Source organism: Camelus ferus, chromosome 9 (assembly GCF_009834535.1).
Source record: "Camelus ferus isolate YT-003-E chromosome 9, BCGSAC_Cfer_1.0, whole genome shotgun sequence".
Classification (NCBI taxonomy): Eukaryota; Metazoa; Chordata; class Mammalia; order Artiodactyla; family Camelidae; genus Camelus; species Camelus ferus.
In genome coordinates, this window is record NC_045704.1 from 11,841,853 (window position 1) to 11,976,757 (window position 134,905).

The window sequence follows — 134,905 nt, forward strand, 5'->3', positions numbered from 1 at the left end:
TTGTTTCACTTTTAGTCTCTTGAGGAACCTCCATACTGTTTTCCACAGTGGCTGCACCAATTTACATTCTCCCCAACCGTGCACAAGTGTTCCCTTTTCTCCACATCCTTGCCAACATTTGTTATTTGTGGTTTTTTGGATGATAGCTTCCACTAAACTAGGCTGTCTCACTCTTGGCATCACTGACATTGGGTTGGGCTGAGTGATTCTTAGTAGGGGCTGCCCTGTGTGTTCAAGGCTGCTGAGCATTGTCCTGGGACTCCAGCCACTAGGTGTCAGTAGAGCTCCCCCACCCCCAGTCATGACACCCCAGGGTGTCCCAGGGAGGGGCAGCCTTGCTCCTGGTTGAGACCCCACCACCAGGCACCACCAGCAGTGTTTGTCTCTGGGGAGGGGCACTGAGGTCTAAGTCTTGCTTTTCTATCTTATCTTTTTTTCATAACTTGTTTATGCAAGACCTCTTTGAAAATGAGCAAACTGTTAAAACTAAGTGTTGGGAGTTAAAATAAGAATAGGAGGAGGGAGGATATAGCTCAGTGGTAGAGTGCATGCTTAGCATGCTCTGGGCCCTGGGTTCAATCCCCAGCATCTCTGTTAAAAAATAAAAATAAACGCACTTACTTCCACCTCCCCTGACCCCCCGAAAAAGAATAGGAGGTGTTGGAAGGGCCAGATGTTAGGGTGAGCTGGGAGAAGCCTGGACCAGCTCCTTGGGGCAGCAAAAACAGACCCCTCCTCCAGTCTGTGCTCCCCTGTTTCCAAGATGGGGAGAAGCACTCCTTATGGGTCCAGCTCCCAGGCAGACAGGGGCACTGGGATGGACCTGGCTTTGCCCCTTTGGTTGTGAGCCTCTGGAAAGGACCGCCCCCTTTCTAAATGTTGGCATCCTTGCAGGGAAAGGTGGGGGACTATCTCCCATCTCATAAAGTTCAGATGTGACCCTACACAGGCTTCTGAACCTCTCTGGGCCTCAGTTTCCTCCTCTGGAAAAGGGGCACACTGTCCTAACAGGGACACTGGGTTAAGTGGATGAAGGCTGAGGGCTTGGAATGCACTCAATCCTGGCCAGTGCCCTTATCACAGTTGTTGCCATCAGCCCGGTTTGTACAAATCTGTCTCCCCGTGATCGTGATCTCCTCCTTGGCTGGAGAGACGAAATTGCAAGGTTCACTCAGCTACACTCCTGACGGTTGACCAGATAATCAGAGGATCAGGGGTTTGTTCTGGGGACTCAGACCCTCTCTTTGGTGCAGATGGGGCACCCCAAGGGGTGACTCCGGTCTCCATGGGAACAAGAGCATCCTACTCTGAGGGATAATAAGTCTCGGTGGTTTAGGCAGTTTAGTGCCCATCTCGGAGACCCGGCGGTTCCCTGCCCCCACCGCATACCCCTGGATTGATCTGTGTCCCAGTCTGGACAGGGAGAGGCCTGTCTCACGCCCAGGTCCCTGCGGTGCTCAGCATAGAGTGTGGCACCTGGAGGACCTGGGGGAAACATGTGTTAGATGAGCAACTGGAGGAAGGAACAAGAAACAGCGAGAGACAGAAAGCAGGGAACAGGGAGAGAGGGAAGGAGATGGATGGCGACTGAGGTGTCGAATGACCCGGAGGTGGAGGCAGGGACGTAAACCAGAGAGGGAAAGAAGGATGACGGGGAGATGCACAGAGGGAGAGAAAAAGCAGAGTAGTGGGAAGAGAGACAGGCAGCCTGGGGCAGGACGCACAGGGGCAGGGAGGGGTCCCAGCATCACCCAGCACCCTCGGCCCCCGAAGACCCTGGGACAGGTTTCTCTGAATTGATGGATGGATGGATGGATGGATGGATGGGTGGATGGATGGATGGATGGGAGTGTGTGATTCTCTTTGCATGGAAGTCCTACTTCCTCCTGTCTGCCTGGGGAACTATTACACTCCCTACCGGACTCAGCTCAGGTGGAGTCCGAAGACTCCTGGGAGAGGAGCCTCCCTGGGTGGGGCTTCGGCAGTGCCCCGTGCCTCCTCCATCACCAAATGTCCTGTTCTGGTTTGGGCGGTCTGCTGCCCCTAGCAGTTTGCGGCTGACTCACCTGCGTCTCCTGCACTCCCAGCTGGCCTTAGTGTGCAGTGAAGGGCTCACTCGGAGGGTCTGGGTTTCCAAACCCTGCCCATTCCAAAGAGAGGACTCTTTGGACCCGCTCCTGGGAGGCAACCGCTAAGCCCTTGGAATGTTCTGCCTGATAAGAGTGTCTTTGTTTATCTGGAGACCTTGGGACACACCAGATAGTCAATGCTAACAGTGTGATTTATGGGGGACACCTTGGGTCATGGGGTATCAGCTTGACCTCCTGGGTGGTGGTGGAGCTGGAAATCAGGGTCTATGTAACCTGTAACCAACCTCCAATAAAAGCCTGCACGGCAAGGCTCAGGGGAGTGCCCTGGCTGACAGCGCTTCATGCACGCTGCACACATTTTTGCTGGGGGATCACGTGATCTGGTCAGTTCCCGGGGACGGGACAGCTGGAAGCCCCTTCCTGGTCTCTCTGCCCTGTGCGCCTCTTCCCTTCGCTGGTTTTAATCTCTATCCTTTTGCGGCCATAAACCGTAACTGTGGGTGTAACAGCTCTGCTGAATTCCGTGAGCCCTCCTAGTGAATCACTGAACCTGAGGGTGGTCCTGGGCCCCCAACACAATGGACGTCAGCAAACGTCTGCTCAGTAGGGAGTGAGCTGGACGGCCCCGCGGGCCCTCCGCGTGGGCTTACCCCATGAGATTCCTGACTGCACTTCAAGTTTTTGATTCTTATCCTGGTTCAGAGAGGCTGTGACTGGCCCAATGTCACACAGCCTAGGGTGGGAGCCCTGCCCATCTGACCTCTTAGTGCCCTCTTGTCTCTCTCGACTCTGGAGGAAGAAGGTTGGCCCTGTAACCATTTCTTGGAAGATGATCCACTTCCCACGTCATCTTTATTGGCGGAGCTGCTGCCGGCTCCCTGCCGTTCCCACCCTGCCGCCCACCCACGGGGACATCGCATTTTTCCTGAAGGGTGTCCCCTCCATGTCTATGCTTCTGACCAGATTTGCAGATGAGAGGCCCCTCCATGTGGCTTTTCTTAGGCCCACGTTGCTTTAAAAAAAACACAACAATATGGTCTTGATTACCAACATGTTTGAATCCAGAAATTTCACCCTGAAATCTGGATCTCTGGGTTTCTCTGAGAAAAAAAAAAAAAAATCAGAAGACCTGGCACTAGAGATCCCAGCCCCCCTCGGGGTGGGAGGGTGGAGGGAGGCATGCGAGTGGAGAGGGCTGCTGTCTGGCACCCCCTTCAGCTGGGGCACCTGCTCTTAAGATGGATGTGGGCCCCACCGGGCACTTATTTTGTTACCTGCCTGGCTCCCGTGGGCTTCTGGGTTTGCAGCCTCTGCAGTGGAGCCTTATGAGATCAGGAGAAAATGGACAGAGACAGGGATGGCTGCTCCAGGGGCGAAGAGTCCTAGGATCCAGGGGCCCTGAGCAGGGCACAGACTTTCTGTGTGACTTGAGGCCCTCTGAGCCTCAGTTTCCCCATCTGCGATATGGGGATGTGGAGGATGGGAAACCATAATCCCCAGTGTCCCTGCAGAGAGACCTTGAGGGTCTCACTTCCCTTCTACAGGTCTCCCTTTCTCCCTCCGTAGAATGCCGGGGCTGGATTTGGTTGGCGGCGGCATCCCTGAGGCTGCAGGCGGGTCACGGTCACTCTGGTTCACAGCCCCGTGCGGACTCTGCAGTAGCAACGGTCCACTTCCCAGTACTGCCTCCTTCTCGTGTTTCACCTGTGTTCCTGAGTGCCGGCCTGCCTGCCCAGACCGCAGGCTCCTCAATGGCGGGGAGCAGGCGTGCCCCTGGTGTGGGCGGCAGGAGGCCTTGGAGTCTGAGCTGGAGTCGCCCGCTCCTGCCCTGTGGGTCTGCGCAGGTCTGGATCTACACGGCTGCGAACCACACGTTGGAATTGATCTGTCCTGGAGTTTGCGTGTCCACAGTCTTCTTTCTCGCTCAAGAGCCCTAGACTGTGGGAGACCCAGATCCTGGCATCCCCCTGCCGTGGGCAAGCCCCTTCCCCTCTCTGGGTCTCCCTCAAACAGAGGGGTCCAACCAGCTTCTGTGGGCTGAATCGTGTCACTTCCTCTCCTAGATCAATACGTTGCAGCCCTAACCCTCAGGAGCCCAGAATGTGACTGGAGACAGGGCCTTTATAAAGAGACAGTTAAGGTACAGTGAGGTCACGTGCGTGGGTCCTAATCCAACAGGACTAGTGTCCTCATAAGGAGGCGATCAGGACAGATTCATACAGAGGGAAGGCCGTGTGAGGACACAGGGGAAGACGGCTGTCTATAAGCCAAGGAGAGAGGCCTCAGAAGGAGTCCACCCAGCCCACACCTTGATCTTGGACTTCTGGTTTCTGGAATCATGAAAAAATAAATTTCTGTTGTTTAAGCTCCGAGCCTGTGGTCCTTTGTCCAGGCAGCCCAAGCAGACTCGTAATGCCCCCTTCTAGATTTCACTGTCCTCTCCTGGCAGGCCGTGCGTGGCGCAGGGGGCTTGGCTGCCAGAAGGGAACGCCTGCTTGAAGAACTGGACGGATGCTCCGTTCATGCCAAGCCCTGCTTCTCCCCTCCGGCGGCCATGCATTGGAACGAGCTGGAGAGCCTGCCCTGAGTGCAGAGACTCTGGGCTCCAGTCCTAGGGAGGGTGGGCTCCCGGGTACGGGGGCCCCTGGGAAGCTCTGTTTCTCGCGAGTGCCCTCTGGTGGCCTTAGCAGTGCAGTAGCCCAGCTCAGGGACTTACCTTCAACGGAGACCAGCGAAGTTTCAGCTTTATACTCCATGGGTGTTTCTGGTTCCTCCAGCAGCGCTGGTTTCGGTTTCTTGAGGATCAGGGCCTCGTTGGCCTTGGGACTGTGACTCTCCTCCCACCATTTAAGCATCTTCATTCTGGGGCAACGAGCCCTGGGGTTAATGCTGTGCTCAGCACATCCAGGTTCCCAGAAGGAGCCCTGGGCTGGGGGTCAGGAGACCAAGTTTCCCACTGTTTGCTTGTTGTGTGGCCAGCACTCCCCTCCCCTCATCAAATGAAGATACAAGTGACCGCCCAGTGCCCCCAGGACAAAGTCCCAGGCCCCCCAGCCTGGTGACCCTTCACTACTGTGCCTTTCCTCTGCTTCTTCTTGGCCCCCTAAAGTTTTGATATATATGCAATTTTTTTCTGGACAAATTTCTTTTGCACTTTCTTTCCTTCACAAAATTTCTGGCGTATTTGTGCATATCAGTACACAGAGAGCTCCCTCAGTCTTTTTACAGCAGTGTGGTGTTCCCCTGTGTGGGTGCACCACCGATGATATAACTGGTCCCCTTCCTCTTCTGCCCTGTCATCTGCCAGCCTGCTCACCAGTCCCCCTTAGGTCATGCGTCTCCACAGAGCGGCCAGAGCTACCTTACAAAGACAGTCATCTGCCCCTGTCCTGCCCCGGTGGGTCTCCATCCGATGCTCTTTGCACTGAGAGAATTGGATCTGAACCTCCATTTCCTGTCTGAAAAAACCCTCCCTTGACAACAATGCCTGAAAATGCTGAGGAGAACATCACCACACAGAGAGCGGGCTGAGGCTGTAAGGAAGCAAGGAACTGAAAATCAGACGCGATGAACCAACTAGCCTGGCGACCCTTTTCTGGAGAGCAAGGGGCATTGCTGGTTAGGGTAACCACCGGGTTTGATTTAAACAGCCCAGTGATGAAGGCTGGCAAGGCTTTGGGTCCACATGAGGTGGAGAGTTGGAGCTGAGACCCCTCCAACCCCTACATGGAGGGGGATCTAGAAGGAAAAACCCAGTCATTGCTCAAAAGGATGACAAGGGAGCATGTCTAATATGGCCTGGGCGCTAGGTTGAGAAAAAATGTTTTCCTCTTAGAATTTGAGGCCACAGTCCTGCCCTTACAGAGATGTGGGTCGGAGAGCCCCAAGGTGAGCGATCAGCATCAATCAATAGCTTGGGGTTTGGCCACGTAACGTTCCTGCAGATCAAGTCCCACCGAAGACCCACAGAGAAGCACCAGGTCAGTCAGGAGGCCGAGGGAGCAAGGGGCAGGCGTGGGTGGGAGCTTTTGTTGTGGTTTCCACGGAAAGGCAAGGTGAGGTGGGGTAAGCAGACTTGGGATTGGCGAGTCTGAATAACTTCGGTGGCCTCTGGGCTATCGGGGTGGTCCCTAGTGGTCTGGTACCTGAAGTGTAATGACGTAAGAGTGCGAATTAAGAGGACAGACAAAGCTGAATGAACTGGAAGAATCACGGGAGGGAAATAAAGGACATGAATAAATGGAGCAGGCCTTGGGAAAGGCTGGCTGGTGAATTTTAACTTGACACTCACGCAAGGAGGACAAGGAGGAGGAAGAGCAGCGCTGACGCAATGGCTCCATACACGATGCCCTGGATCAGCCCCTTCACGAACACACTGGAAATTGAATTCTTATCTGGAATCAGAGGGAAGTGATAGCCATTCTTCCCCTTAGGCTGTAAGGTTGGACCCACTACTCCTTCCTCTGGCTCTGCACCCACCCTCACCTTGGTCCCTAGGTGTCGTTCCAGCCCAGTCACTCGCCCCCTGTGCACTTACCTGGTATCAGGAAGATGCTGGAAGCGTGGATTCCGTGTTGGTTCTTCCCCTCACAGCGGAGGCGCGTGACTACTTCTGGCTCCCCAGTGAGGCTGATGGTGCTGTTGGCCCAGGGGCCAAGCATGAGGGAAGTCACCTGGAGGCCACTGTCCGGGCCGTTCACACCCACGGGAGCACCTCCCATCAACCAGCGCACGGAGGGCATGGGGATCCCGTGGAAGGAGCAGCTGCACTGCAGTGTCTTCTTCAAGGAACAAGAGGAATGGAGCAGCCTGGCCGGCGCTGTGGGGAGGGAGGGTCAGGAGTCAGCAAGGCGTCCTGACTTCCCTTCTCCCCTTGCTCCAGGGCCCAGTCTTCTCCTTATTTGTGACTCATATGGAGCTTCAGACTTTCTGGAAGCCCAGAGGAGCTGGGACTCCGCACAGTTCCCTTTATCCTGTCTCCTTGTCTGCCGCAGACCCGGGCTCAGCTCTTACCTCTAGACTTTCGGCCCCAGAGGCCAGGGAAAGATGAGGTTGCTCCCCGGACTACTCCGGGCCCCCCAGCCGAGGGCTCAGCCTTGCTCTTTGGCCCATCATTCCTCCCAGGCTCTGGCTCGCCCCTTGCCCACCAGCACTCACAGGCCATCTGGAGTTTGACCGTGCTACTCCTGGTCACGTTAGCCAGGGAGAAGTTCAGATGACACCCGAGGGCAGTGCTGTGGTCCTGAGGCTTCCGGGCTAAGCGCAGCCCCGAGCGGGAGGAGGAGCTGCTGGAGCCATCCGTGCTGGAGGACACACCGGGCCCTTCCCAGGAGAGGAAGAGGGCTCTGGCTTCTTCGCAGCTGCCTCTGACGGTGCAAGCCAAGGTCACAGGTTCCCCAGATGCAAGGATCTCTGGAATGTGGAGCTCCGGTTTCTGGGTCAGGTCTGGAGGAGAGAGACAGGTTGGACCCAAAGCCTGGAGACAAGGGACCCTCATGGACACTTTGCAGATGCACAGAGTTTTCAGGCTGCAAAGTGCTTCCCCACCCTCGAGCCCATTTGGCACCCACCCTGACTCCGCCACCTCATGGAATTTGGGATTATTGTTACTGGTGGCTTTTCACACGTTTATCTCCCTTCCCTGCGTGGAGGGAGCACACCACGGTGTCTGGGGGAGCAAACTGAAGAGACTTGCTTAACGTAGCAGAGCTTGAACCAGAACCCCGACTTTCAAGACTGAGGGTAAGTCCATCTTCTGAGGATCTACGCTGCCTATGATTCCTCACCTGGCCCCCAGCCTGGACTTTTTCAGGTCAGCTCTTCCTACTCTGCCTCTTCCCCGCCAACACAGCTCCCCTCTTAGGTTGTGCCCCTTCTCAGCTGATCTATGATCATTTACGTCTCCAACTCTTACAGGCTGGACGCTGCTGGCAAGTCACTTCCCCTCTCTTTGCCATTCCTATTCGGGGTAAAAATTTATCAGCTGTGTCTATTGCGTTGGATTATGGTTGTAAGAATGAAATACCTAAGGTTTTCTAAAGCCTAGTGCCAGGTGAAGCAAAACCCAGGTAATTATCAGAACACCCTCTGGAGTTCCTTCTTCCCAAAGCATCCATTGCATGAGACCCAATGTCACCTGACACAGAGAGCTTGATACTCCCCCTCAGGAAAGCACTGTTTTCTCCCAGATCTGCAGAGAGTAAGAATGTCACGTTGTCCCTTTTGAGTATATTGGGGATGAGCAGGGTACAGTCTTGTTCTGCAAGACTCCAAATGGTGTGGGATCTGTCCGTGGTGTTATCAGCTATGGCAGCGGTGGGTGGCTTTGTAGCCGCAGGGGACCTGATGCTTTTCTCGAGCCAGTAGTTCAGAGTCATGGAACGGCTTGCAGATTCTTTGGGAAATTCAAATACGCAAGAGATTGTAGCACACAGGTCCGCTTCCACCAATATCTTCTTGACTTCCTCCAACACGGGAGAAAGTAACCCTGTGGAGAGAGATTCAAGCTGAAAATACAGACTCACCTAGTGTCCTCCAGAGTCTTACCTGTTACCAGCATTAGAGGATTAAGCTTATCCTGGAAAGGTGTGGCTCTCGCTCGGCGCCTGGCGGGGAATCTCTAAGCCCCGGTAATGTTCTGTCTGGTAATGATGGGTGTCTTGGTTTACCTGGGGCTTTGGGCCTCACCAGACAGTCGATGCTAATGGTGTGATTTACCAAGGGGCCTGGACAATAAAGTATCAATTCAACCCCTGGAGGGGCTGGGGACAAAGATCAGCCATTGGGGTGGTCAGCCATGCCTACAAAATTGAGCCCAGTTAAAAACTTTGGACACTGTGGTTTGGCGAGTTCCCCTGCTTGGCAATACTGGCCTGTTGTCACATGTGGTAGCTGGGAGCAGAGGCACCGTCCTCCGGGACAAGACAACGGGGAGCTGGCGCCTGCGCTCTCCTAGATCCTGCTCTATGTGCTCTTCCCTCTGCTGATTTCAATCTCTGCTGATTCTGCGAGTCCTCCTTGTGAGTTACTGAACCCGAGGGTGGTCTGCTCCGCTCCAATCTAGTCTTTTCTGCTCCAATCTAGTCTGCTGAGGTTGTTTTTTTAATTTCTCTTTTCTTGGTGGTAACTGTATCTTGCAACCTTGGCCATGCCACATCATTTCTGTATCTTAATTACTCAATCAGAAAAATGGGTACAATAACACCAGTGCTGCAATGCTGTGAGAATTAAAGATGCTAACTGCAGAGGCACGTGGCACCTGTAATCATAATCGCAGATTGTAATTGAGCTGTCGACTCTTAGCGAACAGTTATTTCTTCCCCTTCCTTCTCCATTTCCTAGGTGACAGCTCTGTCATGTACAGGATGGTACTGGTAAACGTCATGGTTCTTGAGGCCACTTCTAGTAATGACATCTTAAAATGATGGTAGTAATGCCGACCTGCGTAAGCTTATAGATTTCCAAGCACTTTTACAGAAATCAGCTTAAGTCATTCTCATAATACTCTTATTGCTCCCCTAGACGTATGGGGAAACTAAGGCTCAGGGGAGATTAAGGGGAGTGGGGGCAGAGCTCAGTGGTAGAGCATGTGCTTAGCATGCACAAGGTCCCCGGTTCAATCCCCAGTACCTCCACTAAAAAAGAGAGAGAGAGGAAGGGCCCTGCCTGAGGCTACAGAGAAAAGACTGGCAGCGTCAGGCCAGGAGCCTGGGTCTCCACACGTGAAGTCTGCTCCTCCAGACTAGCACATCAGGCATCTCGGCACACTTGGCTCTGGGCCGCCATGCTTCTTCTCCTAGGATGTGACTTAATAACACCCACCATGCAAGTGATGATGTTGACAGAGCAGATGTGGACACATTTCTCATTTGGGTTCTACAGTGTCAGTCAGGGGCGCAGCATTAAAATGGAACTAGGGGTCAGAAGAGTCCGGCACTCCACTGGCCACATTTCTGGTGACTTTGGGTAGGTGGCTTAATCTCCCAAAGCCTGTTTCCTCATCTGTGAAGTGAGGATAATAATTCCTCAGGGAGTTGTTGGGTGGAGAAGATGGGACACATGGTAGGCCACCGTGCCAACCACAGAATATGCACATGGACCATGTCTATTATGTATTAGTTATCGTGCACTGAATTCTTTAGGTCCTCACCCCTTCACCCCACATCAGCCCAGCCCAGCTTCCAGCCCCGCCCCCCCAGCCCTCCCTTGGCTTTCTCAAACACCTCCCCACTGCCTCTCGTTCCGCTTACCCAGCCATAGCAGTGGCAGCACCATCAGCGCCAACCGGACCTCGGGGACAAGAGAGGGTCAGGACCTATCATGCTGCTAACTCTTGTCCTCAGACCCACACGCGCTGGAGGGTGGGATTTGGAATGGAAGAGTAGAGGGGCAGTAGTAAGAGACAGGGGCGGAAGTAGAAATAAATTCAGTTTACTAGGGGCTCTCATCTTTGCTGTCACCCTTAAGCTTTGTCTATCTGTGAATCGGGAGCCTTGTGGGATCAGAGGCTGAGGACCTCCCGGGACAGGGACAGGGAAGGTTCCCCAGGACTCTCTGGGGAGCCTCAAGACCACATCTGCTTTCTTCTCTCTCCTCTAGTCTTCACTCCCAGCCCCCTTCTCCTTTAAAGGGTCTCAGATGCCAGGCTGAGGAGCTTGGGCTGTCTCCCAGGTCGAGGGGGACGTCGTGGAAGTCACGGAAGGATTCTGAACCACAGGGGAACAGGTGTGGGCGTTGTACAGGTCTCTCTGGGCCTGCACTGAGGAGGAAGCAACAGCTCAACAGGAAGACGATGTGGCCTGAGCTGGCACAGTGGCCATGGGGGATGGAGAGGATGAGGCGTATTTAGGAGACAGTTGAGCGATAAAAGACATTTCTATGGCTGACGGGACAAATTCCAAACTTCCTCCCCTTGCATTCAAGGCTGCCCATGATTTGGGTTCACACTTGCCCCAGCTCTACTGCCCCATTTCCCACGCCCTTGCCATTCCCTGCATGCCAAAGAGAAAATGGTATATACACATATACATACCACATACACTCCGCATGTTCCTACCTCTGCACGTTGTCCTGGGCCACACCCCACTCCCGTTTCAATGGCGTCCTTCTGTAACCCTCCCTTCTACCCACATTCAAATCGTACCTCTTTTTCCAAGTCCAGGTCAAATGCAATTTCTTCCTGGTAGCCTTCCTGGATCCCCATAATCACACAAAAAACCCTCCTTTCTCAAACTTTCTTCAGCACTCCTATACATCCATCTCTTTTAGGTGTGGAAGTCCCTGGTTTTAAAAAAACAAAACAAAACAATGATTTCCCTGCCTCCTTTATACCTGGGGCTGGCCATGTAACATAGTCCTGGCCAATGGGCCAAGTACAAGAAAAATACTATTAAATTATTATCACCAAATAAAAGCCTATGCAGCCTTTACTTTTTTTTTTTTTTTTTTTTTTTTACCATCACTACTGAAATCTGAAGGTCTGATCTTTTGCATATACTACTAGCCAGTGAAATTTGAGAGCCTGGTTAAAAAAAAAAAAAAACCACGTATTCATAATAAAGGAAACAAGTTTCAGAAAGAATTGAAGATGTTCCCTTCCCCTGCAGCTATAAATCAAAAGGTATTGTTCTGTGTTATAAAAGGGTTCAAGGATTCTGATTTGATATTGTACAAAAGGAAGAAAGTTTATAAGGATATAATTTATGTTCTCCTCTGCAATATACAGTTTTGTATGAATATTCATGACCGTTACTGACTTGTTCTGTTCTGTTCTGTTCTGTTAATACAAATCCGCTTTTGGAAGAACAATTTAAACAAAGTGGTCTTATGAGACTCCAAAGACATTAGAAATTATTCCATGTTTATGAAAACGATATCCAAATAAAATGGAATTCTGACTAGTTGCCTTACTTGGTAATTTCTTGCTCTGGTAACAGTAACATTGTAACTGACATCTCTGTTTTCTTAAATTGCGTATCTCTCTGTAGGCTTGTGCTCTTCTCGTGTCCCATGTGTACAATCCAAAAATAAAAAAAAACCATGGACTCTGCTGCTAGATTTATTATTAAGCAAACATTTTGAGAGACCTGCCTACTTGAAATACCAAACGTATGAGGCTACCTGCTGGAGACTTTTGGGAGTTTTGGCTTTCTGATGTTAGTACAACTACTTTCTCCTTGTTGCTTTTCTTCTTTTTCCCTGGAATGTAGATGTGATACTGGAGGTGGAGCAACCGTCTGGCAGCCATGAGGCAACCATGTAGATCATAGCTACAGACTGAGGATATTATTGACGACAGTATAGGGATCCTGGTTCCCTGACAGCCTTGTGGAGCTGCGACACCAACCCTGCACAGTCTACTGCCATTTATACGGCTTCTTCATTTGGTTCGTGCTCTTGCTGGGAAACTGATGAAATGCCCTACCACGGAATCAATCTATCCAAGAGTGAGCTCCTTAAGAGAAAGCCCTACATCAAATACATCTTTGTGTCTTTCCCAGTGCTTAGAAAACTTCTTGTGTGATAAATATTTGCTGAAAAAATTGTACAAGCACAAGTCTCTCCTTTCTGGGTACTATTGCTCCTTGTTTCTGAAAAGCATTCGCCAGGAACTGGGATACCTGAGTCTGAGCCTCAGCTGTACGCTGTGCCTGGCACTGCTTTCTGGCTTGACCCAGAGACATTCATAATGGTGTTATCTCTTTCCAGAACCACTAAGCAGGCCAGAAATAAAGAATACTCACTTTCCTAGCTTCCCTTGCACATGTGGGTGGCCACATGATGTAGTTCTGATCAATGGATCAGATGCAAATAGAAGTCTGCTGGGCATCTGGAAATATTTTTAAAAATCATCCTGAGGTACAGTTTACATCAAATAAAAGGTATCCATTTTATGTGTAGAATCCAATGAATTATGACAAACAAATGCACACATTTTATGAACACCACAGTCAAGCTATAGAATAGGTCCATCAGTCTCTCTTCTTTGGTTAGTTTACACAAATCCAATCCACTCACAAATTCTAGCAGGTTTTTTTTTTTTTTGTAAATTCTTTGGGATTTTCTATGTAGACAGTCATGCTATCTGTGAATAAAGACAGTTCTATGAGTAGTTTTAGTAGTATACAATTTATTTCTTTTTCTTGTCTTACTACACTGGCAAGGACCTCCAGTAAAATGCTGAACAGAGGAGTGAATAGAATGGAGCCAGTGTACATCCTTGCCTGACTCCTGATCTTAGGTGGGAAGCATTCAGTCTTTCCATCACTAAAGATGACATTAGTTGTACATTTTTCATAGATACACTATCAGGTTGAGAAATATTCTTCTTTAGAGTTTGCAGGGAGTTGTGTTTTGTTGTTGTTAACTATGAATGGAGCTTGAATTTTGTCAAATGCTTTTCCTGTATCTATTGAGATGATGATCATCGTAAGTCTTTCTTTGTGGTTGGTTTTCAAATGTAATCAACTGTGCATTCCTGGGATAAACCCACATGATCATAACTTATTATACTTTTTTATATTGTTTGATTTGATAATATTTTTGTTGAGCATTCTTGTATTATTATCACAGGGATAGTGGTCCACAGTTGGTTTTTTTTAAATTGAAGTATAGTCAGTTTATAATGTGTCAGTTTCTGGTGTACAGCATGATAGTTCAGGGTCCACAGTTTTCTTGAAATTCTGTGTCTGGTTTTGATAACCAGAGTAATGCTAGCCTCACAAAATGAGTAGGGCAGTGCTCCTCCTCTTCTATGTTCTGGAAGGATTGTGTAGAATTGATATTATTTCTTCTTTTAATGTTAGGTTGAATCCACCAGTGAAGACTTCTAGGCTAGAATCTTATTGATGGAAACATGTCTAACTATAAATGCAACTTCTGTAATAGCATAAGGCTCCTCTTGTTATCTATTTTTTCTTGAATAAAATATGGTCATTTGTTTCTTTCTAGGAATTCCATTCTATCTAAGTTATCCAATTTATTGGCATATATGCTTTATTATCATTTTAATGTTTTTAGGATCTGTGGTTATAGCCACTCTTTCATTCCTGGTATTCATAATTTGCATCTTTTCTTTTTTTTCCTGAATTAGTTTACTCAAGGTCTAACAATTGTATTGAAATTAAAAAACAAAACAAAACAAAGAAAAAGCTTTTTTCCATTGATTTTTCTGTATTGCTTCTGTTTTTAATTTAATTGACTTTTGCTTTCTGTTCTTTCTTTCCTTCTGCTTGTTTCAGGTTTAATTTGCCCTTCTTTCTCTTTCACTTCCCCCTCCTCTTCCCTCTCTTCCTTTTCTTCTTTTCTTAAAGCGGCAGCTCTTACCATGGATTTGAACCCTTTCTTCTTTTCTAGCCTCAGCATTGCGTTAGTGGCATCTCACAGCTTTTGCTATGTTGTTTTTAAAATGCATTCAATGCTAAATATTTTCTAATTTCTCTTGTGCAATGGGTGGAATTGTGTCCATGAGAAAAGACATGTTGAAGGCCTGTTCTCACATACCTGTGAATGTGACCTACTTGAAACAGGGTCTCTGCAGAGAGGGGATAATTGATGGGTCTAGTTCTCCTTTCAGTCTGATTATATACTTTAGTTTTTAAAATAAAAATTTTAGGAATTAATTTCAGAATCTAATTGTTTCAGAGAATATAGTGATTTACGTACAATCTCAAATCAAAGATTGAGGAGAGCTCTGGGGTGGTTCCACTGGACAACTTTAGACAAGCACTATCTCCTCTTTGGCTCCCCCCCCCCCCCATTTTCCTTATCTGTAAAACGGGTGGGTTTTATTGCTCAGCATGTAACGGTCCTTCAGACTTGAAAATTCTTATCTTTTTTCAAGTCTCATTCCCTTCCTTCCCTGGGCCTTGGCGCTTCCGCGGGGTGTCACCACAGGCAACCTCTTTCCTCTCCCCCTAAATTATCACTTCCTTTCCCAAATTTACCCCGCTCTGGAGTTCTGAGACTTGTTGGATTGATTTAATGCGTCACGACGAGCCTGAAGAACTGACGCGTAGGATAACCATGTGCACACCACTGAGTGACTCACCCGGAAGTGACTGAGGAAGAGGAAGGCTAATTCATCAGCCGACCTATAACTCGCTCATTAGGTGGCCTGGGCGTCCCAGAGCCTCACCGACGCCCCAGCAGGAGGCGGTCACAAGGCCATTCCCGCCCCGCCTCTTGCTCTCCCCGCACCAGCCCCGCCCTGCAGGCGCGCCAGTGGGCATGCGCGAGTCGGCCCGGAGCCAATCAGGGCTCGACGATGCGCGCGGGAGCCTCCGGGGCCCCGAGGGGCGGCGAAGGGGGGCCGAGCCTCCAACGTCTGAGCCGGGCAACCGTCACCACGGGGCGCCCTGGGCTCTAGCGGACGTCTGAGGATCGTCTCTCTTGAGCAGGCGGCTCTAGACCCCTGCCAGACCTCAGAACTCCAGCCATTAAGGAGCTCTCCTTCCTCAACCCAGGACTTGTGGGCAAGAAGGTGATGGGCGGATTGGAAGCCACTGATCAAGTAGCAAAATGCCAACTGTGTGACTTTCAGGGCCAATCAGAAGGCACCTTGCTACTCCCTCTGCCCCCTCCCCCTCATCAACCTTCTTACCTGTCCTGCACCCAAGGCCCCTATCGCGAGCAAAACAAGACCCAACTTTGTTTTCATGCCCATACCCATCACTGACCTATTCCCAACCCAGTTCCCATCCTTTCTCATTCTCCTCTCCTCCCCCAAGCCTGTCTCCCTCCTTCTCCCCATCTTTGTCCCCTCTCCCTAGTAGATTTCTTTCTTTGATAGAGGCAAACACCAAACCAATTACGAGGCTTCTGGCCTCAACTCAAAAACCTCTGGCACAAGATTCTCAGAGAGTCCTGATGAATACGGAGCCCAGTTTCCAAAATTACAAAGCCCACGGGTCATAACACTGCGGATGAGGACAGAGCTTCAACTTCTCATCAGAGCCTTCAAGACCCTGAAAGTTCTGGCCCCCTGGAACGTCACCCCTCAATCTGAGCTCCAGCCTCATGGACCCCCTTCTGGGCTCTTCACTCTCCCATCTCAGAGCCTAGAATCTGCTTTTCCCTCTAACTAGCTCCTCATACTCCTTGAGGTCTCAGCACAAATGTCATTTCCTCAGAGTGGCCTTCTCAGACTCTCAGTCCTCGCCTGGTCCCTTATACTTTCTCAAAGCATTCTTTCCTCTTTCTTCCTGGCACTTATCAACATTTTAAGCTATAACTTTGTGTTTATTTCTTCATCGTCTGTGTACCTGTGTGGACCGTGAGCTCCATGGTGGCAGGGCCAGTGTCTGGCTTCTTTGCTTCAGTGTATGGCTCATATTTCTGTGGAACGTGCGAACTGCATGCACACACGTGAGGCTTATATAAACATCTCCCCTCAGCCCAGGATGACTGTCTCACTGGTGAGGAAGGGAGAACCACTGGACTACTCATAAATAATGCCCCAGCAAAGAGCGACACTTTGCCCAACCTCTGAAAAATTACCAGCATCTGGCTCCAGAAAGGAGGTTGCCATCCATTCTGAAGGGAACACACAGCCGTGGCCCATGCTCTTGCCAGAATCCTGTTCTCATTCCTTGTGTTCCCTTCTGGCCAAGAAATATTGCAATAACCTTTTAACTAGGCTTGTTGCCTCCAGTTTTGCCTCTTCTAAATACGTCTTCAATAACTACTCCTAGGATGAGCTTTCACTATGCATCTGGTCACTCTGCTTTGCTTCAGACCTTCCAAAAGTTTATAATTCATTCATTCATTCAATTATTTGCCATTTCTGAAAGTCTGTTACGTTTTAGGAGTCATTCTAGGTGCTGGCGATAAAAGTAGAAAACAAGACTGACAAGATCCCTGTTCCCACGGACCTTACATCCTGAGGGAGTCAGGATAAGGGCCTACCAGATAAAGCTCCAACGCCTTGTGTTGGCATTCAAGGCCCATCTTTGTCTTTCCTCCTCCTGTATCTCTGGACACCGCTTTTCACTCACTCTCTACCCAGGCATACCTCACGTGACACTGAAGTTCAAAGTGAAGAGAGGTGGGCAAAAGGTCTTATCCAAAGACATACAACCACTAAGCACTGAAGTGAGGATTCAATCCACATGTGATGGCTCCAAAGCCTGGCGCCCTTATATGTGTATTCAGGGACTGGGCACACAGCAGGGGCTCGAAAGCTACTTCTTGGTGGACCCATTTCACGGTCTCACATTTATTTCCTTTCTTTGACACCATCCCAGGATGGGGCATATTTCTTCCGGCTCACCCAAATAAACAGATCGTGGAGTTTGCTTTCCAAGGTTCAAAGACCAGGTCCAAGAGGAACCCTATTCAATAGACAGCCAGTGAGAGGGACAGACGAGGCTTGAGAGGGCTCCGTGAGCTGAGGAGACTCCGGGGCTCCGAGTCTGTTCGAGACCTCAGGGTTGCAGGGCTCTCTAAGGCTGCTGTGGACGCTGGCAGTTCCCAGGTGGTGGGGACTCCAGGTGTGAACGTCGTTTTCATAGGTTTCGTCAGGTCCAGCTTATCTTGCTTCTCCTGGAAGCTTAGGGCAATGGGTCCTGCAGGGCAGGGCAGAGAAAGGATGTTGGAACAGGTCTAGAGGTGAGGTATCCAAATCTAAAAAGACAGAATTCTGTCTTTCCTTTGAGCACAGAATTAAAGGGAGTGTGGAACAGGGGTTGGCTTCCCCTTTCCTCGAAATCCCATGGTTGGAGCCTGCAGCCCTGTCGTCTCTTGCTGGTCCTCTGTTGCAAACCCAGCACCAGGAGCCACCCGCCTGATCCGCAGACTTTCCTGGGAAGTTTTGCCCGACTTTTCCAGGACGGTTCAGTCCCTCCCTCCTCTGGGCAACCATAACCCCCAGCTCAGCCCTGTTACTGTGAGGGCGCCTTCTCCACCAGCTTGGTCGCTCTCTGAGGGCAGGGCCTGGGTCTGACCCATTTCTTAGATCCCAGCATTGCCCAGTGTGGAGGTCAGGGGATACTGGAGGAAATACTGGTGGAATTTAACAGATGCATGGTTTAGCCACAAAGGGACACTGGCTCCTAGTGCAGGGTGTAAGGAGAGCAGCAGGGCATTTCCAGTCCTAGAGAATCGTAAATAGTAAGTAACAGCGAGGCCCAGCAAGCCCGGCACTGTCCCCTCCAAGCCCTGCTGGGGATGTGGGGTCCAGGTTACGTGAAGGAGCAACCTGGGCTTGGCCTGGTCTCCAAGTGCTTTGGGCTGATCCGGGCCTGCGGCATCTGCAGACTGCAGCCCACCAAACACTCGGGGACCAACGCTTTTGATTTCCACTCTGCTGCCTCTTCTCCCAGCCCGCTTCTCAGTGGGGGAGTGTGTGTGTGTGTGTGTGTGTGTGTGTGTGTGTGTGTGTGTGTGTGTTGCTGATTTGAATCACCCTTCATTTTCCTCCCTCTTCCCCTCCCTGGGCCCTCGCTTCCATCTGTAACATGACCTGCAAGCCCATCCTGGAATTCTAGACATCCTGCAGGACTGAGGGCGATGCTTCCTTCAAACACCGTGTGCGCCTCTCCTCATTGGTCTTATTACCCGTCTTCTCACAGACTGGGCTCCACACACACGGTACCCACCCTTGTCCGGCTCTCAGAAGATGGGGCTTTTCTGGTTCCTCGGGCCTCAGAGACATCTCAGGTTCTTGGCACACTCTGACTTTAAGGCTGTTTTCTGCTTTGATTGCTGCAATTTTCTTTGCCTGCTTCATTCTGATATGTTTCACTCTAAGGAAATGACCCTCCAGATCAGTTCTGGTTCTCCACCCCCACAAGTGGGGCTCTGGTCTCCATGAGAAGCTTAGAGCCTCTATACACTGCCAGCTTGCCGTGTTATCTAGGGCAAGCCACGCAGCCTCTCTGGGAGTCGCTTACATCCTCTCCACAACGGGGACACAATGCTTATCAGGCGGCGGGACTCAGATGAGGTCAGCTATGAAAGGGCTTTGCATACCATGAAGGACTGTCTTTGGTCTTTAAGTCTAGCTGACCATACTTTAAAAATAGCTCCCCAGTCTCCCCTGCCACCTGCTCCTCCTATTTCTCAGCCCTGATAGACAGCCATTCCCAAGTTCCACCTCTCTGTCTCTCATCATTTGCTCGGCTCAGGCCTGGCTTAGACGGCGGTGCCAGCTTCCTGCCTGGCCTCAGGCCTCCTGCCTCTCCCTCTCAGGTCTGTGTCCCATCCTAAGTTCACGCCGTCCTTCCCAGCTTACTTTGCCGTGGCTCTCAGTGGAGGATGAAGTCCAAGACATCTGGACTGGCCAGAGGGTCCCCTGCCCAACTCTCTGGCCTGACCTCTGGCAAATTTGCCCTTCTCACTCCAGGCTTCCAGCCAATACATTTAGCCAGTTCTCAAGGGTCTTAGCAGGGAAGGTATAGCTCAGTGGTAGAGCATGTGCACAGTATGGATGAGGTCCTGGGCTCAACCCCCAGTACCTTCATTAAATATTTTTTAATTAAAAAAAAAGAATCTTCAGGAACCAACACCAAGAAATGTTCTCAACTTCAGTTTTAGCCATTACTTGTCACTCTCAATGCACCTGACATTGCAGAAAGACACCAGAAGTTCCAAACGTGTTCCTGGGGTCTGCAGCTACTCCTTTCCACTAAATGAGTGCTCAGCCCTGCTGACCCTCAGACGGCGCCCTGGGGACTCGGCTGGCTTCTCCACTCCCTCCTTTGCTTTCTCTTTAATGACAATCTCTGAAAGCCTCTGTCCCTTGGGCCTGTTTTGTGGCTAGGTATAGTCCTGATGGCTCTGGCTTGTGGGGACCATGTCTGGCGCCAGACCCCTAAGTTCCTGGAGGGCAGGGGTCCTGTCCTACCCTCTCTGTGCCAGCCCCACAGCCAGGGCCTGCGGGTAGAAGGCGCTGGGAGGGGCTGCCAGGTGAGTTTTAATCCCGGGACTCACATGAGTGGGACGAGGCAAAGGAAGAGCAATGTAATCGCAATGGCTCCGTAGAAAACGCCCTGGATCAGCCCGTCCATGAAGGTCTGGGGAACCAGAGAACTCTTTCCTGGAAGCAGAAAGCTCGTGAGAAGGGCTTCTCTCCTGAAATCTCGGAACCGGAGTCAAAGCCCTCCCGGCTCCCTCCGCTGGCCCCAGCACCCACCCAGTCGCTGGGTCCCTCTGCCCTCACCTGACATCAGCAGGATGCTCAAGGCATAGGTTCCCTCTGGGTTCTTGCCCTCGCAGAGAAGGCTTGTGCCCATTTCTGGCTGCTCGGTGAGGCTGATGGTGCTGTTGGCCCAGGGGCCAAGCATGAGGGAAGTCACCTGGAGGCCACTGTCCGGGCCGTTCACACCCACGGGAGCGCCTGCCATCAACCACCGCACGGAGGGCGTGGGGATCCCATGGAAGGAGCAGCTGCACTGCAGTGTCTTCTTCAAGGAACAAGAGGAATGGAGCAGCCTGGCCGGCGCTGTGGGGAGGGAGGGTCAGGAGTCAGAAAGGCATCTGGATTCCCTCTCCACTTCCTCCAGGACCTACTTTCTCCTTACTCATGATGCACAAGGAGCTTCAGACTTTCTGGAAGCCCGGAAGAGTCAGACCTCAGAACCAGTTCCCCTTCACCCTCTCCCCTCATCTGGCTTGAATCTCAATGCTCGAACTTCTAGACGGATGGCAAGGGAATCTTCTGAGGATCTCCATTGCCTGTGACCCTTGTTTTCTCACCCCTGCCCAGGCTAGACTTCCCAGCCTCCTCTCCTGCTCCCATCCCCAGCTCTCCTTTTAGGCTCCGCCCCTTCCCAGCCCCCCCTTTCATGAAATTTTTCCTCCATCACTTACTATCCGGATGCTGTTGGCAAGTCACTTTTCCCTCTCTGCTCTTTCCTAGTCTGAAAAATTGGGATATTCACTGAACTCACATCATACTATTACTGCTGTAAGAATGAATGCCCTGAGGTTTGCTGTGTTCCTAGCTCAATGCATGGCCAAGTGCTACCCATTCAACACAGAACCCCTTTGGAGATTTTCTTCTTCCCACTTCCAGCGGCCTTTGACTGACTGAGCATTCATCTTAAGAAAGATTGCGATGCCAGTTTCAGGGTCAAAACACGTGAAACTCTCACTCTGCAGAGAACAGGTAGGACGTGCTGTCCATTTGGTGAGATCATGGATTAAGAGGGAACAGTCACGCTCTTCAAGGTCTCCAATAATGAGGAATTGGCCCTGGTGTTTCCACATACTTTTTCATCGGAGTTGTTTGAGGTTCCTGGAAGGAAGGGGTCATTTCCCCCAGAACTGTAGCCCTTGATCTTAAGACTTTTCATCCAGGTCACCCAGGGGGATGAGGAATTTGCAGGGCATAGTGCTGCCCAGCCTGTCCTCCAGGGCTGCCCCTCTAGATGACTGATTTGCCCCACCTGGGCAAGCAGGCCTGTGGAGACCGACAACAGATGCTGAAAACTAACCTTGGAGCTTCCAGCACATGTTAGTGACACTGAAATGGCTCCCTGTGCTGTGGTATCTTCCACCCCCCGACTGAGCTCCCACCCCGCCCTCATCTCTGCTCCCTGACCCAGTCTGCTGTCTGCCCCAGACACGCCCAGCCCTCCCGAATCTGGCACACAAAGATGTCTAATGCACACTGTTATTTGGTACCCTACATCCTGTGGCCTCTATCTTCACATCACTGTAGCCCATCCCACCATGGGCTCAGACCCCTCCAGCGTTGCTTCCCTTCCCACTCACCCAGCTGCAGCCGTGGCAGAACCATCTGCAGCAGCAATGGTCCTCAGGAGCAGGGAAGGCCCAAGGCCTTTTCCAGGACTGGGTCCGACACCAAGACCGTATGGTTCAGAAGGGATGAGGAAGTGAGAGGCTGTCGGGCTGGGGAGAGCAGAAAGTATTCTTAGCAAGCCAGGGGCTTCTGTCTCTTTGGTCATCTTGAAGGCCTGTTCACTCTGAGAAGCAGGAATTATATGGGATGGGATGCTTGAGTGTCTAGGGACAGGGTGGCACTGCCATGGTCCTCTGTGAAGTCCCAAGGCCATGGCTGTTTTCTCCTTTCTCCCCTAGTCTGTCGCTCCCAGCCCACTTGGGAGGGTCTCAGGTACCAAGTCTTTGGATTTTCTCTCAAATGAATAGAGATCTGCGGAGGGACAGGTGCAGGCCTGAGCGTCTGGAATATCCCTCTGGGGCCCATGTGAGAAACGGCTTGGAGGCGGAGTGACTGCAGGCCAGGTGGCCAGGGGAGAGACTGGTGCGGTGATCTGGAAAGAATGACACGCTTGAGTCAGTGCATGGGCTGTGAGAGATGGAGTGGATGGGACAGACTTCACATCTTTAAGGGAATAAAAACTGACAGGCATTCCTTCTGCTGATGGGAAAAGTTTCAAACTTCCTTGTTTTGCAAACAAGGTTCCCCACAATTTTGCCTTGTCTCCCTCTGCCTTTTCCAGCATTTTCCATGCCGAAGGGGAAATGTTCCTTTTCCCAAATTTCACCCTAAACATACCTCTCCCGGGACCCAGGGATTTCCCCCTTCCACAGCTTTTCCTCTTGCAACTCTCCCCTGTCTGCATTCAAATCCCACTTCAATTTCAAATCTGAGTTCAATGCTGCTTCCTACATGAAGCCTTTCCTGATCTCCCCACCCAGTCAGAAGTGGGTAATCTCTCCCCTCGCAGAACTGTCAGGTGATTTTATTTGTTTTTTTCTGGGGAAGTAGTTTTTTCCTCGTAACCGAGTTATTTGTTTTTGTGTAGGTGCCAGACAGTCACCTCCTCTGCTCTTCTTTATGAACAAACTCAACCCGTTTAGGGGTGCAGTATTGCAAGCTATGGTCTTTGCAGTTAAGGGGGGACCATGTGACATTGTTTTAGTGGAAGTGGGCTGGGGATTCCTGGGAAATTTTTGCTTTCCTGATACTGTCCTTTCCTGCTTCTTGTCACTTCCTTCTTCTTCTTCCCTAGAATATGGATGTGATGCTGGAGGTGGAGCAGCCATTTGGCAACCACGAGGTAACCATGGGGATGAAAGCCACTCAGTATGTTTTAGCAGAAGCAAGTCAAGAAGCCTAGTCCCCTGATGGCCTGGTGCAACCGCTACACCGACCCTGCCCAGCCTAGTTCTACACATCTTCTACGAGGAAGACAGACTCATTTGGCTAGGTCACGCTGGTAAAAAAGAAAATCCCGTTAGTCACCACTGGGTGGTATCCACTGGCTTTTGCTATAAACCTCTGTCCACATGAAGACTCCAAGACTTCTTTCCAGTAATTTTATGGATAGGGGATAGCAGTAACCCCCGATGGAGAATGCGTGTCCTCCAAAATCCAAAGAAGCCAAGCAGACACTGGGCGTCTAACATCTTTCATCCACCAGATAGCCTATATTTTTCAAATGAACAACCTGTGCGGGCTTGGGCAATCTTACTGGTTCCCGTTCATCATGTCCAATCAATTTTGGCTGAAGGGAGATTTTACATGTCTTCTGTTTTTTAACACTAGGTTGGGGAGATGTTCCCCCGCCATACATGGTATCTATTGACATGCAGGTAAAGGAGGAGATGACACACCGACTTCACATAAAATCTATTCAAACATTTTAGTTTTCAACCAAACTGTCACCTTAATCCTATCCATCCTTGAAGTCCCAGAGTTTCCCAGTCTAACTTTAACTCCCACTAGGATTTACTAACAGGTTTTAGAATCACGGTGCATGGGGTTACAGAAACATCTCTTCTCCACCTCTTGACAATTTTACCACTCATGTGCATGTGTTACAGCAGGCAGAACACTAGATATGAACAGAGAAAGGGGGACACAGACCAAATGGCAGGAATTGGGCAGAAAGGAGGGGCACAAGCCAAATGCAGGAAACCACACATCATGTAAGCAGCAGGGGTCCCTGGGCAAGAAAGAAAAGCAGGAACCTTTGGCCTGATAAGGGATCATGCTTTTTGTGACAAGTGGCCTGTAGAAGAACAAAGAAAGGTGAGAAAAGGCAGGAATTTCCAGTGTCTGAATGTAACCTTTTGCTCATTAAGCCCTCATTTCAGTAAAATTAGCCTTGCAGATTAGAAGTACCCGACACGTACCGACGCCATGACACTTCCGATCCTGACTAAATAAGGACAAAAATCCCTCCTCCCTTTGGGAAGGTGGAGTTGGGATGATAATCAGGGAATACGACCCCAAGCCCTTCCCTCCCCAGTGAATATTCCGCCCATTCATTTTTACGCCCTATGTAGCTGACTTGCCAGAGAAGCTCAGGGCAGCCGCTCCCCTGAGCTGCCCGCTCTCCCCTTGACAGTGTGCTATGCATCCTTTAATAAATCCTCACTTTACTTTTGTTAACCACTACGTCTTGTCTCTGAATTCTTTCTGGGACAGGACAAGAACCTGGAACACCAGTTGCATCTATCAGCAACACATGTAGGGTTTTGAGTCCCCAGCTGGGAGTGGGACCAAGGAACCCAGGCCCTTTTATCAATCTTTATCTTGATTAGATTATGGGGCCATCACCTCAGGCAATTTGAAGTCAGGTTTTTCATTGTCATATTTGTCCTGTGGCTTTTTAAATTCGTCCAATCTCGGGTAAATAGAGCAGATCGAGGTCCTACAATGCTGAGGAGCCATCCAGGGTTCCCACTGGTCCACCCAATCTCCAAGAGTGCTGCCCTGAGACCTTTGTTTTGACCCCATCAGTGTCCACTTTATTCAGCCCATTTCTGAATAACTGTTTAAAGATTTCTTCCCTTTTGGGATGCGTCCTTTGACTCCCCCCTTCATCTTTCTTCATTCCCCCGTGAATCACTTTAACATCCTTGGCTCTCTGTTGTTTCAACATCACTTTTCCCTCTAGTAGCAGCCCTGAGGCTAACGGCTGTACCTTGGACAGAACCCAAACTTGGCTCAGTGTCAGGATCCACTTCACCTTCTTTACTTTCACTTCAGCTATTACGGATAAAAATAACCAAAGGAATGTATATTTAGCTTGTTCGTGTTATTTTGCATTTCCTTATGCATCCAGTGAATCAACTCCTTTGGGGGCTGGATCCATCAATTTAAAAAAATTTGGTAACTTCTACCTCCTTTAACTAATTGCAGAACAGTTGCATTTCCATACCCTTGAGTGACCCTGGGGCCAGCCGGGAATCAAGGTTCATTATCCCCTGACCTCAAATCCTTCCTTTTCCCAAATGATATATTTCAGTGAGTCATGTTTGTTCTAGCAAATTTCATTTCCGATGCCAAAGTTAGGGAACAGTCCACAAAATGCCCTCACTTCTGACACCAACTTCAGATTTCAGGGGTACCTAAAAACACCCTTCTAACAGTTGCAAGTTTGGGGGTCCCCAGGATTACCCTTAGGTTTGCTAACTCACTAGCAGTACTCCCAGGATTCGCTGAAACTGTTATACCCAAGGTTACTGTTTATTGCAACTAAAGGACATGGATTAGAACCTGCCAAGGAAAGAAACACATAGGGCAAAGTCCAGGGAAGTTCCAACCAGAGCGCTTCCCATTGTCTCCCTGTGGAGTCGCGGAGAGAGCAACTTGAATTTTCTGATATTCATTTGTGACAAGAGGCACAGAATACTGACAACCAGAGAAGCCCACCCAAACCTTGTGTCCAGAGTTTTTATTGGGCCTCCATCACGTGGGCATGATTGTCTGACATTTTATTCTCTCACGCCTTCTGAAAGTCAGCTGATACCACAGGATCCAAAGACCTTACTGTAAATCACATTGTTAAAGTAGCTGGTGTGGCCAGCCCCTGCCCTAAATTACATTTTTTAGACTATACAGGGTGATGCAAGGCCCTAGGCAAACAAAGACACTCCTGCCAGGCGTGACATTAGTTCTTAAAATCAACACTTTCTGTGTGGGGGATAACATTTAAAAATCAAGCTATTTCACAGAAAATTTTAAACTTTCAGCTTCTCTTTAAAATAATTTTTTAATTGAAGTATACCTGATTTACAATGTTGTGTTAGTTTCTGGTATAAGGTATAGTGACTCAGTTATACACATACATATTCTTTTCCATTATAGGTTATTATAAGATACTGAATGCAGTTCCCTGTGCTCTACAGTAGGACCTTGTTGTTTATCTAATTTCAGCTTCTCTTTCCTTTTTGAAAAAAACTTCAGCTTCCTGGGTGTGAAGCTGGCTAGCTGTGTGATGGCCAGCAAGATGCTTCACCTCACCCTAGGCCTCAGTTTCCTCAAATTTAAAACATGGATTATATAGAAGTTGTGGCATATTTATGGAATTCCACTCAGTCATTAAAAAGAATAGAATAATGCCATTTGTGGCAACATGGATGGGCCTGGAGATTGTCATACTAAGTGAAGTAGCCAGGAAGAGAAAAACACCATATGATATCACTTATATGTGGAATCTAAAAAAAAAAAATTAATAAAAAAGAGTAAAAAATAAATAAAAGATGGATTATAACAGCACTTCATATTAAACATGGATTAAAACATGGAGTATAATCACTCATAGGGTTGTTTTTAGGATTAAATAAATAAATAGAACAGCCTTACACAGTATGTATTCAATAAATGTTAGCTGCTCTCTATTAAATTACCTACCTGCCCCCCACCCCCCACCACCCCCTGGTCAGTATGGGATTTGGGACCACTCTTTCCCACCTCTAAACCCCTTGCACTGTTTTCCTGGTCCTCTGGCCAGTTCTGTTTTCCTGTCCCCATTTCTACATGTTTTACAGACCCTCTGAGTAGACTCTGCCCCCACTCTTGGCCTCTAACATGTCACAACAGATTTCCTTTCTTCTTCTTACATAGAGAAGATGCTGTCCAGGCTCCCAGGTAATGAAGCATTTCTCTTCTTCACACCTCACAACCACTCCCTTTTGTGCACTGCCTTTTTTTTTTTTTTTCTTTTCCCTTCTGCGATTTAAAACTGCACTTGGGTGTTGCAATGAGCCCTGTCTGGGTCTTGGATTTGCCAGTAAATCACTGAATAAATTGGTCAACTCTTTTCCCCTCTCTGGTTTTCCTTTTATTTCCTCATCTGGAACGTGCGTGGGCTTTATCGCTGGAGGTGGATAATCATTCTAGCTCTGATGGAATGATCAGTTTCTTCTTGCCCTTCCCTGCCAGGCATTAGAGATACATGGGACGACTCCTCAAGCACCCACTTTTTTCTGTCCCTTTTATTTCCTTTCATCCATCATTTCTCCCCTCAATTTTACCTTCGTCTCTTGTTCCCAGGGCTCCGGGACAGTCTTTGTCTTCAGCACACCTCCGTCTGGATGTTTCCTCAGCAGAGTGTAAATGAGGCAAAGGGCTTTCCAGACTTGTTAAGGGCAGGACTGAGGTTTGGATGACTGACCTCCATATGCTGCCTGGAAAACTGATTTTCTAGAGAAACCGAGGACTAACTGCGAAACTGATTAACTGGCATCCATGCGGGATAACGGTGTGACAAATGACCGAATGTCTTATAGGGGGATCAGCTTACTTATTAAGAGTCTGAATTAGAGGGAGTTTAATTTGACTGATGAACAGGGCAGGCCGTGAAGGTGGATTATCTGATTAACAGATTGGGGGGTGGGAGGGGGTGGCTATAGCTCAGGAGTAGAGCGTGTGCTTAGTATGCACGAGGGCCTGGGTTCAATACCCCGTACCTCCTTTAAATTGAATAAATAAACTTAACCCCCCCACCCCCACCCCCCGCCAAAAGAAACCTCAAACAAAAACAAAAGATTTACAAAGGGACTAACTGTTGACTTGTAAGGGCACTAACCAGACCGATGGTGGCTTTACTGGCAGGCTGGTGACCCCCTGGCTGCCCTTCAACCTGAATGAGGGGAACTACCAGGTGGCAGGCTGATGAACATGAGACAGGCTGCCGGGGAATTTACCGACTAGTCGGTGAACTGGCTCCCAAGGAGCCTACCAATTTGATCCAGAATTGGCCTAACCGACCCCGAGGCTGTCTAGCTGCCCAAGCTGAGTGACAGACCGCCTGACCGACAGGGAAGCCCCCCTTTCATGGAAGCCCAGTTTGGACAGTCCCAATGCAGGCCCGGCACTCAACGAGGGACAGAAAAACCAAAGGGCCAAGTGTGGGCCCCGTTAAGCCCCCGGAAGCCCGATGTGGCCTGTCAGCATCGGGAAGGATCTGAGATGGCGACCCTGGGTCCCGCCGGCGTGCCTCGAGCGGTCCGCCTCTACCCTGCAGCCAATCAGCGACTGCATGGGCCTATTTCACAGCCAATCAGAGACTGCATGGGCCTATTTCACAGCCAATCAGTGACTGCACTATGGCTAGCATTCCACAACCAATCGCTGAGGCAGATGAAACTTTGCGCATGAGCACATACCTCTTGGAACTGATGCACAGCCGCCGGAGCCAATCAGGAGCTGAAAGTACCAGTGGGGGGCGTGGCGAGGGGGGGTGGAACCAATCTTGAGGGCTTGAGCCAATCAGTAGTGGTGAGCGGTGTTATGGAAATTTAGGCGCCAGTTTTCTTCTCAGGAGCTTTTCTTGACCATGTTAATGAAAATCACTCTACGTGAAACCTGATCGAGCTATTCCTCTTAATAACCCTTGTTCAACACACACAAACACACGCACACACACACGCACGCATGCACGCATGCACGTACCCACACCTTCCAGAATTCTGATTGGGATTTCACTGAGTTAACAGATGAATTTGGGGACAAACTGACCATGAACATGGTACAACATTCTTTTTAAAAATTGTGATAAAATATACATTACATAAAATTTATTATCTTAATTATTTCTAAGTACGCGATTCAGTGTCATTAAGTACAGTCACATTGCTGTGCAACTATCATCACTCTCCAGCTCCAGAAAATTTTTTAACATACTTAATTAAAACTGTGCAACCATTACCATTCCCATCTTCCTCAGTCCCTGGGAATTACTATTCTACTTTCTTTCTCTAGGAATTTCACTAGCCTAAGAACCTCATCTAAGTGGGGCACACAATATTTGTCCTTTTGTGTCTGGTTTATTTCACTTAGCATAATGTTTTCAAGGTTCATTCACGTTGTAGCTTAGAATAGGATTTTTCTCCCTTTTAAGGCTGAATGATATTCTGTTGTATGTGCATCCAACTTTTTGTTTATCCACTCTGTCAATAGACTCTGTCAAACAACAACTTCGGGTTGTTTCCATCTTTTGGCTACTGTGAATAATGCTGCTATGAACATTGGTTTACAAATATCTGTTTAAGTACTTGCCTTCATTTCTTTGGGGTATATACACAAAAGTGGAATTACTGGATCATACAGTAATTCTATGTTTAATTTTTTGAGGCTCCTCCTGTTTTCCACAGTGGCTGCAGCATTCTACAGTCTCACCAGCAATGAACAAGGGTTCAAGTTTCTCTACAACTTCATCAACCTCCTTCTTTTTTCTTTTTTTGATAATTAATTAATGGCCATCCTAATAGGTATGAAGAGATATCTCATTACTATTTATATATCTTTTTTGGAGAAATGTCTATTCAAGTCTTTGCCATTTTAAAAATTGGTTTATTTGTATTTGTTGAGTTGTAGGAATTCTTTATATGTTATAGATATTAATCCTTTATCAGACACATAATTTGCAAATAATTTCTCCCATTCTGTGGGTTGCCTTTTGACTATGTTCACAGTGTTATTAGAAGCACAAAAGTTTTTAATGTTGGTGAAATCCAGTTTTTCACTTTTCTTTTGTTGCCTGTTTTGCTTTCATATCTAAGCAATATTGGTCTGTTGTTTCATTTCCTTGTACTGGTTTTGTATAGTTTTGGTATCATGGCAATGTTGACCTCATAGAATGAGCTAGAAAGTGTTCCTTCCTCTTTGATTTTTTGAAAGAGTTTAAGAAATATTGGTATTAATTCTTCTTTAAATGTTCGGGAATGAGTGGGTGTAGCTCAGGGGTAGAGTGCCTGCTTAGCATGCAGGAGGTCCTGGGTTCAATCCCCAGTACCTCCATTAAAAAAATAAAAAATAATGATATTAATTTAAAATCATGTTATAAATATTTGGTGGAATTCACTCATGAAGCCATCTGGTCTTGGGCTTTTCTTTGTTGGGAGGTTTTTAGTGACTGATTTAGTCTTCTTACTAGTGAGAGGTCTATTCAGATTTTCTGTTTCTTCATGATTCCATCCTAGTAGATTGTGTGTTCCTAGGAATTTTCCCATTCATCTAGATTGCCCAATTTGGAGGTGTACAATTATTCATAGTACTCTCTTAAAATCTTTTTTATTTTTTGTAGAATCAGCAGTAATGTCCTCAATTTCATTTCTGATTTTTGTAATTTGAGACTTTTCCTCTTTCATTCTTGGCTGACCTAGCTAAAAGTTGGCGAATTTTGTTGATCTTTTCAAAGAACAAACTTTTGATCTTGTTGATTTTCTCTCTTGCTTTTCTATTCTCTTTCGTTTGTCTCCATTCTAATCTGTATTATTCATTTCCTTCCACTAGCTTTGGGTTTAGTTTGTTCTTTTTCTAGTTTCTTAATCTGTATGGTTAAGTGGCTTATTTGAGATCTTTCTTCCTTTTCAGTGTGAACATTTACAGCTAGAAATTTTTATTTTAGCACTGCTTTCACAGCATCCCATACATTTTGGTGTGATATGTTTTGGTTAACATTTGTTCCCAAGATATTTTCTGATTTCCCTTGTGGTTTCTTCTTTGACCATTGATTGTTTAAGGGTGTGCTATTTAATGTCTACATATTTGTGAGTTTTCCAGTTTCCCTTTTGTTACTGATGTCTAGTTTCATTCCACTGTGATTGGAAGAGATGCTTTGTAAGTTTTCCAACTTGTAAAATGTATTAAGACGTGTTCTGACGCGTCTCCTCTCCTCTGTTGCAATAATCCTTTTGAACAAAGTCTCCTTACAGAAGTCTAGATTTTGTGTGTGTGTGTGTGTGTGTGTGTGTGTGTGTGTGTGTGTGTGTGTGTGACAGACTGAAGAATGAAGCCCAGCCTCCTCAGCCTGGATACAAAGCCCTTGGAGAGCAGAGCCCAGAGTTTCTAGGGGTGTGACCTCACCTTGTCTCCTTCACCCCAGGATCCAGCTACTGCACACTGACTGCTCTTGTCCAAACAGCTGCCAGGTCCTCTCCCACCTCCTTGCTTTGTACTTGATGTTACAACTACCTGGGCTGCTTTTCTTCTTCTCTGCTCAGACAACTCCTCCTTTTCCCTCAAGGTGCAGCTGGAAAAAGAGCTGAGAAGCCTTTTGTCTCTTCCCACCCCTGAGGCAGAAGTCAGAACTCTTGCCCTGGGGCCCCAGACAATGAGCGGTAACTATCTGTTCAATACCCTATGCTCATCTTTATAGGAACCTCATCACACTGTGTTTGAATAGGCTAAATATTTCTGTTCCTTCCCCAAATCCTACCCCATGAACTTGAACTCCTCTGAGGCAGGAACCATATCTTCTTCCTGTTGTTATTCTTAGCATAGTGTAAGTACACAATTTGGGAATTAAAAAAAAATTGAGGAACAAAGAAATCAAGAGCCAATATAGGAATTTCCCAAAGCTCCCCTCATGAATGCAATTCAAAGAAACAGAAATGCACTTAATTGTTGTGGAATTGACAGGAGTGAAGAAATGGTGTTTGTAGTGACTTTGAAAAGAAGAACTGGAGAAAGCTGGCCATTCTTTGAAGCATTGTGCAAGTGCAGAGGAGGAGGTTCTGACTCAGTGGTTCTCAGCCGGTGCTGGGGACTTTTTCTCTCCCACAGACATTTGGCAATGTCTGGAGACATTTTGGGTTGTCAAAACTGGGCAGGGGAAGTTACTGGCATCTCCTGGGTAGAGGCCAGAGATGTTCCTTGACGTCCTGAAATGCACAGGACACGCCCCCACGACAGAGCAGCATTCAACCTCAAATGCCCAGATATCAACAGTGCAGAGGCCGATAAACCATGCTCTAACCCATTCCACGGGAAAGTGCAGGGTAGGGGTGGCAGGAATGTAGACAGGGAAGGTAGCTTGTCTAAAGAGGGGATATTGGAGCCGGATCTCAAAGGATAAGCGTGGACTGCAAAGATGGGAAAAGGGGACAATATTACAGTGGGATGAAACCATGTGAATGAAGATTGGAAAGAAAGGACGGGGCATGAGATCTTCAGGAAGTGGCAGGCATGTGGCTGAGATGTGTGAAGGTGGTGGCTGAGAGAGGTGGGTAGAATAGATGAGGGTGAGAGTGTGAAAATTCCTGAATAACTGTCACTGCCGTTGACAGTTCATCTTGAGGGGAAGGGGCAGGCATGGAAGGATGTTCAGCTGGGGAGGGACTGAGTTGGAGCTGGTATCGCTCCTTCTGAGAATGTGGTGGTGATGGGCTGGACGAGGTGAGACTGGAGCCCAGAGGTGGAGGAGGAGGGTTTTTTGAATAGTCAGGGGGAGAGAGGTCAGGCTGGTACAGAGAAGAGGGGGAAGATTAGGGATTTGGTGACTCATGGGAATGGGCGGTGAGGGAGCAGGGAATTGACAGAGAACCTGGCTGTAAAGGTTTGAAATAAGCCTTATATTTCTTTGCTATCTGGCATGTCAGCATCCTTGTCCTGTGACTACGGGAATGCCCACTGGATCAGGGTGCCACACATCTACAGCTTCAAACCTAGAGGTCATTTAGTAAGTCGAATGATTACCTCAGCAGGATTTGGCTGGCAGCATTCTGACCAGGCACCCAAAGCTGACGGTCACCAGTCTCACCAAGCCTGGCACACGGCGCCATGCTTGTGTGCATGGATTCACTGGATTCTCCAAACAACCAAATGAGTTCAGAGACGTTGTCATCCTCACTTGACAAATGAGCAAGTGGAAGTAGCAAGAGGTTAAGTGGCGAAGCAGGTGTTTGAATCCTGGCAGAATGACTTTAAGAGCTTAAATTATCATTATTATTATTATTTGAATGAAGGGAAATTCTCATAAAATTAACCATCTTAAAGCCAACAATTTAGTGGCATTTATTATGTGCACAATGTTGTGCAGCCAATGCCTCTACCTAGTTCCAAAACATTTTTCATCACCCCCAAAAAGACACTCTATACCCATTAAATGGTCACTCTCCATTCCTTCCTCCTCAAAGCCCCTGACAGCCCCTAATCTGCTTCTTGTCCCTCAGGATTACATATTTTGCATGTTTTGTACAAATGTGACCTTTTGTGTCTGATGGCTTTCATTTAGGATGTTTTTTCCGCTTTAGCGAAGGCACTGGGGATTGAACCCAGGACTTCATGCATGCTAATCACGTGCTCTACCACTGAGCTATACCCTCCCGGAGCCCCCACACCCCCACCTGCATATTTTCGAGGTTTATCCATTATGTAGCAGATCACTGCTTCAGTCCTTTCATAAATGACATGCCACTATATAGTTAGATCAGCATTTTGTTTCCACTCACCCCTTGTTAGACATTTGGATTTTTTTCCCACTTTTTGGCTATTTGGAAGGGGCTTACAATTTTAACAGCTGTCTTCTGCCATCTTCACTAATACAATTTAGACAGACTCTTGGCCCTGGGATTAAAACTATGATGGAGAGACGAATGAAATTTGCGGGGTTCCAGAGGAAGTTGTTCCAGAATCTTTCCTTGGATCATAGGTAAGGGTGAAGAAGGCTTCACACTGGAAGCCAGGTCTTTTTTGTTTGTTTGGGTTTTTCTTCCTTCATTCCTTCGTTCCTTCGTTTGTTTGTTTCTTTCTTTCTTTCTTTCTTCCTCCCTTCCTCCCTCCCTCCCTCTCTTTCTTTCTCTCTCTCTCTCTCTTTCTTTTTTTTCAATTGAAGTATAGTCCATTTCCAATGTTGTGCTAATTTCTGGAAGCCAGGTCTTGAGTACCAAGGGACCTGGGAGCTGGGCCTTCGGGCACTTTATACAGAGGCCAGGGGGAGCTTACAATCCCCTGGGGCAGGAGAAGATGCAGACTCATCTGATTCAGGAAGTGGTTCGGACAGTGACCTCTTAAAGGAACAGACAGAGAGGAGCCTAAATTGAGACCAGAGATGAAGAAGGGGAGGGGGTCTGTTTCACAAGATCCAGGGAGGGCCTGGCCAGAAATTGTGTCTCGGTGAGGAGTTGGAGCTAATCCAGGCACAAGGGTGAAGTGCTCTCCTCAGCCAGTTACTGAGAGTCAGGGCAAAGGACGGACATTCTCACATTCTGGATGGAGGACTGGGGGTGGGGCGGGGAGGTGATAAGAAGCAGACTTGAGGGGTGATGCAGAGTCCAGTTTGGGATGCATTAAACGAGGAGCCTGAGGTCAGTCCGGGAGAGATGGCGAGGAGGACACGGGGATTTAGAACTTAGGAGAGAGGCCTGGGCTGGAAACAAAACATGGGACGCCAGAGCGGAGCCTGGTGGCATCTTCCCTGTGAGCTTGAGTTCAGCTCATTTCAAAGATTTGCTGAGTCTATGTGCTGTGTCCAAGGCTGGGCTCTGAAAATATCAGGCTGGACACAGTACTGTCCCTGCCCTGGGGGGAGCTTATGGTTTGGTGGCAATCAGAGTTAGATATTTAACAAGGCTAATCTTTTTAACAACTTAATGTAGAATGAAATAATGCCACTGGCAGCAACATGGATGGACCGAGAGATGATCATACCAATTGAAGTAAATCTGACAGAGAAAGACAAACGTCACATGATACCACTTATATACAGAATCTAAAAAAAAAAAAAAAAGTGAGACAAATGAAGTTATTTACAAAACAGAAATAGATTCACAGACATAGAAAATAAACTTATGGTTAACAAAGAGGCAAGGCTAGGGGCAGGGATAAATTAGGAGTTTGAGATTAGGAGATACAAACTACTATATATAAAATAGGTAAACAACAAGGTCCTATAGTATTGCACAGGGAACTATATTTGGTATCTTATAAACCTATAATGAAAAAGAATATGAAAAAGAATGTATATATGTATACCAGAAACTAACACATGTAAATCAACTGTACTTCAATTTAAAAAACATAATGTAAATTTTATTAAAGATTTTTCATATAGAAAACGGCACAAATCACAGATTTTTACTAAACAAAAATGTTTCAAAGAGTGAATGCAATCAGAGTTAGATACTTAATGAGGATAATTTTTAAAAAACTTAACATAGGATGTAACAATGCCATTGACAGCAACATGGATGGACCTGGAGATGATCATACTAAGTGAAGTAAGTCAGACAGCCATTGATCTTAGCAATTAGTGCCCAGATCAAGAAACAGATCCTTACTGGAACCCCCAGGAGGTCCCTACTGCCCTCCTCCAGCCACTGCCCACAGAGGGTAATCTGTGTCTGCATTCCTGATACCAAAGTTGAATTTTGTCTGTTTTTGAACCTTGTATCAAGCATATCACATAGTCTGTATTCTCTGTGTCTGGGTTCTTTCACTCACATTGTTTGAAGATTCATAGATGTTGTGTGGAGTTGTTACCTCATTCTTCCATTGCGTGAATAACCTATAGTCCCTTCACCTTTCTTACTGTTTTGTTTTTTTTTTTAATTAAAGTATAGTTGATTTACAATGTTGTGTTAGTTTCTGGTGTGCAGCATAGTGATTCAGTTATGCATATATATATGTATATATTCTTTTCCACGATGTTTTATTATAAGATACTGAGTGTAGTTCTCTGTGCTGGACAGTAGGACCTTGTTGTTAGCTGCCTTACTGCTGATGGGCATTTGGGCAGGTTCCCTTTTTCAGCCCCTGCGGCGAGTGCTGCTATGAACAGTCTTGTCTACACGTGGTGCGCATGCGTGCGTGCTTCTGCTGGGTACATGGAACGGCCGGCTCACGGGCTCAGCGTTAGCAGAGAAGGACAAACGTTTCCCCAAGAGGTTGTACCAATTCTCACTACTACCAGCAGTGTAGGGGAGTTCCAGCCGCTCCCCATTGTCACCAATACTTGATATTCTTTGTGCGTGTGTGTGTGTGTGTGTGTGTGTGTGTGTGGCGGGGGAGGTGATTAGATTTATTTATTTTCTGAGGAGGTCCTGGGGATTGAACCCAGGACCTTGCGCATGCTGAGCATGCGCTCTACCACTTGAACCATATCCTCACCACCCAACACTTGCTTTTCTTTAAGAAAAAAATTTTAATGTGATAAAATACCCATGACATAAAACTTGCCACTTTAATCATTTTCAACTGTACAATTCAGTGGCATTAAGCACATTCACACTGTGCAACCATCGCGACCATCCATCTCTAGAACTTTTTCATCATCCTAAACGGAAATGCTATGCCTAGTAAACATTAACTGTCCGACGACTCCCGCAGGCCCCAGCCCCTGGTAACCACTAGAGAGTACTTTTTTTTTCAATCGTGGTTAAAAAAAAGAAAGGAAAATTTATCATCTTAACAATGTTTAAGTGCACAGTACAGTAGCATTAACTATGCACATTGTTGTCCGTCAGATCTCTAGAATGTTTTTGTCTTGCAAAAATGAAACTCTCTATCTATTGAATAGCAACTTCCTATCTGTCTCTCCTCTGAGCCTAGTCTCCTCCCACCCCCATCCCCGGGTCCTTCCACCTTCCAGTTCAAAAAGTTTGATTTCTTTAAAGACCTCATGGAGGGGAGGGGAGAGCTCAGTGGTAGAGTGCGTGCCTAGCATGCACAAGGTCCTATAAATAAATAAAAACTTAATTATCCGCCCCCCACCCCCCAAAATGGGCTTCTTTAAATATCTCATAGAACTGGAATCCCGCAGCATTCGTCTTCCTGTGACTGGCTTATTTCACATAGTGCAATATCCTCAACCCTTGATTTCCTTGATAATTATTTTTACCATCTTAGCCAACGTGGTGGCTGTGCGGTGGCACCGTCATTGTGACTTTAGTCTGCATTTCCTTGACAGTTACTGAAGTTGAACCCCTTTCTGATAATAATGGGCCATTTGAGTATCTCCTTTTTTTAGGGGTGGGGTGGGGGAGATAATTAGGTTTTATTTATTTTATTCAGTTATTTAAAAATTTTTTGGGGGGGGAGTAATTAGGCTTTTATTTATTTATTTTTAGAGGAGGTGCTGGGGACTGAACCCAGGACCCTGTGCACGCTAAGCACACACTCTACTACTGAGCTACACCCTCCCCCTGACTGTCTTCTCTTTCTATTGAGTTGTCTGCCTTTTTTTTTACTGATTGTGGAAGATCTTTATATAGTCTTTTTGTTTATTTGTTTTTTGCTTTTGTTTTTTGGGTTTTTTAAGGGAGGTAATTAGGTTTATTCATTTACTTTTTTAATGCGGATACTGGGGATTGAACGCAAGACCTCAGGCATGCTAGGCATGCACTCTACCACTGAGCTATACCTTCCCTCTTTGATCTTTATTTTCTATATACTCTGGGTGCCCTTTGTTAGATATAGATCTTGGGCAATACCTTCTCCATCTAGAGAGTTGCATTTAAATTTACTCTTTAAAAATGATACATGGCTTGCTCTCCCCTGACAAGAAAAAAAAAGAAAGAAAGAAAAACAAACAATAAAATAGTACATGTTCTTAAAAGTAGTCATACAAAATAGAAGTATGCTATAGAGCCAAAAGCTGACATCTCCCTCCAATCCGAAGTAAACTTAACATATAACAAAGTGCTTAACAACACCCACGGTGCAATTTTCCCACTTAACAATGTACCTAATGAATATTATGTCCATTTTTCATAGAAGAAAACTGAGGCACAGAGAAGTGAGATGACTTGCCTGATGGAACACCCTCAGCGTTACCCGAGCCTGGATTTAAACCCGGGACTCTCTAACGTGACCTTCAGCCTCTCCAAGTAACTTCAGGTTTCCACTTACAAGCTTTGGCTCAGAGGGCAGTCACATCTTCAAGAATCAGTGCCTGACATACATCATCCTCAGAGGTGCGTTTTCTGGGCTCCAGCCAGCTCCTGGGGGCGGGGGTGGGGGCGGGGTCGTCACTTCCTGATCTGGACCTCTGAGTACTCGGTGGTCTCCTGGTGCTGAAAGTTGTGCGACCTCCTCCCCTGGAAATCGAGGTTGGCGTAACAGAGCTCCTGGTCCTTCTCTGATGTGGCGGCAGCTGGAGCTGGGGTCCAGTGGTCTGAGGGGCTGTCTGACCAGGATTCATTTAGGTGACCCTGAATGGGAGGAGAGCAGGGCTTCAGAGGTGGTCCTTGAGGTCTGGGGAAGGGAACTTGGGGCTTGGAGGCGGGGGGCACTTATTCACTTATCCGTTTCATTTATCCGTATCACTCATTCACTCATTCATTCGTACCTTTAACACATTTTAATCATAACAGTCTGTTCTGCTTCTTATTACACATCTCACTGAATCCTTTTAACCTCCCTCTGTGGATGGTACTAATGTTATCCCCGTTTTACAGGTAGGAAAACACCCTGAGTGAGCCAGGTCAGGTGACTCCTCAGCAGACAAGATCCCTGACCTTGGAGAATGTATCAGGACAAGGAGACAGTAAGAAACCGTCAGGCCCTGCCTGGATCTGTAAGGATTCTGGTACCAATTACAACGTGGAGGAGGGATGTGGGGGAGATTTGCACACCAACAAGCATGTCTGCAACCCCAGCTGAGTGTCCTACAATTCAACTTAATTCTGACACTGTCTACCCGGAGATAGCACCAGATTTCACAGGTTAAGGGTTGGGTCCTACAACTGCCCACCCCCCAACTTCAGACGCCAATCGCAAGCCCCAGGTTGCCACCTGTGCTTCTGACACAGCAGCTGTAGATCAGAGGGTCGGTCCCACGACCCCCCTCCTCAAGTTCCGGTAATTTGCGCGAGCCACTCACAGAACTCAGAGAAACACTGTATTTACTAGATTACCTTTTATAAATGGATGTAACCCAGGGACGGCCCATGGAAGAGATGCACAGGGCAGCGTATGGGAAAAGGGTGCCGTTTCCATGCCGTCTCCAATTGCTTCACTCTCTCCAAATCTCCACTTACTCACTGACCAGGAAGCTCTCCTAACCCCATCTTTTTGGGGCTTTATGGAGGCTTCATTCCATAGGCACTGCTGATTAGATCATCGGCGATTAAACTCACCCTCCAGCTCCTCTCCCACCCCAGGAGGTTGGGTGCTGGGACTGAAAATTCCAGCCCTCCCATCACATGGTTCGTTCTCCTGGCAGCCAGTTTCCATCCTTAGGTGCTTTCTAAAAGTCACCCCATTAATATCTTACTAGACACTTTATCATTCTCATCACAGGAAATTCCAAGGGTTCTAGGAGCCCTGTGCCAGCAATGGGGATGAAGACCAAATGTCTATTTCTAATCATAAGTTACAATATCATAGTATATAGTAAGCTCATTTTGTGGGATGGGACAGGAAGCTGGCTGGAGAACTTGGCAGGGGACAGATCCCAGAACACCAGACTGAAGGATCTGGGCTTGATTGTCTAGGCCTGTGCCGCCTAATGTGGTAGCCCTAGCCACATGCAGCTGTTGGTCATGTGAAATGTGTGAGTCAGAATGGAGATGTGCTGTGTATGAGTGTAAACTAAACGCTGGATTTCAAAAATAATTTTTTTAATTAAAAAAAATAGAGGGGAAGGCATAGCTCAGGTGGTAGAGCTCATGCTTAGCATGCACAAGGTCCTGGGTTCAATCCCCAGTATTTCCATTAATAAATAAGTAAACCTAATTACCTCCCCCCGCCCAAAAAAATCATATCAAGTTTTTTTTTTTAATTCATTAAAAAATAGAAAAAAACCCCACTGGATTTCAAAATCTTTGTATAAAGAATGAAAGAAGATTGCAAAGTATCTCATTAATAATTTGTATGTTTGTGTTGATTACTGATGGCATGATGTTGAAATGATAATATTTTGGATGTGTTGGGTTAGATAAAATATTACATTAAAATCGATCTCATGTTTCTTTCTACCGTTGTAACATGCCTAGGTTTTACATTACACGTGTGGCTCACATCAGATTTCTGCTGGATCTAGACAGCAGGGGGCAAGCACAGGGGTGACCGAGTGACAGCTGTTTGGGGAATTTCTTGCCAAGAGCTTGTTCGGGGAGGAGAGATGGAACCAGTGACCCGAGAGAGACAGTGAGGGTTCAGCAAGGAAGGAGCCAAATGGAGATAAGCTTTGCTAAAAGGAAAATGGACAGGACTTGGTTAATTCTGGGCTCGAGGAAGTGAAGGAGAAGATGACTGGGAGGAAGAACAAATTTGGATGGGGGAGGTGGGGAACTCAAATTTTGATGTGCTGGCTAAGCTGCTGTGGCCCATGTCTGGGTGGAGAAGTGTCCAGTCAAGACACTGGTGGGAAAGTTGCCCACATCACTCACCTGGGAGACGGGACTCAACTCAGGATGGACTCCATCCCTGCTCAGCGTCTTCTCTGTTGATTTCTTCCTGTAGATCTTCACTCTGAGGAGGGAGACCAAGGCCCTTCAGCCTGGTGGGCTCGCTGGAGGGAGCCTAGAAGGACCTGATTGCAGGCTGCCGTCCAGCTGCAGAGACCATGACCAGAATGCATGTACCGTCCTCCCGGATGCTGGCACCAGACTGCACACATGGCCAAGATGTCAGGAGGCTAAATTCCTGATGCTGTTTCAATGATCTATATACTCCTTCCTGCTTTCATCACCTCGCCAGTTTCCTCAGCTCTGGGCTTTGAGTTTTGAAGAAACTTTGAGTTCCTCCTTCCTCCCACAACCATACCACCGCCTAGGAAGCCTTCTGCTAAACCGGGGCTGCCACTCACAGGAAGAAGACGAGGCAGAGGCAGAGAGCAAGCAGGGCTGTGACACCAGCTCCCCCGATGGCCCCTGGAACCACACCTGTCCTGGGTCCTGGTCTCCCTGCAGATAAGAGACCTGGGGTGACCTCCAATCCCCTTTAGCAGGCACCTGACCATCCAGCTGTCTGAAATCCATGACCCACGTGTGCGCTCACTCTACCCAGGACTCTGTCTTTTGTCCCCAGCCTTCTATAGGACTGCAGCTTCCTGCTCCCCCAGGCCCATCCTTAGCCTGAACTCTAGTACCCGAGGACCCTGAACTCTAGTACCCCTTTTGCCCAGAGTCAGACCCTTTTCTCTCCCTCTCAATGTCTTCTAGGACCCAGCCTGGCGTGTCCCCCTTCCCTGGGCCACAGCAGCTTAGCCAGCACATCAGAAAATGAGCTCCCCATCTCCCCCATCCAAATTTGTTCTTCCTGTCAGTCATCTTTTCCTTCAATTCCTCGAGCCCAGAATTAACCAGGTCCTGTCCATTTTCCTTTTAGCACAGCCCTTCATAGTCCCCAGACCTGGCAGCAGCAGGATCCTCACACTCTGTTTCCCGTGGGCATTTTGGGCCTCGCAGCTGAGCCTGAGGTTGGCGCTGAGCCCCTCACTGAGGCTCAGGGAGCTGTTGGTCCAGGGCTCAGAGGAGCTGGAGGTGACCTTGAAGGAGGCATTGCTGAGGTTCTCCTCCAGCAGCCCCTCCCCCAGCCGCCAGCGCAGGGAGCAGGGCCTCTGAGATCGAGCAGAGCAGCTGCAGTGCAGACCCTCGTCCTCCCAGGAGCAGGAGGGACCGAACAGTTGTGGGGTTTCTGTGGGGAGAGAGGGGAGGGATCAGAGAAGCCTCTCCCCTGTCTAGACCCCAGGCACCCTCCCCTCAGGTGTGTTCCAGCTCACTTTTCACAATGAGGCTCAGGGAGGCTTCCTTGGAGCCCAACAGCTGCCAAGCTCGACACACGTATTTCCCATGATCCCCCAGTTCCACCTGGGGAAGCTCCAGGACCCCAGGGTTCGAGGAATTTGAGGGGCTCAGGGTCAGGCTCCCCCGCTTCCAACTCATCATGGCAGGAGGGTTGCTATTGGCAACACAGTCCAGACGCAGAGGCTGGCCCTCCTGGACTGGAAGAGATGAACTGTTGCCCAGAGTTTCAGGTCCTGGCAAGACAGAGAGAAAGCTAATGTCTCCGTGTCTGTCTGTCTGTCTGTCTGTCAGTCTCTTCCTCAAAATGTAGATCCCTTTCTTCTCTTCCATTTCCTGATGGGCTAATAGCACACGGATCTGTAGCATTTGTCAACTTCCTCTGTGTAAAAACTTCCATCTTGGCCAGTTAGAACTAACTGAACCCAGAACTGGGAAAATCAGACGCAATTGCATAGTTGCCTCTTGCCAACTGGTGACCGCCTCTCCAGTACGCCACTGACTGCAACTTCAAAAAAGAATCACCCTTTATCAAAAGGCCATGATTAGGCTGGAAATTAATCCTTTCAACTAACACACAGCTGATTGCCTTAACATGAAAACAGCTTCTTCAAATCATTAAGAAAAAGTCCCCAAAGAAACACAAATAGTTTTTAAATGTAATGAAAGATACTCAGTCTATTCACAAAATGATAAATACAAGTTAAAATGACACTGAATTTACTCAGGGTACCAGCAAGGGTGAAAATGCTTAGCAGAGAAATGGGCAAATAGAAGGTGGGAGCTTAAATAGAACTACCTCCATGTAGCTCGATTCGGCAGTACCTACAGAAATCGCAAACATACCTTTTGATCCAGGACTTTCTTCCCTCTCGAAACTCATCTTCCAGACACACCCATTTGTCTCATTTGTCTTTGCAAAAGATTGGAAATGCCACAGTTTTCCACTAAGGGGGGACCCATTAAGTACTTTACTGTATACTTTACTTCTAATTGGGAGACCCAGTGGGGAGGGAAATAGCTCAGTGGTAGAGCACATGCTTAGCATGCACGAGGTCCTGGGTTCAGTCCCCAGTACCTCCATTTAAAACAAAACAAAACAAAACAAACCATCTAATTGGAAGACCATGGAGTCATCGTTAAGAATAGAGGTTTCCTATTAGTGATACAGGAAAGTCTCCGAGATAGACTAACTGTGAGGAAAAGGGGAGTCCAGTTTGTAGAAACGGACCGATGTGTGGACCAGCGTCACTTCCTTAGCTGTGACAAATGTGGCATGGTGATGGAAGATTTTAATGACGATGACTGCTGGGTGAGAGATCTGTGGAGCATGTCTGTACCATGTAAATATAAAATTACTCCACATGAAAAGTTAATTAAAAATAATAGTAAAGATGCAAGCCATATGTATAGTACTGTCTGCACATACGTGTGTGTTTTTAAATGTGTATGTGTAGGTTACGTTTGGAAGGATACCCAACAGTGGAGGTACACAAGATGTTGAATACTATTTTATACGTATTAAATTTTGCTAGGGACTGAACTGTGTCCCCCTCAAATTCATCTGTCGAAGCCCTAACCCCCAGTGTGATGGTATTTGCATGGGCCTTTGGGAGATGATGAGGGTTAAATGAGGCCATGATATTGGCACCTGGTGGTCTGAGGCCATCTACAAGCCAGGAGGTGAGCCATCCCCAGGAACCCTGGCAGCCAGCACCTTGATCTTGGACTTCCCAGCCTCCAGAACTGGCAAGAATAAGCTATTTTTTAAGCCATCCAGTCTGTGGTATTTTGTCATGGCTGTGACACATTTTATGCTTACTATTTTAAACAGTAACATTAAAATAAGGGAAGAAAACTGGAAGAGAAGGTGGGGTCCAGATCCTAAGGGGAATGAAAGCAGGGCTGGGGACAAGGATAGAGCCCTGGCAGCCGGCAGAGCCACACACATTGGGCAAGGAAGAGGCCATGCGGTTCCCCAGGAGAGCAGGGTCAGCGGGAGGGGGAGGCCAGCCTGTATGCTGATGAGTGAACGAGGGGGAATTCCCTCTGCTGTCCCCACACCCGGCCTGAGCCTCGCTCCTATCTGAGTTCTGAACCGCAGCTCTGCTCTGAAGGGCAGAGACGGACCTCACTCCCACCACACTCCTGGAGAAGAGAAGTTTTGCCCTACCTGTGCTGTCTTTCTGGAGCACGCTGATGGTCAGCTTCTGGGGTGGATCTGGACAGACAGACATAATTGTTCATATTTCAGTGGCAAGAGGGTGGGCCTTGGCCCTTTTCCCCTGAGAAACATTGCAAATAGGAAGGGGGCACAGAAGTGTCTCCTCTTTCCTTCCTCCCTGGTGCCAGCTCGCAGGACCCAGCAGCCAGTAGCCCAGTCTCTCCCCTTCCCTCCCCAACACCCACCTGCCCTCAGGGACCCAGTGTCCTGGCCCTGCACTCACAGGACACGTTGAGCCTGACAGTCCTCTCCACACTCACGCCAGCTCCGGGGAAGGTCACTCGACACGTGAGGTTGGCGCCATGGTCCTGGGGCCCCGGGGTGAGGGTGAGCACTGAGGAATGGGGGGTCTTGGGGTCCAAGGAAGTGAAGGCGACACCAGTCCAGGAGAAGGTCGGGGGTGTCCCCCTCTCACAGGCCCAGGGCACCGCACAGGTGATGTTCCTGGGGCGGCCAGATTCTAGGGTTCCCTGGACCTGGATGTCAGGTGTCTGTGTCAGAGCTGGAAAGGAGGGAGACACAGACACACACCCTGGAGGTGGGGACCCCAAATGTGCCCCCAAGAGCAGTCTCTGCCTCAGGCCAGCCCCGGTATCCTGTCCCCTGGGCCACCCTGGGTCCCTCCCAGGATGAGAAGAGAGTGGATCCCCTCCTTGCCCTGCGCTGGGGGCCCTCAGGACCCCTGCACGTGTCCTCCCCTTGACCCCATCCTTACCCATCACATTCACGGAGAGCTGGTCTTTTTTATAATTATATTTCATATAAGACGTTCCTTCGACCCTAAAGAAGTACGTCCCCGTGTCCCCTCTCTGTGCGTCTCTGATGTCCAGGGAGCAGTCGTTATTCCGGGGGTCTCCGAGGAGGTGGAATCGGTCCCGGGTCTCCCTCAGCACCTCACGATCTGGGTTGTTCGTGGCCACGGGAGCATCCTGGAACACGCTGGCCCCTTCCCGGAACCAGTAGCCATAAACTGGCTTAGAGCTGGCCCAGTAGCCCCAAGGCTGGAAGGAGCAGGGCACGTGGACACACAGGCCTTCCTGCACCGCCACGGACTCCTGCACTTCCAGCCGGTGTACATCATACAGAGCCAGGGACCCTGCGGGGAAACCGGGGTGAGCCCAGCCCGCGCCGCCTCCCCGCGCCGCCCGCGCCGCCCCGCGCCGCCTCCCCGCGCCGCCCGCGCCGCCTCCCCGCGCCGCCCGCGCCGCCTCCCCGCGCCCGCTCACCTGCCCACAGCAGGGGCAGCAGCAGCCGCAGCATCTCTGGGGTGAGAATCATGGGGCCCTGGTGTCACGGGACTGAGAGGAAGCCCCAGCAGGAAGCCCAGGGCTGAAGTCAGAAAGGTGACTGACCGCAAAAGAGGAACGAGGCATCCGCTCGCTGCCGGAGCTGCGTGGACCTTGGAGAATAACCCCTTCTACTTTCCAGTTGAGGGCCGGCTGAGGGTCGCACGCAGCAAGCGCAGCCCAGTCGCCGCTCGCAGCTCCATGTCCTCCCACCGGAAAGCAGGCCGGTGAGTCCCCGCTGGGTGTGGGACTCAGCAAGGGCCGGCCGGGGACACTCCAGGCGGGAAAGATGAGGATGGGTCCCGCAGGGGCGAAGGAGGTGGTGAATAATTACTGCATGAACATGTCAAGGGCACACGAGTATCTACTCCTTTCAGGGGAGTAGAGTCCAAGGGGAGAATGTAACAGACTTTGTCTCTGTCCCTGAGAACTTCTCCGAGGCCTGAGGGGCGGAGGAACCCCAGCTCCCAGTTGGTACCGTGTGTGATGCTGGCAGCACAGGCAGGGGCTTGCAGGAAGCCCGATTGCTCCATGCAGCAAGAAGGCAAGTTCCCTCATATAAATGGCCAGAGTGGATGGGACCAGGACTGGAGGGGGTCACGAGGACATGATGCTACAGGTGGGCAGGAGGCTTACTGACCGACCTGCTCACAGCCCCTTGCTCCAGGCATCCCTGGTGGTGGCTGCACACGCCAGGTCTGGGAGCCGGACACTTGGAGCAAGATGACAGCCCAGCACGATGCTGGGAGCGCTGGGCTTTGGGGGCAGGTGGGCCTGGCTCTTCTCCCCTCTGAGTCTCAGTTTTCTCATCTGTCACATGGGGAGATCACAATTTTCAACGCTCATCTGTAGGAAAATCTGATTCGAGGATGGAGGTGGGTGTTTTCTGCAGACTGGTGTGGCAGTCTCGTAGCTCAAGTGCCTGGCTCTGCCCATTCCTCAGGGGTCATTCTGAGTCCTTCCCTCAGTGAGAGCGTTGTTGTCAGCGCTTCCCTGGGGCTTCATCATCTGAGGCCTCCGACAAAGGGGCGGGGCATAGGCTCCGCAGCTTGATGGCTCTAGGCTGGAGCCTGGTTCCCTGATGCTTGCTGTGCTGCCTTAGTCAGGGGCTTAACCACTCTGTGCGGGCTCCAGTGCCTATGATCACAGAGTGTTGGGGGCTGAATCGTGTCACCCTAACCTAACCCCCAGTACCTCTAAATGTCATTGTATTTGGAGACAGGACCTTTAAAGAGGTAATTAAGGTAAAATTGTTACTGAGGCTGGTGCCCCAGGATCATACCCCTACCCCTCCCTTAAATAGAAACAAATTACTCTTATCTAAGTTTCAGGAGGAAGCTTCAAGGAGAAAAAAAACAAGAACCAGTTAGAACCAACTAGGCCCAAGATGGCAGAGGATTTGACTTCCAGTGGACCTTTGAGCCTCATTATACACTCATTGTAATGTATTAGCGTGCTAAATGACACACTCACCAGCGCCAAGACAGTTGACAGTTGCCATGACAACAACTGGAAAAGCCCACATAAGAACTGGAAAGGAAAATTGCATCAGTTCTCGGTCCAAACCACACCTCTGGCCTTGGATAACGCATGAATATTCCTCCTACTCTTTGCAATTCCCTCCTTTTACTTCCACCCTCCTACATATTTGGTGTGTCCACCCAAATTGGGTTGAGGAGTTGATTTATGGACTTGGTTCCCACTTCTCCTTTCTCTGGCCGTTGGATAAAGCCTGTACTCTCCCTCTGTCATCATCAGTTTCATTACTGGCTGTGCAAATCCGATCGGACAGCAGGTCTCGGCCTGGGCTAGGATCCTGGTGTGGGTTCAGTCAACCAGCGATCAACTAGGTAACAAAATGAGGTCACTGGGGTGAGCCTTAAGCCAATAGGGCCCACGTCTTTGTAAGAAGAATGGGTGAGGACACAGACACACACCGGAGGGAAGACACAGGGAGCAGACGGCTGTCTGCAAGCCAAGGGGATGGGCCTCAGAAGGACCAGCCCTGCAGACGGCTTTATCTCAGATCTCTAACCTCCAGAGTCCTGAGAAAATGAACTTCTGCTGTTTAAGCCGCCCAGGCGGTGGTACTTCGTAGTGGCAGGCCTAGCAAATGAACAGATGGGGTCACCTCGAAGATCTGACGTGTTCGTACAAGTGAAATGCCCAGAGCGGCCTAGAGCGGCCCACGATGGACGCAGCCCACACAGAGGCCAGCCGTCAGCCTGCAGGTTGGGGCGGATCTGAGGACGGGAGGAGAAAGGGGAAGGGAACGATGTGGTAACCTGAGGCAACCTCTGTTTCCCCTCCGCACACTGGCTCTGAACTCCGCTGGCTCTCACTCCACGGGCCACACTTCCGCTCGCCTCCCCAGGACACGTTGTGCTCCGCAGGCCTCTGCTCAGGCCGGTCCCTCTGCTGGCTGAGCTGGTCACTGCTCCTGCACCCTGGGTGCCTGCCTGTCTCCCATCTGCTGAGCAGAGTGTCCTGGAGGGCTGGGCTGTGGTGAGGTGGCAGGGGTTAGGGGGAGGGGGTAAGAGTCAAGGAACGAGGAGCCGTGGGCTCTGGGGGTCACGGGCCAGCGTGGGAGGTCCAGGTACCTGTGTCATTCCTTTAACAGTTGTGCCCTGCCCCCTCCCCTCCACATCCAGGAATGAGCCTACCTGGCTGCCTTCCTTTTCTCGGTCAGGGTTTGGGAAATGGCGGGTCTGAGTGTCTGTCCTCGGTTGGGTGTGGGGACTGAGATGCCCTGCCTCTGTACTGTGCCTACAGCCCTGGGGTCCTAAGCCAACTCTCCATCTTCTTACCAGTCTCCAGAATTCTCCTTTGATTGTTCCTTGCACCATTCACAGAGTTTTAAGCTGTCAACAGAGGGCAGCTGGAGGGAACAATGAGCCAATGCCATCTTGTCTGGACTGGAAGTCTAACCGTTCACCTTTAACGTATTCGACAGATGGGTTGACTCACATCGCACAGCCTGACATTATCATAAACAGAAGTCTGACCCAAGTGTTCCATCTGGGTGTTGGGCAGGGGGTGGGGGCACTATGCGTTTTTTCCACCACGCCAGAATCTTCCATTTGTTTCTGTAAGTGTCACTTAATGAACTGAGGCATCATGCTTTATCCCTGTCATGGTTTGGGTGCTGCTGGTATATTTGGGGCTATTTTTCTTTCAACTGATTTTTTAGGAAAATTAGAATGTTAGGCTTTTTAGGAGGAAGTTTACAAACTAGCTTCTGCTTTCCTCCACCTTCTCAACCTAGATGTACATTTTTGAGGATAAGAAGGCATTAGCCAGGTGGTGACCTGGGGCTAAGGAGAGATGCAGATTCTCCAGGACAGTGAGGAGTGCTTCCGGGAGGGCTACAGAGAGAATGGCTGGAGGGATTGATGGTTTTAGGATGTAGGTGATGGAGAAGCAGACTGGATGAGATTAAGGATAACCTAGAACAGAGGTCAGAAAACTACAGCCCGGGGGCAGCCAGCTTTTGTGAATACAATTGTGTTGGGACACAGCTGTATTAATTCATGTGCAAAGTGCCTCTGGCTGCTTCTGTACTGCAGAGTTGAATAGTTGCCACAAAGACCCTGTGGCTTGAAAAGCCTAAATATTTACTATCTGGCTGTTTACCAAAAAGGTGTCTTGACCCCTGACCTATAGTGTCAACCCAAGAAGTTTGTAAATTATTCTTTTGGGTTAAGGAGACAGAGCAGTATTCTGGCTGCAGTCAGCTCTAAGCTTTAGGAAGTTCTCTAAAGGTTAATATGTGATTTTGCCTATAGCAGGGCTAGTAGGAGGCAGGCAGGATGGAAAGGGAAGATTCAGGAATGGAGAGACAAGGTGCTGGAGGTCAGGTCAAGGAAGGGATCCACGGAAGGGCTCTGAGTAAAGAGTTGACAGACATGTGGCTGATGTGGTGTCCAGGGCAGGACATACCTAACCTCTGGGTGAAATGTGAGGGCAAAAAAATGTTTCCTGCCATTTCAGAAAGCAAAGGATGCTGCCGTCAGCCACGTTAGCCTCTCCCAAACGTGAGCCCTGAGGCGAATTCAGGCTGGACAAAAACGGGACACCACTCTAGAGAGTTAAGGTGTGCATCTAAGGAACGATTTCAGTGAGCCCAGATATTTGCATCTACCCATACGTAGAAAAGCACTAGAATCAATTCCTTGAGATGTCTGATTTTTGTGATGAACAGTAATCTTTTGATCAACCACATGTTTGTGTTTTTCAGCAAAAGCTCCTGTACAGCCTGGCTCCTCCCTTACCTCTGGAGCAGTTCCTCAGAGCTAGCGGAGAGGCTGTCTCCCAGGCTGTGTCCTCAGTGAGGTCCCTGAATCAAACATAACTCACAATTTTTAGGCTGTGCTTTTTTTTTTTTTCAGTTGACAATGGTCACAACATACCAGGCCTTCTGCTGTGTGTTTCTCATACATACTTTTCTTTAATCCTCGCAGAAACCCTGTGAGGCTGGACTTCTCACACCTCCTCCACAAAGCAGGAGACCGAGGCAGGGGAGGTAAGGTGGCTCACCTGATGCCATGCCCGTAGTAAATGAAAGAGTGTGGGTCGATCCCAGGTCGCTCTGATTGCAAAGTCTAAGCTAGCGCCCACATAGCCGGAAGCTCACAAACTCTTGGAGTTGGCCCACTGGGGATGTGACGTCTCCAGGAATCAACCCTTGAGTCCCCTTTCCTGCAGGGGATGTGGACGCTCTGGCCGAGGCTGATGCTCTCTCACTGGGTTCTGATCTCTGCATAGTCTGTGTAGGTGCCCCTCCTGAGGAGTCATCCCGTGAAAGGCGAGGGAAGCGTAATGCAGCTCCTGCTCCATCCTCAAGGTGGGGGCGGTCCCTGTGGAGCTCGTGGGCTCATCAGGACCCTCCACCTTGGACTCTTGCTGGAGACCCTGGGTGGAGAGCAGAGAAAGGGGTCCAATCAAGGAAGTTGTAGGGGGAGAGGGCAGAAAGGGTCCATGAAGTGAATTTGACTCTGGAACAGAACATTTATTCATTCTTCCTTTTTTTTTTTTAACCAAACATTTCTCAAGTTTGCATATATTCAGTCATCCAGCAAATAGAACACTATAGGTTGTTTTCCAGTTCCACTGAACATGCACACAGACCTATGCAGAAAATACTATTACGTTACAGAGAGAGAAACTAAACCTCAGAGAAGTTAAGTGCTTCCCGAGGTCGCATGTCTATCGATCACAAACTCCACTCCTGGACACTCTGATGCCTCCTAAGTGCCCAGCACTGGATACACAGGAGGGCGTTGAGGACAAGCTCCTCCCCGCCAAGCAGCTCTCCCACGGCAGCTGGGTGTCCTACAATTTAACTCAATTCTGACACTACCTGCCTGGAGGCAGTGTGAGGTCCCACAGGTTAAGGGCACTGTCCCATGAGACCGCCCTCTCCCTCCATGTCCAGGTTGTCACCTGTGTTTATGATCAACTGGCTATAAATCAGAGGTTCCTAGGACCTCTTCCTTGGGTTAAATGAGTTTGCTAGAGTGGCTCACAAAACGCAGAAAAAGAGTTTGCTTACTGTGTTTCGGCTTATTATAAAATGATACGATGAAGGATGCAGATGAACATCCAGATGGAAGAGATGCGTACGGCAAGGCGTGTAGGAAGGAGCAAGGAGCTTTTATGTTCTCTTTGAGTGCACCATATTCCCAGCTCCTTTGCCAACCCAGAAGCTCTCTAAACGCCATACTTTGGGGATTTTTATGGAGACTTCATCACATAGGCATGTATACTGATTAACTCCATTTCTAGCCCCTCTCCCCTTTCTGGGGAGTGGGAAGTGGGGCTGAAGATTTCAAGCTTCTAATCTCAGCTTGGTCCTTCTGATGACCAGCCTTGATCCAGGAGCCTAATTGCCTCATTAGAACAAAAGATGGTGGTCTCACCCAGGAAGTTCCATGGGATTTAGGAGTACAACCATCTTCTGCTGCAGTTATATTTCTTAGCTCTAGGTTTATTGCAACATTTCTCAGAAAAGTCTTTCCACTCCATCTCCTCATGCTCTCTCTTGAACTCACTCCAATCAAGATAACTGCCTCCATCAGGTTACCAGATCTTTTGTCAAGATCAGCTATGATAGCACGTATGGTTGTTTCTCAGACCTTATCTTACTCAGCATTTGAAACAAATGGGCTCTCTCTCCTTGAAGCTCCATCTCTCCTTGACTACCGGGACCCCCCCCCCCACATTCTCCTGGTCATTTATTCTTCCTCAGTGGTTGTCTTGCTATTTCAACCTTATCTTCTTGACTCTAAATGATGGAGGGTCACAGACTCTGTCTGTGGACCCTTCCTCTTCTTTGTGATTTCATCTACTATCAGACTTTGGTGTAGAGGATCCCTTGAACCTCTGTGTATCCCACCCGGATTCCCCTCCTGTGCTCCAGACTCTTGCCGTCTGCTTGTCATCTACACTTGGGTGTCTCAGAGGTAGCTCAGACTCACAGTAACCAAGATAAAAGTTTGATTCCCTTCTTGCAGGTATACTCCTCCTTCAGAGACAGCAATTTTAGGAACTGGCAGTTCAATTCTTCATGTTGTTCAGGGCAACCACACTGGAGTCATCTTTGGCGTCTAAGGACATCTAAGGACATTTATAGACATTTATGGATGTCTATGGACATCTAAGGACATCTATGGACATCTTAGGACATTTATAGACATTTAAGGGTATCCAAGGACATCTAAGGACACCTGTGGTGTCATCTTGCACATCTATGGCTCCTATGAGGTAGAAGCAGGGAGCTCTGTTTGCTCACACCCCACATGTACTCTGCCACTCCATTAGCATATCCTGTTGGCTTTACCTTCAAAATGTGTCCACAACCCAACCGCTTCACATCAGAATCATCATTCTACCCTAGACTAAGTCTGTCTCATGGACTAAGCTGTGTCTGCCCCAAATTCATATGTTGAAGCTCTAACCTCCAACGTGACTGTGTCTGGAGATAGGACTTTTAAAGAGGTAAGTCATTAAGTTTAAACGATGCCATTAGAACAGGACCCCAAATGACCGACGTCCTTATGAGAAGAGGAAGAGGGATCAGGGACGCACAGCACGCAGTGAAGACCATGTGGGAACGCAGCAAGAAAGTGCCGTCTGCAAGGCACCGAGAGAGGCGTCAGGGGAGACCAGGCTTGCTGCCACCTTGACCTTGGACTTCCAGCCTCCCGAACTGTGAGCAAATTAATTTCCGTGGTTTAAGCCTCCCAGTCCGTGGTATCCTGTTATGGCAGCCCTGGCAGACTACTCCATGCTGTTCCATCCCTTGCCTGGGCTGTCTGAGCGTCTTCCTTACCTAGGCTCCTTTCTTCTACCCCATCCCGCTACAGACTTTCTCAACACAGCAGCCAGTGTGATCGCATTTAAAACGAGGGTCAGTGCATCACTCGTGAAGTATTAGAATGTATATATATATATATATATATACTGGTCTCTGCCCTCAGTTCCTGGTACGGAGGCCTTAAAACTCTTGTAATTTCCCAAGTGACAGGAGCACTGGGAGCATCATCTGTCTCATGTTGGTTCCTCACACAGAGATCCTAAATCCTGCGGAATTTCCTGGGTGATAGGAGTGTCTTTCATTCTAATGAGGCAACCCTAGGTTGGTTCCAAAATGGCTCTTGGATGGGACAGAGAAAGCCATGACTAGGAGCCTGGAATCCCCTATGGTCCAGAAAAGGAAGAGGGACTGGAAATTGAGTTATACATCAATCATGGAGTTAATCATGATGAAGCCTTAATAAAAGTCCCAATAGTATGGGGTTCGAGAAGGTTCTGGGATGGTGACCAGGTGGAGGTCCTGGGAGGGTGATGTGTCTGGAAGGGGAGTTGGAAACCCTGCACCCCGTCCCACATACTTTGCCCTGTGTATCTCTTCATCTGGCTTTTCATGCATTCCTGAGCTATATCCTTTCATAATAAACCGGTAATCTAATAAGTAAATGGTTTTCCTGCCTTAAAGGTCCCCCAGGTTGTTTGGCAGTGTGGAGAAGCCGTGCATTTCAGACTTGGGCATGAGGGGTTAATGGTCTCTGATGGAGGTAAGGCTGATGTGCTGGGGAGGAGGGGTGGGAGGGCTGAAGCAGGATGCAGATGAAGAGGAGATCTCAGCTCAAAGGGGGTGTTTGTATTAAACTGTATTTAGAAGAAGCACAGACATGCTCTGTCGTGTCTCAGTACAGGAAGGGGTGGGGGGGACTGGGGTGGGACAGGGGTAGGTCTCTGGTTGGGAGTCAGGGACAAGAGTAGCATCAGGGAGACAGAGGACCCAGCAGGAGAAGTATGTTTAGCGTTGTATTAACCATGTGTTTCTGAAGTTTTGACATCTGGGCTTTGCTAATTCTAGAGGGACTGCCCCTGCCAGGGCTGGTCAATGTCTAGAGAGTCTAAGGGATCTGCTTGCAAGCCTGCCCTTGATGTTGCAAACCCATCAGCCCAAAGCTCACGACCCCCGCCACTTCCTTTATCCAACTCTTACATGCTGGGCCGTCATCCTCCTGCTCTCATCACTTCAGGGTCAGGTACCAGACAGCTAGAGACAGCCCCTACACCCCAGAGCGCGCCGCAGTTATTCACAGACAACTCCAAATCTGCTTACCCATCCCCGCCTGTTCCTTTCTGCATAAACCACAATAAAATCTCTTGCTCAGGTTTCTGCCTCGCTCCCTCTGTCTCCTCACAGACCCTGGTGCTGCCCCTCATGGCCCTGTATGCTGTGGCATGCCCCCTCCTCTGGGAACTGTAACAAGCTGTCTTTTCCATGGCAATCACCTGCCTCCTGATCTGCTGGCCTCCCATACCTGAGTAGTAATAAAATCGGCATTTTCAAACAGGCAGGAAGGTGGTGGGCTCATTTCTGGACACACTGAATAGAGCAGGACTCTGGGCCACCCTGGGAGATGTGCAGGGGGGGCTGCATGCCCGGATGCCTGTGTCACTCACCAGGGAAGCTGTCCCCACAGCAGGGTGGATGTCCTCCACACCCACTGCTGGCCTAGCTGCCTTCTTCCTGTAGGTCTTCACCCTGCTGGGAGACATCAGGGTCACTTTTTTGAGGCTGGAGTGAGGGGACTGAGGCAGGTCAAGGGTAGGGAGATCCCGGGAAATTTTATAACAAGGCTTTATGACAAGCCCCACCCCCCACCCCCCTCCCAATCCTGGATGTCTGAGACCAGGGCTGGCCTTTGCTCTGGGTCCTCACAACCCTTTGGGTTCCTCTTCTCCACCTCTGGCCCACACCCAACCCAGCTCACATGAAGAAGATGAAGCCAAGGCAGACAGCAAGCAGCATGGTGACACCGGCTCCCCCGATGGCCCCCTGAATCACTCCTGCCCTGGTCCCCGATTCCCCTGCAGACAAGAGAGACTTGGGGAGAGGATATTGGGGGAAGAGGACCAACAGGGGCTTCTCATGTCCAATCACAGCACCCCACCTGACCGCATCATCTGAGCACAGAAAGTCCAGCTCTGGCCCAACCTGGACGAGAACCCACCACTATCAATGCCCCATGGCTGGGGAGCTCTTTCCTACCTGTGCCATCCCCCAGGCAGACGCTGACTGCTGGATTCTGTGGAGCACCTAGGATGGGGAGAGTGGATTTCCTTCTTCAGTTGGGGGCATGGAGTGAAATAAGTATAGGCATCTCCCCAACCCACTCCACCCCAGAAGCCACAGATATGCAGGAGGGCCACGGCTGGTGTCCTTCAGTCGGGCCTCCAGGGCTAGAGCACCCAGCAACCCCAGCCTGGACCTCCTGGTCTGACACCCTCAGAACCCCAGCATTCTGCTTCAGCACTCACAGGTGACGATGAGCTGGATGGTCCTTTCCACGATCACCCCAGTTGTGGGGAACATCACCTGACACGTGAGGTTGGTGCCATGGTCCTGGGGCCGTGGGGTGAGGGTGAGCACTGAGGAGAGGAGGGTCCTGGGGCCCAGAGAGGTGAGGGCGGCTGACGTCCAGGAGAAGATGGGGGGTGTGCCCCGCTCACAGGCCCAGGGCACTGAGCAGGTCAGGCTCCTGGGGCGGCCAGCGTCCAGAGCCCCAGAAATGAGGATGTTGGGTGTGTGGGTCAGGGCTGCCGAGGCAAGGAGACAGGAGGATGTGGAGGAGGGTTAGACATGTGACCTCAAGAGAAACCTCAGGCTTTGGTCCAGTTCCTCCTTCTGAGCCCCCACCTGCTTTACCCCCAATGCCCTCTGAGGAGGGGCTCCCATCCCAGCTTTGCCAAGGACCCCCATGTTCTTCCCTTGTGGCTTCTCCTGGACCCCACTCCTTACCCTGTCACATGCAAGGAGAGCCGGTTAAACATGTAACTCCATCTCAAACTTCCTCCTTCCACTTGAAAAAAGTATGAACCTTCGTCGCTCCTCCTGGCATCTCTGATGTCCAGGGAGCAGTCGTTATTCCGGGGGTCTCCAAGGAGGCGGAATCGGCCCCGGGTCTCCCTCAGCACCTCACGATCTGGGTTGTTCGTGGCCACAGGAGCATCCTGGAACACGCTGGCCCCTTCCCGGAACCAGTAGCCATGAACTGGACTAGAGATGGCCCAGTAGCCCCAAGGACGGATGGAGCAGGGCACGCGGACACACAGGCCTTCCTGCACCGCCACGGACTCCTGCACTTCCAGCCGGGGTACCTGAGCCAGGGACCCTGCGGGGAAACCGGGGTGAGCCCAGCCCGCGCCGCCTCCCCGCGCCCGCGCCGCCCGCGCCGCCTCCCCGCGCCCGCGCACCCGCCCACAGCAGGGGCAGCAGCAGCCGCAGCATCTCTGAGTCGGAGGGTTTCTGCGCGTCCTGTGTCTGAAAAGAGAAGGGGAAAGTGAAAGGGAGGGAGGGCCCCGGGGAGATCCACGGGAAGCCGGGAGGAGCACGAGACTCGGCCGTTCACAGAAGAGGAACTCGGGAGCCGGAGCTGGTCCCCTCTCTGCACAGAGCGAAGGACACCCCTCGGCCCAGAGACCCCGGAGACCTGCCCGGAGAGGAGCAGGCAAGGAGGAGACCCCTGCCCTGCCCCCCATCTCGGGCGCGTGCCTGCAGCGCCAGAGCCAGGACCAGGCATATGGGCTCTGTCCATCAGGCCTCTGGGCCTTGGCGAGGTCCACCCTCACCAGCGAGGGATTCAGCAGGGGCCTCTGTAGGCCTCCGAGGCATGAGACGGGGGTGGGGGTTGTCTGAGTCCTGCTGCCCTGGTCGGAGAGGGTCACACTGTTGTCCGACCTGTGGTTCTTACCCCTGCCCCTCTCCCAGGGGACATCTGACAATGTCCAGACACATCTGACTGTCACAGTTTGGGAATTGGGTGAAACTGGCATCTGGTGGGTACAGACCAGGAAATTTCTAAACATGCTGTGCTCCCTGAGCCCCCCCCCCCCCAACAAATCATGTAGCCTGAAGGTCAACACTGCTGGGATGGAGAAAGTCTGCTCCTGTGAATTTGACTATTTTAGAGACTTCATACAAGTGGAGTCATGAGGCATTTGTCTTCTGTGACTGGCTTGCTTCCCCTTAGCGTAATGCATTACAAGAAATGCTTGAGAGGTCTTTCAGTTCAAGTAAAAGGATGGTAAGGAGTAGTATAAGCAGGGAGGGTAGAGCTCAGTGCTAGAGCATGTGCTTAGCACACACAGGGTCCTGGGTTCAATCCCTGGTGCGGCCATTTAGATAAATAAATAAGTAAATAAAATAAAAATAGATATCCTAGTGGAAATAAAAAATTTATCCTCTTATCTGTCATTTCCTGATAAAGAACAATAAACTTAAAAACATGACAGCACGTGGGAGCATAAAACTCACTGGTAAAGGTAAATACAGAGACAAGTACAGATCACTGTGTCAGGGCCATGGTGGTGTGTACATCACTTTTAATTTTAGTATAAAAGTTAAAAGACAAAAGCATTAAGGATAGTGATGACCACAACAGTTTGTTAATGGACACACAAGCTAAAACGATGTAACCTGTGACGCGAAGAACATAAAGTGTTGGGGGTGAAATCGTAGAACTTGTTTATGTGATTAAAGTTCCTTGGTTATCAGTTCACAGCAAATAGACCATTACAACACTGCGCTATTTCACGACCTCGCTTTCTAGAGAACAGATACAGCTCATGCCTGGAGACAGGATTTGAATCTCATCTTCTTGTCCCTAAAGCATCTGTTTTTAACTGTACGCTCCAGATTCCCACCTCCCCCCCCCCCCCCCCCGCCGCCCCTGTACACAAATATAACTAGTGAGGGACAAAATGTGGACTGGAGTAAGTACTAACTCGTCCACCAGGGCTCGGACTCCTGTCTTGTATGTCTCTGCGTCCTGAGTCCCCTTTATTTATTTATTTTTCATTCGGGACACAATTAGACCTGGCTTTAGATGTGGCTGGATTCCAGGGTGCCTATGATGGACGGCCTTCTCTCTTTCCTTGCTTTTCTTGTGTTGTTGGTGCTGACTTTGTTCAGCCTGGTTTTTCATTCTCAGATTCACAAAGATAGGAGCTGCGATGTCCACTTTGCAGATGAAGACACTGAAGCCCACCGAAGTCAAGTAATTTTCCTTCAGAAACTGGACTCTGTGCACCTACTGCCCCCATGACGCCCCCTTGCGGCTGTGCCGCCAGCTCAACGTTCCTTGCAGAACGTTGGTAGGGCGCCCTCTGCTGCTCATCTAGGGAGTTACCGGGATCGCTGCCCCGGGTTTCCACCATCCTCAGTCCATATTTTTCAGTTCCTATTCTTTCACCATCAATTGCTTTTCCTGACTCCTAGCTCTGAACCCATCCCTTCATTCAGAGGCTAATCTATCTCAAGATTTACAGTCTTGGGGGTAGGATATAGCTCAAGTGGTAGAGTGCTTGTTAAGCACGCTTGAGGTCCTGGGTTCAATCCCCAGCACCTCCTCTAAAAATAAAACTTAGTTACCTCCCCCCATCAAAGTAAAATAATTAAATAATACAGTACTAAATAAAACAAAGCTATTAGAATAAAGATTTTCAGTCTTTCTACATAGGAATGATAAATAGGAAATAGTTATTATTATTGGTTGTTATTAACAATGCTATATTAATATTGGTTTATTGTTTTCCCATTCCACTTCCTTCTTCTCTGGAAGCTGGTAGGCGTTCCTGCCTCTTACCCTGTCTACCCAGTTCTTACCGCACCCCTATGAAGATGGAGACCAAATCAAGGTCGCTGCATTTCACAACTCCATGGCTCCCCCTGGTGGTCCGATGCACTTGGTTTGCCCAGGCTGGTCCACGAGGACGCAGGCTGGGGGTTATCATGGCTCCACTTCGTTTACATTTCCGCAAAGATCCCAAGTTAATATTCCTTGTGATCTCCAGGCCTGATACACCGGTAAGAGTGGAGCCTTATTAACGTCCATGCTGCACCCGGCAGAACGTTGCCCTAGGAGGGGTTGTCATATTTTTCTCTTCTAATAAGAAAGTACAAAGCTGGACTCCAGAAAGAGATTCGGGGCTCCCTAAGACGGCTCCGCCGGCTGCTCCTTGCTCCCAGGGGAGCCCCGGGGCGGGCTAAGGAAAGCTGCATCCGGTATTAACATGTCTTTCTGGAGGGAACCAATTCCCCAACATCTGTCAGACTTCTCCAATTTGGGGTGTTCAGTGGCTGATAACAGAGGAAGCCTCGCACTCCTGACTAAGGTCCAGTCAAGGTGTTCCACGTTATGGGGAATCCAGGGTGGAAGGGGTCAGGTCCAGCCCTGGGATCTGCTTAAAGGCAGGAGAGGATGTGTTCCAACCTCTGGAGGGCATTAAACACTCAGGTTCATGCCACCAACCGGAACTAGGCTCTGAATGAAACCAGTTCTAACTGTCTATCCATCTCAGTCCTGACTCACCAGACCAGTCATCGCTGGCCACGTATGGTCCGGGTAAAAGAGAGGGACACTCTTCTGCACTAACTTGGCACAAAGCTCTGTGTGAGGGGGATGCTCCGTGCTGGGTGATGCTAAGCAGATCCAATCAGATGCTCTCTGTGGCAGAGGTTGCTGGTCTCCCCCAGTTATTCCCCCCTTCCCCTTAGTGAAAACAATCCTCCATCACCGCCACAGACACCCATTCCTCTCTGCCCTTTGGGTAGATAACATTCAAGATGACCCAGGTGCAGAATTCTGGTAGCACCACAAGGTGTGGGAGTCTGGTGAGACTCACCATGAATCAAGGTAAGCGTGTTCTGGGGGAGGGTAGAGCCCAGAGGTAGAGCGCGTGCTTAGCATGCCAGAGGTCCTGGGTTCAGTCCCCAGTACCGCCTTTAAAAGATAAATAAATAAACCTAATTACCTTCCCCCACAAAAAAGGTAAGTGTATTCTGTCTAAGACTGAGAAAGTGGGGGTGCTAATGACCCTGAGAAACGCCACCCTTTTCGTTCAAACTGGAACTTGCAAGGACATTCTAAGAAACACAAAAGACCAAAGAATCCTATTATAACCCTTCTTATCACATGAATTCCCTGCATTAGCCAACAACTTAGGTGGCAAATGATGACTCAGAAGAAAATGGAAAGAGAGGGCCCCAGAGTTTTTTCCCCTTTCAGTCCTTTCTTATTCATCAGGAAGCTGCAGGAGGAGCAAGTTGCTGGAATGTGCCTGTATCACGAAGTGAAATGAAAAATAAAAACTGTTCAGGTAACAGGGAATCTTATGGACCCACTGTGTCCCCCCCCCCCCCCAAACTCATATGTTGCGGGCAGGGCATAGCTCAGCGCTATAGCAAGAGCGTAGCATGTACAAAGTCCTGGGTTCAATCCCCAGTACCTCCGTTTAAAAAAAAAAATTTAAAGAAAAACCACAAACCTTATATGTTGAAGTCCTAACCCCCAGTTGGGACATTTAGAGACATAATTAAATTAAAATGAGGTCATTAGGGTGGATCTTAACCTAATCTGACTGGTGTCCATCTAAGAAGAGGCGATGAGGGCAAAGACTACCAAGAGGCAAGACCCTGCTAGGACATAGGAAGAAACAAGCCATATACAAGTGGAGGAGAGGCGCCCCAGAAGGAACCAGACACCCTGATCTTGGACTTCTAGGCTCCAGAACTGTGAGGAAGTAAATGTTTAAACCACACAGTCGATGGTACTATATTATGACATCCTGAGAAGACTAACTCAGAGCGTTTTTGTATGAGTGCAGATTCCACTTTCAGAAGATGAAAACGTTTTGGAGAGGGACGGTGGGCATGGTGACACCATGTGAATGTACTCAATGCCCTTGCGCTGAGTAGTACTTAAAAGTGGCTAAAACAGTCAAATTTATGCTAGATGTGTTTCACCATCTCCCAAAAAGCTGAGTGAATGCTGTGCAGTGTTTCCGCTATTCTGTTAAGAGCAAAATACATACACTCGTACCATCTACAAATTAGGAATCGTGCAAAGTGCATGCCTTCCTGTGGGAGTTTAATGTTCTTATATCTGTGTTTATAACTGGCAAAGATGAATGGGGAAATTTAGGCTAATTGTATAAATTTTAATTTTTCTTAGAATGACATTGAACAGCAAATATAAAACACCCTGATGAGTCAAGAGAAAGGCTGCAGAAAAAAAGGAAAAGATTTATATCTTAGTACCTTTAATGACATCTTTCCCCTGTTTTTTGAACAAGGGGCCCTGAATTTTCATCTTGCACTGGGCCCCACAAATTATATAGCTGGATTTGCTTTCTCCACAGAAGTGCCCAATTCTATTAAGAAAACACTCCTTGAGTACACTCAACTTCCTTCTCTGGAAAAAAAAATGTGATAATGTAATGGGATAATCCTGTTAGAGCAAGTTTTTCTTTTTTCTTTTCTTAAGTTCAGTAATAGGTATAAAAAGATTTCAAAATATGCATAATTACAGGAATTGACATTTACTGAAACTGTGTACGTGTGAAGCATTGTTCTCAGTCATTTGTGTGTATTAACTCATTTAATTCTCAGAACACCCTAGGGACAGGAGGCATTTAATATCCCCATTTTACAGGTGGAGAAAGTGAGGCTTAGGGGAAGAAGGTTACTTGCCTAAGATTACTTAGCAGATAAGTGGCAGCATTTGGATGGGAACCCTGGCAGTGGGGTCGGAGAGTCCCCTCTATAACCACACTCTCTCCTCAAATGCTTTGCACCATCCAGGAGTTCTGCTTAGTTAGGGGGCAGTCCCCAAGACCACCTTCACTCCTGACGTGAGTTGCAACTCCAGGGGGTCCCCAAGACCACCCTCAGTTTTGATAATTCACTGGAAGGATTCACAGAACTCACTAAAAGCTGTTATCTCCATGGTTATAGTTTATTACAGCGAAAAGATACAGATTCACATCAGTTAAGGGAGGATGCATGGGGGAGGGTCCGGTGGATTTCCCAGTGTGGACTTTCCAGTTGTCCTCCCCATGGAGTCGTGGACAGCACTGCCTCTTCCCAGCACTGATGGGTGACAACGTGCCCGCCAGGGAAGCTCCCCTGAGGGTTTTCATTGAGGCTCTGTCACATAGCTACGCTTGACTGACACATGGCTGACCCCAGACTCCAGCCTCTTCAGAATTAGAGCTGATACCTCGTGACCCAAAGCCTCCATCATAAATTCCATTGCTAGACTATCTGCTGTGGCTCCAGTCCCCAGGTAAACAAAGGCATGTGTCAAGGAAGAGATTCTAATAATGTGTATGTGCAGCTGAACTCTGATAATTCTACCTAATAGAACTGAAGAAGGGAAAAAAATTATTGCTAAGACAGATGTCAGAAAAAAGAAAGGAAAAGAAATTCTAGGGGGGAGGGTAGCGCTCAGTGGTAGAGCACATGCTTAGCAAGCAGGGGGTCCTGGGTTCAATCCCCAGTACCTCCATTAAAAGAACTAAATAAATCTAATTATCTCGCCTCCAAAACAAAAAACAAACAACCCCCCCCCAAAAAAAACCCCAAACAAAATTAATTAAAAAACAGAACAAAAAAAGAAGAAGGAGATTCTAAGGCTCAGAAGTTCCCTCCCAGGAGCTGACGGCAAAGACTAGACCCCTCTTTGGTTAAAGTTAAATTCTTTACTACCCAAGTCTGCCTCTGGGACCCATGTAAAATTCACAAATGGTGTAAGCAGATAAGGTAAAGGGGTCTCCGGAGAAAGAGAACCAGGAATGGGTGTCTTGACATAAGAGAAACCATTTTTGACCTAAGCCATTTTGTGATCTAAGCCCGGCCACAATGCTTGCCCTGGAACAGGGCTCAGTAATTAATGATCTTAAGGGAGCAAAGGAAGGCAGGAACAAAAGACTGTTATCAGGCAAGAGAAGTAACAATAGCAAAGATAACACATCAGTTGTAAAGCCTCCCAGTTCCGTTACAATAGGAAAGATTAGCTGTTTTGTGGAACTGAAACCCCCTCCAGTGCTCAGCCAACCACCAGGTCCACTGCAACCAAAGGGATGACACGCTGATCTCTTCTGGCCCTCATGGCTTCCATCAACTAAAGCTTTGACTCTGCCGACCTATGTCCCAATTCTATGCTGACCTCTCCTCTGCTCAAGCCCCCTCATGAATATGCATAAACCACCTAAGCCCCACCATGAATATGCATGTGCTCTTAGCTTAAAACTTCCCCATTTGGCTGTTGGGGGAGACAACGCTTTGGGAAAGATCTCTGGTGTGCTCTCCTTACTTGCTGCGAATTATAAATTCCTTCCTTCTCCCAATCTTTGGCTTGGTTGTGACTTTTGGCTCAAATAAAGAAGGATATTTCATGGTATGGTTAAGAAGAAAAACAGAATTCAACCAAGTAGATTTGAAAATTTATTTAGCAGGTCACAAATCAGGCAGCACTCCATCTAGCAAGTAGGAAGGCACTCCGAGGGGTGGTACGAAATGGAAATTTTTTTACTAAGCAGAAGAGGGTGGGGCAAGTTATTAGCAAGAGGAAAACCAGGATTGTTTCAGGCAAGGTCACCTTTCCTCGGGGGAAGGGAAAGGCAGGGGGTCTGATTGTGTGGATTAACTCACTGGTGCCACTCCTGGGAGAGACTGAAACTGCCCTCAGGTTAGTTACTAAGTTTTGGTCTGGTGATGTGGCTCTGCAAAATTGACTCCACTTTGGGCCCGTTATTTCTTTTTAATGGTATGATTCCACTTCGGTAAAAATACAGATACGTGCATGCGTGTATATATAATACATCAAAACTGAAAATATATGTAGGAAAAAGCTGGATATACCTCCAGGTGATCAAATTACTACCGGTGATCTTTAATGGTATTAATTAAATTATAATAAATAATTGTATATTTATTTTCTTTATAAACTATTTTAATTTATCTAGATAATTATACATGTGAAATGTATACATGTGTAAATATTTACATAAATATGTGAATCTTCATCTAATTAAAAGCATTTATTATAAATATTTATATATTTATAAATATGTATTTGGAAGCTATGCATAATAGATTATTTTATTTAAAATTCTTATTAAAATGGTATAGTTCTATCTTCTTTTTGTTTGTTAAGCATTTTCCAAATTTTCTGCAGCCAGTGCATTCCTTTTGCAATTAAAGAAGTAACACTTGCTGCTTGTATGTGGAATCTAAAAACAAAAAGGACACAAATGAACTAATTATTTATAACTTAGATGATTGATCTCTTGAATATGTGTAAGCACATCTGACTGTCCTTTATGGTTGGATTACCGCATTCTGTTGATTCTTATTTTGCGGTTGGCTTTATTCCTTTAACAACTATGTAAGTTTAAAAAGCTAAAGGTCTAAGCTATTCTTAGAAACAGTGAACAGCACATATATGTAAATTTTAAAAATATGAGCAGTATATTGTATGTATGTATTTACATGCAATATATTGTACACGTGCAGTCAAATTGTACCAATTTTACCTAATAAAATGGAAAAATGAAAAAAAAGTAGTACATGTTGTTATAAAGATAAAAGATGAACATATTCCCAAGTACAGTCTGAAAGACCTTGTTGGTTGAACATTTCTGGGATGTGCTCTCTCTCCCCCGCGTCTCTGTGTCTCGCTCAGCCAGCCACCTCCCCTCTCTCTCCGCGCGCCCTGGTCTGTCTGTCTCGGTCTGGTCTCAGTGTGCAGACCCGTCGCAGCTCCGCACAGCTCGGCTCCCCTCCTCCACGCCCTCTGCCAGGAGCGCCTTCCGCTCCTCCCCGCGCTCCCCGCCCCACGCCGCGTGAGCCCTGCTGCTGGACGTGAGGAATCAGATCAACGCCGAGGGAACGGGTCCTGTCAGTGCTGGTTGGCATATCACAGCCTGCCTTGCAGCCGTTCAAAATGGCCGTGCAGCGGGCCAGTCACTGACAAGGAGAAAAGTACAATATGTTGAGGTGGGTAGCTGGGGTTGAGGGGGGAGCATCTGGTAGTAAAAACTGGGATGCCACAATTTGAAAACTGAGCACAACTCTTTACAGTCACCAAGATATGGAAACAACCTAAATGTCCATCAACAGATGACTGGATATATAAATTGTGACACACACACACACACACACACACACACACACTATAGAATACTACTCAGCCATAAAAAAGAATAAAATAATGCCATTTGCAGCAATTTGGTTGGACCTGGAGATCTTCATACAAAGTGAAGTAAGTCAGACAGAGAAAGGCAAATATCATACGATATCACTTATATGTGGAATCTAAAAAAATGACACAAATGAACTTATTTACAAAACAGAAACAGACTTGCAGACATAGAAAACTCACAGTGGTGGAAGGGGTGGGTGGAGAGATAAATTGTGAGTTCGGGATTTGCTGCTACTACTACTACTATACATAAAATAGATAAACAACAAGGTCCTACTGTATAGCCCAGGGAACTACAAGCAATATTTTGTAATAACCTATAATGAAAAAGAATATTAAAAGGAATATATATATGTAACACTGAATCACTATGCTATACACCAGAAATTAACACATACATATACATCTGTATGTACGTTTTCATATTCTTTTTCATTGTAGGTTACTATAAGATATTGAATATACTTCCCTGTGCTGGACGGTATAAAGTTGTTGTTTATCTACATACTTGAATTTTTGAGCTGGAAAATATGTGTAGGCAAGCACATCGTTGGTAAAAGATCACTGCTCATCACAAACAACAGCTATCTCAAGTTAATGATTTTAGTGCTTTTTTTTTATGTACGGGAAGATGCAAGAGCTTAGGGTCACTGAGATTCTTCCTGAGATATGGACCTTGGGGCCCCCTTATCCAAAGCGCACAGTGACTCACTTTTTTTCCTCTGAATTGCTCTCAGGGTGGACTGTTGGTAGGTAATTGCAGTGGGTTGTGACTTAACCCCGTGTATATGGGTGATGAGTGATGCTCTTTGTGCTTTTTTCTGTTCCCAAGTGGTCCAATTCAGTGTTAAGTAAGTTTCGGGATTTCAAAAGTTCCCCATAATGGCCATTGATATTCTCAATTGCCATTGGTCCATGGTCCTTCCTTGTGGGTATAAAGCCATAAAGACAATGGCAGATTCAGAGGAATGCCTCCCAGACAGCCCCTCCCACTCTGAGGTTCAGAGTCCATCCCTGAGGAAGGATGGGGGAGGAGACAACAGCTCAGGCCTGAGGCAACGCAGCTCTATAAAGCAGCTGTATAAAGGGATCAGGAGGCTGCCTGGTCCCTGGAGAGACCCTTCCACCAGAAGGACCCACACAGCTCATGGACTGTTCCACACCCAGGTGCAGCGTCTGGAGGGAACTGGTCCTTGTGGGTAAGAGATCTGGGCTTGCTGGGAGAGGGGAGGAGGAAGTGAAGGGCCCAGGATGCTCACCAGGACTTTCGTGAGCTCACATCCCTGGGTACACAGACACACACACACACACACACACACACACACATATACATGTTCATTTTTATGCAGCCGCGGAATGATGAACTGGGACCCCCATGCACACCTCCAAGCAATCACCTCATCTGGGTGCCCATAGGATCTGATCCCCTGCCCCACCTCTCCAGCTGGACCCCTTCCAAATCCCTCACTTTCCCCCAGGACTCTCTGCCTCCCCCTCATATGCATGCCTTTCATGTTTCCCTGATGGCCACGTATAGTGTCCTCAGACAACTCCAGGGTCCACACCTGGAGCCCTGCAGCAGGGGTTCTCAGCTGTCTCCTCCACGGAGTCACGGCTTAGGGGTCACAGAGCATCAGATGCTCACCCATGACTTAGGACATAACAGGTCCCCTCCCCCATTCACATTCACTCCACTGAACTTAGGTGCTAAATCAAAGACACATGCTGACAGTCTTGGGGCCGTTTTATCCACCCACATACTCATGCTGAGCACACTCCTGCTGGGTTCCACCCTGTGTTCAGGGTGCTGGGGACGCAGTGGTTACCGAGGTGGCCAGTGAGCTCACAGTCCAGTGGAACAGGAAGATTTGTCACCAGACTCTGATAACCCAGAGTGATGGGGACTGGGAAGAGGGGGCTGGGGGAGCCCTGAGAGGGTGGCCGACCCAGGCTGGGGAGGAGAAGACACCAAAGCTGAACACTGAAGGATGAGAAGAAGTGAGTCAACAAGGAGGATGGAGATGAGGTGGGGAGGGCAGCGATCAGTGGTCCACAAATGAGGAAGAGCACTGGAGAAAGCCTGAAGTCAGGAGAGTGTGTGGTATGTCCAGAGAGAGCTGTATGTGCCACTGAGACACACAGCATGGATGTTGGGTCTTCTCGTCAATGAATGAATGAATAAGGAAGTACGTGGGGTGATGGGGTGAGGTAGATGTGATCCAAGAAGAGGCTAGATGGGTCCTAAAAACCAGTTCTCTCTAAGGGTGTCTCATATAAAGAAGATGTGGGGGTGTGTGTGTGTGTGTATATATATATATGTGTGTGTGTGTGTGTGTGTGTGTGTGTATACACACACACACAATGGAATACTGCTCAGCCATAAAAAAGAATAAAATGATGCCACTTACAGCAACATGCATGGACCTGGAGATTGTCCTTCTAAGTGAAGCAAGCCAGAAAGAGAAAGACAAATACTATATGCTATCATTATATGTGGACTCAAAAAAATTAAAAAGACACAAATGAACTTACTTACAAAACAGAAACAGACTCACAGACATAGAAAACAAACTTATGGTTAACAGGGAAGAAAGGGAGTGCGGAGAGATAAATTGGGAGTTCGAGATTTGCAGATACTAACTACTGTATATAAAATAGATAAACAACAAGGTTCTACTGTACAGCACAGTGAACTATATTCAATATTTTATAGTAACCTATAATGAAAAAGAATATGAAAACAAATATGTGTATGTATATGTATGACTGAAGCATTGTGCTGTACACCAGAAGTTGACACAACATTGTAAACTGTCTATACTTCAGTTTTAAAAAAACTATCTCATAAGCCATGCTAAGAGTTTGAAATTTACTGTGAGAGTACTGGGGAGCCATGGAAGATACTTGAGCAGGGGGAGAGCAGGGTCACCAGTGGGGCTTTATAAGGATCCACATAACTTTCATGTGAGGATGGATTGGAGGCTGAGTGTCCAGGGAGGAGGTCAAGCTGGAAAAGGATGAGGAAAGAATGGACCAGGGCAGGGGCTGAGGGAGTGGAGAGGAAGGGACAAGCTAGGGAGTCATTCAGGAGCTAGAAACCCTTAGCCTGTTCACCAGTGTCTCTGTGGATCATTGCCTGGGGGTGTAAATCAGTCTGTGTGTCTTTTTCTCTTTGTCTTCCTCAGTCAGTTTGCTGGCCTGTGGGATCCGCCAGTCCTCCAGCCAAATCTACATCATCCCAGACACACTCGTAGGGGTGGAGGGATATCGGAGCTACCTGGTCCTCGGGAACGCCCCTGAGGATGCTCAGGAATATAGCTGGCACCGGGGTGCAAATGACACCGAGGGAAACATGATTATTAGCTACGACAGCACGTCTGACTCCCGGCAGTATGGGCCCATGTACAGTGGCCGGGAAGCCCTGTCTAACGCAGGTAACCTGCTGATCATTCGGGCTCAATTAAATGACACGGGGAACTACACCGTGCGGGTGGATGCCATCAACGGGACCCAGACAGCAACTGGCTGGCTCAAGATTCAAGGTGAGTGGGCAGGTTGCCCCCTTGTCTGACTGCAAGGGGAGTTGGACCTGGAGGTATGGGCAGTGAGGCCTCTTGGAGCTCAAATTGTCCAGTTTCCCATCCACTTCCAGATGACACTGGGAGCCTTGGCAGATGGTCGTCTAGCTTCTCTCCAGAGATGGAGCACTCACTACCTTCAGGGGTTCCAGTTACACTGTCAGTGTATATGTTATCCACTGCTGCATGGCAAATAGCCTCAAACTTAGCAGCTTAGAACAACGCTCATTTCTGTGAGTCAGAAGTCTAGGCATGGCTTAGCCGATTCCATATGCTGAGACTCACAAAATGTTGACCGGGGCTGTGTTCTCATGTGTGTGACTCTGTCCAAGGAGATTTCACACCATGGCTCTTTGCTTTTTCAAGTTCATCCGAAGCATCTCTCTCTAGTCGGCTAGGAAGGAGTCTTACATAAAAAAAATCTAACGGTAGGAGTGATAGCTCATCACCTTTGCCATATTCCCTAGGCTAAAAGAAAGTCACAAATCCCACTCACATTTGAGGCGAGGCGATTAAACAGGGTGCATACCAAGGAGTGGAGATCGTGGGGCCTTCTTGGAGTTCTGTCTACTCCAGACAGCTCTACAGGGCTACGGCAGGTCGGCATAGATTTTGAAGACTGAAAATACCTTTGTTTACTTCTGTCTCCATATATACCACATGGTCTTTGTCTTCATTCTGTGAGCCTCAGTTTTCTCATCTGTAGAATGGGCATACTGTCTACCATTGTGGTCTGTTGTAAGGTTGGAGGAAGTATCTGTAAAGAGAAAGGGACTCAGATTATGGGAGGAATTGTTATGGAGAATCCAAAAGCCACCTCTCACTCTGAATTCTACCCACAGCTCCTTGGATGGGGGTGTCCTGGTTTTGGGGTTCAGAAACAACCATTAGGCCACACACCTATGCTAAGAACTCACCATTATTGCAACGGCTGCCACAGAGCTGGCTCAGTGCATAAGTCGATGAGCTCAGGAAAGCGCCCGCATCCTGACTGCCTCCTGCCCACTCCCTACTTCTCTGTCCCTGGCAGCCCCAGGGATGCTCTCCTGCCAAGACCCCAGATCCCATCTTACGATTCTTGGCTTGTCACCAACATAACCTGAAACCTCTCTTTGGAGAAAAGCAGAGCTTTGGGGAGGCAGATCCAAACCCTAATCTCCTCCTTCCTGCTTCATCCACCCAGAGTTAGAAATCCCGGGCATCTCGGTCAACACCAGCTCCGTGGTAGAGGACATGGAATCCGTGGCTGCCGTCTGCGACACCAATGCCACCAACGTCACATGGTATGTGGATTACATACCAGTGTCCAGCAACAGCCGGATGACAGTCTCCCCAGATGGCAAGACCCTCATCATCCAAAGATTCAGCCACTCCGACAAACCGCTTCAGTGTGGGATAGAAATCCTCCCAGAGATTATTCAAAGAAGTGAACCCATCTCTTTGACAGTGTTCTGTGAGTGTTCTGGGGTCATGGGAGTGAAGCCAGGGACGGGCTCAGGGTCTTCCAAGGATGTAACAATAAGACAGGCAGACCTGGAGAGGAAGCATGAGCCAGCTGCCCTGGGTTCGAATCCCAGCTACGGCCATTTAACTCTTTGGACCTCAGAACTGTCCTCACTGCTCAGAACCGGCCTCCACTCAATTTCAAATAGAGGCCCGAGTCCCTGCTTCTCAGATTAGAAGTACTATGAGTTTGTTGCCATCAGGCTTTTGTGTAAAGAAGGGACTGCTTACAACCAACTGTTTCTTTTTTCTTTTTTTGGGGTGGGGTCATTAAGTTTATTTATTTACTTTTACTATTTCATTTCTTTTTTAATGGCGGTACTGGGGATTGAACCCAGGACTTCGTGTATGCTAAGCATGCTCTCTACCACTGAGCTCGACCCTCCCCTCCTCACAACCAGTTGTTTCTTCAATTCCATTTCTTCGGTTTCAAAACCCTTCTTTCCCTGAGCTTTCCAATTCAGCTCATTGATTATTTTATGCTGTTCTTCTAGATACAGTAAAATGACCTTCACGTTTGCTTTTCCTGGGATGGAATTGACTATACTCCCTTAGACAGTTCGCTTTAAAAGCTCAGTTACGTGTTTCATACATTCTCTGTTACTTCTAACCATGCTGCTGCCCACTAAGGCAAGTTGGCATCCCAACAAGACTTGCTCAAATTCTTAAACGGGTCTTGTAAATCAAAGACATTGAACTTAGAGATGCTATAAAACTCGGAATCTTTGAAACATTCCAGGACTGTTCACATTTATCCAACTCTTATATCACCTTCGACTGGGAAAAATCACCAGTCTAGGATTGTTTTCACATTTAAATCAGGAACCACTCTTGCAGAAGCTCAGGTGTCCTAACACATGGGCTGTGGTCACAGTTCCAGAGAAACCTGTCCCAGAGCAGACAATTTCTGACCATCATCCTCTGCTTATAGTCAGAGGTTTGGAATCAAGACCCAGGACCCAGGGGCTGCAGCTGTTTAGCGAAGTTCCTCCCAGGTCATAGCGGTACTTGCTTAGTCCTTAGTCGACCGGGGACCGCTGATTCCCTAATCCTCTCCTCGAAGCCTCGTTTTTCTCATCTATGAAATGGATCCAGGGTGGACTTGGTTGCATTGCTTGTGTGGGGATTAAGTGAGTGGGTGAATGTGTATCGTGTTTAAAACAGTGTCTGGCATGCAGGGACCTGCTGCTTGCTTCAGAGACACCTATTTTATTATGGCACCAAGGGCACCCATGGGGCTGGCCCACAGTGAGTGCAGGTGACAGAAGCCACTACTATTATTGTCATTGTTGTTGGCCCAGCTGCCTTGCCTGGGGTGGGTCTGGGGGTCTGACTGGGGTGCAGAGTGGGGTCACCTCCTGGCTCCGGGAGGACTGCATGTGGATTGAGGGAAGGAGACGGGACCCGGAGCGGTCAGAGGCACAGCTCCGGGTCTCCTGCGCTGTCTCTGCAGTTGGACCCTACTATGTGTTCTTGTGGACCAATCCGAATGACTTCAATGGCGTCCTGTCCGCTGAGATCGGCTCCCAGGTGGAGATGGAGTGTGTCTCCTACTCCAGACCGGAATCCAAGTACCGCTGGATGCACAATGGCTCCCTCCTGAGCTTCTCAGAGAAAAACATCACCCTCCTGAATCTGACCTGGGACCAGATGGGCAGATACAGATGCATCGGGGAGAACCCCGTCACCCAGCTGACCTTTTACCAGGAAGTCCAGGTGCAGGCGCCCTGTGAGTGCAGCCGCTGCCCCGCTGGGGTTCACGCTGCCCAGTCTCCCCGCCTCCATGCCTCTGCTGGGCGGTGCCTGTCCTCAGGACTGCCGTCTCCACCCTGTAGTGCCGTGCTCACCGTGGTTGGGCAAGATCCCCCCACCCGCCGACGTTCGAGTCCAAACTGCCTCCTTGAGAGAGAGGGATATAGCTCAGTCACAGCCTGCATGGCGTCCTGAGTTCAATCCCCAGGACCTCGATTTGAAAGGAAGGAAGAAAGGAAAGAAGGAAGGAAGGCAGGAAGGAAGGCAGGCAGGCAGGCAGGCAGGAAGGAAGGAAGGAAGGAAGGAAGGAAGGAAGGAGGAAAGGGAGAAACTGCCTCCTTTATGAAGCCCCCAATGTCCTCAGATCAGTCAGGGTGGGTTCCAGGGAGATGAGGTCGGCCAGCATTTACTGAGCACTGACTTGTGCCTGGAGCCACCATTCTCATCTGTATGACACTCCAAGTCTCCCTACAGAGTAAGTGACTGTTATTAGCATCACCTCCAGTTTACAGGTGAGCAAATCAAGCTGCAAGGAATTTGAGGGCTTTATTCAATGTTCCAGTTCTAACTGGCATTGGAGGCAGGACTCAAACCCTGGCAGTCTGACCTCACAGCCTGTGCCCTCAACGGATCTGTTTGGCTGCTTTGAGGTGAGGACGTGGAGAGATGCCAGCAGAGGTGGTGCAGGGGAAGCAGAGGTCTGTTGGTGGATGTGGCCTGAGAAACTGGGCTTGGGAAGGGATCTGTAAACGGGGCAAGCACCTTTGCAGCAAGCTCTGGTCCCATCATCAGCACCAAGGAGAGAGGCTGACACACTCAGGGAGAGAGCAGGCATGCAGAGCAGGGCTCTGGAACTCGATGACCTGAGTTCAAATCCCAGCTCTGCTGCTGCCGTGCACGATGCAGAGACAAGCAGCATCACCTCCCTGAGCCCCAGGTGCCCCCTCTGCAGTGCTGAGATAGTAAGGATCCTACACAACGGAGCTGCTGCAAGGACATCAGACAGGGTACCAGAGCCATCAGCCTGGCTCGCAGAGAAAGCCACACGCAGATACTGAGTGAGGGGTGGAGACAGCTATTTCGGCCACTCCACACTGCTGACCAACGATGCACCAGACACGGTGTTTTGTGGGACCGCCCAATTCACACCTGTCGACCCTCCCTGGACTATAAAACTTCAAGACTGACAGAGACTGGGCAAGCTCTTTGATAACCATTTGTCCCCAGGACATAAGATGGTGCCTGGCACATAGCTGGTGCTCAGTGAATGAGTATCTGTGGGAGGAGTTAATGACCTTGTGTAACCGCACCCCCTACCCTGTCGCTCTCTCTCCACTTACATCACTTCGTGCTTTTCTGGAGCGTGTACTGCTGCCTGCCCTGATATTAGACACCTCTTTGCTTAAATGTCAGCTGTCCACTTCCTAGCTGGAATATCAGCCCTGTCAGAGCCGGAAGTTTGTTTTGTTCACTGCTGAGTCCTGAATAGCTGGAACAGTGCTTTGCACACAGCAGATGCTGATAAATCTTCCAAGAACAGATGTGTGGACGAATGAATGGATGAGTGAATGGTGGTCCTGACCTCCATGTATCCTCTCCTTCTAGGGCGCAGGACCATTGTTACCAAAACTTTCACCATCTCAGGAACCTGGGTGGTGCTTCTCATCTTGATGACAGTCCTGGGAGGTGTCTTCTTCTGTATCATCCTGATCCATACCCTGATCAAACATTACTCCACCAGGTACGGGTCACCCTGGTCCCAGGGTGGGATGGTGGCTGGGGACTAGGACTCAAGAACCAGCACATCCTTGAGAGGGGGAACCAGAGGGGGAAGGGACAAGCCAGGCACTGGGTTGTCAGGGATCATCTGGGCAAACAAATAGGTCTTGAGGACCAGATGCTTATAGCAGAGAGTAGGGGGTCTGGAGTCAGTCATGTCTCTAAATACCAGAGGGGTTTCATGCAGTGGCTTCTCTTAAGCCCTGTTGCTTTCTGTTTACAGTGTAGATACTGAAGGTCCACGTAGAAGGGCAGGTGTGTGAACGACAGGGGTGTGTGTCAAGCATCCAGCATGTGTTTTGTACATGGTACTCACTAGTTACCAAGAGAAGTTGGGGAAACAGGTAACAGAGGTCAGTATGCAGGGGAAAGAGATTGGGTGGAGTCATGATTAAAATCTGGGTTCAAATCCCAGATCTGCCTCCAGCTGGATGGGTAATCTTGAGCAGCTCATTCCTCCTCTCAGATCCTCCCAGCCCCACGTGGAGGGTGTGGAGAGTAGTACCTGCCCTGGAGGGTGATGTGGGGGTTGGACACACCGTATGGACGGTGAAGGGCTTAGCGGTGTTATCAGCACAGAGCAGACCCGAGGGTTTCAGCCTGAGCACTGTCAACACCTGGGGTCTGATCATTATTTCAGTGGTGGGGGGTAAGGCTGTCCTGTGCACTGTAGGACGAGTGGTCTTTATGCACTGGATGCCTGTAGCAACAGCCACCATCACCCTCAGTTCAGACAACCAAGAATGACTCAAAGCATTACAAAGGTCCCATGGGGGCCAAAATTGCACTGGCTGAGAACCACCAGAGCAGATGTTAAGAATAGCAGTGTGATGGAGATGATGATGATGGAAATTATCAGAACAATGGTGACAGAGAGGATGGGGAATTAATAAGAACAGTGATGACAGTCATGGTGGTGGTAACAGTGATGAGGGTTGTCATGGGGGTGGTTGTGACAATGGTGATACTGGTGGTGGTGATACTGATTGTGGTGATGATGGTGAAGATTTTAGAAGATACATTCTTCTTTTCATTTTTTTAGTATTTAGATATCAAGCCTATTTGTGATCATTGCAAGGTCTCTATATCAAGAAGCTTACAGTATTGACCATCAATGTGACAATAGCAAGTTGGCCCTTCTGTGCCTTAGTTTGCCATCTGTAAAATGGGAGTACTTCTGGTACCAATGTCACAGGGATATCCGCTATGGGGGTAAAGTCACGTATTACTGATGAAGAACTTAGAACAAGGCTTTGGCACATCGTAAGCACTGAATAGACCCATCCACAGTCATGATCATTATCATTATTGGATGTACTATTCCAAACCGGTTGTGATAAATTCCAGGGAGTGAGAGTATTTCAGGGAGGTCTGGGTCCCCTCTTCTTCCACATCCTGGAAGAAGCCCCCTAGCCAGGCATAACCCCCTCCCCCCAGCCAGGTGTCAACCTGACATCTCTACTCTTCCACTCCCCTTAGAGCTGTCATGTTCTCTGCAGTCTGAGGTCTCCCGTCTGGCATGAGAGCAGGGGGCTGGGAGTCAGAGGCCAGGTCTAGAATACTGGCTTCTGTCGCTGTCTTGCTATGTGACTTTGGGCGAGTGACATCACCTCTCTGAACTCCTGTTTCTTCATCCATAAAGTGGGGTTAACGTATCTACCTTGTGTAACTGTTGGGAGGGGTTAAGATAATTTCTGTAAATCATCTAGCAGAGTGCCTGGCATACAACAGGTGTGAAATTCGTTATCATCATCACCATTCTCAGAAATCAGGCCGGGCAGTGCCAATTCCTTTCCCAGGTACATCCATCCTCCTTTCCCTCCCCGAGCCCCTGCCCCGTGGTATCTTTCTGCAGGGACCTGAAGTCGTCAGAAATATTAAAAGTGTGGGGAATGCTGGGGACTCTTGGCATAAAGGCTATGCCCCCCGATTCATCAGATCCCTTAGAAGGGTGGGGTCTTGGAAAGAAGCTGATCCCTCATCTACCCAGGACTCTCCTGTGTTCTGGCAGTTTCTTACGGAACCCAGATCTGACTTCTTCCTTAATTTCTCCCCATAGGTCACATTGGGGTACATGACCTCAGACCTGGAGGACAAGACCAGATGGGAAAAGAGGTGAGAGACCCCATAGGGGCGGGCTAGGCTGGAAAGTGGAAAGGGCTCAGGGACAGGTTAGAGGGGACGGTCAAGAGTGGGAACCAGCCCAGTCACGTGGGGATTGTTCATTTTCATGGCAGTTAAACTGGAAGGATGGGGAGGAAGGGAGGGAGGAAAGAAGGAAGGAAGGGAGGAAAGAAGGAAGGAAGGGAGGAAGGGAGGGAGGGAGGGAGAGGGGAAGAAAGAGAGACCCTTTCCTGGCTGAATGTGGGACGTGTGAATGGCCGGCCTGCCCCTGTGGACATCACTACTCTTAGGAACTGTTTGACTATGAATGTACACAAAGCAGTCAGGTCAGTGCCTGGATACAAGGCAATCCCAGGGGCCACTGGTTAAGACCCCTTCTGGTACAGGGGCCACGGACCCGTGTTCAACCTGGTCCCTCCACTTGCTGGCCTCTGAGGCTTTGAGCAGCTCACTGTGGCCTCCTGACCCAGGATAATGCTGATTCTCTCAAGACTCACAGTGAGGACTGGATGAGACAGAATACATGAGGATTTGATGCCCAGCAGGTGCTAAGCGAATGTATTAGTTTCCTAGGGCTGCTGTGACAAATTACCACAAACTGGGTGCCTTAAAATAGCAGAAATGTACACTCTCGCAGCTGCAGAGGCCGGAAGACCAAAATCAAGGTGTTCAATCAGGGCTACACATCCTTGCAAGGTTCTAGGGCGGATCCTTCCCTGCCTCTTGCAGCTTCTGGCCATCGCCGGCAATCCTCGGCATTTCTTGACTTGTGGCAACGTTAACTCTAATCTCTGCCTCCTTCGTCCCATGCCCTTCCTCCCTACGTGTGTCCAAACTTCCCTGTTTGTATAAGGACAGTCACTGGATTTCGCACTCCCCTACCAAGTCCAGCCGGACCGCATACTAACTTGATCACATCTGCAAAGATCCTATCTCCAAATGAAATCATATTCACAGCTATCAGGGGTGAGGACTTGAATGTATCTTTTTTGTATCAGTTCAACCCACAATGGCAGGTATTCACGCCAGGGCTACTGGACCCCTTGATGTTTTCCATTGTCCATGCCCAGTCTCTACCTTCCTCCTGAGATCCAGACCATCTTCCCATCTATCTGCCTGCTGGACGCTGGTCTCCCTGGCAGCTGGGGGTGGGGTGGGGTCTCCAGACACCCTTGAGCTGCCAACATGTGACTTTAACCTCATTGTCCGCATCTCAGCCCTGCCTCCCAACACTTGAGAGAAATGAAAGTACACCTCAACACAGCCTTGTACAAGTATGTGCACAGCAGCTTTATTCACAATCGCAGAAAGCTGGAAACAAACCCAATTCACATCAACAGATTAATGGGTAAACCAACTGTGATACACTGGAATCCTACTCAGCAACAAAAAGGAACATAATACTGATAAAATAACACGGATGAACCTCAAAATATGGCTGCTGAGTGGAAAAAAAAAAAAAAAGACACTACAGTGCATACTGCATTTTAATTATATAAATCATTATATAGTTTATAATTTATAAAGTTTATTTTATAAATTACAATTATATAACAAATCATACTATTAACATTAATCATAGTGTTGGCATATTAATATATAGCATCATTTTATGTTATATACATTAATTAATATTAGTTTATATTATATAATGTAGTATTAATAATACAAATATATTTATAGATTATAATTAATATAACCTATTTCAGTTATATGATTCTACTAATTTATGTAATTCTAATTATATAAAGTTCAAGGACATTGAAAACTAATCTCTGGTGACAGAAATCACAGAATAGCGGCTGTTGGGTTGCAGACTGTCTGGGACGGGGCACCCAGATCTTTCTGGGGCTGACGGAAAACTTGTACATCCCTGATTGGGACGTTGATCATACAGGTGTGCACATTTGGCAAAACTCATGGTATTGTACCCAAAGAACTGTGTATTTCATTTTTGGTAAATTTTGCCTCAATATTAAAAAGATGTTTTGAAAATCTGGAGGAAAACAAAGAAATAAACGAACAACTTACCCAAAGGAAGTGGGCTGGGGTCCTCTAGCCTTCATCTCCTCATCTGCATCTGTCTTGTCCCTGAGTCTGGGTCATTTCCCCCCCTTCTATAGGAAAAATAAAAAGTCTTCAAGTGATGCTATTTCCTGCAAACATGTGGCCAAGGTGTCTGCTGGTTACTTGACCTGGTGGTGGATGAAAGAAGAGATCCTCAGAATCGGGCGAGGGGTTCAATCCCAGCCCTGCCCTGAGCAGCTGAGTGACCCTGAAGCAGCCGAATAACCTCTCTGTGCCTGTTTCCCCAACTACATGATGAAATGACACTCTGTGTTTCACAGGCTCCGTCAGAGCACCTGGCAAAGTCCCGCACACATGCCAGGTGCTTGGCAAATGGCCCAGGAGGCCACGCCTGTGTCTGATTGTTTCTTAGAAGAAAGCTACTGTCAGACTCCAACGCCCAGTTCAGACCCAGCAAGGGCACCGAAGACCTTCCACACCCCAGCTGCAATCCCCAGTCTGATTCAGAAGTGAAAACCGCCTGCTGGAATTAATCCCTGGTCTGAACTGCGGGGATGCAGGGGTGGCGGTGGTGGTGGGGGGCAGTTAGAATTTCCCTCTTCAAACCCAGAAGGCGTCCTGGGCAGGGCTGGACAGTGGCCAAGCCCTGTTATTTGAACGAGGATCTTTTTCCTGAGGGACTGCACATGCCACAAGGGAGATTTTACTTCACCAAGAACACCCTGTGTGGATGTCAGCGGCCCTCCCCAAGAAATGTGTGAGTTCCTGTTCCTCCCCACCCTCTCCGGCATTTGGTGTGCTCAGGCTTTTAAACTTCAGCCGCTGTAGCAGATGTGACAGGGCACCCATTGTGATTTTCATTGTCATTTCCTTGGCACCCAACAATACTGAGGACCTTTCCATGTACTTATCAGCCATTTGGATCTCTTCTCTTACAAAATGTATGATCCAGTCTTTTATTCCCCCATTTTAAGAATCAGGGTTGTTGAGGGGGGAGTGTATAGCTCAGTGCTAGAGCATGCTTAGCATGCACAAGGGCCTGGGTTCAATTCCCAGTACCTCCAATAATACATAAATAAACCTGATTACCTTCCCCCACAAAAAAAAAAATTTTTTTTTAAGTTAGGTTGTCATTGGTGTTAAGAAACAAAATTCAATCAAGTAAATCTGAAGATCTAATTGGCTTTATTAATCAATTCATGAATCAGGCAGCATCCTATTTAATAAGCAGAAAGGCGCTCCAAGGAGCTGTACAGAACGGAAGGCTCTTAGAGGCAGAGGCGGGGGCGGGGGCGGGGGCGGTGGGCGGGGCAGGGACAAGGAAAGAACAAATTACCTCATCTTTCTTTAGGCGACAGAAAAGGTCTATATGGGATATTATCTTACTAGTGCTGACCAGGAAATTCCAGGTAGGCTGGTTAAAGGTCACATTCCTGGATCTTTCCTAATTGCCGCAATTAGGTTAGGTATTAAGTCTTGGTTTGCTGACGGGAAGCTTAGCCCATGTGGCTCCATTTGGGCCCTGTTACTTCATTAACTAGTAAGAATTCTTTTATATATTTAAGTTCAACTTCCCTTTCAGGGATATCTATCTATCTATCTATGTAGATATAATTTTCTCTTCGTTTATGGCTTACCTTTCATCTTCTTAGCTCTGTCTTTGATGAACAGAAGTTTCTAATGAAGTCTAATACATATATAAATGTATAATTTGCTTAGTATTTTGGATGTCCTTTAAGAAATCTTTGCATAGCCACAAACATTCTTCTAAGTTTTCTTCTAGAGCAATGCTGTCCAAAAGAAATACAGTGCAAGCCACATGAGTAATTTAGAAAATTTTAGTAGCCGCCATAAAAAAAATAAGATACTCGCAGACAAAGTAAACAATCTTACGGTCACTGGGGGAAAGGGGGTGGGAAGGGATAAATTTGGGAGTTTGAAAGTTGCAAATGTTAGCCACTACATATAAAGATAGATTAAAAAACAAATTTCTTCTGTATGGCACAGGGAACTATATTTAATATCTGGTAATAACCTTCAGTGAAAAAGAATATGAAGATGAATATACATATGTATATGCAGGACTGGGACACTGTGCTGTACAACAGAAATTGACACATTGCAACTGACTGTACTTCAACAATAAAAAAATTTAAAAAAAAGCTGATGAAACCTAAGCTTAGGGCTCCTGGTTTACGAGGTCTCCTCCAATGTCCTGGCACCACATTCACACAGTTTTGTCTAATCTACAATATAAGATTCTTTTAAAAATGGGACAGAGTTTGATTTCTACGAGTCTGACTGAAAGGATGCACATTACTCAACCGCTCAAAACCCTCCAAAGGCTTTCACTCACACTCTAAATACAATAAATAAATGAAAAATGTGATGTTCACATAAGAGCATGAAGGCAGAACAGGAATGAGAAGTGGAAAGGGGAGGGAAGGGCATTTGAGGAGGGAGGAACATCTCATGCAAAAATCCAGAGGCACAAATGACCTTGTCATGTTTGAGGCTAATGAAAAGTCCAGGGGGGACAGGCTGAAAAAGGGAAGTGGGGGGAGTGGTAGAAAAAGAGTTGGAGAGCAGGACTGAGGTTAGGGTGAGTACAAAATAAAAGGGGTACTCAAAACCTCAGTAATGGAGATAAATATTTTAATGCCAGGTTTTAGTAAAAAAATATTTTAAAATTTTATATATTATTTATTTTTATTTGTAATTTTTTTCGGGGGACATAATTAGATTTTGTATTACTTATTTACTTATTTATTTTTTAATGGAGGTACAGGGGACTGAACCCAAGACCTCATGCATGCTAAGCATGCGATCTACCACTGAGCTATACTCTCCCCTTCCCCAGCTTTTAAAAATTACAATGAATGCAAAAAATAATCTGTGGAGAACACAGTATCAAAAATTTAAATAAATGTGGGATTTGTAAGAGTGTCCTTCTGAACCAATTGAAGCCTGAGGCAGAGGGAAAAAATGTATGCCCCTTTCACTGTGTTTTTTAAGGTATTTTTAATGGTCAGTTTTCCCCCGGACATTAAAATAACTGAAATATTATTGCACACTTGAAAAGTGGTGTGTATCGTAACATTAGTTTACATTGATTTTATTTATACCCAAGCCAGAACTGATTCTAATTGTGCTTTCCTAGAAGCAAATGCAGGAAGAATATTTTCAAAATCTACCCTGCTTCTCAGATTTTTAACTGAGAACACTGCCCTGATTGACAATTTCTCTTTACTAAGTCACGATCTTAAAATAATTTTTTACTAACTTCAGTTTACTGATTCTGCCGTTATTTAGATTTTTTGACAGTCTGCTCATCAGGTATTTTTGCCATTAATTTGCACTTTTAAAACATTATTTATCTCAGTTACTGAGATTTTTGGCACCCTCTTAAATTTTGCCTCTGAGGTGGGTGCCTTACTAATCTCACCCTAATCCCAGCCCTTCTGGAGAAGCAGGCTTTTGAGAGGTCAGAACATGTAAGGCTGCAGGCTGAGTTTGGGGTTTATCCTCTTGGTAAGGGATGGACAGACTACAGACCAGCCCCACCCATGTGTCAAATCTGGCCCACTGCCTGTGTTTTTAAATAGTTTTATTGGAACACAGTCATGCCCATTCATTTACATGTGGTCTGGGGCTGCCTTTATTCTATAAAGGCAGAGTCGTGTGGCTACAACAGAGATTGTATGTCCTGAAAAGACAAAAATCTTGACTATCTGCCCCTTTATTTAAAAAGTTTGCCACCCTCTGCTCTAGACAAAGGGGCAAACAAATGTTTAAATGCAGAAGGACTGGACAGTGATGGCTTTTAGATGATTGTCCCCATGTAGGTCAAGGGAAGTGAAGGTAGGAAGATGAGGGGGTCCAGGAAGCCTTGGAAATGATAAGGGTTGAGAAGGGTTGGGGGGGCTGATGCTAGCTGTTCTTAGGAAAAAGTGAACAAGATGTGGTGACTTTTTGGAGGCAGCAGGAGAAAGGGAGGATGGGGGAAGCTGACTCCTCAGAGACTGGCCTGAAAGAAAGAGGCGGGGGGCTGTTAGCAAGATGGGGAATCCAGGGAGAGATGCCAGCTTGTGGGGAGGAGGAGGAGATGAGGAGAGCAACCCTGGCCATGCTGAGCAGAGCAATCTAGGAGGCCATCCTGGGGAGGTGTCCAGGCAGAATGCTGGATGGCGAGATACCAGGTCACTCACCTGAGAGACTGACCATGTGACAGTGTCTGCACCTCCACACCCGTGTCTCCCATGACTGCTGCTGGCCTTGCTACTTTCTTCCTGTGGGACCTCACTCTGAGTGAAGTGTACAGAGAGCTCAGGGTGCAGTGGGCAGATGGACCCTCCTCCTCTGTTTTCTCTCTTAAGGGGCTGGAAGGATGCCTGAGGTGGGAGAGGGGTGGTCCCCCTTTGGAGACCCCAATGTTGAGAATTTAGGCTCCACCCCCTAGCCTTCCCCCAACCCCTGCCTAGGACAGAGGGACCAGAGGTTATTTTTACCTTAAAGCTCAGTGGCCTAAAACAAAAACCAAAACAAACAAAAAAACCCCACATTTATCATCTCAACAGTTTCATTGGGGCTGGAATTGGAGTGCAGCTTAGTTGGGTTATATGGCTTAGGGTCTCTTATAGGCTGTAATCATGATGCCAATTGATTTAAAGTTCCTCATTGGTTGTCCAATGAAAGCCAGCCCCAGGTCTTCTCAAGGTAAGCAGCTCACAATGTGACATCTGGGCTTCATGAAGTGAGAAAGAGAGTGAGAGAAAGAACAGAGAAAGAGTCACAGTCTTTTGTAAGATAATCTTGGAAGTAATATTTACCACCTTGATTGTATTCTGTTCATTAGAAGAAAGCCATTGGGTCTAGCCTGCACACAAGGCATGAATACCAGGAGGTGGGGGTCATTGGGGACCACCTTACAAGGCTGCCTACAAGAGCCCGGAACAAGCAATAACCATCTATTGAGCAGGTACTATCTGCCAGGCACTGTTCTAAACTCTTTGTAGGTGTTGTTAATTCAATTTGACTTCATATAAACGCTAAGAGGCAAGTTCTGCTATTATCATCCCCATTTTACAGATGAACAAACTGAGACAGTGCACGTAAAGAACAGCACGGTGCCTAGTAATCTCTGGTTGATTTTTTTTTCCTGATGCCTTGACTGGCAGTAGTTGAGACTCAGCTTCCAGAGTTCCTAACATCCATATCAAGCTTTATCACCGTATTAACTGTGTTTCTCTCCCTCTTCCCACACCAGGCAGGGGACTCAGAGGACCACGACCTCACTTGTGTCACTAGTATCTAGCACAGGGCCAACCTGGCACAAGAAGACCTCAGGAAATGATCATTCCACAAAGGAACCAATAAGCCAGTGACAACCATCACTGGCTCGTGATGACCCTTGATGGTGACTTCATGGAGGCCATCTCATCTTAAATTAGGCATCATGGCTCCCCTGTCATGAAGAAAACATAGCCTCCACAGAGTCTGTCTTGTCCTTCTTGTCATCACTCACTAAGGTCCACACCCCTTGGGCTGTGCACCTCTCAGTCTCGGGATCCCTGAGGCTCTGGTCCCTTCATTGTGAGGAATTTTGAGCCCCGGTTTTGGGGGGAATCTGGGTTTGGGGACCCTGACTCTCAGTTTCTTAGCCCCCAGGATCTCCGGTCTCCTGCGTCTCAGAGATCTGAGTCTTGTGACTCCCTTGGCCTCTAAATTTCAGTTTCAGGAGTCTCCGAGGTCCTTGGTCTTTGGTAGAGGGATGAAGTCTCTAGGTTCCCGGGCTTTGGTGGGGGAGACCTGTCTCTGGAGTCCTGGTTCTCTTGGCTGCTGGAAGTGTCAGGGGTCTGGATCTCTGGGTTTCTGGAACTCGGAGTCTCCACGACCCTGGGCCTAGGCACTAGTGGGTTTCAGGGACCTGAGCCTTTGGAACCCCCCGTCTCAGAAGTTGGAGCCTCTAGGGCTGAGGCAAGCGCAGAGATCTCAGCTCAAACACTGCTCCCTTTCTCCATTCGACACGCTCGCGCGCACCATTACTACCCATTCAATGTACGCGTAGATCCACCTGCAAATACCGCTTTCCTCAGTTTCTGCCCCGCGCATGCGCTGTCCCCTCCTTTTACACCCGCGACCAAGCCCCGCACTCCCAACTTCAATTCCTACCCGCAACCCCATCTCAAAGGATAAAAATAATATGCTCTACAATGCCTCTAAAAGCCTATAACAATCCCATAAAAGCAGATAATCCGAATGCAGCCACTTAGCCTTTCAAGCGTCCTGTACAGTGACAGCTCGTTGCCTCCAAGGACACGCAGCATAGCGCCATCCCAGGCCCGTGCGCAGGCGCAGAAAGGAAACAGGGCAGTGTATTTAGGGAATGGTGGGCGGGGAATGGGCCACAAGGATTGCTGGGAGTTGTAGGCCAAGAGGGCTCTGTAACAAAGGGCGCTTCCGGTAGAGCCGCTGCATGGGGTTCTGGGAGCCGCAGGCAAGACAGCCCCCAAGGCCTTGTGGGAGTCCAGTTTCCGGAGCCATCTCCGTGCCAGAGTTCCGCAGTGTAACGCAGTTTGGACATCCCTGCACCGCATTCTGCTCAGGTGAGTATTTCCTCCCTCAGCTGGTTGGCCCGTGAGCGCCCGCTCTTTGTTGCGGTGCCGTGAGAGGGCTGAGGGTCTCTCTGGGGGTGATGACACGCGCCTCTGACTTCCCAACGCCTATAGAGGCCTTCTTACCAGGACCTCCACTTGGACGCAGCGGTTCGGTATGTCCCTTGCCCCCTCACCCCCTCCCACTGGTTGGGATTCGACCATTTCCCTGACCCCGCCTCCAATTGGGTACGTTCAGAAGGCCCCTACTCTGTCCTGGAACCTCTGTCCTGATAGAATGATGTTACACATTACCTGTCCTTCTGATAAAGCTTCAGTCTTAGGCATCCCTGGGGCCTGGGGCCCGTCTTCTGGGTGCATTTACTATTTCCTCATCCTACACGTCTTTCCTGAGCACTGATCCTCTGCCAAGTCCCGTACGAGGCAGAAGAAGTCAGTGGTGGACGAAGCAGACCCACTCCCTGCCTTTAGTGAGCTCACAGTACAGCAGGGGACACAGGCCAGTCACCAGGAATGGTGGAATCATGGTCAGGACTGGAATGGAGGTATACAAGGGGCTCTTCTAGCCCAGAGTTTATAGCCTGGGGTCTATAAACTCTTCAAGCGGAAGATGCTTAACAGGCGCTTCAAACCTGGGATGTCCAAATGGAAATCTGGTCAGCGACCCTCCTGACTAAGTGGTCCCATCTTCCTCCCAGGTACTCAGGCCCAAACCTCCAAGTCATCCTTAACTCCTCTCTTTTCTCACGACCCCACCCTCTACCCTAATCCAAGTCTTGTGCACATCCTGTGGCCTCTACCTTCAAAATAGATCCCAAATCCCACCATTTCTTGTCAGTTCCACTGCCAACACCCCACCCCACACCCCCAGTCCAGGCCACCATGATCTTACTGACTGTTGCCATCGCCTCCTCACTGGCCTCCCTGCCTCTGCCCCTGCCTGCCACAGTCTGTTCCCCGCACAGCAGCCAAAGGGACCCTTTTTAAAACCTAAGGCAGATCCTATCCTTTCTTTGCACAAAACCCTCCCATGGCTCCCATCTCTCTCTGAATAAAGTTAAAACTTCGTGTTGTGGCTTATGAGCCTCTGGCAATCTGCACAGACTCATCTCCTCGTTCAGGAGGTAACCTCCGAGGACTGAGAGACTGTAGATTTAGGGGGAGAAGAGAGATGCGTCGAGAGTGACTTTATGTATGCCCTGTCCTGCAGAGGAGCTGGGTGGAAGGTGATGGTGCTCTCAGGAGGCTGGAAACAGCTGGACAAGAACAAGTTTCTGCCTGGGGAGGGGGAGACTGGTCAGTTCAGGCATTTAGGATCCGAGAGGACCAGCGGGGTCCTTGTGGGGCATTTGGAGGACCAGCCTGGTGGCCATCATGATTTAGAGCCACCCACAAGGAAAATGAGCTGAGCAGGACCTGAGAACCACGAAGAGGATTCTCCAAGAGACTGGAGGCTGAGCAGGAGGAAAACCAGGAGAGCAAGGGAGAATCAAGTCAAAGCTGGGAGGGTGGGAGTAGGGAGTAGATAGATTTCAAGGGGGCATTGTTCAGGTGTGACAGATGTGCCAAATGGTCATGGTCCATAGGTCCTGGGGGCTGCTTGCTGGGCCCAGCGACAGAGAAGAGCAGTGTTAACACTTTGCAGTAGGTGTTCCCTGGGGAGTTTGAGAGCAGAGACCAGAGTGGCTGGAGAAGTGTGGGGCATGAGGTCAGAGGAAAAGGGAGTCTCAGAGGCCATAAGCTCTGAATCAAGTGAGATGAGTTGCATGGAGGATGCAGAGGTCCTGGGAAGGAGCCCACTGGCTGTTTTGTGGAGAACTGAGCATGCGGAGGAGGGGAGCATGGGGCCAGGAGACCAGGGAGGAGCTTTCTGCAATAACCAGGAGAGAAACTTGGCTCAGACAGACTAGGGTCACAGCTGTAGAGATGGCAAAGAGTGTTTGGCTTCTGGATCTGTTCTGAAAACAGGATTTGCCACAATCTGGTTGGGTGCTTGGGTGATGAGGTCTGAGGATGCCCCTCTGGGGCATTTGTACCAAAGGTTGGGACTTGATATTGCAATTTGGAGTCACCCACAGATAGAGTGGGGAGAGGCAGCCAGAGAGAGAGAAAGAGCTGTCCAGGGTCCTGGACCCCAAGGCTCCTGCCCTGAGCAATTGGAGGGACAGAGTGGCCCTTTACTGCAAGAGAAGCAAGTTTGGGAAAGGGAATCAGGAATCTGGGTTTTGAGATGCCTGTCAGATGTCTGAGTGGTCCCTGCCATCACAAGTTGCAGACAGTAAGCATACAGTCACAGAATGTATGCACAGGTGGGTCAAACGAGGGGGTGTCAGGGGGCTAGAATTCTGGGTGGGGAGGACTTGGGAGGGGGGAGGGAAGGAGGGAGGAACAGAAAGTCCAGGATGGGCTGATCCATGCCTTTTTTTTTTTTTTAATAGCGCCACGATTTTATTTTGTTTAAACGGAGGTACTAGGGATTGAGCCCAGGATCTCGTGTATGCTAAGCACGCATTCTATGACTGAGCTATACCCTCCCTCTCCCATGTCTTGGTAAACCCACAGAAGCTTGCAGGAGATTCTGATACCACAGCAATCCTGTAGGCCCACACACCTCCCACCCCCAAAACAGCTCTAGTTGGTCTCCTTGGAGGTATGATCCATGCTGCTTCTGTGTCTCCCTGGAGGTGGTGATCAGACGATGCAGTCGGGACCCGTTCCTGGAGGCTATCCCACCTCCACCAAAGTGAAATCCAGTTGGTCTTTCCTGCTCATCCCCCTTCCTCTAACAGAGCTGCAGTCCCCTGGCCTCCCTGGCCTTACTTAGGTCACTGACCCCTCCCAAGCTCTCTGAAGGGCCCTGGAAGCCCAAGTCAGTGATAATCATCCTGTCTCTGATCAGGGCTGTAACAGGAGTGGCCTCCTTGGAGAACGAAACTGGTCCTTAATATGCCCCTCTATCCCTCCAAACAGAATCAAGCCTAATTCCGGGTGTAACTTGCCTGTCTCTCACTCTCCCCTCCACGCGCCAACCAATTCTTAGGCTCCTTCTCTTCTTGGTGTGTAATGCGTGTAATCCAAGAAGACTTCCTGGAGGCACCAGCCTCCTTAAACCAGAATACAGTTGACCCTTGAACAACATGGGTTTGAACTGCGCTGGTCCACTGATACTTGGATTTTTTTCAATAAATACACACAGTACTATTCTGTCCCCGAGTTGGTTGAATCTGCGGACGTGGGACTAGGGAGGATATAGAGGGCCAAAGTTATGGGTATTTTGACTGCGCCTCTAACCCCCACATAGTTCAAGGGTCAGCTCTATACAGGTAACCCTCCCTTATTCCGGAAGAAGCGTACTTCATCCTGGTCTATTCCTGGCAGGAACACTATCCCGGCAACCTCTCTGTAGGCAAGGACCCTTGCAATCCGAAATCCACATGTAACCCGCCTCCTCTCTCTCCCCATCCAGGAGAAGCCTACCCTTTCCGCCTCGCCCGGACCCCGAGATGCCAGCCCCACAGTGCGCCTCCTGCAACAAGGCGCGCGCCGCCCTCCGCCGCCCGCGCTCGGGCCAGGCGCTGTGCGGCACCTGCTTCTGCGCCGCCTTCGAGGCCGAGGTGCTGCACACAGTGGTCGCGGGCCGCCTGCTGCCGCCCGGCGCCGTGGTGGCCGTGGGCGCCTCAGGGCGGCAAGGACTCCACGGTACTGGCGCACGTGCTGCGCGAGCTGGCCCCGCGCCTGGGCATCTCGCTGCGCCTCGTGGCCGTGGACGAGGGCATCGGCGGCTACCGGGACGCGGCGCTGGCGGCCGTGCGGCGCCAGGCGGCGCGCTGGGAGCTCCCGCTCACCGTCGTGGCCTACGCAGACCTCTTCGGGGGCTGGACGATGGACGCCGTGGCCCGCAGCACAGCCGGCTCCGGCCGCAGCCGCTCCTGCTGCACCTTCTGCGGGGTGCTGCGGCGCCGGGCGCTGGAAGAAGGGGCGCGCCTCGTGGGAGCCACGCACGTTGTGACAGGTGAGCGCAGGCGCCGTAGCAGGAGGAGCGTATGGGAAGGAACGGGCGCATGCGCGGGCGAGGGGCGGAAACCGCAAGGGAATTGGGGCGCAGGCCTAAGAAGTGGTAAAGGAGACTGCGAGTGTCCTAGGGGAAGAAACGAGCAGGAAAAAGGGGATATGCGCATGCTCCAGCGTAGGGCGGGAGCCCCACCCCCCATGGTTCATACCCTGAGGGACAGAATGGGTTGTGTTAGGGATGGGGCCAGATAGGGTATCTAAAAGACTTTGGTTCTTGGCCACCAACCTGGTGTACACAGATTGGTGAGGAGGGCTGGAGAAGAGGGTGGGAGTTAGTCTCTGGGGATTAAGTCTTTGATTATTTACTTATTTTTAATTGCCTCTAGTACTCTTGATCTCATGGTCCCCAAATATCTCTTCAGAATCCTTCTCTGTCTCTGTAAAGTATCTCTCCACCTCTTACCTCCTTTTTCTTGTTGGCATCTCTTCTCTTCGATAACTCTTTTATTCTCTCACTCTCATCCATCCCTTCAACAAACAACTACTGGTTTCTAATATATGCCAGATCCAAGCTGTAGCCATAGCAAATTCTTAACCTCTTTACCTCTATTTTCTCATCTTTAAAATGAGAATATTAATGGTTTCTGGCTCATGCATTTGTTATGACAGATGAGTTGGTAGGAATAAAGTATATGTGTGTATATATACACTATTGTCTGTACTGTAATTTACAGATTACATATAGTGTATATATTAATAGATAGTAGGTATTACACATATATATTGTATATGCTATCATCATCATCATGCTAGGGCTGAGAAAATATGCACTAGACAGAAATAAGCCCATACCTCTGCACAATTCAAATATGAAATAATAAATGATTATAAGTGGTACTGAAAAAAAATTACATAGACTGTGTGAGCAAAATATGACATGCAGAGAGGGATCAAGGAGGTTTTTTGAGATCTGAAGGCTCAGGGTGAGGAGGCAGTGGGCATAGGGGAGGTTGCTCCAGGCAGAGAGAACCATCTATGCAGAGGCCAGTTTGAGATGCCCCAAGAAGGAAGTGGGGTGTGGTGTCAGGCCCTAGCAGTGGGCGGGGCTTGGCTCCAGGGGCCCCTATGACCATGAGGAGTTAACACCTGACCTGATCCTTTGAGTAGCGGGGAAAGCAGTGGACATGACCTAAGGACTCTGACTTTGAGAAGTTCACCTTAGCAGTGGTGAGGAGTCTGAGTCGGAGGGGCGAGGGCAGAACAAAGGAAATGAGCTTGGAGGGAGGCAGCTGAGGTGGTCCAGGTGAGAGAGGACGGTTGTGACAATCAATGCATTTTTAAATGATGTGTAAATATTCACTTACCTTCTCCCTGGTCTCTGTAAACAAAGATAACACAAAAACACTGCAGTCTGTGTAGTCAAAGGCGCTTGTGTCAACAACTATGAGTTTTTCTATGGCTGCTGTAACAAATTACCACCAATTGAGTGGCTTAAAACAACACAAATTTACTAGCTGGCAGTTCTGGGGGTTAGAAGCCAGGCAAGTGTCTCCGTGGGATCAAGGTGTTGCAGGGTGACATTCCTTCTGAAGAGTCTACAGGAGAATCTGTTTTCTTGCCTCTTCTGGTGTTTAGAGGCTACCCTCGTTCCTTGGCCCCTTCCTCCAGCTTCAAAGCCAGCAGCTTCGGGCTGAATCCGTCCCACCTTTCGTCATCTGCACTTGTGTCAGTCCCCACGTCTCCCATCCTGATTCTCCCATTTTAAGGACCCTTGTCATTACATAGGGCCTGCCTGGATAATCCAGGCTGCTTTTTTTTAATCTTAAGGTCAGCTGATTGGTAACCCTCATTGTGTCTGCAACCTTTATACCCTTTGCCATGTGACCCAACATATTGGGGTGAGGGTGGGGGTGTGAATTCTGCTTACCACAACAATCCCCTGTACAATCTCCATTCAATGCCATTTTGACTTTTTTAAAAAAATAATTTTCATTTATTTATTTATTGGGGGAGGGGGTAATTAGGCTTATTTATTTATTTATTCAATGGAGGTACTGGGGATTGAACCCAGGACCTTGTGTGTGCTAAGAATAATATTTGTAGCTGAAAGCACTTGTACTCACGACATGAAACGGGGCCTGGTTTGCAATAAGTGGGGGGCAAAGGGGGGCTTCCCAGGTTGCTCCACGGGAGCCTGGGTGGGGTCCCCCCTCGTTCCTCGCCGCGCCCCCTCCCCCCCGGCGCCCCCCGCCTCACCTGCCCCGCGTCTCTCCCCCTCGCAGGACACAACGCCGACGACATGGCGGAGACCGTGCTCATGAACTTCCTGCGGGGCGACGCGGGCCGCCTGGCGCGGGGCGGGGGCCTGGGCTCGCCGGGCGAGGGGGGCGCGCTGCCGCGCTGCCGCCCGCTGCAGCTGGCCTCGCAGAAGGAGGTGGTGCTGTACGCGCACTTCCGCCGCCTCGACTACTTCTCCGAGGAGTGCGTGTACGCGCCCGAGGCCTTCCGCGGCCACGCGCGCGACCTGCTCAAGCGGCTGGAGGCGGCGCGGCCGTCGGCGGTGCTGGACCTCGTGCACTCGGCCGAGCGCCTGGCGCTGGCCCCGGCCGCGCGGCCCCCGCCGCCCGGCGCCTGCGCCCGCTGCGGGGCGCTGGCCAGCCGCGCGCTCTGCCAGGCCTGCGCCCTCCTGGACGGCCTGAACCGCGGCCGGCCCCGCCTGGCCATCGGCAAGGGCCGCCGGGGGCTGGACGAGGACGGGCCGCCGCGGGAGGCGGAGCCGGAGCCGTCCGGACCCCCGGCCTCCGAGCCGGTCCCCGCCTTCTAGAGACGCCAGTTCTCCGCGGGGATCCGACGCCGTGGGAGCGCGGGGCCGCCTGCAGATGACACTGTGGATAAACCTGAGTTACTTTGGCCTCCGGCTTCGGTGCGAGGTGGGGAGGGAAACGGGAACTGCAACCTGTGACCCTGCAGAAACTGGGGCGCTGGGCTCCTGGGGCGGGGGAGGCGCCTGGGGGCCGGGACTCCTGAGTCTCAGGGAGGAGAGGACTGAACAGCTTCCCACTCCTGAGCGAGTGGGAGTTAGGGGGCTGCTTGCCTGCACGGCTGTGGGGTTCTGGGCATGCTCGGATAGTCCTAACCCTTCTTGAGCGCCTACTGTGTGCCTGATGTTTCATGTTTGCCAGCAGTGGGATAAGCAAACCACTTAACTTGATGGACACACGTCAGTTACAGTAATCATGATGCTTCTCTGTGAGCACCCCGCATACTGCAGGCGCTGGTTAGTCCTTAACTCCCCCGTCCCACCACCTGTATCTCTGTTTGATGGTTCGGGAGCAGCAGGGGTGGGCTTCCCAGACCTCCGATTCTGGAGGTCAAAGACTTAACCTCTCTGAAAATAGAATCAAAGCTTCCCATCAAAGCACTGTTGTGTTTGATAAAGTACTCAATAAATGGTGTCAGACTTGGTTGTTCTTATTAAGGTTTGGCCACCAGGGGGCTCTGGGTTTCAGGGTTGCCGCTCTGCCCATTCAGACAGGCGTGAGACCCAGAGGCTTCCTACTTGACCCCTGGGGAGATGTGGTGTTCTGAGTCCCACCTCCAAGCTTTGCCGGGCCGGTCCCTTTTCAGGAATGCCCTCCTTTCTCATCTTCCTGCCCACATGCTCCAGGGTCCTAATGATTCTCTCCTCCCACCTGCCCAACCCAGGATGTTAGGACTCCCCCAGACCCCAGCCCCTGGGTCCTGTCCTCATATGTGGCCATCCACACTCTTTGGGTCTCACGTTTCCTAATTAGATTCTGCTGGAGGACAGGGATCAGATGTCCTGCCTCTTCTGTGAGTTAATCGAGCATCAGGTTAATTATTCATTCAACAAACGTTCATTGAGTACCTCGTCTGCGGCCCATGTGCCAGTACTAGTAATACTTAAAGTGAGCAAAAGACAAAAGCCCCTTGGCCCCATGAAGTTCACAGAGAAGCAGATAAGAAAATGAATATATAATATCCGGTAGTGATTAATGCAACAAATAAAAATAAAGCAGGATAAGGAGAGAGCAAGAGCCAGTGACCATGGGGTCTGGGCAAGGCCTCTTTGAGGAGGTGGTGTTTGAGCAGAGACCTGAATAAAGCAAAGGAATGAATCCTAAAACCATCTTGGGGAAGAGCTTTCCAGGCAGAGAGAACAGTCGATGCAAGAGCCCAGAGCTGGGAATAAAGTTGGTAAGTACAGGGAATAGCAAGGAAGTGTGGCCAGAACAGAGTGGACAGAGAAAAATAGCAAGAGATGAGATGAGGCAGCGGCCAGGGCGGGTCCTGCAGGGTCTCGCGGAGGTAGGATCCCACTTCCATTTTCTAAAAATCACTCTAGTTGCGGTGGAGACAACGGACTGTAGGGGGCGCAAGATGATCACGGTCAATTGGGATGATTCTCTGGTGCCGGGCACTGCGGAGTACCCCTCCGTTGTGTTCGATCAGTGACGTGATGTACTGCGTTTTGATCCGCAACTTTACAAAGAGTAGACTTGTGGCGCAGAGAGGTGAGGTCATTTGCCCAAAGTCACACAGCACCAAATCGGTGAAGGAGTTGGGGCTTTTGACTCTTGCTATTCTGTCAGCTGGAAGCCAGGGGACCTGGGACCTTATTGCAGGTCAGCCACTGATTGACCGCATGGTTTGAGCAAGGCACTTTTCTCTTCTGTAACCCAGTTTCTCCCTTCATACCAGGAGGTGGGTGGTTGGTGAAATTTCTGTTGTAGCACTAGCCAATGGGAATATAATGTGAACCGTATGTGTAATTAAAAAATTTCTAATAGCCATATTTTTTAAGAGGGGAAAGGGAACAAGTGAAATTTTAATATATTTTATTTGACCCATTATATCAAAAATATTTCTAATTTAACATGTAATCAATATTTTTAAAACCTTGAGCTATTTTACCTTTTTTAGGTATTAAAGTTTCAAAATCCTATGTGTATGTTAAACACAGCTCACTTCATTCAAACTCACCCACAGTTCGTTCAGTGGGGAATGTGACCAGAAGATCCCACTTGAGAGCTGGGGAAGATGCTGTTCTCAGCCTCAGCCACAAGGGGTCACTGTGACCCCACTTTGCATTGGGTGGCCATTGACTGCATAGCAAGGTCTGCTTCCAGCTGCCTGCCTGGTTGGGGAGTTCTGCTCTCTCCTCCCACCTCCCTCCTGGGCCCCCTGGTCTGAGCCAGCCTCCAAGGGCAAGAGACAGTCTGGCAGGATTCTGAAGGTCCCCTATGAACACTGGAAACCTTCCATGACCTCAAGACCCAGGTGTCCATTCATTCAGTCACCCTGCAAATATCGAAGCACACAACTTTTGACAGGAGTGGCCGAAAGCAAAAACCTGCCCCGGGAGAGGCCAGAAAAGAGAGGAGAACAATAGGGAGACCGTGCAGTATGTCAGGTGGTGATAAATTGATAAGTTGGAGACGGGGAGCATGCCACACATGTAAGTAGGGTGGAAAGGGAAGACCTCGTGGAGAAGGTGACAGCTGAGCAGAGACCCACACAAGGGGAGGCAGTGAGCTCTGCAGATTCCTAGGAAGAGCACTGCTGGCAGAGCAGCAGCAGGTGCAAACTCCAAGGGAGGCAAGGGAGTGATGGAGGGGGTGAGTGGCCAGACTGCATAAGTGTGGCTCTGGTTTTGAGATGGAATCCACAGGAATTTTTGAGCCAATGAGTGATGAGGATAATCCCTTTATTTATGAAGCAAACATTTGCCAGTGCCTCCCAGGAGCCAGGCCCTGCACGGGGCAGTGGGGAAACAGAGCTGACTCAGCCCCAGTCCCTGCCCTCAATGGGCTCCCCGTCTGGTGGGAGAGGCTGCAGGGACGTGGGTAAATCAAGACCCACGGGGATACGTGTCCCGGCGGGGATTAGTAAGGGCCCAGGGGAGCGCAGAGATGGGGCCGCTAACTCAGCGTGGAGCATCATGGAATGCTTTCTGAAGGAGGCAGTGTTTAAACCAGGAAGATGAGTAAGAATGAGCACGGGAAAGGGGAGGGGAGGGGGCCCAGTGTACCGCCGAAAGCACAGCAGGTGGAAAGGCCTGCAGGCAAGGAAGCGCTGGGAACCAGGGCGGAAGCGCTGCTCCTGGAGTAGGCCGGCTGGGGAGGGGCTGGAGGGGGGAGGCCAGGCCCCTGGGGAGGGGCAGAATACCACTGCTCAAGGCGGGCTTTCCACGGGGGTGATGGGGCACCGGGAAGGGTTTAGAGCAGACGGAGCTCGCCCTGGGTGTCAGAAAGAGCTTTCTGGGGCCGATTCTAGGAGGACTGGAGGGGGAAAATTTATAGGCCAGGAAGCCAGGGAGAAGCCAAAGCCAAGGGGGTGGGAATGGTGGGAACAGACATGAGGGCAACTTAAGAGAGGTGGAAATCCTACTAAACCCTAAGGTGTGTTTTGTAAGTGCAAGAGCTCCAGCGTAAACCCAAAGTTGTAAATACAAGAGAAGCCTCACTAAACAGACTGAACAGAAATAAAGTTTGCCACTTAGGCAGACAGCCGTAGTGAACACGGGAGAGTCTTGCTGCGGGAGAAAGCCATAGAAAACACCGCGGGTGGGGCAGGGTTGTTGCTGAGGTAGGAAGCTCCAGTCATCACAGAGCAGGGCTTCTGCTGAGGCCTGTGGACTTGGTAAACACAGCCCCTACATAAATACAAGGGGTCCTTTATAGTTATGGAACGTGGCAATAGGTCTGTGAAAGGACCAGGGCTGGTGAGGTAGAAATCCCCATGCCCCATGCTGGGGTACCATCCCCCTGGAGTCAGAAGCATTCTTCCCTGCAAGAATTTGGAGCCCAATCTCAAAAAGATGGGCTTCTCCATCTTTCCCTCAGTGTGTGCTCTCCCAGGGCTGGGTAATTGGAGATGACTGTAGGTCTAAAGATGTAAAGGTCTGAAGATGTAGAGGCACTGGGTGCAGAGAGTCTGGGGAGAAGCAGATATTCTGGAGGGAGGCAGAGAGTCTGGGGAGAAGAAGGTTCTCCATAATCTCACTCTCATTCAGCCTGTTTTCACAGAGCCAGGCTCCAGGGATTCAGCAGTGAGCACGCTAGACAAGGTCTCTGCCATCATGAAGCCTCAGTTTGAGTGAGAGAGATGTTTCTTTATCCCCACAAATGTTGACTGAGCACCTACTCTGTGCCAGGGAACACAGATAAAGAAGGCAAAACCCCCTGCCCTGTTGGAGTTGACACTCAAGTTGTGGGAGACAGTCTACACATAAAAGGAAGTAAATAAAACATGGGGACATCGATGGTGATAAATGCCATAAAGGAAAAAGAACAGCAACAATAAACAAGGAGGCAAACACATAAAGCAATTATAGATTGAAATGAGGCATAGAAAGGAAACCAACAGGGGGCTGAGATAGAAACTAGAGTGGAATGTCTACTCTAGAGAAAGTGATCATGGGCAGAATGTTGGGAAACATGTCCAGGCAGAGGGAACAGCAAAGACAAAGGCCCTGAGGTGGGAAGGCACCTATCATGTGAAGAAAATCAAGGAAGTCCCAGGCGGGGGGAGCCTGAGGCACAGTGCGTGATGGAATGATGAGGTTGGAGAGGCGGACATAAAGCCAGACATGGAGTACCTTGGAAGTGTTTAGGTTTTTATCATAATTGCCGTGGGAAATCATGGATGGGTTTTAAGCAGGTTTTAATGTGATATTGTTTTATATTTTATATATATATAAATAAATATATATATATATACACACATATTGGCTGCCAAGTGGAGAATGGACTTGGGTGGGAGTTGGGGAGATGGGAACGGGGTTCGAATGTGGAAGTGTGGAGGCTGGTTTGGATGCTGTTGCACCTGTCCAGGTGAGAGATTAAGGCAGCTTAGGCACAGATGAGTGAGAGGAAGTGAGTGGGTGGATTTGGCATCTATTTGGCGCTAAGGTGACAGGAATTGCCAAAGTGGGAAGTGGGCGTGAGGGAGGGATCAAGGACCACTCCCAGCTTCTGACAGAAGCAACTGAGGAGAGGATGGTGTTATTACTAACAAAGGGAAGACTCGAGGAAGGAGGAGGTGGACCATGGAGCCTAAATAGAAATAAGTGGTTGATGATGAAGATGGAAGGAGGTGGGGCAGAGATGTTCGTCGGCTGTGGACCGAGCATCAGGGGTGCCCAGGTATGCATGCAGAAGCTTCTTGGCACGTAGCAGATGCAGGTGCTGGCTCAGAGCCATCTGAGAGATTACCCAGGGAGAGTTTGGGTAATCAAAGAGACACGTGAGATCAGCAGCAGAGGGACATGGAGTCAGCCGGGCCCAGGTTCGAATCGCAGCTCCACGAGTGGCTCGTGTTGGGCAACTGACCTTATTTCTCAGTTTCCTCATCTGTAGAATGGGAGTGATTGTGTGCACCACACAGGGCTGATGGGGGAATTAAGCAAGACGTGACACTCGGGAGGTACTAGAGAAATTGCCAACCCCAAACCGGCGGGGGACAGAAGGCAGAAGTGAGGGTCTGTTTGCCCATCGCTCAAACATGCATCGCATGCACATTCACACAGGACTGTTCCAGGAGACAAGGGTCCAGCAGAGAATTCCCTGCCCTCGATGGCATGGAGGCAGATTTGGAGACAGAGTGGCATGGCATTTAGCAGACAAACGACCCTGGTTCCCTGGTTAGATCCCAGCTATGTCATCTGCACAAGTGACTTCTATCTGAGATCTGGTTTCCTCATCTCTAATGTGGTACTAATGAGTCTCTAATCTCATAAAGCTCTTGTGAGGCAAAGTCCTTGGTTACAAGTGGAGGTAGAAAAAGGCATTCGCTGACATGGGGAGTCAGCAGACCCAGGGAGAGAGGACCCCCTGGTTTCTCAGTCCCTCACCCTCGATGTGGCCAGAGACCACCATTCCCACAGTCACACCCTGGCCCTTATCTCCATCCGAACGGGCTCCACCTCTGAAACCACAAAATCCAGCACCCCACTCCCTGACCACCCCCTCCCACGCTCCCAGAGCTGTGGGTGGCTTTGCCACACCTGTTTTTCCACCTGAAAGGCACCCCGACCCTCCTCATGCAGCCTCCCCAAGCCCCTTCTATCTGCCCTTCCTTTACCCCCACAGTGCGCCTTATCCCCAGCCCCTCTCCCACGCTGCCCTCAGCTCCCCTCTCAGCCTTCCTCCCACCATCACCCAGCCCTGCAAGTGCCTGCTCTTCGCTGGAGGGAAACAAAACAGAACAAAATCATCTAGCCGCTCAGCGGATGCCTCTTTAAATCCTTGATCGCCAACCTCACCTGGGTACCTGCCATCCTCACCTCTCCAGCCCCCCCCCCCCCCCCCCCCCCCCCCCGTCCAGGTGCCCCTTGAGGTGAGCTGGCCTCTGCCTCCCGGTCTCCCTGGACGACCCTCCCTCCACTTCCGGCCACATCCTCACCCGCCCTTTCCTTCTTCCTTCCTAAACAATGGAAGAGGCGGCTTCCCTCTTGTCCGGGGTTAATCCCACCTCTTGGATGGTTGCACCATCAGCCCCTTTGTTGTCGGGCATCAAGTTCCGTGCAGTTGTTTAGAACTCTCCGCCTGGGTTCAAGTCACGGCGCGGCCGCCTGGGTTCAAGTCACGGCGCGGCCACCCGCGTTGTGTAACCGTGGCCGGGCGTCGCCACTTCCCCGTCCGCGCACGGAGGATGACAAGAGCACCTTTCTCACGAGACCGTCGGGAGGGTCCGGTGAGTTAATTTATGAAAAATGCATAGAAACAGTGTTGGACGCCCAACTTAGTGCTCAGATGGAATTGATGCTCAAGTCGCCTCGGGAGACGGCAGAGAGAAGATTCAGATAGTCCTGAGTTTGTGCGTTTCCTCCTGTGCTTGGATGACCTTGGACAAGCCGCTTCCCCCATCTCAGCCTCCACTTCTCAGGCTGTAAAATGGGCACAACATAGTACCTGGTCTGTCTGGACTTTCCATGACTTCACAGCCCTCATTTCCTCCTATTCTCTTCCCTTGCTCACTCTGCCCCAGCTACGCTGGCTCCCTCACTGGTCCCTGGACACACCAGACCTTCCACCTCAGGGCCTTTGCACTTGCTGTGCCTCTGTCTGGCACAGTCTTCCCCCAGATATCCCTCTACCTTTAGCTCTTTGCTCAAAGGTCACCTGGGTCCCGACCCAGCCTTTCTCCCTGCTTTCTTATTGTTCTTCACAGCATCACAGCACTGCAGAGCTTGTAACATACACTGTATTTATTTAACTTTCTTTTCCGGGGTTGCCTTTCATTCCATCAATAGGGCAGGGATCTCGGTCTATTTTGCTCATTACTGTATCCTCAGCATTTAAACCCATGACTACTAACATAGTAGATGCTCAATAAATATTTGTTGAATGGAGGGAGAGAGAATAAAGAAAAGCAGGCAGGAGAAAGAGGAAGAAAGGGAGAGAGGAGGGGAGGGAGGGGAGGAGGAAGGAAAGATGCTAACCCACATAAAGAAGTTACCTGGGTAGACAAAATATGGCTCATCCACATGATGGTACAGGATTCAGCCTTAAGAAGGAAGGAAGTTCTGACACACGACAGCGAGGGCGAACCTTGAGGACGTTAGGATCAGTGAAATAAGCCGGACACACAAAAAGTAAGCACACATTTGCTGTAGGATGCCACTTACAGGAATACCTGGTGTGGTCAAATTCTTAGAGACAGAAAGTAGGATGGAGGCTACCAGGGTCTGGGGGACGGAGGATGGAGAGCCACCTGTGTTTAATGGAGACAGAGTTTCAACTGGGGGAGATGACAAGGATTTGGAGACGGATGGTGGGGATTGTTGCACAACCTTGCGAATGTACTTAATACCACTGAACTGTACCCTAAACATGATTTAAAAGGTAAATTTCATGTTATGTGCATTTCACTGCAATAAAAAATGAATTTTTAAAAAAGTTTGGAACATGAAAACTTAAAAAAAAAAAAAGCAGAAAGAACAGAGCACAGCTCCTGGCTGGGCCAAACCCTCAGTAACATGAGTGTTGTTTTGTTCTTTCCTCTCATAACCAGACTTCAGACACCATCTCCTCCCTCCACAACTTTTTTTTTTTCTGATGGTGGTCCTGGGGATAGAACCCAGAACCTCGTGCATGCTAAGCATGTGTTCTACCACTAAGCTATTACCCTGCTCCAAATGCACTTCAGTCTATTTTGTCCTTGTGTTTTTTTTTTTTCAATAGAGGTACTGGGGATTGAACCCCAGGACCTTGTGCAGGCTAAGCATGCGCTCTACCACTGAGCTATACCCTCCCTGTCCCTCTGCATCAGAGAGTCCTCTTTGCCCAGGGTCTCCTCTGCTCCACGCTCGTCTCTGCCCACAGCCCCGGCTCCCACTCCCATCAATACTTTCTTCAAAAATCTGACTTCTCCCTAAGTCTTCCATCACTCCCTCTTGGCCTCCTACCCCCTAAACTAGGGGTCTTCTTGTGGTCCCAGGAAGATGCCCCTGGTCTCCCCACTCTGTACAATCTCCCCATGTGAGCCCCGCGGTGCTCTGGTTTCCAGGGCCGTCTGTCTGTGCTGGTAACACCCCACCAGTGTCTCTAACCAGACAGCGCTCCTAAGCTCTGGCCCAAGGTCTGCAGTGAGAAGCTTAAAGGCTCTTCTCTCCGCTGCTTAGAATCACCCTTGGCCCTGCCCTCACGGCCACCTGTCCCTCTAGCACCCTGGGCCGGCGCCATCCTCCTGACTGACTGAAGGTCCCTACTCAGAGCTGCGCTCCTCCCTCCCACCCCTACACCTCACTCCGCCCATCCCCCCCGATGAACTCCTACTCATCCGCAGTGCCCGGCTTAGACAGCCCGCCCTCTGGGAACACTTTTCCCTGCCCCTGGGACTTCATCAGGCCCTCAACACCCCTGGTCAGAGCACACATCACACCAGACTGAGTTTCCTTTTGCCCCTTATAAAAAAAGTGCAGGCTAAAAGGACACTGCGGATTTGGTACATCAGCTCCATTTGTTGTCTGCAGCAGCTGGTGCGAACAGCCTTGGCGTGAAGGTGGTAGGGGTGGGGGTGAGATGGCCATGGCTCCCTTGGTGGGTAGACATGGGATGGGGCTGGGGAGAGCCTGGACCAGATCCCTCCCCACCCACCTGGAGGATATTCTCCTCCCACTGCCCTAAACACACCTTCACAGAGGAGGTGCGCGGGCCGCAGCCATGTGAGGATTCAGAAGCACAGAGACTCCCCAGGAGCAGGGACCGGCCCTGGGGCGGAGACGGGAGGAAAGTGGTTTGGGAGTCAGCCCCGGGGTTGCTGATGGAGGGAGAGTGCAGAGACGTGGCCTCCTGAGTCACTGCGTGGTGGTCTGGGATGGGCTGCCCAGGCCCAGGGACAAATTGCAGTCATTAGGGAATTTAAGAGGCTGGGGGAGGAGCTGAGGGCAGCGGGCCCTGCCCCAAGTTAGGATAGGGTGCCTCGAACCCAGACCCACCTCAGGCTCCCCATTGCATCACTCTGTCTCTCCTGCTGTCTCTGGGTCTCTATACGCCCCCTCTCTGGTCCCTGTCTCCCTCTCTCTCCTTCTGGGTCCCTGTCCCCCTCTCTCTGGGTCTCTGTACCTCTCTGTTCCCCAGCCTCTCTGCAGAGCCCTAGTTGGGGGCACCAGTTCTGCCCTGATCCCCCTTCCCAGCCCCCTGCCGGGGTCCCTGCTCTCCCACCTCTCAGGACTGTGAGGACCACAAAGGGAGAAAGTGTGGGGGACAGGCAGGCCCAGCACCAGGTGCCTCCAGCACCTCCTCCTCCTGCCGTTTCCCCATCCCCACCCCCTGCCTCCCTCTCTTCCTGTCGTCTTTCGTATCTGCCTCCCTGACTCCCCCATCGCCCTGCTGTCCTCTGCCTGGCCCTGCATCTCCCTCCTCCTTGTCTCCCAGCGCAGCACCACCTCCCCCTCCTTGCATCAGCGCTGCTGTTGTTCTGTGTGTGCGCGTTTGGAGGGTGGGGTACCTCTGCCTCTTTTCTCTCTCTCCGCCTTCTTTCTCTGCTCCTGTTTCTGTTCTGTCTTCCCCTTCCTCCCTCTGTTTCTCTGCTTCTCTCTCTGGCTCTTCCACTCTCATCTCTCTGTGAATCTCGGGCTCTGTGCCCACCCCCCGCCCAGCTTGTCTTTTTGCCTCTGTCCCATCGACATTCATCTTCCTGCTCTTCCTCCGTCTCCCTCAAGCCCCTCTCCCTCTGACACTTCTTCCTCTGGCCTGTTTCTCTTACTGTTTCTCTGCCTCTGTCCCTCCCTCTCTCAGCACCTCCCAGCACTTTTCCCTGAACCTCCACTACCACCCCATCCACCCTGCCCTGGGGTCCCTCGCCCTGGGTTCCTCCTAGATTATAACACCTTCACCCACTGGGCAGGCAGGTTCTCATTAACAATTGTGGCTGCTTCTCTGGCCAGAGAGGTGGAGGGAGGAGATGGGACCAGCGATCCTGGAATGGGAACTAGGCAATTAAAAAAAAAGGTCAAGAGATGGGCGGGGGGCAGGGCCAGCTACTCAGACCAGGGATAAAAGGCCTCCACGAGTGACAGAGAAGGAGGACACGATCCCCACTTCCTCCAGGCAGGAGACAGCAAGGCAGGACCCAAGCCCTTCTCAGCCACCAAGGAGCCCCCAGACCCTGCCCTCCAGGTCTCTGGCTTCTACCCTACGCCTCATCCATGTCTCTAAGCACCTTTGTCTCTGCATGAGAGGCTCTCTCTGTCTCTGTCTCACCACCTCTGGGTCTCTTGCAGCCTCCTTCTTCCTCACTTTCTTTCTTTCCATTTGCCAGAATCCAACCCCAACCCCCAGAATGTTCCTCCTGCTGACAGCACTTCAGATCTTGGCTGTAGGTAAGATAGCAGTGGGGTCTGAGGACTCTGAGAAGAGATGGGGAAGGATTCTGGGGACCAGGGATGCTCGCAGGTGACCTGGTGGGAAGGAGTGGGGCGTAGCTTGGGGATCCTGGCACAGGAGGGCGCTGGAGGCGATGCCCAAGTTCTGAGTCGTGGAGATATTAGGAGATTGCAGGCTTGTAGGAGACAGAGGTAAATAAATGAGGAATTGTGCAGAACCAGCAGGTCTTGACTGGGTCTTCTTAGAAAGGAGGGCCACGGGACACTTCTTGATTGTATCAGAGAAAGAGCGAATACGGGAGAGACAGCATGTTGTCAGAAATGGTGGAGGGGGTGATGCCGGGGTGGTGGGCTCCTGGTAGGGAGAGTGGTGTGGCCTGCAGAGTGGGCGTGGGGTGACAGAGTGCATCCTGGGGCGCGGGGCAGGGTCACACTGAGTGAGACGTCTTGGGGAGGGACGGGGAGCTCCCTGATTGTGCTGGAGGGTTACTGGTTGGAATTGTGGTGTATTGTGAAAAGTACTGATAGAAAACGCTTGTGGGCAAGTGGAGGCAATGTTAGGAGATGGATCAGGGCCCTGGATAAAGTAGCCCTGGGGTCCGATAATAGACACTATGGAGGTGCCTAGGGGTAAGGGGGTGTCAGAAAACCCCCTGGTTGTGTTGGGACAGTAATGGGGGCGATGTTTGGCATGTCTCCTATTGAGTAGGGGAGATAAAAGCGGGTGGTTTAAGGATTAGGCAAAGAAATGGGGATTTGTGGTCCCAGATGCCCTAAAGGTTTGGGGGGTGGAGGGCCTGAGTTCATTTGCTTTCCCCACCCCACCTCACCCCTGCCTCTCCCTAGCCCTGGCACAGAGCCAAGGGAACGAGAACAAGATAATTGGTGGCTACACCTGCACCCGGAACTCCCAGCCGTGGCAGGCGGCCCTGCTGACAGGCCCCTCACGTCGCTTCCTCTGTGGAGGGGTCCTGCTGTCCGACCAGTGGGCCATCACTGCTGCTCACTGCGCCCGCCCGTGAGTCACCCCTTCCCATCCTGGGCCAAGTGAGTCCCGGAGTCTGGAGCCACAGAGCTCAGCTGGGCCCCTCCAGCCTGTTAGAACCCAGTGTAGTAGCTGGGTCCTGGTTTGGGGTCTAGATAAGAGCCTAGAAGCACAGACCCAGCTCAGAATATGGAATCCAGCCATACATCTTGAACTCAGTTGAGATTCTAAAAGCAGATCAACAGGTTAGAACCCATACAACAGCTTAGGGCCCCACACAGAACCTAGAACCTAACATATAACCTAGAGATCCATCCAGAGGCCAAGCTCTATATAGAGACTAAGATTAGGAGCCTGTTCCAGACTGATGGTTGAATTCAGGGCACAATCTACCTCCAGAAACTCACGACCCCTCTCATAACACTGCCTAGAATCCAGAGTAAGGTTCAGAACCCACAGTCCAGCTTGTGGGTTCCAGAACCCTGCTTATGGCTCAAGGCATAGGAGAAAGGACCTGGAGCCAGGTTGTCTTCTAGATCCAATGTTTAATCCAGAGTCTAGTCTATAGCTCCTCTTTGATAAGCCTAGAACCCAGACCTTAACCCAACATCTACATCCCAGAATGCAGGCCACAATCTAAAACAGAACCCAGAGCCCCTCCCAGATTCTAGATCTAAACCTCTACCTTAGACCCCAGACTAGAAGTCCAAGTCCAGATGAAAGCTCACCCAGTGCCCGTAAACCAGAGCCAATGCCATAAACCGAAGTTCAGTATAGAACCCAGAGCCCAGAGCTCAGCCCAGAGTCTAGAACATAAAGCTCAGAATGCAAACAACATCTAGAACCTGGGATCCTGACCACAACCTGGAGCTCCATCTAGAACCCAGAGGCCAACCAGAGGCCAAGGGCTCAGACCAGAGTTTAGAACCAAGAGCCCAGACTATCACCTGCAATTTGATCTAAATTAGATCTTGACCTAGAATCAAAAATTCAGACCAGTGTTTAGAACCCTGAGCCCAACTGGAGCACAGAGCTCAAACCATTGTCTACAACCCAGTTCATAGCCAGAACTTAATCAAGAGCCCAGAACTCAACCTAGAAACTGGAGCACACACCAGTATCTAGAAAGTATGCTGTAATCCGGACTCAGTCTAGAACTCAGCTCCTAGCTTAGCGTCAAATTTCAAGATGTCTAGAACCCAAAGGCCAGGCTAGAACTGGGATGGAGCCTCCCTGGGGCCAACTCCAGAATACCAATTCTGATTTAGAGCCTAGAGCCAGAGCCCAGAGTCTCACTTAGAACCCAAAGTATAGAGCCAGGCACAGACCTCAGAACTCAGCCAAGAATGCCCAACCATCACCTTATACCCAAGTTAGAAGGCAGAACACAGCCCAAGAGGGGATGGGGAGGGTGGTGGAATTGGGTCCCGAGAGAATGCCCAGGCTGGGGGAAAGGGTACAGGAGAACAGCAAACACAGCCTGCAGTTAAAGGCAGGTAGGTTAGGCTTGAGGAAAGCTCATCTCCAGGGGAGGGGGCGGGGCTGGAGGGTGGGGAGGGGTCTCCATGGCAGATGCTGAGCAGCACCACTCTTGTGGGTCATGGGCCAGGACACTTCGAGTAGCCCTGGGCAAGCACAACCTGCGCGGCTGGGAGGCCACACAGCAGGTGCTGCGCGTGGTTCGCCAGGTGCGCCACCCCCAGTACAACTCCCGGACCAACGAGAACGACCTGATGCTGCTGCGGCTGGAGCGGCCCCTGCGGCTGGGGAGGGCGGTGCAGCCGATCGCCACCGCCAGCTCCTGTGCCAGCCCGGAGACTCCCTGCCTTGTGTCGGGCTGGGGCACCATTTCCAGTCCTACCAGTGAGAAGTCCTGCATCGGGGAAGACGGGGGCTAGGCCTGAACCCTGGGTCCGAGGGAGGAGGGGCTGGGGGCCTGAGCCCTGGGTCCAAGGGAGGAGGGGCTGGGGGCCTGAGTCCTGGGTCTGAGGGAGGTGGGGCTGGGGAATGGACCCCTGGGTCTGAGGGAGGAGGGGCTCAGGCTCAGACTCCTGGGTCCTGTTGGAAGGTGTCCCCGTTCTAACCCTTCAGTGCCCCCTAAAGCTAGGTTGCCCAACCTTCTGCAATGCGTGAACGTCAACATCATCTCCCATCAGAGGTGTCAGCAGGCCTACCCTGGAGCCATCACTGCTGGCATGGTCTGTGCAGGGGTCCCCCAAGGAGGGAAGGACTCTTGTCAGGTGAGGCCCAGGGAGACAGCCTGAGGAAGGGGGGTGTTTGGGGCTGGAACTTACAAAGGACCTCAAGAGCATGAAGACCAGTGGCGTTCCCCCTGCCTCCAACCCAGAGACCAAGAAGGGTTGTGATAACCAGGCTGCCTCCTAGCTGCTCGCCCTGAGTAATGAACCTAACCTTCCGGGCTTCAGTTTCCTCACCTGCCCCACAGGCGTAGCATGGTTTAGTTGGTGGAATTAGATGGACTGGTCCACGGAAGGAGTACAGAGCTCTGATCACTGCTGTCACTGCCGTCATTACATATGGGCACCTAGACGGCTGTGCTCAGGGCCTCTAGGGAGCGTCACCCGTCCTGAGAGATGACTCCAGAGACAGGAGATCTGGAGGCACACAGGTTTCTGGAGATGGAGCTAAGTGGAACAGGGGCCCAAGAGACCCAAGGGACTGAGATAGAGTGGGAACCGTGAAGAGGGAAGGAAGAGACCCACAACGCCCAGGGGCTGAGATGTCCAGTCTCAGCCCACCCCCGCCCCATCTTTGCCTCTCGGGCTCTCCACACCCACAGCTCTGGCCAGCTGTTGGTAGGTGTCTCCATCTCTGTCTCTCCCCACTCAGGGTGACTCCGGGGGACCCCTGGTGTGCAGAGGACAGCTCCAGGGCCTCGTGTCCTGGGGGATGGAGCACTGTGCCCAGCCTGGCTTCCCCGGCGTCTACACCAACCTGTGCAAGTACCACACCTGGATCCAGGAAACCATGCGGAGCAGTTCATAGCCGGTGTGGTAGAATACCACCTCCCCGCCTGCTTCCCAAGACCCTGCTCTTTCCAGTCAAGACCCAGGGAGCCTGGCCCCTAGCTCCTCCTCCCTCAGACCAAGACCCCAGCATCCTGACCCTGACCCCTGGCTCAGAACTCCCCTCTCCCAGAGCAGTTCCTTCAGGGGTTCTCTCCCCACCCCCACAACACCCCCATCATTATTCAAGGTGTCCCTAAGTCACACAGAGCAGGAGCATGAAGACAAAAGGCACTGAACTGTTACCATATTCCAAGGGAGACAATTTTCAAAACTCTTAGTGTCTCTCAAAACTGGATAATTACTACTAATAAAATTTTAACAACCCTAAGTTCCATTCATCTATTCATTTAATTCATCCACGATGGGCACAGAGCTGCCCCAACAGACCCAGTCAGGAGCTGTGTCCCAAAAAGAGGTGCACGGTGTCCCCTGGGGGTCTGCCCCCTCACCGTCCACTGTACCTGGTATGGTAGAAAGAAACTCCCCAGCCTTGCAGTGTGGCCCTGAGCAGGACTGCCCCTCCCCAAGCCTCCTCTCTAAAGTCCAGGGCAGGGAGGGCAAAGACCTACCTTGTTTCCTGGAAAACTCTATTCAAATAGAGAGGTCCTCATTTTCCTAATCAGATCTCAGTGAGGAGAGTTGAATTAATCACACCCTTGAGTGCAAGTCCTGACAGAGACCTGTCCTCCTTGGCCCTGGTCCCCTCCCTCCCCACAGGCACCAACACAAATGGCCTCAAATACCAAGCATCCTTGGAACACGGGTGTTGTCACATTGTGTTGCTTCTAATTTGCATGAAATCACTGTGTTCTGAATCTCATTCTCTTTCTTTGTTTATTTTAAGTTTCATTTATCAAGTATTTTAAAACGCAACAATTAATTAACAGATGGATGAACAAATCCAGTTACCCCCCTCCCCTAACTCTGCTCCAGTCCCAACCAGTGTATCTATTTTTCTGGTAGTGTCTTTGTCTGGTTTTGGTATCAGGGTGATGGTGGCTTCAAAGAATGAGTTTTCAGTCTTTTGGAAGAGTTTGAGAAGGATCGGTATGCGTTCTTCTTTGTGTGTTTGGTAGAATTCCCCAGAAAAGCCATCTGGTCCTGGACTTTTTTTTTTTTTTTTTTTGAAGTGCAGTCAATTACCATGTGTCTATCTCTGGTGTACAGCACAATGTCCCAGTCATGCATATCCATATGTATATTTGTTTTCATATTTTTTCCATTAAAGGTTATTATAAGATACTGAATATAGTTCCCTGTGCTATACAAAAGAAACTTCTTAAAATCTATTTTTATATGTAGTTGGTCCTGGACTTTTGTTCGTAGGGAGGTTTTCTATTGCTGATTCTATTTCATTTCTAGTGATTTCTAGTGGTCTGTTCAAGTGGTCTATTTCTTTTTGATTCAGTCTTCGTGGATTGTGTGTTTCCAGAAACTTATCCATTTCTTCTAGGTTGTCCAGTTTGTCTCCAGATAGTTGTTCATAGTATTCTCTTATTTATTTATTTATTTATTTATTTATTTATTTATTTATTTATTTTTGTATTTCTGTAGTACTGGTCGTTCATTCTCTTTCTTACTTTCATTCAAGAATGGCTATTTACTGGGTGCCTCCTACATGCCAGGCCCTCGTCTATTTATGGGCACCTGCTACATGCCAGGCGTTGTTCCAGGTGCTGGAAGTAGAGCTGTGAACACGCCAGGCAAATCCAAACGCTTCTCCTCCCAGTGCTTACATTCTAGCAGGAGGTGACAGACAAGAAACAATAAACATAATTTAAAAGTAGAGAGTCCCTATAAATAAAAAGGCCATTACACTTGGGCTGGGTGGCAGGCCCTGTCTGTGTGCCAGAGCCAGCTCACACCACCCTGGATGAATGAGCCTGCTGGCAAATTTGCAGGAATTCAGAGAGGCCATTGCTAAACAGAGCCATTTATTAAAAATTCAATTACATAAACTTACAATTAAATAATGTATTTTTAAAAGTCAATAAATACTCCAAACCCATCCATTCCTAATAATTTTTTACAGATATCTCTGCTTGGAGGCTGTTTATATCTATCACATTACTTCTGTCATGGTGAAGCATCTGCACATCCCTTCCCAACTGTCCCTCTTCTCATGGTTCTGTGCTTGGATGCCGCAGAACTCAGATACAGTAGGAGGCTGTGTGGCCACACAAGTGTTCACCTGCTTTGCACAGGGAGACAGCACGGGGTCAGAAAATCCTGAGACCCAGAGGTCTGGGACCTGCCTGCTACAGCAGCTCAAAAGATTGCTGGAGGGGGAGGGGGGAATATAGCCGATATTTTACAATAACTATAAATGGAACATAACCTTTAACAATTGTGAATCACTCTGTCATACACCTGTAACATATAATATTGTACACCAACTATACTTCAGTCAAAAAAGAAAAAAAGGTTGCTGGGAAGTGGAGCTGCACCTTTCTTTGAGGTGATACAGCCACACCTTGGCTCTCACATGGGGTGGCCATACGGGCTCTGAGAAGGAAAGGGGTTGAAAGCAGCTGTGTACTTGAGTAGCTTTGGGCCCCCAGAGAGATGAAGATATAGCCCATACTGTAATTCTTTGTCTGCATCCTTCTATAAAGCTAAGTAAAAGCAGTTTAAAGATCACTTTAATCAGATTTCCAACTCGTCTTTCCAGTTGTAATGGTTGAACACCCTATTGTATTGCTTCTCAGATGCACATTCCTCTCCCATTTTTAACATCTCTGAAAGAAGAAGGCATCTTACAACTAACCGACAGCGTTATGTCTTAGCACGGCATCCCAATTCAGTCGACAGCTCCTTTTCCTTTCTTAGTGGTATACAAAACAATAGCGTCAGTCGATCGAAGCATTTGGTGAAATGGGGTACGAAGGAAGGTGAGTGTGGGTGAAGAGTCAGGTTGCCGTATTAAACAGGTGATCTTATTTCACCAAAGATGGCCAGAATGGTGTGTTAACAGTCTATCTATGTTGTCATCTGCTCATCTGGTATGTTACTCCTCACTGCCACAGTGTCCTCTCAACCCGTGCTGTCCAATATAGTAGCCACTAGCCATGTGTGGTCATTTAATTTTTAAGCTAAGATTAGCTAGATTTTATACACATTAAGATTCCATTCCTCGATCACACTCACCATCTTTCTGATGCTTGGTAACCAGACATGGCTGCCATATTGGACAGCGCAGAGAACTAGATTTCCATTATTGCGAAAGTTCTATTGGACAGGAATACTTTAGTCTACTGTGGTCCAGGGAATAGCAGTATGGGAATTATCTGGAGCTCATTGGAAGTCAGAGTCTTGGACCTCAGCCCAGACCAACTGAACCAGAATCTGCATTTTAACAAGATCCCCAGGGGACTCATGCTTGTTAGAGTCTGAAAAGCACCACTCCATGGTATGCCTCTACCATGTGTCCCCAGAGATGGACATCTATGGTCCTTCCACTATCTAAGCAACAGTGCAACGACTGTTTGGGGAGCATGCCCCTTAAATACCGACAGAAGGCGTCTCTGGAATATTCACAGGAGCAGGACCATTGGACCAAAAGGCGTAATCTTAATCAATTTCCTCAGGTACTGGCAAATTTCATCCAGATAAGGATTCAAGCTGAGGAAGGGATAAATTAGGAGTTTGGGATTAGCAGATACAAACTACTATATATAAAATAGATTGGAGGTGGAGGGTATAGCTCAGTGATAGAACAGATGCTTAGCAATCACAAGGTCTTGTGTTCAATACCCAGTACCTCCATGAGAAATAAATGAATGAATGAATAAATAAACTAATTAGCACCCCACACACAAATTTTCAAAATAAAATAAACAACAAGATCCTACTGAATAACACAGGGAACTATATTCAATATCTTGCAATAACTTGTAATGAAAAAGAATATATATATATATATATATATATATATATATATATATATATATATATATACATATATATGTGTAACTGAATCACTATGCTGTACACCAGATAACTAACACAATGTTGTAAATCAACTATACCCCAATTAAAAAAAAAAAAAGGATTTGTATCTCCCTACACCCTCAAAAATACCTGTAGTTCATTCATTCAGCAAATATTCATTGAATCCTATTATTTGCCAGGTATTGTTCTAGGAACAAAGCAGATAATATTGTTGCCCTCGGAGAACTCACTTCTAGAGGAGAGTCAAACAAGAAACAAATGGGTAAGTAAAACATAAAGAATCACAGATGGGAGTAAGTGCCTTGGAGAAAAGTGAAGTGGAGTAAGGAGACAGAGAATGTCAGAGAAGGTGATCATTTTAAGCAGGTGGTTGTGCAGTGAGGGGTTAACACAGCAAGCCTGTGTCGTCCAAACCCTGAACATTACAAAGAAAAGTTTGGCCCTTGCCTGACTTCCGGAGATAACCTCTGAGCCCTTGGCACATTCTGCCTATTGGCAGTGTCCTTGTCTACCTGGGGGCCTTGGGCTATGCAGATAGGTATCTGAGTAAGGTCATTTGTGGTGGAGGTCTGGGGGCATGTTTGACCCGTGGAGGGGCTGGAGACTGAGGTCAGCCATGCCAGGGGACAGCCACGTATCTGTGTGACTGACCCCCCAGTAAAAAACCCAGATTCCAGGACTCAGCTGAGCTTCCCTGGTGGACAACATTCTGTGCGTGTCATCACACACTGTTGCTGGGCAAGGCGAGGTGGTCCAGGCAAAGCCACCGGGAGAGGACAGCTGGCAGCTGGCGCCTGGTCTTTCTAGGCCTCAGGCCCAGTGTGCCTTCCTGTTTTACTGTGATAAGCCAAACCTGTGAGCCCAGGAGCTTTTCTGAGTTCTATGAGTCCTTCTAGTGATCCCCTGAACCTGTCTCAGGGATCCCCAGCTACAGTGGTCAGGGAAGTCTTCAGGGAGAGGATGACAAGAATGGAAGAAACCAGGCAGAGGCCTGATTTGGAAGCGGGCTCCACGAGTGGGAACAACAGGTATTCAGGTTGTGAGGTGCGAGCGCACCTGGCATAAGCAGGGCTGGAAAAGAAGAGAGGGTAGATGATGTCAGAGGACTACTGGGGCCAGATGGCGTGGAGCCCTCTCCGCCACCATAAGAAAACCTGACTTTCATTCTGAGTGAGGTGGGAGGCACTGCAGGCTTTTGAGAAGAGGAATGACCTGCTCTGACTTACGTTTTGAAAGATCGCTCTGGTGGTTGTGTTGTAAATAGAGTGTAGGCAGACAAGGACAAAAACAAGACCAGGTGAGAAACTGGAGGTAACCCAGGTGAGAGATGATGGTGGCTGGGAGGGACCAGGGTGGCAGGGATGGCAGGTGTGGAGAAATGGTCTGATTTGGGATCTATTTTGAAGGTAGAGCTGGCAAGGTTTGGTAACAAAATGGATGTGAGAAAAGGGACTCAAGAAGGAGACTAGGGTTTTGGCCAAGGAATACGGAAGAATAAAGGGACCCTTTACTGAGAAGACCAAGACTGTCAGAGGAGGCTATCTGGAATGTGCTGGGGCGGAGGACAGGAGTCTAGTTTTGAACGTGAATTTGTTGAGTAGGCAACTGGCTGTTCAGAGCGAGGTCTGGATGGAGACATAAAATTTGGGAGTCGTCAGCATGTTGATGGTATTTAAAGCCACGAGAGCCAACGAGATCACTGAGGGAGTGAGCGTAGACACAGAGGACCCAGAGGGCCAAGTGCTGAGCCCTGGGGTGCTCCACCATGGAGAGGTTGGAGACCGGAGGACAAAACAGCACCAGACATGGATGAGAAGCAGTCAGTGAATTATGAGGCAGATGAAGAAGGGGTAGCGTCTCAGAAGCCGAGGGAAGACTTGGAAGGAAAAGGGAGTGATCCACTTGTTAAACGCTGCTGATTACTCAAGTAAGATGAACCCCAAAGAGCTAGCTGATGGGTTCTGCAACATGGGTGCCCTTAACTGGGCCATAGTTGGTGGAGTAGCCGGGGAGGAAGTTTGCATGGAGTGGGCTCACGAGACAACAGGAGGAGAGGACCTGCAGACAGTACGTGTGGCCAAGGTTTCAGAGAATTGCAGTCAGGGGCACCAAAACTGGACCAGGGTGGAAGGAGAGCATGAAGGTTAAGAGAAGGTTTTTTGTTTTTGTTTTTGTTTTGTTTTGTTTTTTAATTCTTTTGATGGAATGTGGGAGAAATTGTAGCATGTATGTGTGTTAATGGGACTGCTCACTGGGGAGGAAAGAAACTGATGATGCAGGCAAGGGAGCAGAGAACTGATGGCGGGAACTATGTCCTCAGGGAGGTGAGAGGGGATGGGACACCGGGCACAGGTGGAGGGGTCCGTCTTAGACGGAGGCAAAGACTGTTCATCTGTAGACATGGGAGAGGAGGCAGAGGATGTGGGCACAGATGCAGGTAGATGGCAAGACTGACCTTTCTAGTTTTTGCTATTCTGATGGGTGGAAAGTGGTGTTTTTCGCTGCTGCATGACAAAGATAATGACTGGGGCCAACATCCTTAATCACGTGGATCCAGCTCTAAAGAAAAACTCACAGGTCTCAACTTCTCTCCAAAAGCCCAAGTCTGGTTTTTCCCCAGGCGTCTCTCTGTCTTTCTACCTCTAAGGCCTTTGTGCCTTTGTCTCTCCCTACGCTTCCTCTGCCCTCTCCCATCCACCCTGTTTTTCTATTTGTGTATTTATCCCTTTGTGTCTTTCTCTGTCTCCCCCTCCTTTCACGTTTACATTGGGACCTCTGCTCCAGGCCTGGGTGTGGGGCCAACTTTCTCGTCCCAGCCAGCACTTCCAACCAGAACTTCCAGTTCCTACTTGACAAAAGAACTCCATTTTGAAGCCAACCTAGGGTGGGGCCCCCAGGAACCTTGCGCTGCCTCCATCTCTGCCTTTATTTATTGAACAAGCACATTTGTGGCCCTTGGTTCGTGTCAGACTCTCGTCTAAGTGCCTTCAAATATTAACTCACTTAACTCTCCTCTGTGAGGCATGTGCTGTTGACAACATCCATCTACAAATGGGACACTGAGGCACAGAGTGGCCATGTCACTTGAAAGCAGGCAGTTTCGCTCAAGAGTCTCAGCTCTGAACCACTAGGAGCACCGTCTCTTCTTCTAGTCCGTACTCCTTCTTTCTCCAGCCCTGCTCTTTGAGGAGGAAAGACCCTGATCTATGAGACGGTATACCTGGATTTGGTCTGGTTGTTGCGTGGCTTGCAGCAGCTCACTGACCCCGTGGGCCCCAGCTGCCCTATCAGTCAAGTGAGGGGGGTGGAAGGCATCCAATCGTTGGTGGGTCCAGACCTCCCTTCAACAACAGTCAGCCAATCATAAGCCCTGAAATCAGTGTTGACCTGGTGCTCACCCCTTAGCAAATGCCAAAGCCAGCCACTTCGACTCCAGATTCCAGCCCTTCCCAAGTGAAAAAGGCTTTTTTTCTGGACCCAAGCCACAAGAGGGCACAGGTACCCCGACTTCCCACACAAGCCTGTTACCTCGCTTAACCTGGCATCCTTCCTCCTGTCACTCAGCCTGAACCCCACTCTACTCAGAAAGAGTGAACCCAGTCCCCACTCTGGGCCCAGCCCTGGAAGGTGGGGTAATTCCCAGGTGGGGAAGGACAGCAGCCTCTCTGTCACCTTGAGAGGCACTGACAGCTCTGACCCACCCTGCTCCCACCAAAACCCTACCCCCAACACAGACACTCAACAGCACATCTCATCTTCAGCATCAGCGTCAACCCACAACACCAACTCCACTTTATTTCAACACCTCCCCATCCAAAGCCTCAGCTTTGGCCCCATCTTCAGCCCCAACCCAACAGGGCTCCATCAACAGCCTTATCCCCAGGTCTCCCTCATCTACAACTCAATCCTATCGCCAAAACCCAACTCCCACCACATCCTCACCCTGTGTTCACTCTCTTCCCCAAACTCAATTGCATCCCCAACACTGTCATCAGAACTCCCCTAACTCCCTGCTAAACCTGACCACGGACTTCTCCTCCTAGGGGAGGGAAAACCTATGAAAGACTTTAAGATATATCCAACAGGTATCATCAGTGAAAAACTAGACAGGTTATCCGATTTTATGAGGTCTGTTTCTTTCACTGTCTTTGAGCTGCTTTACAACTCCGTAAATTATAACTATATAAAAATATAAATAATTCTTGTCCATAACTGTGCAAATGAGTTTTGTCGGGGGGAAGTGCAATTCCCTCCCTTCCATATAGAATAAGCCAGTTTTGCATCTATTTGTAAATTCATTTCAGCATTCCTTATTGCCTGTACATGTGTGGTTCTTTCCTAGATCCATCATTTATTAATGAATGAAGACAACATCTTTGATATCTGCTCATTTTATAGATGCAGGAAGAGTCATGGCTAGATCATTTTTTTTGAAAAATTATCTTTTAATACTAGATTGGACCCCTGTGTCCAAACTTTAACTCCCCTGGTATGGACCACACCAGTTTTGTTTGTTTCTTTGGTTTTGTTTGGGGGAGTAATTAGGTTTATTTGTTTGTTTGTTTGTTTTAATGGAGGTCCTGGGGATTGAACCCAGGACCTTGTGCAGCATGCACTCTACCCCTGGGCTATGCCCTGCCCCCTGGACCACACCAGTTTTGATGTGAACCCTTATTCCATCCATCTCAACCCTTTATCCTTATCATAACACCACTGTGTCTCTCTATCTAAACTCCAACTGGTCTCCATCCCTGGCTTCCTTCCGAATTCTGACCCCACCTCTGTCCTCCATAACCCCTAATCCTGCCCCCTCCACCCCCTAGGATTAACTCATGGCCCCACCCAGTCACAGTTCCAGGAGACACCTACTCCTTCCTGAAACAACATCTCTTCCTCCTTCCTCTTCCCCCTCATCCCAGCGCCCCCCCCCACAACCGAGTTTTCCGATTCTTGCTTCTTTCTCCCCAGTTTCTTCTCCACATGAACTCCCTCACCCCATCCAGCCCTGCTCCTAAAAGGCCATTTATCTGAAATATTGTTTTCCCAGGTCCAATCCCTGCCCCATCCAAGCCCAAGCTGACTTTTTACCCACCCATCTGAAGAGTTCTTTCTTGTGTCTGAAGGGTAGAATAAATGTGGGCATTCCTGTGTGTTTAAGAAGAAAAAGGCCTGGAGATGGAGTTGGGGCTACAGATGAGGCTGAGTACTGGAATTCAGCCGCGTTGGGTTTGCTGTAGAGCGTTTCAATGGGATTGGGTCTCAGGGATAGGCTGATGATAAGGGATTCGGTTAAAATTAGGTAGTGAGTTGAGAATGGAGGGCTGACGTATATTAAGAACGTGCATAGGGTTGGAGGGGAGATAGTGGGGTGGAAAATGGGTTGATGTTAGGGAAGTCCATAGGGATTTCAGGTGGGCCTGGGGAGAGAAATGAGCCTTTCCCTTCCCTCCAGGTGGGTCTTGCTGCCTGAAAGTTCACAGTGGGTTCAACTCGGGCTTGGGCGGACCTAGATCTGGGTCTTAGCTTGTCCTGGAAGCTCCACCCCAAGCGGAGGGCCAAGCCCAGGCTGGGGGGTGCCTGGCGACAGCCTGCTGAGCCATTGAGGGTGGAGAGGGGAAGGCCAGCAACAGGGAAATGCTGAAGGCGCTGGGGGAGGGAGTTCAGGGGTTAAAAGCCATGGGTCGGGGCTGAAGTTGGAGGCAGCTGGCAGAAGCTCTTCACCAGGGCCCCTGACCCAGGTAGGGTCTGCCTGGATCCGGGGGAGAGCACTGGAGGGGAGGAGGGGAGGGGAAAGAGGGAAAGAGCTGAGTCAGGGAGATGGAGACAGAAGCCAGAGGCTTGGTTCTAGAGATAGAAATCTGCAGAGGTGTTGAGAGGTGAATGAAGCACGCGGATGCTCAGTGTGAGACCAGCCGCCTGGGACCCACCCAGAGAGGGGAGAAAGGGGACGAAGGGGACGGAGAGGGTCAAGAGAGGCAGGACAGTGCATAAGGACCCAGCGTGCTGGAGGGCAGGCGTGGAGGGCCTGGCCACCTGGGACGAGGGGCTGCAAGCCGGTGCGGGACGGGGCGGGGCGTGGGGGGGAGGTGCTTGGGAGAGCGGGGAGGGCTACAGGGGGAGGAGTGCACGCCGCCCCTTCCGCCTCATTACTGCTCCCCCCAAAGATGGAACTGGGGGTGAGGGTGAAGATTCTAGCATCAGAGTTTTCAGAGTAAACGAGAGGAGATTCAATACTGAGAACTGCGGGAGCAGAGGTGGGTGGTGTCCAGAGACGGGGGTTCCGGCCAGCCCTTAACATGTCCTTCAACTTCTCAGGCTCTGAGCGCCCTGCCCTCCACCTCAGAGTCGCCATGTGGCCCCTGGCCGCCGTGACTGCCTTCCTGACCGCGGCCTTGTCAGGAGGTAAGAATGCGTGGGGGTGGAGGCGGGGTGGCCACTCCAGACAATGGTAGGAGGGATGGGAGGGGGAGGGGGAGGGGGCGTGGAAGCCGCGAGCTCCGCCCCCGCCCACTAGGGCCGGGTCCTGCCAGGACACGCTGAGGGCTTCCTGCTTGTCCCGGCGTGACCTGGTTTCCCGGCTGGGGTCTGCCCCCTCTCCCCACCGACCTCTCCCTGGGGCATCTCAGTTCAGATGGGCCTGCCCTATTTTTAAAGTCTTCTAGATCTTCCGCACTAGCCCCTTCCCTGATTATCCTACTCTGCCCTGAAAAGTCCACCCCAAACCCCTCCCACGTCCAAGGCCTCCCTGAGAGTTAGACGAGACATACACGGGTTCAAATCCTGACGCTGCCACTTTGAGCAAGTAGCTTAGCTTCCTTTCTTTCAACTGTAGAATGGGAACATTAAGTCCTTAGCACAAAGGGTGGCTGTAAATATTGATATGAGGCAACACACGTCGTCATGTGCGTAGGAGATGGAAGAGCCTGGAAAGTTAGTCGTTATTACGACTTTATTAGTATTCTGTCTCCATTCTCAGGAACTTCCAGAACCTTCTAGTGTGTTCTTTAATCCTTGGGGTGACCCCAGATTTATGATTCTGCCCAGAATTGGCCCCCAAAGATTCCACTCCTCACATTTAAGCCCTTTGCCTGTATTTGCAGCCAAGTTTTCTGGAAACCTCCATTCATGCGTCATGCATTCATTCAACAAACAACTGTAGAGCACCAGGCACTGTGCTAGGTGCTCTACAAGCAGAGACACAGTTCCTGCTCTCAGTACCCAGATCCTAGTAGAGATGGATGCAGCCATCATTCAAATAATTACCCAAATGATTAGATAACAATTAGAACAGTGTTGCGAGGTGATAGCTTCAAGGAGCTAATCCAAAAGAAACCAAGAGATGTAATGGCAATTCCTGGCCTGGAAGGGGTCCCCCAAAGGACCTGACCCTTGAGCTGGTACCTGGAGCAGGGGGAGGGGCCTCAGGTACCCATCACCACCCTGGGCCGGAAGGTGGGGTGGCTTACCTCCTTTGTTGGCATTCCCAGGATTCATGCCTGTGTCCTCAGCCCTCCTGGGTACCAAGCCTCAGGCTGGGAGCTCCACCATTTTGTGGAACCCTCACTGGACTTATGAGGTAGCTGCACGAATTACCCCAGTCTCACAGCTGAAAAACCCAGGATTCTGAGGCACCCGGTGGTGCCTGAGTCAGGACCCTAATCCATCTTGCCTGCCCTGTCTGTCACACTGTGCACGCCAGCAAATCATCATTATTTTAAACCTAATGGTCTTCTTAGAGGCAACTTTTTTTTCACTTAAGGCATATTGAAAGTTTATATCACTGTCCTTATGGAAAACAGCATCCTTTGCTATAAGTAAAAGCTAAGAGGAAAAAAAAAATCAATCCTGCACAATGAACCCAAAACAATATGTTTCATTTCCACCAGAGATTGCCAATAGTTGACCCTTTTTGACCTCCCACAAAATGATTCAACTTAATTTTTAGGTTGCTGGAGGAAGACAACTTTTGCTTTCTCCTGGTTTTAAAAAGTTAATTTGGTGAAACTAGACAGGCATTTTTTAAGCTATCAATATTTTATTAAGCAGAATGGCATAACCTCCTATCTTAGCTTTATGGTAAAATTGTTAGCAATGACGTATAAGATTGAAAAGCAACAATGCCACACACACACACACACACACACACACACACACACACACACACACACACACACACAAGCATATTAAGCTTTTAAGCATATTACCACCACTGTGAGACTTTCTCCTGACAAAAATCAGAATTGAAAGAGAAATGATGGTGATTCAGTTTCTGAGGGTGCTATTAATAACAGTCCCCACTCACTGAGTGCTCGCTTTGAGCCAGGTCCTGTCGTGTCTTCGATGTAAGATCTTAGGGATCCTACGACTGCCCTGTGAGAGACAGGCTATTGCTCTTCCTTCTTTACAGCTAAGAAAACAGGCTGGAGACTCGTACAGGATCACCCAGCCAGAAAGTGGCACATTCAGGATGAGGCTTTCTCTGTCCTGTTGCCCACTGCTGTGGGTCCAGTGCCAGGCATAGTGCCTAGCACAAACACCATCCATTGGTTGAGCACCGCCTGTGTGCTGGGTGCTGTCCGAGGTCCTGGGGTGCAGCACTGAACAGAGCAGTTACGGTGCCTGTTGTCAGTGGTCCTTACAGTCAAGGTGAGGAGACTAAATGCAAACAAGTATAAAGAGAAATGCATAGTGACTGTAGCTATGATGAAACTCAACTAGGGGGATGTCTTGGGGAATAATGGGGATGGGGGGCTAAGAGGGGCAGTATTAGACTAGGTGGCCAGGGACCTGGGATGGCCTCTCTAAGGAGGTGACATCTGAACTCGGCTCTCAGAGTCAAAAGGGACCCAGACATGTAACATTTAGATTCTGAGTGCCATCCGGCAGACTATTTCACATGTATGATGTCCTATATCTGCACTGTGCTATGTGGTAGCTACTGACCATGTGGGGCTATTGAACATTTCAAATATGACTGGTGTGATTGGAGAACTGAATTTTTTATTTCATTTAAATTGAGGTAGCCACTTGTGGCTGGTGGCTACTGTACTGAACAGTGCAGGTCTAGAGAAAGAACTGTCCATAAAGAAGAGGCTGCAAGCACAATGATCTGGTATGTTTGAAGAACAGGTCCATGAGTCTGGAGCAGAGTGAGTGGAGAGGTGAGGGAAGGGGTTAAAGAAGCTAGCAAGGGTCAGATGATGCAAAGTCCTTCAAACTTTGAATTTGGAAGTAGTTAGCCTATGAATGGTATTTAAAGCCTTGGAGCCACCTAATAAAATATGTGTTAAAAGGATGGAGGGTTGGATGGATGGATGGATGGATGGATGATGGATGGATGCATGGACGCATGGATGGATACTGCCTGGGTAGATATGTAGGTTAGGCTCACTTCTACCTCCTGAAATCTGTCCCCAGGCTGGAACAAGAGAGAAAATTTAGTTGGGAAGAAAGTCAGCCTTTGGCTTACCTATCAGAAGCATCCCCATTCTATGATATCTTCTTTTAACCTCCAGTGGAGGGTTTGGCACTTCTACAGAAAAAGACATCACCTCTTTGCCCTGACTCATCTCCACTACATAGAAAACGGCAAGTCCAAGAGACCGACAAATAAACAAATGTGTCACCCAGAGCAAAATTCTGACTGCGTCTCCAAGCCCAGGGACCACAACTCCAGGCCTCCTTTCCCTGGGAGCCCCAGTTCTCTAACATTCTCTCTTCTTCACCAGGCATCCCTCGGGAGTATCCCAAGATTCTCAACGGCACCAACGGGACCAATGGGTTTCTCCAGGGTGGCTACACCTGCCTCCCCCACTCTCAGCCTTGGCAGGCAGCCCTGCTAGTGCAAGGGCGGCTGCTCTGTGGGGGAGTCCTGGTCCACCCCAGATGGGTCCTCACTGCAGCACACTGTCTAAAGGAGTATGTGGGGGCTGGGGGAGCTTCGGGTAGGGATGAGACTGGGACTGGGGTGGTGGGTGGGTGGAGCTGAATTTGAGGATGAGGTTGGAGTTGAGTTGGGATGGGCACAAGGGTGAGAATGAGTTTGGAGGTGGAGATGTGGGGGTTGGGTGTGGGAGTGGAGTCAAAGTAGAGGATTTGGATGGGGTTGGACTTGAGAGTGTGGAAGGAGACATGTTTGGAGATGCTGGAAGGTGGGATCGGGGAGGGTTAGACTGGGGATGGAGATGGGCTCCTGAGGTCCTCTAACCACCCTCTTCCTGCACCCACAGGGGATACACAGTATACCTGGGCAAGCATGCCCTGGGGTGTGTGGAGGCTGGAGAGCAGGTGAGGGAGGTAGTTCGATCTATCCCCCACCCTCACTACCAAATCAGCCCCACCCACCTGAACCATGACCATGACATCATGCTTCTGGAACTGCAGTCCTCCGTCCAGCTCACCAGCCACATCCAAACCCTGCCCCTCTCCCACGATGACTGCCTCCCTCCTGGCACCAGCTGCCTGGTGTCTGGTTGGGGTACCACCACCAGCCCCCAGGGTATGCACCCACACAAGTGGCCTGAGATCTCACAGTTTGTCTGGGGAAACTGGGGCAGAGATGGGAGGATAGGTTGGAGGATTCTTTATAAATAAAAAATTTAAAATATATGCTTGTATATGTGATAAATCAGATATCACATATAAAATGTATATAATATATACAGTTAAATCTATTTTTCATATAAATGTATAAATATATAAAATTGTAAAATGTTATAGATAATATATAATGTATAGTTTTATATATCCTTATAGAATATATAAATATGAAATTTAACTGTATAAATAGTTATTTATGATATATTATGTATCATATATTATATAGTTATTATCCTTTATATAAATATACATAAATTTATGAATATAAAGTTATGTATTACATATATGTTATACACCATATATAAAAGTATGTTTCCTTTATAAAATGTATATAAATTTATACATATATAAAATATACACTATATAGTATAGATGCATGTTTTATTTAAATGGATATGCATAATTATACATCTGTATTTAAATATATAAATTGTAGAAATTAGATTTATTTCTTAATCTATAAATGATATGTTTATGTATTTATTTAAATATACTTGTATATAAATAATCCATACATTATACATAAATACATATTTAAACATAAATATATCATTTATAATTTAGAAATAATTTAATATATTGATTATATATTCATTAAATACAATAGAATATAAATATATCTTTTGTATATAAATTATGTACATATGAACATAAAGTTGAACTCTATAGCAACAAGAGCCCTTCGCATCTCCTTAGCAGCCAGTCTCATTTCCATATCTTTCTTCCCAACGTGCCCCATCCTTCTCTCCACCACTCTTTCCCACTCTCCCACCTCTCTTTCCATCTTTCTTCCTCCTTGTGTTTTCCTCATCTACAGTTCTCTTCACCACCTCTGCCCTCCTGTCTCTTCCCACCACCTTCCTTCCATCTTTCCCTCCACTTTTCTTCTCTTCTCTTCTTCCACCTCTCCCCCTACTTCTTTCCACATTTCTGTCTTCCATCACTTTACCCAGATACATAGCCCATCTCTTCTCCCATCTTTCTCTACCCATCTTTATTTTCTACCAACTCTCTGCCCACCCAACCTCCACCCCACAGCCTGTCCAGGACAGATACCCTCAGATATCCTTTCTCTCCTTCCCAGTGACTTACCCCCAAACCCTCCAGTGTGCCAACATCCAGCTACGATCAGATAAAGAGTGTCGTCAAGCCTACCCGGGGAAGATCACACCCAACATGCTCTGTGCTGGCACAGAAGAGGGTGGCAAGGACTCCTGTGAGGTGAGGCCAAGGGGTAGTAAGTATGTCGTCATGGGCTGGGAGGGGAAAACAGAATGGAAGTGGGGACATACGCTTGGGGAAAGGATTTGCTTCCAGCCTGAGGGGAACCAGTCTTTGCAAGGTGAGACATCTCCTAGCATAGAAGGTCAAGATAAAAAGGCTGACAAATAGAGTTCATCTTAAACCTGGGCTTTGACTGACAGTGGCTGCCCAGATCCTTGTGTTGAGATGTGTAAACGCTGGGATTCTTTTGGTTGCAAGCAACAGAAACCCAACTCAAAACAACTTAAGCAAAACACTGACTTTTGTAACTGAAAAGCCCAGAGGTGTCTTGTTTCAGGCACAGGGATCGAGGTACACAAATGATGTTGGGGTCTGTCTCTCTTTAATTCTCAGCTCTTCCCTCCTTTTTTGGCTTCATTCTCAATTAAGCTTCTTCCCATATGATAGTGAGATGGCCCCAGCAGCACTGGGCTAACATCCCGCCCTCGAAGGACCCTCCTGGAAAGAGAGGACATCCCTTTTCCAACAGTGTACACAGGCATCTTGAGCTTCATTCTCACTAAGCTGACTTAACTACAGCTGACCCTTGAACAACACGAGTTTGAACTGCACGGGTCCACTTAGGCTCGGATATTTTTTCAGTAGTAAGTACTGCAGTACTACAGGGTCTGCAGTTGACTGAATCTGCGGACGAGGAGCCACGGAGACTGAGGACTGGAGTGTCCTGAGGGCCGACTGTAAGTTGTAGGAGGATCTTCAGCTCTGCGGAGGGTCAGCGCCCCTGTCCCTTGCACTGTTCAAGGGTCAGCTGTAGTGTACCCTGAGCCACCACTCTGGCCAGATCTGTGGGATTCTCTGGTGGACCGAGTCTGAGTCCCATGACTAATGGTGGGGGCGGGTAGGGGCAGGGACAGGTTGCGTGGATTGAGAGTGGGAGAGGGGTCATTTCCCAAATGAAAAAATCGGGAGGCTGTCATCGAAATAAAGGGAAATGGATACGTGGGCAAAAACAAAGAAACAAACAAACAAACAAACACATCCCCAATAGAGGATGCTTCTTAGATTGAGTTTTGGTTCTGTGGGAAAGAGAATGACCATGAAGTCATGATACGTGCCTTATCAGTTAGGAACGTCTGCCCTGGGCCCAGAGAGAGAAGTGCCAGCACAGGGGTGTTGCACACCGTACCCAGATGTGACTGATTAACTTAATAGCAAGCCGATACCAAGGAATTGCAAGCCCGAAGCAAGGCTCAGGGTTAGAAGAGGGAGGTGCAAGGTGGGATTTGGGGCCAGAGAACCAAGAACAGGTGATGAGGTAAGTTGTCACCACTTTAATGACACTGAGGAACAGGAAAACAGGGAGAGACACAGAAGTGTCTGTCTGTCCGTCTGCCTGTCTCTCTGAGTATCTACCACCATCTTTCTCTCTTTTCCTGTCTCTCTGTCTCCTTATCTCTGTTTCTCGCTGTTGCTCCCTCTCACCCACTCTCTGTATTCCTCTGTCTCTCTTTATCTCTGCATTCCTCTGTCTCTCTTTATCTCTGCCTCCATCGGTGTGTCTCTCTCTGTCTCCATCTTTCACTCTCTCCCCACATGTCCCCATCTCTGCTTTTGTTTAGCCCCAGCACGAACCCCTCCCTCTCTCCCCCAACTCAGGGTGACTCCGGGGGTCCCCTGATGTGTAATGGAACACTCCATGGCATCATCTCCTGGGGAGACTTCCCATGCGGGCAGCCCAACCGGCCTGGCGTCTACACCCGAGTCTCTCAGTATGTTCCATGGATCCACAAAACAATCCGAGAACGGAAAACCCAGGAGCAGAAATGGACGAGGGGCCCACAATGAAAGTCGGGTTGGCTTACCTGCCTTCTTACTTGGTTTGTCCAACGCTGCTCTGTCCCTCCCAAAGTTCTCCACTTGAACCAGTGATCCACGTTCTCAAAATGCCCAATTCCAGCGGACATTAGCTGTTTCAAAAGCATTTAGTTACTTTCAGCATCATCGTCTCCCAGACATTGCATCCCTGCAACATCCCAGTCCCCTGAACGTCCCAACCCAGACAATGTTCCAGGTCTCCCAACTGTTTCAACATAAACCTGGATCACCGACTGAATATTCTACCTGTGGAACTCTCTTAAATACCTCCATCAGCCCATCTCAACAAGAGTCTATGTTCCGTGAATGCAATGTCCTCGACGACATCCTATACCCCTTCAAATATTTATTCATTGCCAATATTCTAGATCCTTCTATGTTTTGTACTCAAGAAGGTTCTAGACTCCCATGACGTTTCTTCCTGAAAATATTCTCTTGTGTGTATAGTCGTCTACCCCGACAACACTGTATGCACCTCTGATTTGTCATGGCCAACACTGGGTCCTCACAATGGTTCATTCTTTCAAATGAACCCAGGAAATTCCTGGGGACATTTCTGGATCTCCCAAATTGTCCCATTCCCACCTACATTCCACATTCTGCCAATATTCCCTGTCTCTGAATCTCCTTGCTCACTAAACATCAACACACTCTAAACTCCAGGGTGATGGGGTTTGCATCCCAAGTGGCACGGAGTATCTGTCCCTCCATGCCTAGAACCTCTTGTCCACCAAGTATTCTGTACTTTTATCCAAAGCATCCTTGTTCAATGCCCCGTGCTGTTACATATTTGTCTATGACCCCAAACTGCTGTGGTTAAATACTCAGCCACAGGAATCCTTGCTTTGAATAAGTCATAAAACTCACAACCTCTGTTTCTTCATCTGTAAAATGGAGCTCATAATTTTCCCCATAGCATTGTTATGAGGATAAATGTTAAGCACTTACCACTGTTAATATTTCTGTGGTTCCCTATAAAATACTACCTTAGGCTATTAATAACAACTCCTCAAATTTGCAGCATCCAAAAAGTGTTGTGTTCATTTATTTTTCTCAGTAGACATTTATTTATTGCCAACCTTGTGTAAGTACTTTCCTGGGTGTTGGCAAATACACCTTTGTTTGTTTATGCAGACACAGGTAATAAACAGTGAATTAAACAGACAAAAACTTCTGCCCTTGTAGACAGTACATTCTTTGCAGGGAAGCCCAGGTTAAAAAAAGATGAATAAACAGAAGAACTGTCAGGTGGTGATATGAACCATGGCAAAAAATAAAATAAAATAAAAAAGCAGGAATGAAAGGCAGGGAATGTTGGGTTGGGGAAGTGGGTGAAGTTGCTCTTTTAAATAGGTTGGTCTGGTAAGAAGACCTAACTGAAATGGTGACACTTAAAGACTGAAAGGATGGAGAAAGGGAGTCTGGTGCACATCTGGAGAGCAGCATCCCAAGTGGAGAATACAGCAAGTGCAAAGGCCCTGAGGCAGGAGCCTACCTGATGCATCTAAAGATCAGTGAAGAGGGTGAAGAGGTCGGTGTGGAAACAACTGCAATAGCCCAGGTGGGAAGTGATGATGCCCAGACCAGGGTGACACCCTTGGAGGAGTTAAGAGGTCAGATTCTGGATCTGTTTGAAGGGATTATTAGACAGCTAAATGGTAATAAACTGCCCTTAGGAGAATCACAGAATGCAAACAAATACCCAAAGTAAATAACTGCACATTGTGATGATTTCTGTAATAAATGTGATCCTTGAAGGACATAAACAAGGCTTTGTGTTAGAGAATTAGGGAGGAATGCTAATTTAAGTAAAGTGGTCAGGGAGGGCTTCTTGAAGGAGTTGGCATTTGGCTGAAGATCTTGAGGTGAGAAAGAGCCACTTTTGCAAAAATAGGGGGAATATCCCTAAAAGAGACAGGCACCAGGGCACAGTCCCTGAGTTTAACTTATTCCAGAATCTGTGGGAAGGCCAGTGTTATCTTGGAGTAATGGCCAAGTGCCTCTGTAGGGAAGGAGACTAGGGGATTCAACAGAGCAAATACATACGCAGGATCTTTTCTGGCTGTGGTACAGTTTGGTCTTTCTTCCAGCGTGATGGGGAGCCCTTGAGAGGGGTGAACTGGGGGAAGGATCCAATCCGAGATTATACCATCATTCTGGCTGTGGAGTGGGAGGTGAAGACAAGACGGTGGGGGCATGGAAGCAGAGAGACTAATCTGGGGCAGACCGGGCAGTGACTGAGTGGGCAAGGGAAGGCAGTATCTTGGGCCAGGAGACATGAAAAGACATGGATGGATTGGAGAGAGAGTTTGCAGGAACATCAAACCCGCCTAGTGATACGATTGATTCTCATTCACAGTAGTCATGGTCTGTAAAGTCACTATGGGCACTGAATTCAGGATACTGAACCAGTGCCTCCCGGGAGACATACAGGCTGAGTTTCCCATGAGCTTCTGGTCACAGTGTTTTCACCAACTAATCAATATGTCATCTGGCGTTATGGGTGTTCCTATTTAAAGACACGTTACTTATTATAGGTTGCTGATTCATTCACACTGAACTCAAGGCCAACAACACTGTAACCTGTGCCTGAAGGAAGCTCATCTTACACGTGTATTTTCTCCGTTGCAGCCTTCTTGTGCTTAAGGGCACTAGTCAACACTTCAGGTGGTATGCTGGGGGTTGGGGAGCATTTTAAACAAGTGAATCACCCAGAAAAGTCACAAAAATGCAAAACATGGCACTAAGTAGACGGTGAAAAGGACACTTGTTTATAGTGTGAGAGCTGAATGGAGGAGGCGACTCAAACTTTCACCACTCTGAGCATGTCTGCGAATGGCCGCTAAAGCCCCTCGAGTGTTGGTTTTGGGGCTACCGATAAATTTTGGTGAATAGGCAAATTTTCAAATATTTGAAGGTGAAGAGACACAGGTCACGGGTGATTCTTCCATCATCCTTGGTTCATTCAGGGGGAGACTCTATGTTCCTGTTTAAAAGCAAAAGAGAGTGGCTTGCGAAGGATCTGGTTTTTGGGATGAAGAATCTTTATCTTCTAGGGGCCTGTTTCCTCATCTGATACTAATAGGACCTCCTGTGCAGGGCTACTGGGTCGATTGAGTGAAAGACTGATATTTAAAAGCTCTGCACTCAGCAACTGCTGAATTAGAAACCCCCATTGATGGAGAAGCCGCATGCTGTAGTGCAGAGCATGGTTTCTGAGGCCAGGCCGCCTGGATTTGAATGCCAGCTCTGCCACTTATTTAGCCATGTGACTTACCTTCTTCATGCCTCCATCTTCCTGTCACTCAAATGGGTATAACAAAGATACTATTAGTGAAAAAAATGAATCAATAGTCAATCTAAGAAAGAAATGGGAAGTTTTATTTGTGCCAACCTGAGGATTAGAACCCAGGAGACAGTCTTTCTGACAGTTAGAGGACTATTCTGCCTATTAGAGGTCAAAGCACAGTTGTGTAAGTTTTCGAGACCAATGGGTATACGTCAAATAACCTATCATTAACAGTTTACAGGATTCAGATCTACATGTACAAAGCCAATAGGGGGTCATGGGTCATCATGGCCCCCTCAGAAGATTGAGAAGGAAGGTTATCTCCTAAGGAGGTCTGATTAAAGCAGATGCACATAATACTCTAATGGGGAGGGAGGCACCCATAAAATTGTATGTTTAAATTTTCTTGTCTTGCCATAAAATATGAATTTTATTTCATCAGTATTTAATACCAAATGGCTTAAAGACCTAAAAGCAAAAGGTCAAACTATAAAGTTCATAAAAGATAGCGGCAGAGAAAAATTGCGATGACCTAAGGATGAGGCAGGACTTTTTAAAACCTCAGAAGGGCTAATCATAAGCAAAACTTGTTTACTTTGATTACATCAAAGTTAAGGATTTCTGTTCAACAAAAGAGCACGGAAAGGGTTGAGGGGTGGGTATAGATCAGCAGTAGAGTGTGTGCCTAGCATGCACAAGGCCCTGCATTCAATCCTCAGTACCTCCATTAAAAATAAATAATTTTTTTAAAAAAAGATAACATGGACAAAGTAAATAGATGGGTGATGGCCCAAGAAAAGATATTTGCAGTGTGCAATGTTGGCCCAGGATTGTTACCTCAAATGTGCAAAGAAATCCCACACATAAATAAGAAAAATGTTAAAGGATATGAACAATATGTTTGTAGAAGAGGAAATCCCCCAAACCATGTGGAAAGATGATCAGACTCATGAATTATCTGAGAAATGCAAATAGAAATAACATATCACTTTATATTTATTAGATGGATTAAAGATCTTTAAATAACCCCAAACATTGGCAGGTACTCAGAGACACAGGCACCCTAGTGCGCAGCTGGTGTGAATGCAAATCAGTGCAGTTATTTTGGAATGTAATTTGGCACTCCTTGGTCAAATTAGTATATACACATCCTAGTAGTTCTACTCCTGGATGTCTGTCCTAAGGCAGGGACTGTGCAGGTCACAAAGGGGCAAATGCAAAGTGTCGGTCACTGATCTGTTTGCTGTGTTGGGAATTAAAGGAAAGCCAGGTGCCCAGTAAGGAGGTTGTGGATGGTAGGATGTGGTGGAGACTAAACAGCAATTAAAAGCAACAGATTAGGGAGAGAATATAGCTCAAGTGGCAGAGCACACGCTTAGCATGGATGAGGTCCTGGGTTCAATCCTCAGTATCTCCTCCAAAAATAAACAAATAAACCTAATTACCTCCCCCCAGCAAAAAAAAAAAGCAAAAAAACAACAGATTAGATATAACGCAGAGCAACACAAACGGAATCTTAAAGGCATAGTGCTACCAACCTTGATGGTGAAAGTTAAAGCGAATGACAGTACTGAGTGCTGGCGAAGATGTGGGGCAACTGGAACACTAATACACTGCTGGTGGCAATGCAAAATGGTAAGGCTAATTTAAAAAAAATTTGGCAATTCCTTATAAAGTTAAGCAAACACCCAGTATACCATCTAGCAATTCCACTTCTAGGTGTGTGCACAAGAGAAATGAAAAACAAATGTCCACAGAATGATTTGTAGATGAGTATTCACAGTGGCATGATTTGTCATAGCCAGGAGCCGGAAGCAACCCAAATATCCCACAAGTGGTGAATGACTAAACAAAGGGTGGTACTTCCAACCTGTATAGAACACAGCTCAGCAATATAAAGGAATGACTTGGTCACAGATAAATGCAAAAACGTGGATGAATCTAAAATGCATTATGCTAATGAGGGAAACCAAACATTTATACGATGGTTTGAAAAAGGCAAAGCTATAGTGGCAGAGAGTAGGTCAGTGACTGCCTGGGGTTGGGGTGGGGAGGGGAACTTTTTGTTTTGTTTTTGTTTTGGGGGAGGTAATTAGGTATTTATTTGTTTTGATGGAGGAACTGGGGGTTGAACCCAGGACCTTGTGCATGCTAGGTGCATGCTCTACCACTCAGCTATACCCTCCCCCAAGGGAGAGGAACTTTTGCAAAAGGAACACAGGGCAGCTTAAGGATGGGGGTAAGTTGAGTGGGACTGTTCTATGTTTTGATTATAGTGTTGTTACACGACTGCATCTAATTTCCAAACTTCATCAAGTTGAACACTTTAAGCAAATGGATTTTTGAGTTTATGTAAATAATACTTAATTTTAAAATGAAAAAGCATGATTCTGAGCTAGGAAAAAGAAAAGAATAAGTTATGTACCACAGCACCACTGACATAAATTAAAATTACACAAAACAATACATAATTTGTTTTGCACACAAAACCATACACAATTTGTAAGAACATACACCAATAAAATATATATATGTGTGTGTATATATATACAACATGGTGAATATATTAAATTCCACTGTGCATTTTAAATGGTTAATTTTACAACATGTAAATTTCACCTTAATTTTTCAAAAAAGCTGTATGATAAATATAATAGCAGAAGAGACACAATAATAAAGATACTAACAAAGGATACACAATAACAAAAATAATAGCAGAGGATACACAATAATAAAACCAATAGCAAAGGACACTCAATAACAAAGATAATAGCAAAAGATGCACAGTGGGAAAGGCAACAGCAGAAGGAACTGAGGATAAAAGGTAATAAAATAAATAAGGAGATAAACAACAAGTTTACACCGTGTAGCGCAGGGAACTATATTCCATATCTTGTAATAACTTACAATGGAAAAGAATATGACAACGAATGTATGTATGTTCCTATGTGACTGAATTATTATGCTGTACCCCAGAAATTGACACAACATTGTAAACTGACTAGACTTCAATAAAACAATATATATATATCAATAAAATAAATAAGTAAATAAATTCTAAAAAATATAAATAAGGAGAACAAAGAAAGGGATGTGCACAGATTTCTAATGATAATGAGCCACCAACTAATTCAATTCTCTACATCTGAGGAGTAAGAACTATCTTAGCATATTAATAAACTTGAAAAAACTAGCACCTACTCGGGAGAGTTCTTGGGAGGGTCGATTTAACGTGTGAAAGCACTCAGCACACACCTGGTACTGAGTGAGTGCTTACGAAGTGGCAGCTGTCATTAGTATTGTTGTCATTACTGATGTCATTGTTATGATGTTCCAAGGCCCCAGTGCCACAGCAAGCCACCTTGGGTGGCAGCTCGGTATTTGAAAGAACAGGAGATGGCTGCCCAAATCCTCCCAGTGGAACAGAAAATAATGACGTAGCTGAGCTGAGATTCTGACTGCCAACAGGGCCTTAATTCAGGAAAGCCAGCCAGGTGACAGGCTCCTCAGACCGCCCTCCACCCTCCCTCTCCAGGAACATTGCCGCCACACGCCCTCTTCTTCCTGTTTTTGCCCAGGGGAACTTTAGTAACAATGAGGTTCTGTGCAAGAAGGAATTTGGAGGCTGAGGGAGTGAGAGAGAAGGTGAAGGAGACTGGGGAAGAGACCAGAGCAAAGAGAGAGAGGTGTGAAAGAGATAACCATACTTCTTGTCATTGGCCCAGCAGACAAAGCGCTTTCATGTCGTTCTCCCAAGGGGGAAATATCAGCTCCCCGTCTTTCAGAAGTGTGGCCCTAGACTAAGGATGATCCACCAGTGAGTGGAAACCATCCAGGCTGATGGAGACACATTCCTGTGCGTCTCTGCTGCAGACATCCCCAGGGACATCTCCCCTCTAGTCTGGAGGTTCCAGGCCAAGCTCAGCCACTGCCCCATTTGTGAAACCTTGTATAAGGGACTAAGTTAGACTTTCTAGGCAAATGGGAGTAATGGGTTTGTAAGCCCACAGTTCCATTCTACAGATTTCAAAGTCAAGATGAGAAAAGCAGACAGGTTGTGAGAGGGCTAAGGGGGTCAGAGACCCGAGTCAGGCTTGTGGGAGGAGGGGACTATTGAAGAAGAATATTGCAGACGTTCCATAGAAATAGGATGGACTCTTTCTTCTAAGAGTTGGTTCATATGCCACGATTCATGATGCCACACATGCACCAAAGAGTCCCTCCTGCCTCTGTGGGGTGATCACAATTGGCACTGTGAGTGGGAGTATGGATAGGACCATTATCTTATTGGCTGGAAAAAACAAACAAAAACGCATAACCTAAAAGTTGAGAATTACGTTTTATTCAGCTGACATACTGATGACTTAAGCCCGGGAGACAGCCTCTCATATAGCTCTGAGGGGCTGTTCCAAAGAGGTAGAGGAGGAGCCAGGATATATAGGAGTTTTTGCAACAAAAACCAGGTAGTCGGAACATCAAAAGAATACTGTTAATTAAAGGAAAAAAACAAACGTCTTAAGTTAATGAACTCAGCTCTTTGCTTGTAGGTGGAAGATGCAAGAGTCTGGGTTCATTGACATCATTCCTTTGGATATGCACCTTAACAAGCTAGGGCCAGTGCCCTGTTTTACTCCATCCCGAATCCCCTCAGGGTGCATAGTCCAGAGTGGCTTCATTGGCTGTTGACTTGATGTTTGCAACATCTTTTGTTTATTGACATGGCAGGTGACGTTTTCCATTCACAACCTCCAGGATCTTTCTCATCGTGCTGCCCTGCTCACTGGCCCTGCTGCCAGTGGGTTTTGAGGGGTGCTGCTTGGTACTACATTTGCTGAGAACTAAGGAGTCTCTGTCGTAGGTTTAACAGAACTATGTCAGAAGTTTTCATAGTTGATGTTCAGGAACAGGGTATGGGATGGGGGACCTCCTTCAAGTGGCAATGGGTTGTGTGCCTCCTCCAGGTCTCCAGCTGGGACCTGGGTGCCTCTCTCTTTCCAGAGGTCAGGGGTTGGGGCTGAAAGTTCCAATCTTCTAATCCCTTGGTTGGTTTCCCTGGTAACAACCCCCATTTCTTCCCCTTCCCTTCTCTCCTTCACCTCATTAACATAAACTCAAGTGGGGTTACTGGGGTTTATTACAAATAACAAAAGATGCTCTTCACTTCCCCTACCAGTCAGGAAATTCCAAGAATTTTAAAAAATTCTAACCAGAATCCAGGAAGAAAACCAGATGTATGCTAGAGACCCATGGGAGGGCTGTGAGCTGGAGAGAAGGTTGGTTCTGGACATTAAAAGACCCCTCTGGGGCTGTCTAGGGGGTGGGCTAGAGGGACAGGGAGCCTGGAGACTGAGGATCCAGGGAGGAGTCTTGGGTGAGGGTCCAAGGAGGTAGGGATGAGGCAAGCTGGGGCTGAAGAGAATCGGAGAAGGGTGGAACAGGCCTGAGGAGGGGCAAGGAGGAGGATGGTGTCTAGATTCAGCTTAGTTAACTGGCAGGTGGTGGAGCCTCCCTGAGCTAGAGGACCAGGGAGGGGGATGATGCTGAGATTACGGGGGCCACAGTGGGAGATGGGTCTAGGGGCATCAGGGAAGCCTCTGGCTGTAGATGGGGAGGGTCAGAGCTCAGGAGACAGGTTTCAGAGACAGGGAGATGCAAATGGTTGAATCCAGCTTGGGAAGGATAGGATGTCCCAGAAGAAAAAAAAGCAAGCTGGATCCTGGAGAGAACAGGTCTCCCAAGGGTCTGGATGGGGGACCAAGTGGATGAGAACAGGTTGGTGGGGACAGATGATGAGGTAGGTTTGGGTTGCCCAGGAGGCTGTGGGAAGCCCATGACTGAAGCTGGGGAGAGACCTAAGAACCAACCTGCCCCGGGTGACAGGTGAAACTGTCAGGTGTATACAGTCAATGCAGGGAACATGGCTAAGCACAGAGCTCTGGGAACACCTTTGTTTGTACAGGCACTGATGCAGGAAAAAAAGGCCTATTCATGAAGGTAGGAGAGCCCGCAAAGTAGGAGGGAAACCAGAAATGCATGGTGCCCTGTCCCGGAAGCCAGGAGAGGAGGGGCCGGCCGAGATGAATGCTGCGGAAAGGTTGAGTAAGATAGAGACCGACAGGTGGCCGCTGGATTGCTCAACATGGAAATCTCTGGAGACCCAAAATGCTATGGCTGTGGGGTGCAGGCAGTGAGTAGATATCCATGGAGATGTTTTGCTGGGAAGGATGGTAGAGGAACAGAGCAGTAACTGAGAAGAAGTGTAGGGCCTCTGGTTCTGCTTAAACTCTGTGGTCCCAGCATTGCCCAGAAAAGAACTGGGCACACGGGATACTGCAAAATGTTTGATGTTAATCGTCATCCAAATATATGAATCATCCAAATATATGCATGAATGAGTGAATGAGACAGAAATAAAATGAGAGAGAGGTAAAGATAAACAGAAAAAAAGATTCTGTCATCGAAGTCAGCTTTGACAACTACTTTACAAAGAAGTAAACTGGTAAGGGCAATTTTAGTCATGTCTACCTTTAGCATCGCTGACACCCTCAACCCATCTTTTGTTGCCTTGTTTGATGACCTCAAGAGGAAGTGGCAGGTAGACATTTAGCTTCCTCCCAGCCCCATTTTTCAGAGGGGCAAACTGAGGACAGGACAAGAGAGTGTCCCAGTGGCTGCCAGTGAGTCATGAGATGAACTGAGGTTTCAACCCAGTATGAATGTTGTCAAAAGCTATCCTCTTTTTCTGAAACCTGCAGAAGCATGTATACGTTCGTCTCTTCTCAGTACACTCATTCATTCATTCATTCATATGTTTGGATGATGATTAACAATACATGTTCTAGACTATGGAAAACAGTATGATGGTCCCTTAAAAACTAAAAATAGACTTACCATATGATCCAGCAACCCCACTCTTGGGCATATATGTCTGGAGGGAACTCCAATTCCAAAAGATACACGCACCATAATGTCCACAGCAGCACTACTTACAATAGCCAAGACATGGAAGCAACCTAGATGTCCATCGACAGACGATGGGATAAAGAAGATGTGGTGTATATATGCAATGGAATACCACTGAGGCATAAAAAAGAATAAAATAATGCCATTTGCAGCAACATAGATGGACTGAGATTATCATATTAAGTGAAGTAAGCCAGATAAAGACAACACATGATACCATTTATATGTGGAATCTTAAAAAATGATACAAATGAACTTATTTACAAAGCAGAAACAGATTCAGACATAGAAAATAAATTTAGGGTTACTAAAGGGGAAAGAGGGGCAGGGATAAATTAGGAGTTTGGTATCAGCAGATTCATACTACTATATACAAAACAGATAAACAACAAGTTTCTACTGTACAGCACAGGGAACTATATTCAATATCTTGTAATAACCTATAATGATAAAGAACATGAAAAAGAGTAGACATATGTATGGCTGAATCACTATGCTGTACACCAGAAACTAACACAACATTGTAAATCAACTACACTTCAATTAAATATATATATATATTTTATACAGCACCCGACCTGGGTTCAAACTCCAGTTCTGCCTATTACCAGCTATGTGACTTTGGGCAAGTGCCTTCATCTAGGCATGCCTCAGTTTCCATGTCTATGAAAACCTGTGCTCCCGGACGTCACCCTGCGTGTTGGGGTGGCCGAGTTCTCTTTAGGGAATGGGCTTCATATCGAGCTACTGCTGATGCCTGAGAGTAAAGCGTGAGGCAGCAGGACTTGAGAATTCTGGGGACTCCCTGGGCGGAGGTGGCAAAGGTGCTCAGAGCTTCCTCTGAAAGCAGGAGATCTGTTCTCTTGGACCCTCCAGCTACAAAAAGACTGGCTTTATCCAGAAGCTACAAGCTGCAAATCTGTGCGTCAAAAGAGACCCACTAAGCAGGCAGGCACTCCCCAT

The 134,905-nt window shown here is 48.7% G+C and overlaps 8 protein-coding genes and 2 long non-coding RNA genes across 22 annotated transcripts; 5 read left to right on the plus strand and 5 right to left on the minus strand.

The window, feature by feature from the left end:
• Positions 1 to 3,171: 3,171 nt before the first annotated feature.
• Positions 3,172 to 7,507, minus strand: LOC102519107 (SIGLEC family-like protein 1). Of its 4 annotated transcripts, none has more exons than XM_032487825.1 (5): positions 7,248 to 7,507; positions 6,628 to 6,909; positions 6,382 to 6,484; positions 4,807 to 4,952; positions 3,172 to 4,057 (listed from the first exon to the last, which is right to left on the minus strand). In XM_032487825.1, exons 1-5 carry the CDS (start codon positions 7,252 to 7,254, stop codon positions 3,618 to 3,620), a joined length of 978 nt encoding a protein of 325 aa, XP_032343716.1. In that variant the 5' UTR covers positions 7,255 to 7,507; the 3' UTR covers positions 3,172 to 3,617. The 4 variants fall into 4 exon arrangements, with proteins under 4 accessions (XP_032343716.1, XP_032343715.1, XP_032343718.1 ...); XM_032487824.1 differs by having other exon boundaries at positions 7,104 to 7,507; XM_032487827.1 differs by having other exon boundaries at positions 3,922 to 4,028; positions 7,104 to 7,507.
• Positions 7,508 to 17,289: 9,782 nt separating this feature from the next.
• Positions 17,290 to 28,172, minus strand: LOC102519343 (SIGLEC family-like protein 1). Of its 2 annotated transcripts, XM_032487948.1 has the most exons (6): positions 27,282 to 28,172; positions 21,804 to 21,941; positions 20,248 to 20,529; positions 20,019 to 20,124; positions 18,686 to 18,832; positions 17,290 to 17,653 (listed from the first exon to the last, which is right to left on the minus strand). In XM_032487948.1, exons 2-6 carry the CDS (start codon positions 21,826 to 21,828, stop codon positions 17,617 to 17,619), a joined length of 597 nt encoding a protein of 198 aa, XP_032343839.1. In that variant the 5' UTR covers positions 21,829 to 21,941; positions 27,282 to 28,172; the 3' UTR covers positions 17,290 to 17,616. The 2 variants fall into 2 exon arrangements, with proteins under 2 accessions (XP_032343839.1, XP_032343840.1); XM_032487949.1 differs by lacking the exon at positions 18,686 to 18,832.
• Positions 28,173 to 33,619: 5,447 nt separating this feature from the next.
• On the plus strand, positions 33,620 to 39,532 carry LOC116666043. Its single transcript, XR_004322896.1, has 3 exons — positions 33,620 to 33,682; positions 37,744 to 37,943; positions 38,427 to 39,532. It is a non-coding gene; the product is annotated as an uncharacterized LOC116666043 (long non-coding RNA).
• Positions 37,889 to 45,434, minus strand: LOC102519594 (sialic acid-binding Ig-like lectin 13). Its single transcript, XM_032487766.1, has 9 exons — positions 45,168 to 45,434; positions 44,657 to 45,037; positions 44,165 to 44,443; positions 43,891 to 43,938; positions 41,696 to 41,953; positions 41,326 to 41,610; positions 40,781 to 40,877; positions 40,362 to 40,443; positions 37,889 to 38,180 (listed from the first exon to the last, which is right to left on the minus strand). The coding sequence occupies exons 1-9, from the start codon at positions 45,217 to 45,219 to the stop codon at positions 37,998 to 38,000; spliced, it is 1,665 nt and encodes a 554-aa protein (XP_032343657.1). The 5' UTR covers positions 45,220 to 45,434; the 3' UTR covers positions 37,889 to 37,997.
• A 4,165-nt stretch (positions 45,435 to 49,599) lies between these two features.
• On the minus strand, positions 49,600 to 56,327 carry LOC102519833 (myeloid cell surface antigen CD33). Its single transcript, XM_032487837.1, is given in 8 exon segments — positions 49,600 to 50,005; positions 50,007 to 50,138; positions 54,204 to 54,285; positions 54,515 to 54,611; positions 54,793 to 54,840; positions 55,062 to 55,340; positions 55,544 to 55,915; positions 55,998 to 56,327. Coding segments are annotated over 8 exon segments (1,083 nt in total). The 5' UTR covers positions 56,032 to 56,327; the 3' UTR covers positions 49,600 to 49,966.
• A 9,551-nt stretch (positions 56,328 to 65,878) lies between these two features.
• Positions 65,879 to 82,920, plus strand: CEACAM18 (CEA cell adhesion molecule 18). Of its 3 annotated transcripts, none has more exons than XM_014564870.2 (7): positions 65,879 to 65,985; positions 67,972 to 68,328; positions 69,548 to 69,817; positions 71,321 to 71,596; positions 73,225 to 73,360; positions 75,458 to 75,513; positions 82,817 to 82,920. In XM_014564870.2, the coding sequence occupies exons 1-6, from the start codon at positions 65,934 to 65,936 to the stop codon at positions 75,474 to 75,476; spliced, it is 1,110 nt and encodes a 369-aa protein (XP_014420356.1). In that variant the 5' UTR covers positions 65,879 to 65,933; the 3' UTR covers positions 75,477 to 75,513; positions 82,817 to 82,920. The 3 variants fall into 3 exon arrangements, with proteins under 3 accessions (XP_014420356.1, XP_032343723.1, XP_032343724.1); XM_032487832.1 differs by lacking the exon at positions 82,817 to 82,920 and adding an exon at positions 76,160 to 76,654; XM_032487833.1 differs by lacking the exon at positions 82,817 to 82,920 and having other exon boundaries at positions 75,458 to 75,514.
• LOC116666024 lies at positions 76,792 to 79,490 on the minus strand. The gene is made up of 2 exons (XR_004322874.1): positions 79,188 to 79,490; positions 76,792 to 77,717 (listed from the first exon to the last, which is right to left on the minus strand). It is a non-coding gene; the product is annotated as an uncharacterized LOC116666024 (long non-coding RNA).
• Positions 82,921 to 84,023: 1,103 nt separating the features above from the next.
• Positions 84,024 to 91,639, plus strand: CTU1 (cytosolic thiouridylase subunit 1). The gene is given in 4 exon segments (XM_032487839.1): positions 84,024 to 84,155; positions 87,631 to 87,844; positions 87,846 to 88,176; positions 90,458 to 91,639. Coding segments are annotated over 3 exon segments (1,050 nt in total). The 5' UTR covers positions 84,024 to 84,155; positions 87,631 to 87,667; the 3' UTR covers positions 91,000 to 91,639.
• On the plus strand, positions 88,042 to 106,164 carry KLK14 (kallikrein related peptidase 14). Of its 5 annotated transcripts, none has more exons than XM_032487886.1 (6): positions 88,042 to 88,176; positions 101,964 to 102,024; positions 102,874 to 103,045; positions 104,622 to 104,875; positions 105,116 to 105,252; positions 105,863 to 106,164. In XM_032487886.1, the coding sequence occupies exons 2-6, from the start codon at positions 101,985 to 101,987 to the stop codon at positions 106,016 to 106,018; spliced, it is 759 nt and encodes a 252-aa protein (XP_032343777.1). In that variant the 5' UTR covers positions 88,042 to 88,176; positions 101,964 to 101,984; the 3' UTR covers positions 106,019 to 106,164. The 5 variants fall into 5 exon arrangements, with proteins under 5 accessions (XP_032343777.1, XP_032343775.1, XP_032343779.1 ...); XM_032487884.1 differs by lacking the exon at positions 88,042 to 88,176 and adding an exon at positions 90,920 to 91,105; XM_032487888.1 differs by lacking the exon at positions 88,042 to 88,176 and adding an exon at positions 90,920 to 91,105 and having other exon boundaries at positions 105,169 to 105,252; positions 105,863 to 105,999.
• A 3,875-nt stretch (positions 106,165 to 110,039) lies between these two features.
• On the plus strand, positions 110,040 to 124,721 carry KLK13 (kallikrein related peptidase 13). 3 transcript variants are annotated; one of them, XM_032487877.1, is made up of 6 exons: positions 110,040 to 110,254; positions 116,308 to 116,394; positions 119,721 to 119,910; positions 120,222 to 120,490; positions 121,676 to 121,812; positions 122,263 to 123,465. In XM_032487877.1, the coding sequence occupies exons 1-6, from the start codon at positions 110,251 to 110,253 to the stop codon at positions 122,263 to 122,265; spliced, it is 690 nt and encodes a 229-aa protein (XP_032343768.1). In that variant the 5' UTR covers positions 110,040 to 110,250; the 3' UTR covers positions 122,266 to 123,465. The 3 variants fall into 3 exon arrangements, with proteins under 3 accessions (XP_032343768.1, XP_032343766.1, XP_032343767.1); XM_032487875.1 differs by lacking the exon at positions 122,263 to 123,465 and adding an exon at positions 123,472 to 124,721 and having other exon boundaries at positions 110,045 to 110,254; XM_032487876.1 differs by lacking the exons at positions 110,040 to 110,254; positions 122,263 to 123,465 and adding exons at positions 115,578 to 115,730; positions 123,472 to 124,721.
• Positions 124,722 to 134,905: the final 10,184 nt, after the last annotated feature.

Bases quoted from the DNA above. Each gene is read 5' to 3' on its own strand.
- CEACAM18 (XM_014564870.2), top strand. From the start codon at position 65,934: ATGGACTGTTCCACACCCAGGTGCAGCGTCTGGAGGGAACTGGTCCTT. The intron at 68,329-69,547 runs GTGAGTGGGCAG...TCATCCACCCAG, and splicing joins TGGCTGGCTCAAGATTCAAG to AGTTAGAAATCCCGGGCATC. The intron at 71,597-73,224 runs GTGAGTGCAGCC...CTCTCCTTCTAG, and splicing joins AGTCCAGGTGCAGGCGCCCT to GGCGCAGGACCATTGTTACC.
- LOC102519343 (XM_032487948.1), bottom strand. From the start codon at position 21,828: ATGGTTCTGCCACGGCTGCAGCTGG. The intron at 20,530-21,803 runs GTGAGTGGGAAG...CCCTCCCCACAG, and splicing joins TCTGCCACGGCTGCAGCTGG to CGCCGGCCAGGCTGCTCCAT. The intron at 18,833-20,018 runs GTGAGTCCCGGG...TCATTTCCTTAG, and splicing joins CTTTGCCTCGTCCCACTCAT to AGTGAAACATATCAGAATGA.
- LOC102519107 (XM_032487824.1), bottom strand. From the start codon at position 7,254: ATGGCCTGTGAGTGCTGGTGGGCAAGGGGCGAGCCAGAGCCTGGGAGG. The intron at 6,910-7,103 runs GTAAGAGCTGAG...CCCTCCCCACAG, and splicing joins CTGGGGCCGAAAGTCTAGAG to CGCCGGCCAGGCTGCTCCAT. The intron at 4,058-4,806 runs GTAAGTCCCTGA...TGCCCACGGCAG, and splicing joins TTCGCTGGTCTCCGTTGAAG to GGGGATGCCAGGATCTGGGT.
- KLK13 (XM_032487875.1), top strand. The intron at 116,395-119,720 runs GTAAGAATGCGT...CTTCTTCACCAG, and splicing joins GACCGCGGCCTTGTCAGGAG to GCATCCCTCGGGAGTATCCC. The intron at 119,911-120,221 runs GTATGTGGGGGC...CTGCACCCACAG, and splicing joins GCAGCACACTGTCTAAAGGA to GGGATACACAGTATACCTGG.
- LOC102519594 (XM_032487766.1), bottom strand. From the start codon at position 45,219: ATGATTCTCACCCCAGAGATGCTGCGGCTGCTGCTGCCCCTGCTGTGG. The intron at 40,878-41,325 runs GTCTGGGGACTA...TCTTATCTGCAG, and splicing joins GAGGATCCTGCTGCTGCCAG to GGAGACCAGGACCCAGGACA. The intron at 40,444-40,780 runs GTGAGTGGCAGC...CTCCCTCCTCAG, and splicing joins CTCTGCCTCGTCTTCTTCCT to AGTGAAGATCTACAGGAAGA.
- KLK14 (XM_032487884.1), top strand. From the start codon at position 91,055: ATGACACTGTGGATAAACCTGAGTTACTTTGGCCTCCGGCTTCGGTGC. The intron at 91,106-101,963 runs GTGGGGAGGGAA...TCCATTTGCCAG, and splicing joins GCCTCCGGCTTCGGTGCGAG to AATCCAACCCCAACCCCCAG. The intron at 102,025-102,873 runs GTAAGATAGCAG...GCCTCTCCCTAG, and splicing joins ACTTCAGATCTTGGCTGTAG to CCCTGGCACAGAGCCAAGGG.